Source organism: Eschscholzia californica, unplaced genomic scaffold (assembly GCF_041429995.1).
Source record: "Eschscholzia californica isolate CP2 unplaced genomic scaffold, dmEscCali1.0.p SCAF_4, whole genome shotgun sequence".
Taxonomy (NCBI): Eukaryota; Viridiplantae; Streptophyta; class Magnoliopsida; order Ranunculales; family Papaveraceae; genus Eschscholzia; species Eschscholzia californica.
In genome coordinates, this window is record NW_028238461.1 from 50,951,680 (window position 1) to 51,095,858 (window position 144,179).

The following is a 144,179-nucleotide window of genomic DNA, read 5'->3' on the forward strand; positions in this document are numbered from 1 at the left end:
CTTTCTCTCTCTCTCTCTCTCTCTGACATCCATTACTCTCTCTCACTGACAATTTCAAACCCTACTATGAGAATAAAGCAGTAGGGTTTTTTTCTTTTTTAACTCAGTTTAGTTGTTTTTGCCCCTTAAAACAATTTTTAAAATTCATTATACAGACTCATATAATTTTTTTTTTGTTGAAACACTTTTCTAATATAACTTGCCATGGAAAAAATAGTAAAAAAATATCGCCCAGGGTAGTAATTGGGTGAGTTCCTACTTTGTGGCATATCAAGGAAGTCAGCATTTGAGAGAGAAACAAAAACGGAGATGGTTGCGATTAATACGCCACCTGATTCATCAGTTAGGGAGATGATGAACTCGACGAACTTAGAAACAAGACTGCCATCTTCCGCCGTGATGTAGCACACTACCACCGTATCACCAACAGGAAGTGAGATGGGTGGAGATGTCCACACATCTCCACCCAAACTCTTCATTTCAATAGCTGCTAACGGGTCGGATTTTAGGAAGTAGTTCATCCTTCGGTTACCTACTAAATCCTTCATAACAACTACATACACCAATCTCATTTCAGTAGCTTCTTCTTCCTCTATCTCTTCAACTTTCTTCTTGTACACTACTTTGGGTCTTTTGTCAGTGTTTTTTATCTGAAGAGAGGGGTAAGACGATGCATCACGTCTGGGGAAAGTCACTCGGTTAGGTTTCCGATTGAAAAGCCTGGTTTTACAAAAGTCAAAAAAGAGATCAGGGAAGGATGCATTTTGAAGGAAAGGGTGCTCTGGGTTACTGTTCTCTCTCTCTCTCTCTTCCACTTTCTTCTTGTACACTACTTTGGGTCTCTTGTCGAACTTGCTTATCTGAAGAGAGGGGTAAGAAGATGCATCACGTCTGGGGAAACTAACTCGGTTAGGTTTCCGATTGAAAAGCCTGGTTTTACAAAAGTCCAAAAAAGAGATCAGGGCAGGATGCATTTTGAAGGAAAGGGTGCTCTGGGTTACTGTTCTCTCTCTCTCTTATATAGAAGAAGCAACGAAGAAGTGATAGAAGCAGACAACAACTGTTTCATTGATTTGGTGCGTTTATGCAATCATGATCTTTCTCCTCTCTCACTTTCTCTCTCTCTGACATCCATTACTCTCTCTCACTGACAATTTCAAACCCTACTATGAGAATAAAGCAGTAGGGTTTTTTTCCTTTTTATCTCAGTTTAGTTGTTTTTGCCCCTTAAAACAATTTTTAAAATTCATTATACAGACTCATATAATTTTTTTTTTTTTTTGTTGAAACACATTTCTAATATAACTTGCCATGGAAAAAAAAAAAGTAAAAAAATATCGCCCAGGGTAGTAATTGGGTGAGTTCCTACTTTGTGGCATATCAAGGAAGTCAGCATTTGAGAGAGAAACAAAAACGGAGATGTTTGCGATTAATACGCCACCTGATTCATCAGTTAGGGAGATGATGAACTCGACGAACTCAGAAACAAGACTGCCATCTTCCGCCGTGATGTAGCACACTACCACCGTATCACCAACAGGAAGTGAGATGGGTGGAGATGTCCACACATCTCCACCCAAACTCTTCATTTCAACAGCTGCTAACGGGTCGGATTTTAGGAAGTAGTTCATCCTTCGGTTACCTACTAAATCCTTCATAACAACTACATACACCAATCTCATTTCAGTAGCTTCTTCTTCCTCTATCTCTTCAACTTTCTTCTTGGACACTACTTTGGGTCTTTTGTCAGAGTTTTTTATCTGAAGAGAGGGGTAAGACGATGCATCACGTCTGGGGAAAGTCACTCGGTTAGGTTTCCGATTGAAAAGCCTGGTTTTACAAAAGTCAAAAAAAGAGATCAGGGAAGGATGCATTTTGAAGAAAAGGGTGCTCTGGGTTACTGTTCTCTCTCTCTCTCTCTCTCTTCCACTTTCTTCTTGTACACTACTTTGGGTCTCTTGTCGAACTTGCTTATCTGAAGAGAGGGGTAAGAAGATGCATCACGTCTGGGGAAACTAACTCGGTTAGGTTTCCGATTGAAAAGCCTGGTTTTACAAAAGTAAAAAAAAGAGATCAGGGATGGATGCATTTTGAAGGAAAGGGTGCTCTGGGTTACTGTTCTCTCTCTCTCTCTTATATAGAAGAAGCAACAAAGAAGTGATAGAAGCAGACAACAACTGTTTCATTGATTTGGTGCGTTTATGCAATCATGATCTTTCTCCTCTCTCACTTTCTCTCTCTCTCTCTCTCTCTGACATCCATTACTCTCTCTCACTGACAATTTCAAACCCTACTATGAGAATAAAGCAGTAGGGTTTTTTTCCTTTTTATCTCAGGTTAGTTGTTTTTTCCCCTTAAAACAATTTTTAAAATTCATTATACAGACTCATATAAATTTTTTTTTTTTGTTGAAACACTTTTCTAATATAACTTGCCATGGAAAAAAAAAAAGTAAAAAAATATCGCCCAGGGTAGTAATTGGGTGAGTTCCTACTTTGTGGCATATCAAGGAAGTCAGCATTTGAGAGAGAAACAAAAACGGAGATGGTTGCGATTAATACGCCACCTGATTCATCAGTTAGGGAGATGATGAACTCGACGAACTTAGAAACAAGACTGCCATCTTCCGCCGTGATGTAGCACACTACCACCGTATCACCAACAGGAAGTGAGATGGGTGGAGATGTCCACACATCTCCACCCAAACTCTTCATTTCAACAGCTGCTAACGGGTCGGATTTTAGGAAGTAGTTCATCCTTCGGTTACCTACTAAATCCTTCATAACAACTACATACACCAATCTCATTTCAGTAGCTTTTTCTTCCTCTATCTCTTCAACTTTCTTCTTGTACACTACTTTGGGTCTTTTGTCAGTGGTTTTTATCCGAAGAGAGGGGTAAGACGATGCATCACGTTTGGCGAAAGTCACTCGGTTAGGTTTCCGATTGAAAAACCTGGTTTTACAAAAGTCAAAAAAGAGATCAGGGAAGGATGCATTTTGAAGGAAAGGGTGCTCTGGGTTACTGTTCTCTCTCTCTCTCTCTCTCTCTTCCACTTTCTTCTTGTACACTACTTTGGGTCTCTTGTCGAACTTGCTTATCTGAAGAGAGGGGTAAGAAGATGCATCACGTCTGGGGAAACTAACTCGGTTAGGTTTCCGATTGAAAAGCCTGGTTTTACAAAAGTCAAAAAAAGAGATCAGGGAAGGATGCATTTTGAAGGAAAGGGTGCTCTGGGTTACTGTTCTCTCTCTCTCTCTTATATAGAAGAAGCAACGAAGAAGTGATAGAAGCAGACAACAACTGTTTCATTGATTTGGTGCGTTTATGCAATCATGATCTTTCTCCTCTCTCACTTTCTCTCTCACTCTCTATGTCTCTCTCTGACATCCATTACTCTCTCTCACTGACAATTTCAAACCCTAATATGAGAATAAAGCAGTAGGGTTCTTTTCCTTTTTATCTCAGTTTAGTTGTTTTTGCCCCTTAAAACAACTTTTAAAATTCATTATACAGACTCATATAAATTTTTTTTTTGTTGAAACACTTTTCTAATATAACTTGCCATGGAAAAAAGAAAAAGTAAAAAAATATCGCCCAGGGTAGTAATTGGGTGAGTTCCTACTTTGTGGCATATCAAGGAAGTCAGCATTTGAGAGAGAAACAAAAACGGAGATGTTTGCGATTAATACGCCACCTGATTCATCAGTTAGGGAGATGATGAACTCGACGAACTCAGAAACAAGACTGCCATCTTCTGCCGTGATGTAGCACACTACCACCGTATCACCAACAGGAAGTGAGATGGGTGGAGATGTCCACACATCTCCACCCAAACTCTTCATTTCAACAGCTGCTAACGGGTCGGATTTTAGGAAGTAGTTCATCCTTCGGTTACCTACTAAATCCTTCATAACAACTACATACACCAATCTCATTTTAGTAGCTTCTTCTTCCTCTATCTCTTCAACTTTCTTCTTGTACACTACTTTGGGTCTTTTGTCAGTGTTTTTTATCTGAAGAGAGGGGTAAGACGATGCATCACGTCTGGGGAAAGTCACTCGGTTAGGTTTCCGATTGAAAAGCCTGGTTTTACAAAAGTCAAAAAAAAAGATCATGGAAGGATGCATTTTGAAGGAAAGGGTGCTCTAGGTTACTGTTCTCTCTCTCTCTCTCTCTCTCTCTCTTCCACTTTCTTCTTGTACACTACTTTGGGTCTCTTGTCAAACTTGCTTATCTGAAGAGAGGGGTAAGAAGATGCATCACGTCTGGGGAAACTAACTCGGTTAGGTTTCCGATTGAAAAGCCTGGTTTTACAAAAGTCAAAAAAAGAGATCAGGGAAGGATGCATTTTGAAGGAAAGGGTGCTCTGGGGTACTGTTCTCTCTCTCTTTCTCTTATATAGAAGAAGCAACGAAGAAGTGATAGAAGCAGACAACAATTGTTTAATTGATTTGGTGCGTTTATGCAATCATGATCTTTCTCCTCTCTCACTTTCTCTCTCTCTCTCTCTGACATCCATTACTCTCTCCCACTGACAATTTCAAACCCTACTATGAGAATAAAGCAGTAGGTTTTTTTTTCCTTTTTATCTCAGTTTAGTTGTTTTTGCCCCTTAAAACAATTTTTAAAATTCATTATACATACTCATATAATTTTTTTTTTTTTGTTGAAACACTTTTCTAATATAACTTGCCATGGAAAAAAAAAAGTAAAAAAATATCGCCCAGGGTAGTAATTGGGTGAGTTCCTACTTTGTGGCATATCAAGGAAGTCAGCATTTGAGAGAGAAACAAAAACGGAGATGGTTGCGATTAATACGCCACCTGATTCATCAGTTAGGGAGATGATGAACTCGACGAACTCAGAAACAAGACTGCCATCTTCCGCCGTGATGTAGCACACTACCACCGTATCACCAACAGGAAGTGAGATGGGTGGAGATGTCCACACATCTCCACCCAAACTCTTCATTTCAACAGCTGCTAACGGGTCGGATTTTAGGAAGTAGTTCATCCTTCGGTTACCTACTAAATCCTTCATAACAATTACATACACCAATCTCATTTCAGTAGCTTCTTCTTCCTCTATCTCTTCAACTTTCTTCTTGTACACTACTTTAGGTCTTTTGTCAGTGTTTTTTATCTGAAGAGAGGGGTAAGACGATGCATCACGTCTGGGGAAAGTCACTCGGTTAGGTTTCCGATTGAAAAGCCTGGTTTTACAAAAGTAAAAAAAAGAGATCATGGAAGGATGCATTTTGAAGGAAAGGGTGCTCTGGGTTACTGTTCTCTCTTATATAGAAGAAGCAACGAAGAAGTGATAGAAGCAGACAACAACTGTTTCATTGATTTGGTGCGTTTATGCAATCATGATCTTTCTCCTCTCTCACTTTCTCTCTCTCTCTCTCTCTCTCTGACATCCATTACTCTCTCTCACTGACAATTTCAAACCCTACTATGAGAATAAAGCAGTAGGGTTTTTTTCTTTTTTAACTCAGTTTAGTTGTTTTTGCCCCTTAAAACAATTTTTAAAATTCATTATACAGACTCATATAATTTTTTTTTTGTTGAAACACTTTTCTAATATAACTTGCCATGGAAAAAAAAAAGTAAAAAAATATCGCCCAGGGTAGTAATTGGGTGAGTTCCTACTTTGTGGCATATCAAGGAAGTCAGCATTTGAGAGAGAAACAAAAACGGAGATGGTTGCGATTAATACGCCACCTGATTCATCAGTTAGGGAGATGATGAACTCGACGAACTTAGAAACAAGACTGCCATCTTCCGCCGTGATGTAGCACACTACCACCGTATCACCAACAGGAAGTGAGATGGGTGGAGATGTCCACACATCTCCACCCAAACTCTTCATTTCAACAGCTGCTAACGGGTCGGATTTTAGGAAGTAGTTCATCCTTCGGTTACCTACTAAATCCTTCATAACAACTACATACACCAATCTCATTTCAGTAGCTTCTTCTTCCTCTATCTCTTCAACTTTCTTCTTGTACACTACTTTGGGTCTTTTGTCAGTGTTTTTTATCTGAAGAGAGGGGTAAGACGATGCATCACGTCTGGGGAAAGTCACTCGGTTAGGTTTCCGATTGAAAAGCCTGGTTTTACAAAAGTCAAAAAAAGAGATCATGGAAGGATGCATTTTGAAGGAAAGGGTGCTCTGGGTTACTGTTCTCTCTCTCTCTCTCTCTTCCACTTTCTTCTTGTACACTACTTTGGGTCTCTTGTCGAACTTGCTTATCTGAAGAGAGGGGTAAGAAGATGCATCACGTCTGGGGAAACTAACTCGGTTAGGTTTCCGATTGAAAAGCCTGGTTTTACAAAAGTCAAAAAAAGAGATCAGGGAAGGATGCATTTTGAAGGAAAGGGTGCTCTGGGGTACTGTTCTCTCTCTCTTTCTCTTATATAGAAGAAGCAACGAAGAAGTGATAGAAGCAGAAAACAATTGTTTAATTGATTTGGTGCGTTTATGCAATCATGATCTTTCTCCTCTCTCACTTTCTCTCTCTCTCTCTGACATCCATTACTCTCTCTCACTGACAATTTCAAACCCTACTATGAGAATAAAGCAGTAGGGTTTTTTTTCCTTTTTATCTCAGTTTAGTTGTTTTTGCCCCTTAAAACAATTTTTAAAATTCATTATACAGACTCATATAATTTTTTTTTTTTGTTGAAACACTTTTCTAATATAACTTGCCATGGAAAAAAAAAAAAGTAAAAAAATATCGCCCAGGGTAGTAATTGGGTGAGTTCCTACTTTGTGGCATATCAAGGAAGTCAGCATTTGAGAGAGAAACAAAAACGGAGATGGTTGCGATTAATACGCCACCTGATTCATCAGTTAGGGAGATGATGAACTCGACGAACTCAGAAACAAGACTGCCATCTTCCGCCGTGATGTAGCACACTACCACCGTATCACCAACAGGAAGTGAGATGGGTGGAGATGTCCACACATCTCCACCCAAACTCTTCATTTCAACAGCTGCTAACGGGTCGGATTTTAGGAAGTAGTTCATCCTTCGGTTACCTACTAAATCCTTCATAACAATTACATACACCAATCTCATTTCAGTAGCTTCTTCTTCCTCTATCTCTTCAACTTTCTTCTTGTACACTACTTTAGGTCTTTTGTCAGTGTTTTTTATCTGAAGAGAGGGGTAAGACGATGCATCACGTCTGGGGAAAGTCACTCGGTTAGGTTTCCGATTGAAAAGCCTGGTTTTACAAAAGTAAAAAAAAGAGATCATGGAAGGATGCATTTTGAAGGAAAGGGTGCTCTGGGTTACTGTTCTCTCTTATATAGAAGAAGCAACGAAGAAGTGATAGAAGCAGACAACAACTGTTTCATTGATTTGGTGCGTTTATGCAATCATGATCTTTCTCCTCTCTCACTTTCTCTCTCTCTCTCTCTCTCTGACATCCATTACTCTCTCTCACTGACAATTTCAAACCCTACTATGAGAATAAAGCAGTAGGGTTTTTTTCTTTTTTAACTCAGTTTAGTTGTTTTTGCCCCTTAAAACAATTTTTAAAATTCATTATACAGACTCATATAATTTTTTTTTTGTTGAAACACTTTTCTAATATAACTTGCCATGGAAAAAAAAAAAGTAAAAAAATATCGCCCAGGGTAGTAATTGGGTGAGTTCCTACTTTGTGGCATATCAAGGAAGTCAGCATTTGAGAGAGAAACAAAAACGGAGATGGTTGCGATTAATACGCCACCTGATTCATCAGTTAGGGAGATGATGAACTCGACGAACTTAGAAACAAGACTGCCATCTTCCGCCGTGATGTAGCACACTACCACCGTATCACCAACAGGAAGTGAGATGGGTGGAGATGTCCACACATCTCCACCCAAACTCTTCATTTCAACAGCTGCTAACGGGTCGGATTTTAGGAAGTAGTTCATCCTTCGGTTACCTACTAAATCCTTCATAACAACTACATACACCAATCTCATTTCAGTAGCTTCTTCTTCCTCTATCTCTTCAACTTTCTTCTTGTACACTACTTTGGGTCTTTTGTCAGTGTTTTTTATCTGAAGAGAGGGGTAAGACGATGCATCACGTCTGGGGAAAGTCACTCGGTTAGGTTTCCGATTGAAAAGCCTGGTTTTACAAAAGTCAAAAAAAGAGATCATGGAAGGATGCATTTTGAAGGAAAGGGTGCTCTGGGTTACTGTTCTCTCTCTCTCTCTCTCTCTTCCACTTTCTTCTTGTACACTACTTTGGGTCTCTTGTCGAACTTGCTTATCTGAAGAGAGGGGTAAGAAGATGCATCACGTCTGGGGAAACTAACTCGGTTAGGTTTCCGATTGAAAAGCCTGGTTTTACAAAAGTCAAAAAAAGAGATCAGGGAAGGATGCATTTTGAAGGAAAGGGTGCTCTGGGGTACTGTTCTCTCTCTCTTTCTCTTATATAGAAGAAGCAACGAAGAAGTGATAGAAGCAGACAACAATTGTTTAATTGATTTGGTGCGTTTATGCAATCATGATCTTTCTCCTCTCTCACTTTCTCTCTCTCTCTCTGACATCCATTACTCTCTCTCACTGACAATTTCAAACCCTACTATGAGAATAAAGCAGTAGGGTTTTTTTTCCTTTTTATCTCAGTTTAGTTGTTTTTGCCCCTTAAAACAATTTTTAAAATTCATTATACAGACTCATATAATTTTTTTTTTTGTTGAAACACTTTTCTAATATAACTTGCCATGGAAAAAAAAAAAAGTAAAAAAATATCACCCAGGGTAGTAATTGGGTGAGTTCCTACTTTGTGGCATATCAAGGAAGTCAGCATTTGAGAGAGAAACAAAAACGGAGATGGTTGCGATTAATACGCCACCTGATTCATCAGTTAGGGAGATGATGAACTCGACGAACTCAGAAACAAGACTGCCATCTTCCGCCGTGATGTAGCACACTACCACCGTATCACCAACAGGAAGTGAGATGGGTGGAGATGTCCACACATCTCCACCCAAACTCTTCATTTCAACAGCTGCTAACGGGTCGGATTTTAGGAAGTAGTTCATCCTTCGGTTACCTACTAAATCCTTCATAACAACTACATACACCAATCTCATTTCAGTAGCTTCTTCTTCCTCTATCTCTTCAACTTTCTTCTTGTACACTACTTTAGGTCTTTTGTCAGTGTTTTTTATCTGAAGAGAGGGGTAAGACGATGCATCACGTCTGGGGAAAGTCACTCGGTTAGGTTTCCGATTGAAAAGCCTGGTTTTACAAAAGTAAAAAAAAGAGATCATGGAAGGATGCATTTTGAAGGAAAGGGTGCTCTGGGTTACTGTTCTCTCTTATATAGAAGAAGCAACGAAGAAGTGATAGAAGCAGACAACAACTGTTTCATTGATTTGGTGCGTTTATGCAATCATGATCTTTCTCCTCTCTCACTTTCTCTCTCTCTCTCTCTCTCTGACATCCATTACTCTCTCTCACTGACAATTTCAAACCCTACTATGAGAATAAAGCAGTAGGGTTTTTTTCTTTTTTAACTCAGTTTAGTTGTTTTTGCCCGTTAAAACAATTTTTAAAATTCATTATACAGACTCATATAATTTTTTTTTTGTTGAAACACTTTTCTAATATAACTTGCCATGGAAAAAAAAAAGTAAAAAAAATATCGCCCAGGGTAGTAATTGGGTGAGTTCCTACTTTGTGGCATATCAAGGAAGTCAGCATTTGAGAGAGAAACAAAAACGGAGATGGTTGCGATTAATACGCCACCTGATTCATCAGTTAGGGAGATGATGAACTCGACGAACTTAGAAACAAGACTGCCATCTTCCGCCGTGATGTAGCACACTACCACCGTATCACCAACAGGAAGTGAGATGGGTGGAGATGTCCACACATCTCCACCCAAACTCTTCATTTCAACAGCTGCTAACGGGTCGGATTTTAGGAAGTAGTTCATCCTTCGGTTACCTACTAAATCCTTCATAACAACTACATACACCAATCTCATTTCAGTAGCTTCTTCTTCCTCTATCTCTTCAACTTTCTTCTTGTACACTACTTTGGGTCTTTTGTCAGTGTTTTTTATCTGAAGAGAGGGGTAAGACGATGCATCACGTCTGGGGAAAGTCACTCGGTTAGGTTTCCGATTGAAAAGCCTGGTTTTACAAAAGTCAAAAAAGAGATCAGGGAAGGATGCATTTTGAAGGAAAGGGTGCTCTGGGTTACTGTTCTCTCTCTCTCTCTTCCACTTTCTTCTTGTACACTACTTTGGGTCTCTTGTCGAACTTGCTTATCTGAAGAGAGGGGTAAGAAGATGCATCACGTCTGGGGAAACTAACTCGGTTAGGTTTCCGATTGAAAAGCCTGGTTTTACAAAAGTCAAAAAAAGAGATCAGGGAAGGATGCATCTTGAAGGAAAGGGTGCTCTGGGTTACTGTTCTCTCTCTCTCTCTCTCTCTCTTATATAGAAGAAGCAACGAAGAAGTGATAGAAGCAGACAACAACTGTTTCATTGATTTGGTGCGTTTATGCAATCATGATCTTTCTCCTCTCTCACTTTCTCTCTCTCTGACATCCATTACTCTCTCTCACTGACAATTTCAAACCCTACTATGAGAACAAAGCAGTAGGGTTTTTTTCCTTTTTATCTCAGTTTAGTTGTTTTTGCCCCTTAAAACAATTTTTAAAATTCATTATACAGACTCATATAATTTTTTTTTTTTTGTTGAAACACTTTTCTAATATAACTTGCCATGGAAAAAAAAAAAGTAAAAAAATATCGCCCAGGGTAGTAATTGGGTGAGTTCCTACTTTGTGGCATATCAAGGAAGTCAGCATTTGAGAGAGAAACAAAAATGGAGATGGTTGCGATTAATACGCCACCTGATTCATCGGTTAGGGAGATGATGAACTCGACGAACTCAGAAACAAGACTGCCATCTTCCGCCGTGATGTAGCACACTACCACCGTATCACCAACAGGAAGTGAGATGGGTGGAGATGTCCACACATCTCCACCCAAACTCTTCATTTCAACAGCTGCTAACGGGTCGGATTTTAGGAAGTAGTTCATCCTTCGGTTACCTACTAAATCCTTCATAACAACTACATACACCAATCTCATTTCAGTAGCTTCTTCTTCCTCTATCTCTTCAACTTTCTTCTTGGACACTACTTTGGGTCTTTTGTCAGAGTTTTTTATCTGAAGAGAGGGGTAAGACGATGCATCACGTCTGGGGAAAGTCACTCGGTTAGGTTTCCGATTGAAAAGCCTGGTTTTACAAAAGTAAAAAAAAAAGATCATGGAAGGATGCATTTTGAAGGAAAGGGTGCTCTGGGTTACTGTTCTCTCTTATATAGAAGAAGCAACGAAGAAGTGATAGAAGCAGACAACAACTGTTTCATTGATTTGGTGCGTTTATGCAATCATGATCTTTCTCCTCTCTCACTTTCTCTCTCTCTCTCTCTCTCTGACATCCATTACTCTCTCTCACTGACAATTTCAAACCCTACTATGAGAATAAAGCAGTAGGGTTTTTTTCTTTTTTAACTCAGTTTAGTTGTTTTTGCCCGTTAAAACAATTTTTAAAATTCATTATACAGACTCATATAATTTTTTTTTTGTTGAAACACTTTTCTAATATAACTTGCCATGGAAAAAAAAAAGTAAAAAAAATATCGCCCAGGGTAGTAATTGGGTGAGTTCCTACTTTGTGGCATATCAAGGAAGTCAGCATTTGAGAGAGAAACAAAAACGGAGATGGTTGCGATTAATACGCCACCTGATTCATCAGTTAGGGAGATGATGAACTCGACGAACTTAGAAACAAGACTGCCATCTTCCGCCGTGATGTAGCACACTACCACCGTATCACCAACAGGAAGTGAGATGGGTGGAGATGTCCACACATCTCCACCCAAACTCTTCATTTCAACAGCTGCTAACGGGTCGGATTTTAGGAAGTAGTTCATCCTTCGGTTACCTACTAAATCCTTCATAACAACTACATACACCAATCTCATTTCAGTAGCTTCTTCTTCCTCTATCTCTTCAACTTTCTTCTTGTACACTACTTTGGGTCTTTTGTCAGTGTTTTTTATCTGAAGAGAGGGGTAAGACGATGCATCACGTCTGGGGAAAGTCACTCGGTTAGGTTTCCGATTGAAAAGCCTGGTTTTACAAAAGTCAAAAAAGAGATCAGGGAAGGATGCATTTTGAAGGAAAGGGTGCTCTGGGTTACTGTTCTCTCTCTCTCTCTTCCACTTTCTTCTTGTACACTACTTTGGGTCTCTTGTCGAACTTGCTTATCTGAAGAGAGGGGTAAGAAGATGCATCACGTCTGGGGAAACTAACTCGGTTAGGTTTCCGATTGAAAAGCCTGGTTTTACAAAAGTCAAAAAAAGAGATCAGGGAAGGATGCATCTTGAAGGAAAGGGTGCTCTGGGTTACTGTTCTCTCTCTCTCTCTCTCTCTTATATAGAAGAAGCAACGAAGAAGTGATAGAAGCAGACAACAACTGTTTCATTGATTTGGTGCGTTTATGCAATCATGATCTTTCTCCTCTCTCACTTTCTCTCTCTCTGACATCCATTACTCTCTCTCACTGACAATTTCAAACCCTACTATGAGAATAAAGCAGTAGGGTTTTTTTCCTTTTTATCTCAGTTTAGTTGTTTTTGCCCCTTAAAACAATTTTTAAAATTCATTATACAGACTCATATAATTTTTTTTTTTTTTTTGTTGAAACACTTTTCTAATATAACTTGCCATGGAAAAAAAAAAGTAAAAAAATATCGCCCAGGGTAGTAATTGGGTGAGTTCCTACTTTGTGGCATATCAAGGAAGTCAGCATTTGAGAGAGAAACAAAAACGGAGATGGTTGCGATTAATACGCCACCTGATTCATCAGTTAGGGAGATGATGAACTCGACGAACTTAGAAACAAGACTGCCATCTTCCGCCGTGATGTAGCACACTACCACCGTATCACCAACAGGAAGTGAGATGGGTGGAGATGTCCACACATCTCCACCCAAACTCTTCATTTCAACAGCTGCTAACGGGTCGGATTTTAGGAAGTAGTTCATCCTTCGGTTACCTACTAAATCCTTCATAACAACTACATACACCAATCTCATTTCAGTAGCTTCTTCTTCCTCTATCTCTTCAACTTTCTTCTTGTACACTACTTTGGGTCTTTTGTCAGTGTTTTTTATCTGAAGAGAGGGGTAAGACGATGCATCACGTCTGGGGAAAGTCACTCGGTTAGGTTTCCGATTGAAAAGCCTGGTTTTACAAAAGTCAAAAAAAGAGATCATGGAAGGATGCATTTTGAAGGAAAGGGTGCTCTGGGTTACTGTTCTCTCTCTCTCTCTCTCTCTTCCACTTTCTTCTTGTACACTACTTTGGGTCTCTTGTCGAACTTGCTTATCTGAAGAGAGGGGTAAGAAGATGCATCACGTCTGGGGAAACTAACTCGGTTAGGTTTCCGATTGAAAAGCCTGGTTTTACAAAAGTCAAAAAAAGAGATCAGGGAAGGATGCATTTTGAAGGAAAGGGTGCTCTGGGGTACTGTTCTCTCTCTCTTTCTCTTATATAGAAGAAGCAACGAAGAAGTGATAGAAGCAGACAACAATTGTTTAATTGATTTGGTGCGTTTATGCAATCATGATCTTTCTCCTCTCTCACTTTCTCTCTCTCTCTCTGACATCCATTACTCTCTCTCACTGACAATTTCAAACCCTACTATGAGAATAAAGCAGTAGGGTTTTTTTTCCTTTTTATCTCAGTTTAGTTGTTTTTGCCCCTTAAAACAATTTTTAAAATTCATTATACAGACTCATATAATTTTTTTTTTTTGTTGAAACACTTTTCTAATATAACTTGCCATGGAAAAAAAAAAAAGTAAAAAAATATCGCCCAGGGTAGTAATTGGGTGAGTTCCTACTTTGTGGCATATCAAGGAAGTCAGCATTTGAGAGAGAAACAAAAACGGAGATGGTTGCGATTAATACGCCACCTGATTCATCTGTTAGGGAGATGATGAACTCGACGAACTCAGAAACAAGACTGCCATCTTCCGCCGTGATGTAGCACACTACCACCGTATCACCAACAGGAAGTGAGATGGGTGGAGATGTCCACACATCTCCACCCAAACTCTTCATTTCAACAGCTGCTAACGGGTCGGATTTTAGGAAGTAGTTCATCCTTCGGTTACCTACTAAATCCTTCATAACAATTACATACACCAATCTCATTTCAGTAGCTTCTTCTTCCTCTATCTCTTCAACTTTCTTCTTGTACACTACTTTAGGTCTTTTGTCAGTGTTTTTTATCTGAAGAGAGGGGTAAGACGATGCATCACGTCTGGGGAAAGTCACTCGGTTAGGTTTCCGATTGAAAAGCCTGGTTTTACAAAAGTAAAAAAAAGAGATCATGGATAGATGCATTTTGAAGGAAAGGGTGCTCTGGGTTACTGTTCTCTCTTATATAGAAGAAGCAACGAAGAAGTGATAGAAGCAGACAACAACTGTTTCATTGATTTGGTGCGTTTATGCAATCATGATCTTTCTCCTCTCTCACTTTCTCTCTCTCTCTCTCTCTCTGACATCCATTACTCTCTCTCACTGACAATTTCAAACCCTACTATGAGAATAAAGCAGTAGGGTTTTTTTCTTTTTTAACTCAGTTTAGTTGTTTTTGCCCCTTAAAACAATTTTTAAAATTCATTATACAGACTCATATAATTTTTTTTTTGTTGAAACACTTTTCTAATATAACTTGCCATGGAAAAAAAAAAGTAAAAAAATATCGCCCAGGGTAGTAATTGGGTGAGTTCCTACTTTGTGGCATATCAAGGAAGTCAGCATTTGAGAGAGAAACAAAAACGGAGATGGTTGCGATTAATACGCCACCTGATTCATCAGTTAGGGAGATGATGAACTCGACGAACTTAGAAACAAGACTGCCATCTTCCGCCGTGATGTAGCACACTACCACCGTATCACCAACAGGAAGTGAGATGGGTGGAGATGTCCACACATCTCCACCCAAACTCTTCATTTCAACAGCTGCTAACGGGTCGGATTTTAGGAAGTAGTTCATCCTTCGGTTACCTACTAAATCCTTCATAACAACTACATACACCAATCTCATTTCAGTAGCTTCTTCTTCCTCTATCTCTTCAACTTTCTTCTTGTACACTACTTTGGGTCTTTTGTCAGTGTTTTTTATCTGAAGAGAGGGGTAAGACGATGCATCACGTCTGGGGAAAGTCACTCGGTTAGGTTTCCGATTGAAAAGCCTGGTTTTACAAAAGTCAAAAAAAGAGATCATGGAAGGATGCATTTTGAAGGAAAGGGTGCTCTGGGTTACTGTTCTCTCTCTCTCTCTCTCTCTTCCACTTTCTTCTTGTACACTACTTTGGGTCTCTTGTCGAACTTGCTTATCTGAAGAGAGGGGTAAGAAGATGCATCACGTCTGGGGAAACTAACTCGGTTAGGTTTCCGATTGAAAAGCCTGGTTTTACAAAAGTCAAAAAAAGAGATCAGGGAAGGATGCATTTTGAAGGAAAGGGTGCTCTGGGGTACTGTTCTCTCTCTCTTTCTCTTATATAGAAGAAGCAACGAAGAAGTGATAGAAGCAGACAACAATTGTTTAATTGATTTGGTGCGTTTATGCAATCATGATCTTTCTCCTCTCTCACTTTCTCTCTCTCTCTCTGACATCCATTACTCTCTCTCACTGACAATTTCAAACCCTACTATGAGAATAAAGCAGTAGGGTTTTTTTTCCTTTTTATCTCAGTTTAGTTGTTTTTGCCCCTTAAAACAATTTTTAAAATTCATTATACAGACTCATATAATTTTTTTTTTTGTTGAAACACTTTTCTAATATAACTTGCCATGGAAAAAAAAAAAAGTAAAAAAATATCACCCAGGGTAGTAATTGGGTGAGTTCCTACTTTGTGGCATATCAAGGAAGTCAGCATTTGAGAGAGAAACAAAAACGGAGATGGTTGCGATTAATACGCCACCTGATTCATCAGTTAGGGAGATGATGAACTCGACGAACTCAGAAACAAGACTGCCATCTTCCGCCGTGATGTAGCACACTACCACCGTATCACCAACAGGAAGTGAGATGGGTGGAGATGTCCACACATCTCCACCCAAACTCTTCATTTCAACAGCTGCTAACGGGTCGGATTTTAGGAAGTAGTTCATCCTTCGGTTACCTACTAAATCCTTCATAACAACTACATACACCAATCTCATTTCAGTAGCTTCTTCTTCCTCTATCTCTTCAACTTTCTTCTTGTACACTACTTTAGGTCTTTTGTCAGTGTTTTTTATCTGAAGAGAGGGGTAAGACGATGCATCACGTCTGGGGAAAGTCACTCGGTTAGGTTTCCGATTGAAAAGCCTGGTTTTACAAAAGTAAAAAAAAGAGATCATGGAAGGATGCATTTTGAAGGAAAGGGTGCTCTGGGTTACTGTTCTCTCTTATATAGAAGAAGCAACGAAGAAGTGATAGAAGCAGACAACAACTGTTTCATTGATTTGGTGCGTTTATGCAATCATGATCTTTCTCCTCTCTCACTTTCTCTCTCTCTCTCTCTCTCTGACATCCATTACTCTCTCTCACTGACAATTTCAAACCCTACTATGAGAATAAAGCAGTAGGGTTTTTTTCTTTTTTAACTCAGTTTAGTTGTTTTTGCCCGTTAAAACAATTTTTAAAATTCATTATACAGACTCATATAATTTTTTTTTTGTTGAAACACTTTTCTAATATAACTTGCCATGGAAAAAAAAAAGTAAAAAAAATATCGCCCAGGGTAGTAATTGGGTGAGTTCCTACTTTGTGGCATATCAAGGAAGTCAGCATTTGAGAGAGAAACAAAAACGGAGATGGTTGCGATTAATACGCCACCTGATTCATCAGTTAGGGAGATGATGAACTCGACGAACTTAGAAACAAGACTGCCATCTTCCGCCGTGATGTAGCACACTACCACCGTATCACCAACAGGAAGTGAGATGGGTGGAGATGTCCACACATCTCCACCCAAACTCTTCATTTCAACAGCTGCTAACGGGTCGGATTTTAGGAAGTAGTTCATCCTTCGGTTACCTACTAAATCCTTCATAACAACTACATACACCAATCTCATTTCAGTAGCTTCTTCTTCCTCTATCTCTTCAACTTTCTTCTTGTACACTACTTTGGGTCTTTTGTCAGTGTTTTTTATCTGAAGAGAGGGGTAAGACGATGCATCACGTCTGGGGAAAGTCACTCGGTTAGGTTTCCGATTGAAAAGCCTGGTTTTACAAAAGTCAAAAAAGAGATCAGGGAAGGATGCATTTTGAAGGAAAGGGTGCTCTGGGTTACTGTTCTCTCTCTCTCTCTTCCACTTTCTTCTTGTACACTACTTTGGGTCTCTTGTCGAACTTGCTTATCTGAAGAGAGGGGTAAGAAGATGCATCACGTCTGGGGAAACTAACTCGGTTAGGTTTCCGATTGAAAAGCCTGGTTTTACAAAAGTCAAAAAAAGAGATCAGGGAAGGATGCATCTTGAAGGAAAGGGTGCTCTGGGTTACTGTTCTCTCTCTCTCTCTCTCTCTCTTATATAGAAGAAGCAACGAAGAAGTGATAGAAGCAGACAACAACTGTTTCATTGATTTGGTGCGTTTATGCAATCATGATCTTTCTCCTCTCTCACTTTCTCTCTCTCTGACATCCATTACTCTCTCTCACTGACAATTTCAAACCCTACTATGAGAATAAAGCAGTAGGGTTTTTTTCCTTTTTATCTCAGTTTAGTTGTTTTTGCCCCTTAAAACAATTTTTAAAATTCATTATACAGACTCATATAATTTTTTTTTTTTTTGTTGAAACACTTTTCTAATATAACTTGCCATGGAAAAAAAAAAGTAAAAAAATATCGCCCAGGGTAGTAATTGGGTGAGTTCCTACTTTGTGGCATATCAAGGAAGTCAGCATTTGAGAGAGAAACAAAAATGGAGATGGTTGCGATTAATACGCCACCTGATTCATCGGTTAGGGAGATGATGAACTCGACGAACTCAGAAACAAGACTGCCATCTTCCGCCGTGATGTAGCACACTACCACCGTATCACCAACAGGAAGTGAGATGGGTGGAGATGTCCACACATCTCCACCCAAACTCTTCATTTCAACAGCTGCTAACGGGTCGGATTTTAGGAAGTAGTTCATCCTTCGGTTACCTACTAAATCCTTCATAACAACTACATACACCAATCTCATTTCAGTAGCTTCTTCTTCCTCTATCTCTTCAACTTTCTTCTTGGACACTACTTTGGGTCTTTTGTCAGAGTTTTTTATCTGAAGAGAGGGGTAAGACGATGCATCACGTCTGGGGAAAGTCACTCGGTTAGGTTTCCGATTGAAAAGCCTGGTTTTACAAAAGTAAAAAAAAAAGATCATGGAAGGATGCATTTTGAAGGAAAGGGTGCTCTGGGTTACTGTTCTCTCTTATATAGAAGAAGCAACGAAGAAGTGATAGAAGCAGACAACAACTGTTTCATTGATTTGGTGCGTTTATGCAATCATGATCTTTCTCCTCTCTCACTTTCTCTCTCTCTCTCTCTCTCTGACATCCATTACTCTCTCTCACTGACAATTTCAAACCCTACTATGAGAATAAAGCAGTAGGGTTTTTTTCTTTTTTAACTCAGTTTAGTTGTTTTTGCCCGTTAAAACAATTTTTAAAATTCATTATACAGACTCATATAATTTTTTTTTTGTTGAAACACTTTTCTAATATAACTTGCCATGGAAAAAAAAAAGTAAAAAAAATATCGCCCAGGGTAGTAATTGGGTGAGTTCCTACTTTGTGGCATATCAAGGAAGTCAGCATTTGAGAGAGAAACAAAAACGGAGATGGTTGCGATTAATACGCCACCTGATTCATCAGTTAGGGAGATGATGAACTCGACGAACTTAGAAACAAGACTGCCATCTTCCGCCGTGATGTAGCACACTACCACCGTATCACCAACAGGAAGTGAGATGGGTGGAGATGTCCACACATCTCCACCCAAACTCTTCATTTCAACAGCTGCTAACGGGTCGGATTTTAGGAAGTAGTTCATCCTTCGGTTACCTACTAAATCCTTCATAACAACTACATACACCAATCTCATTTCAGTAGCTTCTTCTTCCTCTATCTCTTCAACTTTCTTCTTGTACACTACTTTGGGTCTTTTGTCAGTGTTTTTTATCTGAAGAGAGGGGTAAGACGATGCATCACGTCTGGGGAAAGTCACTCGGTTAGGTTTCCGATTGAAAAGCCTGGTTTTACAAAAGTCAAAAAAGAGATCAGGGAAGGATGCATTTTGAAGGAAAGGGTGCTCTGGGTTACTGTTCTCTCTCTCTCTCTTCCACTTTCTTCTTGTACACTACTTTGGGTCTCTTGTCTGAAAGAGAAGCTTTAGAATCTTATTACTTCAATCAATACCAAAATGGTTTACAATCATTCTCTTATATAGAATTAAAGAAAACAGTTAACAAGAAAATACGAAACTAATACCTAGAGAGAGAAAGTTAGTTTTAGGATAACTAATTAACTAACACTTCTACTAATCTTCTTCTGTTAATAAGAACCACATGAGTGAGTCACACGAGTGTAGAAGTGCCCATAGAAACTGCTTAATTCATCTTTAATCCTTTCATAACCGAACATCTCCTTCTAAGTATCTCTGTCTATTTGTCTTCGAATCTAGTCCCTGGTTCATCACCATCAACTCTCTTACAGCCCCCCTCAAACATATGTTCCAAGGAAGGAAGGAACATAAGTTTGCTTCTGAGAAACTCAAAAGAGGAGAGAAGCAACCCCTTAGTTAATATGTCAGCAAGATTCAATTCAGAGGATACAAACGTGACTTCCAAATGCTTCAAATTTACCAAGTCTCGAACAAAATGGACATCAATCTCTACATGCTTAGTCCTAGCATGAAACACAGGATTAGAAGCTAAATACTTAGCTCCCATGTTATCACAGTAGAGAAGCATTGGAAAGGAGATAGGGATTTCAAGATCATGTAACAGGTAAGAGACCCAAAGAAGTTCAGATGTAGCCAAGGACAGGGCCCTGTATTCAGCCTCAGTTGAAGACCTAGAGACAGTATTCTGCTTCTTAGAAGACCAAGAAATCAAAGAAGACCCTAAGAAAATGCAAAATCCACTTGTAGACCTCCTAGAGTCTGGACAACTCCCCCAATCTGAATCGGAGTAGCCAGACAAAGAAGAAAGATCTCCTGAAGCAATGGTGATGCCTGCTCCAATGCTGCCCTTTAAGTATCTAAGAACTTTCTTGAGTAAAACCAAATGAGTTGAAGTAGGGCTGTGCATAAACTGGGAGAGATAATTAATGGCATAAGTAACATCTGGTCTGGTGAGAGTGACATATTGTAATCCCCCAACAATGCTCCTATATGTCAATGGGTCCTCAAGCAAATCACCATCTAGCCTAGATACTCTCTTGCCATGAGTCACAGGAACTCCACTAGGCTTACAATTGACTAAGTCTACCTTCTGGAGGAGTTCAAGTATATACTTTGTCTGTGTAAGTTGAAGAGAAGTGGAAGAAGAACACCTATGTACTTCAATTCCTAGAAAATAATGAAGAATACCCAACTCCTTCATTGCAAAAGCAGTACCCAAATCAGAAACCAAGGTCTGAACCAAAGTATTACTTGAACCAGTCAAAATGATGTCATCAACATAGAGGAGAAACACCAAGAGCTCACCATTTTTACTATAAACAAACATAGAAGAGTCTGAAGAACTCTTTGTAAATCCCCATTGAACTAAATAGGTAGCTATTTTGGTAAACCAGGCCCTAGGTGCCTGCTTCAGACCATAGAGAGATTTGTGTAGGTGACACACAAAATCAGGATGAATAGGATCAACAAACCCCTGTGGCTGCTTCATGTATACATTCTCAAACAAGTCTCCATGGAGGAAGGCATTTGAAACATCCAATTGGAGAATAGACCAAGACCTTGTGACTGCTAGAGTTAACACAATTCTCACTGTTTGTATCTTAACTACAGGACTAAAGGTCTCTTGATAGTCAATTCCCTCTTGTTGGTTGTAGCCTTGTGCTACCAACCTAGCCTTGTATCTCTCAAGTGATCCATCAGACCTATATTTGACCTTAAACACCCACTTACTACCTAGCACATTCATAGAAGGAAGCCTAGGTACCAAAGACCAAGTTTTGTTTTGAGTAAGAGCCTGAAATTCAGCAGACATAGCCTTGCACCACTCCTCACTTTTACTAGCCTCCTTGTAAGAAATTGGTTCAGGAATAGATTGGGTATGAGCAGCAATGAAAGAGGAGTGAAAAGTGTGTGGAGATGTCAATAAGGCCACATAATCAGGGATGTGCTTAGGTTTAGAAATTCCACTCTTAGACCTAGTCTGCATAGAGTGAGCATTAGAGAGAGGTGTGGTTGAGGGTGGAGGAGCTAAAGGATTGGTCTCTGTGACTTCAACAGGAGGGGTTGGAGTATCTTGATCATGAATAGGGTAATTGGTGTGATGATCACTGAGAGAAGTGTCACAATTAGCTGGTAAAGAAGGAAGGACAATAACCTCATAAGGTGATGAGGGTTCACTAGATGAGGAAGCAGGAGACTGTGTCATTTCACTAAAAGGAAAAGAGTGCTCATCAAAGATAACATGTCTAGAGACATACTCCTTATGTGAAGTGAGATCCAAGCATTTAAATCCCTTGTGTGTAGGACTATAACCTATAAACACACATTTTGTTGATCTTGGACTTAGTTTATCAATCTTAATGTCTCCAAGATAGGGATAACAGGTGGACCCAAAGACTTTAATCATATTATAATCAGGGACCCTATTGAATAAGACTTCATAAGGAGTTTTGTAAGAAAGTACCTTGCTTGGAGTCCTATTGATGAGAAAAGTTGCAGTGGCATAAGCATGATACCAAAAGTACTTAGGCATAGAAGCCTGAAATAGAATGGTGTTACCCACAGATGTAATGTGCCTGTTCTTTCTCTCAGCTCTCCCATTCTGTTGGGGAGTATAGGGACAGGAGCTTCTGAAAAGTATCCCACACTTATTTAGATAAGCCTGAAAATCTCCCTTAGCCAATTCCAAAGCTCCATCACTCTGGAATGTCTTAATGGATGCAGAAAGTAGCTTCTCATAGTGCCTTTTGAAGTGTTGAAAGCATTCCAAGCTGTCAGACCTCAACTTCATAGGGTATATCCAAAAGAAAGAACTATAATCATCCATGAACAATATGTAGTATCTAATACCAGACTTTGTAGAGACTGGAGAAGGGCCCCAGATGTCACAATGAATAAGCTCTAGTGGTTTTGAAGAAGAGCTTGAGGATTGATAGAAAGGAAGCCTATGACTCTTCCCAAGTTGACAAGAAGGACACACATCATAGGCATCCTTAGAAGAAACTGTGATGTGGTTGCCTCTCTCTAAAATTGATAGAACATCTTTGGAGGGATGGCCAAGTCTGTTGTGCCATGTCCTTGCAGAGGCATTGACACTATAAGCTTGTTCCAAAGATACAGGTGATGGAGTATCACTGAGACTCATAGTAAAATCAATGCTATATAGGTTATTCACCATAGGACCATCAGCTAGCACCTCCTTAGACCAGAGGTCTCTAATTAAGAATCCCCAAGGTAAGAACTCAACACTACAAAAGTTCTCTTTAGTGAATTTGGAAATAGAGAGAAGATTCTTATGAATGGCTGGGACATGGAGTACCTTTTTGAGCTCAAATGCCTGAGACCCAGCCATCACAGTAGCCTTACCAGTATTCCTAATATCAAGACACTTTCCATCTCCTATCAATACTCCATTGTCCCCTTTATATGGAGAGCTATGTAGAAGAATACCCTTGGTGTGTGTCATGTGGCTAGTAGCCCCTGTGTCTGCTATCCACTTCTCATCTCTTTTGGATGAAATTTGATCAGGAGAAGAAGCTAGAGGTTGGATATCACTCATAAGTGCACCAAAATGTGCCTGTTCCTCTTCTTCCTCTAGTTGTTCTATGTATTCATCTCCTTCTTCATCATCTTCCTCTATCTCTTGTAAGTGAAGATTAGCAAAGTTTCTTGGTTGGTTTCTCTGAACAGGAGTGATTTCTGAGAAATCCTTAAATCTCATTCGACATTGCCTAGCTGTGTGGCCCCATTTGTAGCATATGCCACAAGGTATAGTTGTATAGTCAAAGAAATTATTTCGAACAGAGGGAGAATTAACCCTAGGTGGAAGCTTAGAACCAGACTCAAGAGCTTGAGTCTGTGAGAATGGTTTGGTACCTCTAAAAGGAAAGGGTCGAGACACACCCCTAGAAGGATATCTTTTAACAAAGTAAGATTCATTTTCCTCAATTGGTTCTTGTTCTTTAAGCCAATGTTCATGGTGAAGAAGCCTACTTCTCAATTCAGCAAAAGTCAAAGAACCTTCCCTATTTTGAATTGTAATAACAAATTGGGAGTATTCCCTTCCTAGACCTTGAAGAGCAATTCGTGTGAGTTCAGAGTCAGAGATTCTATCATTCACAGCAACCAAACTATCAGCAATGGTTTTGATTTTGCTAAGATAAACAGAAATTGAAGAAGAACCTTTCTTGATAGATTGAAGACTATGTCTTAAAGAGGACTTCTTAGCTTCAAATTCTTGAAGAAAGATTAATTCAAGATAAACCCAAATGTCTCTTGATGTTTTTAAACCTAAAATGTCTGATGCTATGGACTGAGAAATGGTAGCTTTAATAAAAGATTTGACAAAACTATCATTTTTCCGCCATTGAAGATAGGCTGGGTTTACAGAATCTCTACCCTCTAGAACAATTAACTGGGAGGGTTCTTCAATTGTACCATCAATATACGAAATTAGGTCATTACCAATTAAAGCATTCTCAATTTGATCCTTCCATACCAGAAAATTTGAATCATCTAAACGAGTAGAAATTAAACTTGTGATGTTCGCATTATGAGTAAACTGACCTGAATTAGGGTTTTGATTTGTAGCCATTTCCAGGAAGAGATTGAGTCTCTGATTCTTTGATACAGAAGAACCAACTCTTTTCCAATTCGAAGCTAAAAATTCAGCTTGAAGATTTCACAAAGAATAGCAGAAACTTCTTGATCGAGTTAAAAACTATCTTGTTTGTTTGAATTTTGTCCCAATTGCACTTTTCTGGATCTTGATGATCGAAAAAAATTCGCGTTAGGGCTCGTGATACCATGAAAGAGAAGCTTTAGAATCTTATTACTTCAATCAATACCAAAATGGTTTACAATCATTCTCTTATATAGAATTAAAGAAAACAGTTAACAAGAAAATACGAAACTAATACCTAGAGAGAGAAAGTTAGTTTTAGGATAACTAATTAACTAACACTTCTACTAATCTTCTTCTGTTAATAAGAACCACATGAGTGAGTCACACGAGTGTAGAAGTGCCCATAGAAACTGCTTAATTCATCTTTAATCCTTTCATAACCGAACATCTCCTTCTAAGTATCTCTGTCTATTTGTCTTCGAATCTAGTCCCTGGTTCATCACCATCAACTCTCTTACATTGTCGAACTTGCTTATCTGAAGAGAGGGGTAAGAAGATGCATCACGTCTGGGGAAACTAACTCGGTTAGGTTTCCGATTGAAAAGCCTGGTTTTACAAAAGTCAAAAAAAGAGATCAGGGAAGGATGCATCTTGAAGGAAAGGGTGCTCTGGGTTACTGTTCTCTCTCTCTCTCTCTCTCTTATATAGAAGAAGCAACGAAGAAGTGATAGAAGCAGACAACAACTGTTTCATTGATTTGGTGCGTTTATGCAATCATGATCTTTCTCCTCTCTCACTTTCTCTCTCTCTGACATCCATTACTCTCTCTCACTGACAATTTCAAACCCTACTATGAGAATAAAGCAGTAGGGTTTTTTTCCTTTTTATCTCAGTTTAGTTGTTTTTGCCCCTTAAAACAATTTTTAAAATTCATTATACAGACTCATATAATTTTTTTTTTTTTTTGTTGAAACACTTTTCTAATATAACTTGCCATGGAAAAAAAAAAGTAAAAAAATATCGCCCAGGGTAGTAATTGGGTGAGTTCCTACTTTGTGGCATATCAAGGAAGTCAGCATTTGAGAGAGAAACAAAAATGGAGATGGTTGCGATTAATACGCCACCTGATTCATCGGTTAGGGAGATGATGAACTCGACGAACTCAGAAACAAGACTGCCATCTTCCGCCGTGATGTAGCACACTACCACCGTATCACCAACAGGAAGTGAGATGGGTGGAGATGTCCACACATCTCCACCCAAACTCTTCATTTCAACAGCTGCTAACGGGTCGGATTTTAGGAAGTAGTTCATCCTTCGGTTACCTACTAAATCCTTCATAACAACTACATACACCAATCTCATTTCAGTAGCTTCTTCTTCCTCTATCTCTTCAACTTTCTTCTTGGACACTACTTTGGGTCTTTTGTCAGAGTTTTTTATCTGAAGAGAGGGGTAAGACGATGCATCACGTCTGGGGAAAGTCACTCGGTTAGATTTCCGATTGAAAAGCCTGGTTTTACAAAAGTCAAAAAAAGAGATCAGGGAAGGATGCATTTTGAAGAAAAGGGTGCTCTGGGTTACTGTTCTCTCTCTCTCTCTCTCTCTTCCACTTTCTTCTTGTACACTACTTTGGGTCTCTTGTCGAACTTGCTTATCTGAAGAGAGGGGTAAGAAGATGCATCACGTCTGGGGAAACTAACTCGGTTAGGTTTCCGATTGAAAAGCCTGGTTTTACAAAAGTAAAAAAAAGAGATCAGGGATGGATGCATTTTGAAGGAAAGGGTGCTCTGGGTTACTGTTCTCTCTCTCTCTCTTATATAGAAGAAGCAACAAAGAAGTGATAGAAGCAGACAACAACTGTTTCATTGATTTGGTGCGTTTATGCAATCATGATCTTTCTCCTCTCTCACTTTCTCTCTCTCTCTCTCTCTCTGACATCCATTACTCTCTCTCACTGACAATTTCAAACCCTACTATGAGAATAAAGCAGTAGGGCTTTTTTCCTTTTTATCTCAGGTTAGTTGTTTTTGCCCCTTAAAACAATTTTTAAAATTCATTATACAGACTCATATAAATTTTTTTTTTTGTTGAAACACTTTTCTAATATAACTTGCCATGGAAAAAAAAAAAGTAAAAAAATATCGCCCAGGGTAGTAATTGGGTGAGTTCCTACTTTGTGGCATATCAAGGAAGTCAGCATTTGAGAGAGAAACAAAAACGGAGATGGTTGCGATTAATACGCCACCTGATTCATCAGTTAGGGAGATGATGAACTCGACGAACTTAGAAACAAGACTGCCATCTTCCGCCGTGATGTAGCACACTACCACCGTATCACCAACAGGAAGTGAGATGGGTGGAGATGTCCACACATCTCCACCCAAACTCTTCATTTCAACAGCTGCTAACGGGTCGGATTTTAGGAAGTAGTTCATCCTTCGGTTACCTACTAAATCCTTCATAACAACTACATACACCAATCTCATTTCAGTAGCTTCTTCTTCCTCTATCTCTTCAACTTTCTTCTTGTACACTACTTTGGGTCTTTTGTCAGTGTTTTTTATCTGAAGAGAGGGGTAAGACGATGCATCACGTCTGGGGAAAGTCACTCGGTTAGGTTTCCGATTGAAAAGCCTGGTTTTACAAAAGTCAAAAAAGAGATCAGGGAAGGATGCATTTTGAAGGAAAGGGTGCTCTGGGTTACTGTTCTCTCTCTCTCTCTTCCACTTTCTTCTTGTACACTACTTTGGGTCTCTTGTCGAACTTGCTTATCTGAAGAGAGGGGTAAGAAGATGCATCACGTCTGGGGAAACTAACTCGGTTAGGTTTCCGATTGAAAAGCCTGGTTTTACAAAAGTAAAAAAAAAAGATCAGGGAAGGATGCATCTTGAAGGAAAGGGTGCTCTGGGTTACTGTTCTCTCTCTCTCTCTCTCTCTCTTATATAGAAGAAGCAACGAAGAAGTGATAGAAGCAGACAACAACTGTTTCATTGATTTGGTGCGTTTATGCAATCATGATCTTTCTCCTCTCTCACTTTCTCTCTCTCTGACATCCATTACTCTCTCTCACTGACAATTTCAAACCCTACTATGAGAATAAAGCAGTAGGGTTTTTTTCCTTTTTATCTCAGTTTAGTTGTTTTTGCCCCTTAAAACAATTTTTAAAATTCATTATACAGACTCATATAATTTTTTTTTTTTTGTTGAAACACTTTTCTAATATAACTTGCCATGGAAAAAAAAAAGTAAAAAAATATCGCCCAGGGTAGTAATTGGGTGAGTTCCTACTTTGTGGCATATCAAGGAAGTCAGCATTTGAGAGAGAAACAAAAATGGAGATGGTTGCGATTAATACGCCACCTGATTCATCGGTTAGGGAGATGATGAACTCGACGAACTCAGAAACAAGACTGCCATCTTCCGCCGTGATGTAGCACACTACCACCGTATCACCAACAGGAAGTGAGATGGGTGGAGATGTCCACACATCTCCACCCAAACTCTTCATTTCAACAGCTGCTAACGGGTCGGATTTTAGGAAGTAGTTCATCCTTCGGTTACCTACTAAATCCTTCATAACAACTACATACACCAATCTCATTTCAGTAGCTTCTTCTTCCTCTATCTCTTCAACTTTCTTCTTGGACACTACTTTGGGTCTTTTGTCAGAGTTTTTTATCTGAAGAGAGGGGTAAGACGATGCATCACGTCTGGGGAAAGTCACTCGGTTAGGTTTCCGATTGAAAAGCCTGGTTTTACAAAAGTAAAAAAAAAAGATCATGGAAGGATGCATTTTGAAGGAAAGGGTGCTCTGGGTTACTGTTCTCTCTTATATAGAAGAAGCAACGAAGAAGTGATAGAAGCAGACAACAACTGTTTCATTGATTTGGTGCGTTTATGCAATCATGATCTTTCTCCTCTCTCACTTTCTCTCTCTCTCTCTCTCTCTGACATCCATTACTCTCTCTCACTGACAATTTCAAACCCTACTATGAGAATAAAGCAGTAGGGTTTTTTTCTTTTTTAACTCAGTTTAGTTGTTTTTGCCCGTTAAAACAATTTTTAAAATTCATTATACAGACTCATATAATTTTTTTTTTGTTGAAACACTTTTCTAATATAACTTGCCATGGAAAAAAAAAAGTAAAAAAAATATCGCCCAGGGTAGTAATTGGGTGAGTTCCTACTTTGTGGCATATCAAGGAAGTCAGCATTTGAGAGAGAAACAAAAACGGAGATGGTTGCGATTAATACGCCACCTGATTCATCAGTTAGGGAGATGATGAACTCGACGAACTTAGAAACAAGACTGCCATCTTCCGCCGTGATGTAGCACACTACCACCGTATCACCAACAGGAAGTGAGATGGGTGGAGATGTCCACACATCTCCACCCAAACTCTTCATTTCAACAGCTGCTAACGGGTCGGATTTTAGGAAGTAGTTCATCCTTCGGTTACCTACTAAATCCTTCATAACAACTACATACACCAATCTCATTTCAGTAGCTTCTTCTTCCTCTATCTCTTCAACTTTCTTCTTGTACACTACTTTGGGTCTTTTGTCAGTGTTTTTTATCTGAAGAGAGGGGTAAGACGATGCATCACGTCTGGGGAAAGTCACTCGGTTAGGTTTCCGATTGAAAAGCCTGGTTTTACAAAAGTCAAAAAAGAGATCAGGGAAGGATGCATTTTGAAGGAAAGGGTGCTCTGGGTTACTGTTCTCTCTCTCTCTCTTCCACTTTCTTCTTGTACACTACTTTGGGTCTCTTGTCGAACTTGCTTATCTGAAGAGAGGGGTAAGAAGATGCATCACGTCTGGGGAAACTAACTCGGTTAGGTTTCCGATTGAAAAGCCTGGTTTTACAAAAGTCAAAAAAAGAGATCAGGGAAGGATGCATCTTGAAGGAAAGGGTGCTCTGGGTTACTGTTCTCTCTCTCTCTCTCTCTCTCTTATATAGAAGAAGCAACGAAGAAGTGATAGAAGCAGACAACAACTGTTTCATTGATTTGGTGCGTTTATGCAATCATGATCTTTCTCCTCTCTCACTTTCTCTCTCTCTGACATCCATTACTCTCTCTCACTGACAATTTCAAACCCTACTATGAGAATAAAGCAGTAGGGTTTTTTTCCTTTTTATCTCAGTTTAGTTGTTTTTGCCCCTTAAAACAATTTTTAAAATTCATTATACAGACTCATATAATTTTTTTTTTTTTTTGTTGAAACACTTTTCTAATATAACTTGCCATGGAAAAAAAAAAGTAAAAAAATATCGCCCAGGGTAGTAATTGGGTGAGTTCCTACTTTGTGGCATATCAAGGAAGTCAGTATTTGAGAGAGAAACAAAAATGGAGATGGTTGCGATTAATACGCCACCTGATTCATCGGTTAGGGAGATGATGAACTCGACGAACTCAGAAACAAGACTGCCATCTTCCGCCGTGATGTAGCACACTACCACCGTATCACCAACAGGAAGTGAGATGGGTGGAGATGTCCACACATCTCCACCCAAACTCTTCATTTCAACAGCTGCTAACGGGTCGGATTTTAGGAAGTAGTTCATCCTTCGGTTACCTACTAAATCCTTCATAACAACTACATACACCAATCTCATTTCAGTAGCTTCTTCTTCCTCTATCTCTTCAACTTTCTTCTTGGACACTACTTTGGGTCTTTTGTCAGAGTTTTTTATCTGAAGAGAGGGGTAAGACGATGCATCACGTCTGGGGAAAGTCACTCGGTTAGATTTCCGATTGAAAAGCCTGGTTTTACAAAAGTCAAAAAAAGAGATCAGGGAAGGATGCATTTTGAAGAAAAGGGTGCTCTGGGTTACTGTTCTCTCTCTCTCTCTCTCTTCCACTTTCTTCTTGTACACTACTTTGGGTCTCTTGTCGAACTTGCTTATCTGAAGAGAGGGGTAAGAAGATGCATCACGTCTGGGGAAACTAACTCGGTTAGGTTTCCGATTGAAAAGCCTGGTTTTACAAAAGTAAAAAAAAGAGATCAGGGATGGATGCATTTTGAAGGAAAGGGTGCTCTGGGTTACTGTTCTCTCTCTCTCTCTTATATAGAAGAAGCAACAAAGAAGTGATAGAAGCAGACAACAACTGTTTCATTGATTTGGTGCGTTTATGCAATCATGATCTTTCTCCTCTCTCACTCTCTCTCTCTCTGACATCCATTACTCTCTCTCACTGACAATTTCAAACCCTACTATGAGAATAAAGCAGTAGGGTTTTTTTCCTTTTTATCTCAGGTTAGTTGTTTTTGCCCCTTAAAACAATTTTTAAAATTCATTATACAGACTCATATAAATTTTTTTTTTTTTGTTGAAACACTTTTCTAATATAACTTGCCATGGAAAAAAAAAAGTAAAAAAATATCGCCCAGAGTAGTAATTGGGTGAGTTCCTACTTTGTGGCATATCAAGGAAGTCAGTATTTGAGAGAGAAACAAAAACGAAGATGGTTGCGATTAATACGCCACCTGATTCATCAGTTAGGGAGATGATGAACTCGACGAACTCAGAAACAAGACTGCCATCTTCCGCCGTGATGTAGCACACTACCACCGTATCACCAACAGGAAGTGAGATGGGTGGAGATGTCCACACATCTCCACCCAAACTCTTCATTTCAACAGCTGCTAACGGGTCGGATTTTAGGAAGTAGTTCATCCTTCGGTTACCTACTAAATCCTTCATAACAACTACATACACCAATCTCATTTCAGTAGCTTCTTCTTCCTCTATCTCTTCAACTTTCTTCTTGTATACTACTTAGGGTCTTTTGTCAGTGTTTTTTATCTGAAGAGAGGGGTAAGACGATGCATCACGTCTGGGGAAAGTCACTCGGTTAGGTTTCCGATTGAAAAGCCTGGTTTTACAAAAGTCAAAAAAAGAGATCAGGGAAGGATGCATTTTGAAGGAAAGGGTGCTCTGGGTTACTGTTCTCTCTCTCTCTCTCTCTCTTCCACTTTCTTCTTGTACACTACTTTGGGTCTCTTGTCGAACTTGCTTATCTGAAGAGAGGGGTAAGAAGATGCATCACGTCTGGGGAAACTAACTCGGTTAGGTTTCCGATTGAAAAGCCTGGTTTTACAAAAGTCAAAAAAAGAGATCAGGGAAGGATGCATTTTGAAGGAAAGGGTGCTCTGGGTTACTGTTCTCTCTCTCTCTCTCTCTCTCTCTCTCTCTCTTATATAGAAGAAGCAACGAAGAAGTGATAGAAGCAGACAACAACTGTTTCATTGATTTGGTGCGTTTATGCAATCATGATCTTTCTCCTCTCTCACTTTCTCTCCCTCTCTCTCTGACATCCATTACTCTCTCTCACTGACAATTTCAAACCCTACTATGAGAATAAAGCAGTAGGGGTTTTTTCCTTTTTATCTCAGTTTAGTTGTTTTTGCCCCTTAAAACAATTTTTAAAATTCATTATACAGACTCATATAATTTTTTTTTTTGTTGAAACACTTTTTTAATATAACTTGCCATGGAAAAAAAAAAAGTAAAAAAATATCGCCCAGAGTAGTAATTGGGTGAGTTCCTACTTTGTGGCATATCAAGGAAGTCAGTATTTGAGAGAGAAACAAAAACGAAGATGGTTGCGATTAATACGCCACCTGATTCATCAGTTAGGGAGATGATGAACTCGACGAACTCAGAAACAAGACTGCCATCTTCCGCCGTGATGTAGCACACTACCACCGTATCACCAACAGGAAGTGAGATGGGTGGAGATGTCCACACATCTCCACCCAAACTCTTCATTTCAACAGCTGCTAACGGGTTGGATTTTAGGAAGTAGTTCATCCTTCGGTTACCTACTAAATCCTTCATAACAACTACATACACCAATCTCATTTCAGTAGCTTCTTCTTCCTCTATCTCTTCAACTTTCTTCTTGTACACTACTTTGGGTCTTTTGTCAGTGTTTTTTATCTGAAGAGAGGGGTAAGACGATGCATCACGTCTGGCGAAAGTCACTCGGTTAGGTTTCCGATTGAAAAGCCTGGTTTTACAAAAGTCAAAAAAAGAGATCAGGGAAGGATGCATTTTGAAGAAAAGGGTGCTCTGGGTTACTGTTCTCTCTCTCTCTCTCTCTTCCACTTTCTTCTTGTACACTACTTTGGGTCTCTTGTCGAACTTGCTTATCTGAAGAGAGGGGTAAGAAGATGCATCACGTCTGGGGAAACTAACTCGGTTAGGTTTCCGATTGAAAAGCCTGGTTTTACAAAAGTAAAAAAAAGAGATCAGGGATGGATGCATTTTGAAGGAAAGGGTGCTCTGGGTTACTGTTCTCTCTCTCTCTCTTATATAGAAGAAGCAACAAAGAAGTGATAGAAGCAGACAACAACTGTTTCATTGATTTGGTGCGTTTATGCAATCATGATCTTTCTCCTCTCTCACTCTCTCTCTCTCTGACATCCATTACTCTCTCTCACTGACAATTTCAAACCCTACTATGAGAATAAAGCAGTAGGGTTTTTTTCCTTTTTATCTCAGGTTAGTTGTTTTTGCCCCTTAAAACAATTTTTAAAATTCATTATACAGACTCATATAAATTTTTTTTTTTTTGTTGAAACACTTTTCTAATATAACTTGCCATGGAAAAAAAAAAGTAAAAAAATATCGCCCAGAGTAGTAATTGGGTGAGTTCCTACTTTGTGGCATATCAAGGAAGTCAGTATTTGAGAGAGAAACAAAAACGAAGATGGTTGCGATTAATACGCCACCTGATTCATCAGTTAGGGAGATGATGAACTCGACGAACTCAGAAACAAGACTGCCATCTTCCGCCGTGATGTAGCACACTACCACCGTATCACCAACAGGAAGTGAGATGGGTGGAGATGTCCACACATCTCCACCCAAACTCTTCATTTCAACAGCTGCTAACGGGTCGGATTTTAGGAAGTAGTTCATCCTTCGGTTACCTACTAAATCCTTCATAACAACTACATACACCAATCTCATTTCAGTAGCTTCTTCTTCCTCTATCTCTTCAACTTTCTTCTTGTATACTACTTAGGGTCTTTTGTCAGTGTTTTTTATCTGAAGAGAGGGGTAAGACGATGCATCACGTCTGGGGAAAGTCACTCGGTTAGGTTTCCGATTGAAAAGCCTGGTTTTACAAAAGTCAAAAAAAGAGATCAGGGAAGGATGCATTTTGAAGGAAAGGGTGCTCTGGGTTACTGTTCTCTCTCTCTCTCTCTCTCTCTCTCTCTCTTCCACTTTCTTCTTGTACACTACTTTGGGTCTCTTGTCGAACTTGCTTATCTGAAGAGAGGGGTAAGAAGATGCATCACGTCTGGGGAAACTAACTCGGTTAGGTTTCCGATTGAAAAGCCTGGTTTTACAAAAGTCAAAAAAAGAGATCAGGGAAGGATGCATTTTGAAGGAAAGGGTGCTCTGGGTTACTGTTCTCTCTCTCTCTCTCTCTCTCTCTTATATAGAAGAAGCAACGAAGAAGTGATAGAAGCAGACAACAACTGTTTCATTGATTTGGTGCGTTTATGCAATCATGATCTTTCTCCTCTCTCACTTTCTCTCCCTCTCTCTCTGACATCCATTACTCTCTCTCACTGACAATTTCAAACCCTACTATGAGAATAAAGCAGTAGGGGTTTTTTCCTTTTTATCTCAGTTTAGTTGTTTTTGCCCCTTAAAACAATTTTTAAAATTCATTATACAGACTCATATAATTTTTTTTTTTTGTTGAAACACTTTTTTAATATAACTTGCCATGGAAAAAAAAAAGTAAAAAAATATCGCCCAGAGTAGTAATTGGGTGAGTTCCTACTTTGTGGCATATCAAGGAAGTCAGTATTTGAGAGAGAAACAAAAACGAAGATGGTTGCGATTAATACGCCACCTGATTCATCAGTTAGGGAGATGATGAACTCGACGAACTCAGAAACAAGACTGCCATCTTCCGCCGTGATGTAGCACACTACCACCGTATCACCAACAGGAAGTGAGATGGGTGGAGATGTCCACACATCTCCACCCAAACTCTTCATTTCAACAGCTGCTAACGGGTCGGATTTTAGGAAGTAGTTCATCCTTCGGTTACCTACTAAATCCTTCATAACAACTACATACACCAATCTCATTTCAGTAGCTTCTTCTTCCTCTATCTCTTCAACTTTCTTCTTGTACACTACTTTGGGTCTTTTGCAGTGTTTTTTATCTGAAGAGAGGGGTAAGACGATGCATCACGTCTGGGGAAAGTCACTCGGTTAGGTTTCCGATTGAAAAGCCTGGTTTTACAAAAGTCAAAAAAAGAGATCAGGGAAGGATGCATTTTGAAGGAAAGGGTGCTCTGGGTTACTGTTCTCTCTCTCTCTCTCTCTCTTCCACTTTCTTCTTGTACACTACTTTGGGTCTCTTGTCGAACTTGCTTATCTGAAGAGAGGGGTAAGAAGATGCATCACGTCTGGGGAAACCAACTCGGTTAGGTTTCCGATTGAAAAGCCTGGTTTTACAAAAGTCAAAAAAAGAGATCAGGGAAGGATGCATTTTGAAGGAAAGGGTGCTCTGGGTTACTGTTCTCTCTCTCTCTTATATAGAAGAAGCAACGAAGAAGTGATAGAAGCAGACAACAACTGTTTCATTGATTTGGTGCGTTTATGCAATCATGATCTTTCTCCTCTCTCACTTTCTCTCTCTCTCTCTCTCTCTCTCTCTCTGACATCCATTACTCTCTCTCACTGACAATTTCAAACCCTACTATGAGAATAAAGCAGTAGGGTTTTTTTCCTTTTTATCTCAGTTTAGTTGTTTTTGCCCCTTAAAACAATTTTTAAAATTCATTATACAGACTCATATAATTTTTTTTTTTTTGTTGAAACACTTTTCTAATATAACTTGCCATGGAAAAAAAAAAGTAAAAAAATATCGCCCAGGGTAGTAATTGGGTGAGTTCCTACTTTGTGGCATATCAAGGAAGTCAGCATTTGAGATGTATGGAAAAGGAATCGAAAGTGGAGACAGGGAAAGTAGATGGATGGGATAATACACATGTAATTCTCTGTTGGCCCATCTCACACAAAAAATAATTATCTGCAGTCTTTAACATATTTCAACTTCCTTCCTTGATGGTGTGAAATATCTTGTGATTAGCTACCTATGTTCTCAAATAGCCATTTCCACATTTAAATGAAATTAAGAACATATAAGGTAGATTTGGCATGTACCCAAAAAAGACAAAAAAGACTAATTCAACCATGGGCACATTACCACTTCTTAGATTTGCTGAAATATGTTAAAGACTGGTAAACGGCATATTGCAGCCATTCATCGACTATGTAATACCCGCATGGTCAGGATTGAGAGGTGTTGCTCAACATGGCATTGCATTATTTTATTAGGAGGGTAAACACCTAGCTTGGTCCTTGACTTGTGAAGCCGTGAGCTAGTATCGATTTGGTTAAGGCGTGCCTAAATTGTGTGTTCGGCAGTAATGCTGGTCCTAAAAGGTACAATTTTAGAATAGTCGAAAAAATTAACACTATATTGTGCATAATCGTAGTAGTAAATGAAACCGAAGGATATAAATACATATAGTTACATCTATATATGTCTTGTGGAGTCGAGTTCTTGACTCCTGTTTTTTGCCGATCTTTACTTGTACACTTTTGCCTTCTTTAGGATATATTCGAATTTTTAAGGAAAAAAATATGTGTGTGTATGTTGTGTGTCTGCATTATTTAATATTTGCAAGTAAAAGTTGTGAAATGCTTATGGGCTTTTCGTCGTTTTGGTGATTAAAGGTGAAAGGCCTGGTGTTATCAGATAATGAATAGATCAGTAACATGAACTTCTCTGTTGTTTGGCACATACATATCTTCGTGTCCTGATCCAGGTTGGCATTTTATATCTCAAGTTTCTAGTTCCGTGTTGTTTTTGTCTATCCTACTGAAATTCTCCATCATATTATAGATTGTAGATGCGGGCGTAAATCTACAGTATTTTTATGGCTGACTTCTGTTATCAACGACGTAATTTATGCCAATGGATCAAATATGCTTCTTGGCTCTGGATTTCTCAGAAGAAGAATGAAAAAGAAAGAACGCATACGTAAAGTGCAGCGAACTAACACAGGTAGGACAACACGCTTAAACTGAAAATTTAATCCGGAGAAAGCATGGAACTTGAAACCCATTTTTTTCCTGGTCTCCTTATATAGGTGGTTGTTCACATACTATTCCTTTTTTAACAAGTTCTATTGATGCCATTTGACTGGAGAATTTTTATATCACAAACTACTGCTATCTCTCTCTATGTGCTAAGGTGAAGATTGGGAACTTTTGTTACATCTTGCATGAAGTTTAAACGTTGATATTATCACTAATCTTTTCTCCGAATTGCAATCTTCTTCCATATTAGTCGTTGAAGGTTGTGCTCTAGTTTGGTTATGAACTATAAACCAGTAGAGATCTGTCTTTCGGTAGCTTATCTGATGTATATGTCTCTCTCTCTCTTTCTATGGGCGATGGATGATCTTCTGATAATTAAGCTTTTCACTCCTATTGAATAAAATTATTGACGACTGTGGTGATGTCCACAGAGATGCTGGACCAGATGGAGTTCTTCACGGTGCTCCACCCTATCTCCCTCATCTTTTTGGAGGCTGCTGCTTCTGTCAGGAAATAGTTCGTCGATGACTTAAACTAGTCATGTTACTCTTCACCATCCATGGGAGTCCAGAAGTTGCAGATATGCCATTTGGGACATAGAATGGGTTGGGTCCACATAAAAGCTTCAACAAAGATCTATTTGACAAGTTTCCTAGGAGATCCCTACTAGCCCTAGAAAACCCCCTCTAAAACCCTATATCCGGGGTCGAATCAAGTAAAGGAGAGTGAACTCCTATGGTTAATAAGCAAAAGAATTGGTTCAATTAATGCAAATGTACATTTTCAGTTGGATTTTACTAGCCATTTATTGAACAAAATACTGTGAAGATAATACACGAGTGAAATACTATCCATGTGTCATCAATAATAACCAACTGGCCATCCGATATGGTGTAAATTTGATATAACAAAAAATAGCTTGGGTTCAAACAGGAGTCGGGCTGGGAATGGGCTCGGACAGGTAAGTCCATGGACAACCTACCATCCCGTTCGGGTGGAATGGACCCAACTCATACTTGTCCACTTGGACAACCAGACAAACCAGGCGGCATTTCGGGTGTTCTTTGTAGAAAAGCCCGTCCATGTCTGTTTTTCTACCTAGACGTGTGGGACATGTGCAGATGTGCTGATCGGGCACCACGTATGCCTCGTAATTTGACAAAAAAATTAAAGCAGAATCACCTATTTCGTTAGCTCAGTGAACAATAACAATAAAATTAAATAAACTAAGATAAAAGATCATCAATTAGAAAATCTTTGTGTTTTTCTTTTCTTAGGGTGGGAAAAAGATCCGGAAGACCGCTATCCGACCCGTTCGACCGAGATAAAAAGTGTCCATGAACACCCGATGGTCATAACGGTCAGTGTCCGACCGGCCCGAAAGAATTGGCGGACGGTCACGGTCAAAATTTTATGTCGAAGGACCGACCGTTGACCGACCGGTACGAGTGACCGAATAGGTTAACCGACTAAACTGTCCTCATTTTTACAAGTTGACCGTTGAATTTTATAGACATATAAATATATGATGATCGTTGGCTATAGTCATATAGTCCTCTAGAAGACCAAACATTAGTGAATGGCTTAATTATATCTTGTCAAATGATGATCAACTGTGTTTTTTCCTTTTTATATTTACTTTTGATTTCTTGGCTAAACATCTTCATTTGTAAGTAATTTTGTTTGTGGTAATAAAAATAAAGTTCTGAATTAAGTAAATTTATTGGAAAGTCCGGACCGAGACCGTCCGGTGTCCGACTGGACTGGTAAAATAAACGGTCTTGGACGGTCAATGGACAAAGAATTCTTGAGAGTGACCGTCCGAGTCCGCCCGAGTAAATAGGTGGTCACCAACAGTTTATGTCCGAGTCGACCGGTTCGATGAAGTTAGAGTCCGATACCGACCGGTCCGGACCGATTCCCACCCCTAGTTGTAAGACTAGCCGAACAAAAACCTTACCTTTGGTCCATCGTGATGTTCGATCAAATTTACGGCTATTAGAAAACAAGTCTCAAGCAGATGCGTACAGGGGCGGAGCCAGGATTTTAACTTAACCAGGGCTACGCTTTAACTTCACTGTAACAAAAAATTAACTCGAAGCCACTAGAAACAAGTCTCTACAAGTTTCTACCTATGATGCATGTAATACACGTTAAAGTGTTATTGAAAAGTAATTTCTAGTGACAACAATACATTCGTAGCGATGTATTTCACATTTACGTAAATCTTCTAAATAAAAAGTTTCAAACATCCATGAGTCAAAAACATCAACTTCTATCAGTCAACAATCAAATACACTAAATATACATCAATAAACAATGTTAACCGATATTAGATGTCAACTAATTAACTAAATTCAAAATTGTCTAAGATTCATAACTCTAAGATTTTAAGAATCATCATTCATAAATCATAACAATCAATTGACAAACGCGCATCAATTCAACAATCTACAAACAGAAAAAATGACATAAATTTCTTGGACTTACTAACTCAAAATATGATAAACATAGTTAGTTAGCTGGCTATGAAGTCAAAAGGTTTCACCTAGGAGGACCCTTCCCCTCGCCAGAACAACTAAGGGAAAAAATGGAAGTGGAGAGAGACGAAGAAGGAGGAAAGAATAATATAGTATAGGTGAGAGAAAGACAAAGTGAAAGAAAAAAATAAAAAATGTAGGGATAACAAAATCAATATACAAACACCGTGAATACAAATTTGAAAAAGAACAATACGGGTCAAACGAAAATCCTAGACACAAATAAGTGTCAAAACGGAAATTATGGGTTAAATCAGGACTTTGCTATGAATTGAGGGCCAAAACGCGAATTCACACTTCTCAAAACCAAGCACAAAAAAACAGACAAGAATCATGGATTAACCTGGATTCGAACTCGTGACCTGGCGGATGGAGGGCGATGTTTCAAACAGTCAGGCTACTACCACTAACTGATAAATGTCTAGAACTCTGAAGACCCCAGGCTGTAGCCTGGGGTGGTCTTCATGTAGTTCTGCCCCTGGATGCGTAGATCTACGTAAGGACACACTTGAGTTAGAACTTAGAGAAACAATTATATTAACATACATATAATTATATACAAACATAAATACACCTCTATAAATTATATCGATAATAGTACTACTACTTTCATGAAAATCGTACATATCTGCTGGATGGTTTAACGGGTGAGAAGATGCCATGGGCGGAACTATGTGGAGACCAGACTGGGAAGTTGCCCGGCCTGATCTCCACATATACAAGCCAATCTACTATTATTACCAAAGGCTACTTTGGCTCTTGTGGTGGATTACACATTTTTCCAATTCAAAGACATGGGTTCAAAACCCACTACCTACCTTAACTTCTCTTTTTAAATTTTCCTTTTAGTTTCAAACTAGTAAGGGACTCTCAGCTAGGTAGAAGTTAGAAGTTAATTAACTAGTTGCTACATAAAATCTTATTTTCTATTTGGGTACACTCTCAGCTAGGTAGAAGTTTACTTCATAGAATTTAGGCTTGCCCTCTCTAGTGCTACATCCTGGTTCCGCCCTTGGAAGATGCGTCACAGTTTAAGATTACTTCGATAGCTGGATAGGCATGTTTAAAAGCATTATAGAAACATGAGGTAATTTCCTGATGAATAAAAAGTCAGGAAAAGTCTCCGATTAATTACATGATTTTTGCACTTGTAAATTCTCACACGATAGAACCGAATAATACTTGTATACTCTACAAGTCGAAGTAAAATGGTAAAGAAACGGCTTAGAAAGAAATGAACGGATAGTAGTACCTAGGTAATTTGTTTTATCACAGTCCTCGTTCCTGATTGCTATATATTTCAAGTCAAATGGTTCTGGTCGTCTCATTGTCCCCCGAACAGAACCCCAAGTTGAAGTTGGACTACCTCTATCAAACTTTATGCTATCAAGCATTTCCTGCATAAAACGAACACAAATATTATTTTGAAGATCCTGAGCTTTTTGTTAGAACTTTAAAAGGTCTGTTTTAAATCTAAACCGTCAAAACCTATAGCTGAGAGTAAAACGAAAGTTATATTATTTTAAAAGTTAAATTTTAAATATTAGTTGTTTACTTCTCTTCTTTATCTTCACCAAAGACCACCAGTATTTTAAGATTAAAACTTTAAATAATTAAAACAAAAGACACATTTACATAAAAACTTTAAATATTAAAATGAACAAGAGGTTGAACATCAACTTTAATTATTTAAAGTTTTAATCTTAAAAGTTTTAATATTTAAAGTTTTAATATTTAAAGTTTTAATATTTAAAGTTTTAATCTTAAAAGTTTTAATACTTAAAGTTTTAAAATTTAATGTTTTAAAATTTAATGTTTTAATCTTAAAAGTTTTAATATTTAAAGTTTTAATATTTAAAGTTTTAAAATTTAAAGTTTTAATATTTAAAGTTTTAAAATTTAAAGTTTTAATCTTAAATTTTTAATATTTAAATTTTTAATATTAAATTTTTTAATCTTAAAAGTATGTAACATGTACTAAAATATTTAAGACAACTTACTCTTCTTTATTATACATATAATTTAATTCATGTACAATAAATAATGACTGAAATGATTTGTTTCTAACTATCATGTAACGAAAATGTTTATTATCTAAATCACTTTTAAATACTAATTATAAGATATTCTAACACAGAAATAATTTGTTTCTAACTATCTTATTACTACACTGCCTTGTTGGTCGAGTGTTTGTGTCTCCCAGTGGAAGTGTGATGGGAGAAGATGTCCACATATCTCTACCTAGTGACCATCTGGACGGCTCCTAACTAGTCCGGCTTTATGAAATAGGTCTTTTGTCAGTATTTTTGATTTGAAGAGATGGGAAACTTGACGCCTTGAGAAAGTAACCAAAAAAGATCTCTAAAAAAGAACTGAACCAGGGATGCATGTTTCTTTTGTTTTTCAAGGAAGAATTTGGTTAATACTGTTCTCCTATCTTAAAAGTTTTAATATTTAAATTTTTAATATTTAAAGTTTTAATATTTAAAGTTTTAATCTTAAAAGTATGTAACATTCGTTTTAATATTTAAAGTTTTTAAGTAAATATACGTTTCGTTTTAATTATTTGAAGTTTTAATCTCTCACTAAAACTCTCCCTCTCTCTCTCACTAAAACTCTCTCACTAAAACTCTTACATGTCTCTCTCTCTGACAATATGCATCAATCCCTACCTTTCTTCATAGGAAAAAAAACATTTTTGGCGATCTCACAGTAGAAGGTTTTTATCTCTAGCCGGATTAAGAGTTGGTGAAAGAATAACCCTTAGAGTTTTAATAAGTAACATGTACTAAAATATTCATGTACAATAAATAATGATACGGAAATAATTTGTTTCTAACTAGGTTGTAACGAAAATGTTTTACTATCTAAATCACTTTTAAATACTAATGATAAGATATTCTAACACGGTAATAATTTGTTTTTAACTATTTTATTACTACACCGCCGTGATGCTATGCCCGACACATCTCCCGGCTGGCTGATGTGTCGGCCATAGATTTAGATAGAGAAAGTTTGAAATTTTCTCTCTCAAGATCTATAGCCGGCACATCATTTGGCCGCGATTCAGCCGGGAGATGTGTCGGGCATAGCATCTTTTTCAGATACTACTGGTGTTAATTAGTACTAATGTCAGCAGCAATTTAATACATCTCTCCTCTTTCAGTCTTACTTCTTGACCCAAAAAACAACAAACCCTCTGGCGAAAACATTGTGATATGATTGAGAATCTTGGGAAGTTCACTCGGGCGAAAACATAAACCTTTGGAAGGATAATTGGATCCCAGGTATAACTCAACAGATGCAAAATACGAATAACTCCACCCTAACAGAGGTGTCTCAACTCATTAGAAATAATAGATGGGATATTTCTGTCCTCAGCCAGACTTCCAATGAATCCACTTGTAATCTCATCAAAGCTATCCCTATTCAAAATGCCGATTCAGATAAAATGAAATGGAATCTCACCCCCAATCGGGTGACCACTCAGTTCGGTCTATGTATCAGCATCTTAGTTCTAGCTAACCCAATCCTCCCCAAGATCTCAACTGGAAGTTCATTTGGTCCATACCCACAATCTCGCGTATTCAGATGTTCATATGGAAAAATTTGTTCTAACGCTCTCTCGGTAAGGAATCAGATAGGTAAATATATTTAAGGCCAGCGCTTTGAGGAAAGCTAAATAGTTTCCGGAGTGTGAAATTTTAAAGAGAATATGTAGAATTTTAGAAATTTTTCGGGAAAATAAATTTTAAGGGGAAATAGAAAAAAACACTCCACCTCACCTCACTATCTCTCGACCTCACCTCACTATCTCTCGACCTCACCTCTCTCTCTCCACCTCGCCTCTCTCTCTCCACCTCACCTCTCTCTCCACCTCACCTCTCTGTCTTCTCCGATAAGTCGCAGGCCGGAAAATTCACCTCACCTCTCTGTCTTCTCCGATAGGTCGCAGGCCGGAAAATTTTCCGGCAGGCGACCTAATCGGAGAAGAGAGAGAGAGAATGGTAGGGAGAGAGAAGATGAGGTGGAGAGAGAGAAGTGAGGTGGAGAGAGAGAGAGCTGAGGTGGAGAAGCTATTTTGCTTTCCCCCTCAATAAAATTGTCAAACAAAATTGACCAATTTTTGACCAAGTCTTCACACCCCGGAAACTATTTAGCTTTCCCCAAAGCGCTGGCCATATTTAATTGTCCAAACTTTAATGAAATAGAAACTGTTGAACATGCACTGTTACACTGTTCTCTTGCTAAAAATATACGGTTCTACTTTAATATCATATCGACTAATATCACATCCTTATCTGAGTGGATTCTATCGTGGAAAAACCAGGATCAAATTAGTTGTACTGCTGATAACATTCATTTTGTCACTATACTAGGGTATAGGCGCCCGTGCCCTAGGGCACATACAGTTCTATCGATCACATTCAACGAAATCATTGAAGAAATCAAGTTGAACATCAAATTATCATAAACAGATTCCTTGAACATTAAGAAAGAGCATATGAGTTGAAATTTAGTAAAAGTAAATGTGGTACATGAATCATGATTCAAGTGTAGGTTAATTAAGAAAATGAAAAACAAACACATTCTATTTTTTCTTGCTTAACTTTTTTAATATCCAAGAACGGGTGGTTGTTTCTTTCTGTAACACTTCTAAACTTGATTTCCTAAAAAACCCACTTGCATTTGTCGTAGAAGCAACAAACAACAAATAAATATGGAGATAAAAAGACATATTGAGATCACAGTACTAAAATGAATAACTTCTCATTTTCTTTTCCCAACTTCTTCAGGACTTCATCAACATTGAATAATCAAAACAGTAACTTTTCTTATATGTCATCCTGGTGGAAGACCAACAAAAAAGAGATAAAAAGAGATTAACAATACCAAAATGAATCTATTTGTCTTTCTATTAGAAATATAATATAATTTGGTGAAGAAACACAAATTGCATACATACAAAGCTAACACAAAAATATGAAACAAAAAAGGTAGGTGTAATCTGAACTTCTCTGCTACTATCGCAAAATAATTAGAGTAAACAGGTCCATAAATAAGAAGTAACAAAATAAAGACCATAAAGGTAAACCGACATAGAGAAACATATCATTTTACTGTTCTTCTTCCTCTATCACTCCACTCAATTGTCGTCCTCGTATCATCAACTTCAACTTCTCTTCTGTGACATATGGTTCACTACATGAAACATGAATGTGTACGAAAACATGAGTCATGGATAACCTCCAAAGGAAACAATTTCAAATGATTATTTATGATATCAAACGTCTATAAGCCCGAAAATATGAAAGTAGAATAATTTTTTAGCCACGATGGGTATAAGAATTAAAGTCATTTCTAATTTTTTTTTTTTAAGTAGTTCTCAAACATAGACTATAGAAAGCTACTCCGGAAACCTCAACCCTAAAATCACTTCTAATTTTTAAGAATTTCATGATAACAAACAACATCTAAACTAAAGAACCTTAACATTCTCCGTGACAAAATGATAACAACACAACTAAAACAGAACTTGTTAAACTACTCAAGAAATTTATTGAATTGACATAATATTATTGAATTTCAAGAAGATTTAGGTTGTCGTTTCTTTCCTTATGTTAAAATCATCGTAGCACTAATTTATATGATAATTAGTATGACAATTTATTCTAAACTTAATAATATATCGGTCGTGCTCAGATTAGATGATATAGGTTGCAACATAATTTCATTTAAACTTTAAATTCACCAATGAAATCACTTAATAATATTACATGAACGATAATTTAGGACAATGAATTGACATAATTTAGGGTTGGTTCTTACTTTAACATGACTTTGACAATAAGACACAATGAAATCTCTACTTTATCATACTAATGATCAAATTTACTAAGTTTAGTATAAATTGAAGAGTTAATTCCTATATGGCCCCTACTTTGTGACCAGCTTCCTTTGTGGTTCATTTTTTTTCGTAAATTCAAATATGACCCCCTATTTTCAAGTAAATGTCATTACTACCCTTCTTAATTCTAAATTTAAAACATTTAAAAAAAGTTATTTCCACCTCACCCCTCTCTCTCTCCACCTCATCTCTCTCTACAACTCACCCCTCTCTCTCTCTCTCTCCAATTCACCTCTCTCTTCTCCGGCAAGGTCGCGGCCGGAAAATTTTCCGGCCGGCAACCTTCAAACCTAAAAAAAAAAAAAATCTCTCTCCTCTCTCACTAATTTTTTAAAAAATAAAAAAAATCTCTCCACTCTCTCTTTAAAAACTCCGGCGAAGGGGTTTCCCTTCGCCGGAACTGTTCACGAACAACTCTGTTCGTGAACAGTAGGTATGTTCACGAACAAGAAAATTGCTCTTGTTTTTATTATTGAAATTGCTAGTACATATCTAATGGCAACACAAAATCTTCTTTCTATACTTTTAGATGAAGTTTTCTCAAGCTCGAGGACAACTTGATAACTCCCCTACACTAATATTCTAACACGCGGAGCAAGGAGTACTTGATTCTGCGCCCCTGCGGTAAAGAATACCTCAATATCCAAGATTCATCTTGACCCAGATTTGCTGCATAACATGAATAAAATGCTCAAGCAAGGTTCCACAACCCCTTCCCCATGAGAAAATTGGTATTCTAGTCCAAGTATTGAACTTTCATCTGTGAAGTTCAATCAAATTGTCTCACCAATTTCCGACTATTTGAAGCAATACTTACTTTATTCCTGGCAAAGATATCAATTGAAACCTCACAGACTTATCAACAGTTATGAAATTTATTTAATTTCTATAGCTAAAAACAGAAATTCATGACTGAAATATTGACAGACATTTTGATATTCAGATAGACAAAGAGAGGTGCTTCAAAAGCATTGCTGAAAGTACACTTGGCGCTGTTTGAGCAATAATGATGTGTATTTGCATAAGTGGCCTACAGGATCTTGGGAGCCATTTGTTCTAATAAATATACATTAATGGAACCCAAGTTCTTTTCTCACAGAGTGTTTCTTCTTCTCGAGTCAAAACAAACAAATTAGAGAAACCAATTGTTTGCTCATCACAGAAAATGGGCCAAAGAAGTTTCGATACAACTAAGGTCTGAAATGATGTAGTTACAGAGGAATGTCTTAACAAAACCGAGTTTCAATCTTATCTACCATTGAATCTGATCACTGACCTACTTCAGCTACATTAGTTTCCGTTAAATAGCCAAACCGATATAAATTTTCACAGCTCCAGCATACTTTTAAAGAAATGTTACAGTACTCCTAAAAATTGATGTAGAGTAAATATTTACCTTCTTCTGCACAGTCTTGTCATTGGGAAATTGTAAGTAAATTTTTCTTCATAACCTGAAGAATCAATGCCCCAAAGAGGCAAAATCAAATCATCTAACTCTATGAAATCACTTTTTAGTAGATCCTCCATTAGAAGCCCCCCATTAGATTATTAAACATGCACATCATTCATCATCATGTTATCACTTTATCTGATTGTAGAAAACCCATGGATGACCATAAACCACCATCAAATACTTGATGGTTTATAGCAACATCATCTGCTTGATGAGTCGTCTCGACCATTATATCTTTGTCTGCAATAACGTCGAACCAGACAACCCTTACTCATGGAACCACAACAGTAGTGTTAAACAAAATCAAACAAATTAGGAAAAGAAGAGTAACAAATACCTCAAAACAATTAATCTCCATGAAATTAATAGCAAATGTTTGCTCATCGCCTTGATTGAAATCTTCCATTGAAGAAATTCGTTCCAAATAGAGAGAGCGGCAAATGTAACGCTATCTTTTTATGAAGATTGTAACAGAAGGAGTGAAATTTAAGCGTCCAAGGAATTGGGGAATTGAAGAAAGTTACAGAAGGAATTGAAGAATCCTTTTCTGATGGAGAGAGGAAAATATGGATGATAGCATAATTGGTATGATTTGAAGACCAAGATTTAACGTGACCCAAATCGATGGTCAGATTTGTATGGTTTATATGTTTCATCCTACGCGTAATGAGAGTTAAAATATTGGAAGAAGTCCTAAAGAAAATACAAGCCACTTGTTTAGCCAAAATTTTCTTCATTTGACATACCAGTTATAGTATTAATACTTAAATTTGAGACAGAGACATTTCATCAAACACTTTCTGTGAATCTCCATCATTTAAATACTTAATTTTCAGACAGAGACATTTCATCAAACACTTATCAGCATATGAACTCTACTTTGAGCAAAACCACTAAAATCAACCAAACCTCAAATTGGGTATTTGTTTCTTTTCTATTCTGTGTATTTTGGAACCCCTATTAATGGTAACGATAAATTTTCGAGCATGGGTAATCAACCAAAGAAAGAACCCAAATGATACTTGAAGAAAAAACAAAGAACCCTAAACATTTCATGTAACAGGAAGTCAGGAAGCACATACATATTTCAGTATATACCAAATGATCATTTCAGTAAATTACTTAAAGAAAGAAGGAATGAGTTCTCCAAAAAATAGAAACACAATCATATTGGAGAAGAATTACTTGAGAAGAAGAAAATGCTAACCTTTCCGAACGAAAGAACCAAAATGATACTTGAAGAAATGAGTCCTCCACACTTCCACCTCAGGCTTAGTATTACCGAACCAATGAAGCAAAAGTTTTCTAAACAGGAGAAGTCGTTGTTTTATGGAGCGAAAGGAGATGTGTCAGTTGAGCAGATGTGTCCGTTGAGCAGATATGTCCACTCAATCGAGATGTGTCCGTTGAGCAAAAGGAAGGTTGTTATAGGCGCCCGACTACGAGGACCCACCTAATTATATACATAATACTGATCCAAAGGTTTGTACCAAGGCCGAGGTGGGACAGACTGATGTATCTATCCAGAGGTTTGTCTCAGTCAGCACCCATCCACCTATTTTATTATATAGATAATTCACCAAGGGTTAGAGACTTCCCAAAGTAAAAAAAACCAGAAAACAAATGATTCAACAGTAACATTTAGGCCACAAGGGAATAAAGAAAACTCTACAAGAACATAACGACATAGTCAATAAACATTGACTTATGTGACATATTTTCTCTTTTAGCCCAAAAATTAATTTGATAAAAAATTGCCCCCTAATCTTCATCTTCTCTCTCCATCTCCCTTATGTCGTTTTCTCTCTCTCTCTCGCTTCTATGGAGAGAACCTTCTTAGATAAAAACGAAAGAGAATGAAGCATCACTTTTGATCGAGGGTTGGAATTTCTTTGTTGAGATTATGAAGAGAAAAGAGTTGAAGAAAGTCGAAATGGAGAAGGAAGAAAAGGGCAGGCTTATTTTGTTTCTGAGGGTTATACGTCGCACCGCGATCTAATCTAACATTATTGTTTCTAACCTAAAAAATCTAATAATTTATATTCGTTCATAAATCTCTCTCAAATTTATAGGTGGGTATTTGCGGATGAGTAAACGAAAAATAAGCGGACCCGAGTTTCATCAAAAAACAAAAAACGGACTCTAGCGACGCACAGATAATTTTTCTTTATCATTTGGGAATTAAAGTCTTTTAATTTCCTGCACGTTTGTCCGTCAAAATTCTATCAGGCGGGCAGGCGGATTATGATTGGCTCGGTCACCGGACGCCTACGGACCCTTCGGACGCGGACGGGTTTCGAGTCACGGGCCAAAATCCACCAATAGACGTACCCATTAGTGCAAAGAAATATACAATTGTTCACAAATTACAAAGGAAGCATATACAAATCTATATCTTATCCGAAACAATACCCAAAATTTGAAAGCAGAGTGAGATGGCGGCTCTGCAACAACTCATCTTCTCTCCTTCTCTCTCCTCCCTCTCTTCTCCTTCCTCCTCCTTCCCAACTCTCGCTTTTACTGCTAATAGTAAGTATTTTTCCCTCTCTCTAAAACTGTGTAAAGATGCATTTTTTTACGACTTAGGGTTTTCTGCTCATATATCTTTGGTTGTGTGATTTACAGGATTCAGGTTGGAAGGAAAATGCTTTGATTTGCAACCAAAGTGCTTCAATGGAGTTCGAATTCCCACTCAATTGGGTACCCGAGAGCGAAGGGTTGTGATTGTTCGAGCTTCTTCAGACATTGATGGTGTTGGTTCAGGTGGTAGTGAACAACTACCTGAATCTGAACCAGCAGTAGCAGAAGCGAAGGTAGAAGAATCAGTCTCGGTTGAGAATCTACCATTAGAGTCTAAACTTCAATTGAAAATGGAGCAGAAATTGAGGATGAAATTAGCAAAGAAGATAAGGTTGAGAAGGAAACGACTTGTTCGGAAAAGACAATTGAGGAAGAAAGGTAGATGGCCACCATCAAAGATGAAGAAGAATAAAAATGTATGAAATGTCACAAAGTTCACATCCCATTCTATTCATGATTTTGCCATTTCGAAAACAATATTTTGTTGCTTGAATTCTTCTATGTTCAAATATTACTCAACTTCTTCCTCAAACTATTTGTTAATTTTACCCAATCTTGATCTTAATTGTGGTTGTTTTAGTTCCCCCATTTCACGGGTTCGAAATGCAATTCCTGATGCATTCTCGTGTACCAAACACAACTCTGAAATGCTATTCGTTTCATTCCCGGATGTCAAACATGGCTTGAAGGTTGATTATTCTAGAGAGAGAGAGAGAGAGAGAGAGAGGAATCACTAATGCAACAACAAAATACTGCACTAAACTAAGTTTAACACTCAAAGCTAAAGAAGAAATTTGCTTCTAAAATCTCATTGGATCATATAGCTTCTCATTGAGCAAAAGATTTGCATTTTCAGTACCTATTGATGATATCTAAGACTACTTTTAGAAGGGTTAAAGATCTATGAACTACTTCAAGTTTCCCTTTGTTCTCTCCATCAGATTTAGATACTGATTCAATAGGGAAGTACTAATCATCACAATTATAACTTCTTAGCCAGCCAAGAGAAAATTTACAGACCTAACATGCTAAGGCATCATGTAAGGAACTCAAGTAATAGATCAGGCTTATTACGAAAACAATCGTCTTGATCTCTCTCCTCTAACTCCGGAGGGGTTCCCGCTAGGAGGGATGTGAGTTTCGGAATCGGACTTAAAGATGAAGGTTTTAGACCAGCTCGTCAGGATGGAGGATATTGTACTTGCAGAGAGGGCATGTCGCATTTATTCGAAGCCATTTCACAATGCATCCACAGTGGAAGTGGTGGTTGCAGGGAAGTGTGTGGAGTTCCACGCCATCAACATATTGAGTAAGGCAAATACAGCATTCCTACAAAACAATATCATTAAAATAGTAAAAAAATCAGACGTCTTCTTAAGAAGAAAGGGTTGATGTTATATTTTAGATACTAGCCGAACAAATCGAAGAACCTATATTATTGGCCGCGAAATACAGTATACACTATACTTAATTTCTTACTTCGTCTGAGGCGGTCGCTTAAGCACGCCTAAGCGCGCTAAGGCGAGGCGATTGGTCTGTCGCCTCGCCTCACGTCCTAAACAACATAGGGTGTATGTTGATGAATCTAGTATGTAGTTGAAAAAACGGCCAATAATATGGATATTCAATCCAAGACTAATATGCTGCAATCTAACATGGGTTTCGCTGGGCAAAGAAAGAACAAGAACAAGGTAGAGATGCTCACAGAATCCTCTGGTGGGAGAGCAAGTTCACTTGTCACTGCACTACTGTTCTGCCCCATTACTGCAACTTGGACTGCTTCTTGCTTCTTATCCAAGTTCCGAGGTTGGGTTATCTGACGGAACTTGTATTTTGGAAGAATATTGATATCAGCATCTGATGCACCTTCTTCAACTGCAACAGCATATAGTATTGCCATGACACATGGCAAGCAGCAACATAGAGCGACACCAATAATGCACGCCAATGCAATGCAGAATATAGCAAAAAACACGTCAAAGGCTAGAAACACCACTGCTAACCTGCACGTTCAATTACCTAGATTGCTTGGATATTTTATATACTTACCAGAAATCAGTACTGTTAATGTCATGGGCTAAAAACTTATGATAGTGCAAGCCATTTGAAAAAAAAAAAATCTACTTCTACATACTTATCCTTACACCCTATTTCAATAAACTTTGTGGGGTCACGTTGACTCAAACGGATAGCAGATTTTGGTGAAATGGATAATTTTTTGGAAGAAAACTCAAAGGCATGATCACAACAAACAATAAGAGTGCTCGTTCTGAATTCAACATCACCATCTTAGCTCTGTAGTAATCCTAAACTGTTGAATTTTAAAGTTTCGACCAATCACTCTTAAAAAAGTTAGATAGATTACAGAAATACTGGGTTTCCATGAGGATGATCTGCATTATGAGGACAGCATCTTACAAAATTGAACTCTTGGATCGGCATTTGGTGGCCAAAGTGTAAACAGGGTGTGACAATGAGTTAATAAGAGAAGTGGAGTTGAGTTAGAATTTACCAATCAGATGTATGACTATTAATTAAGGAACAAGATGGAAATACATTGATCTGCATTCTAGCGTCTAGGCCACTAATGGTTTGGCTCTAAATAAACAGGTACGCAATCATTAATGTGTTGCTTCTCACAACTGCTACATCAAGCCCAATCATAGTATCTAATATTAACATGTCAAAATATGTATATCCCACTTAACAAACATCGTTATCATCTTCGTCTACCTACATTTTGCTATGTTGTTTTAACTTTTTTTTTTTTAAACTTACATGGTTTAACTTTTAGGTGCAATCACTAACATACTCAAGATATATAACTTAAAGCAATTTACAGACATGCAACTTCCAAGTCACTGAGTCTGATTGTTTTGCAGTGTTAAGAAGTTCTGCTATAATTCAATTGACAGATGTTGATTTGGAAGTTTTTGAAACAAAACTTACCAGTAAAGACGTGGAGCATCCTGTAGAAGGTCTTGGCCACCCATAACAATCCAATAAAACCCAATCATCCACCAAAAGAACGAAATCAACGTATTCATCGACTCCAGCCTATTAAAAGTAACAAGTGATGAGCAGATCATAATATTCCAAAAAATAAGCATATAACCAATACTATTTTCTTTTGAAATTTTGAATTAATAACTAATACGATTATGTCCCAGGAAAGTTTTACTTCTCACATGGTAGCCATCGTCTGTCTGTTGTCGGGCGGGTTATATTAAATTCGATCAATTTGTTTACGAAGGCAACATTTACTTAGCTCATTCAATATCAAAACAACACAAGTACGACTCAGTTCAAGAAACCCAAGTTCTCAAACGCGAATGCCTAAGGACTTCGATCTCTAACTTGAGAAAACGTATTGAGTTGTTCGGTTATTTCATTCATAGATAATATAGGGTGATGGTAATCTTGACTTCTGAATAGACATATATGACCAAGATTAACATAGAAAATAAAAGGCAACACTGCTGAACTTCTCAATTACCCCGAGTATATATCATCCAGGTGACTAAGCCAAACAGAAATTCTGACCATCAACAGCTCCAAGTTAAACGGATTTGGGTAATTATTAACATTTTATTCATTTTCTTTCTTATACACCAATTTACTGTAACTATTGGTGCTTAATGATCAAGCACTCTCTTCCGGGGGTCGGAACAATCACATTATGGAAACCTACATTCTCTAACCTAGAAAGTAGGGGAAGACCTCCAAAAAATTGAACCAAAACACCATTCAAATTCTGGCAATATGAGAAAGGTAACACCTTTAACCAAAAATGAACTACATTGACTCTAAGAATCTTAAAAATTAACCTACAAAATTCTATAACTCTTTCATGATTGATGGATAGGCAAATTCTTTGAAAGTAGAGATTAAATTTAATCGATTAATAACACTAGGCATATAAACTAAAACCCTAAAAGGGTTTTCATTTATACCTGCGACTACGCCTGTCTGAAAGCTCATTTTCCCCATTTTCTCTACTACCCAAAGTTGAATTCCTCCGTCGATACTCAGCATAAACAAAACCCACATGAAATAAACATTGAAGAGCATACCCAATGATCCAAACCCTAAGAGGAGTAGAAGGACGTTCTCTAAGAGTAGATGAGAGAACAACAGTTGATACTAAAACAAAGGCCAAATTCCAAATTACATCAAGAACTACAACAGGTTTTGAGTACCCCCAATCATTTTGTCGATCATCAATTGGAACGACTGAGGAATCTCGAAGGAGGATTGAAGAAGATGATGATTGAGGAAGGATCCGACGGTTTGTAGCGCGGCTAAGTAAGAGAGAGAATCTGGTTCTATTGTTGGTAATGGTTGTGGGATTGGTGGTGGTTGGGTTAGTTCTTCTGTTGATGAGTTGGTGAAGGAGAGGAGTTGGATCAAAACCCCGACGCCGTGATGTTTCTTCGTCCTCCATTAGAGGCCGAAAGGGGGATTTGCAGAGAGAGAAACTGTAGAGAGAGAGAAAACGGTGGCGGCAGTGGTGGTGGTGGTGGTGGTGTGAGAATTGAAGGTGATGAAAATGAGATGAGAAAACGATTGTCTGAGTGAGTAGAAGATCCTGACTACTTATTCTAGTTTTAACAACTTCTCCACTTCATGACACTAACCTTTCACACGTGTTTTTCGTTCGCTTACATTCAATGTTATTTCTTGTGATTTTTTTTCTCATTTTTAATATGTTCCACGGCAGGGGCGGAGCCAGGATTTAGTTCTAGGCAGAGTTGACTTAAGTAAGATTCGCATATTAAATTTATATTAAGAAAGCATTAGTGTTTGCAGAAGATAACAATACTTTTTTATTCAATTACAATTCCTTCGTACGTTTAATCAATTTATACGTTTATTCATTTTATGATAAAAAAAATTTCTACTAGTAGACATACCTAAGGTTTGAGAATCGAAGAAAATTTTTGAACTTATATTCGAGATAAACAAAAATAGGACATAAACTATTTTGTCTTACCAAGTCAATGAAACAAAATATAGTAAACGTACTAAACTACTCGTGAAAGAGACAAAAATTCCGACAAAGGGTATCTTTCTTTTCACCACAACAACTAAGAGAAAAAAAGGGAAGTGGAGAAAGACGAAGAAGAGAGAAGGTGAAGTGACCAAAAGATATAGAAAATAAAATATGCAAAAATAATAACAAAAAGAAAATACAACCGAATAAGCACAAACAAATGGGGCTAAAAAGCAAGTATTGTACAAAATTGAGTGTCAAAATGACATTTAATTTCGAATTAAGGGCAAAATCAACACTGTTATAAATTTGGGGCCAAAAAATAATTATTATGTTCCAAAGCAGCTAAATAGAACCCCAGTATTCATGTGAGCAGAGATTTAAACCCCAGACCTCACTGGGGCGTGGGTTAGTCTTCACGTAGTTCCGCCCTTAGTCCATGATTTGAAGCAAGGCCGTGCCTGACAATTTAAGAGCCCGGTGCGAAATTTAACCGGGGCCCTTTGTATAGATGTGAGGTAAACAAATTTACACGCGAAGTGATGACACAAATTTCTCCAGTAAATTGTTTTATTAAAACTATGATGAATCTAAACTCAATGAATAACAACTTTATATTATTCGTCTAACATTTTTTTTTCTAATAAAGTTGTCCTTGATTAGTATAGGTTTTTATTCGAAATTAAGAACGCAAGGGAGAGGGAGAGAGAGAGACAAATGGGAGAGATTGTATATAGAGTTAAAGATGGAAAATAAAAATAAACAAGATTGCGAGATAGAGTTTTGTGTGAAATATATGAGAATTGGAGAGAGTAAAAAGACCTTCGTGTATTTTATTTTACAAGAAATTATTTGACTATTAAAATCAAGTTTGAATTAAACCAGTAACATTAGGTGGAACGGACATTTAAAACATTCCCTAGGACGCACGCAGAGTTGGCCTTTATAAAAAAAAAGTATGAAATTGCTTTCCATGGGGTTCGAACACATGACCAATTGAGTGACATTCACCAACTTTTCCACTAAGCTACACACAACAATTGATTTAGGACTGTGTGTTTAATATAAATTAGGAAAGCAGGCACTAATGACCAACCAAAAAGTGGGCCCTTTGTGGTGGGGGGCCCTGTGCGGGCGCACGGCCCGCACCCCCCACCACACGGCCCTGGTTTGAAGAAATATGAAAATATTGAGAACGTTTTGAACAGAAAAAAATTTGTTTGTATCTTAAAACACTACCCAGTTTTAAAGTTTTGGATAGAAATAAAATTTGTTTGTATCTTAAAAACACTACCCAGTTTTAACATTTTTTTTTCTTCCATCTTATTTTCCACTACCATCAATCTCGACCATGGGCGGACCTATGTGAGGGCAAGAAGGGACAATTGCCTCGGGTCATTTTTGAAATTTTTTAACTAAAGAAAGGATAATTTCGTCATTTTGAATTTTTATTAGAAAGTCTGTTAGGGTTTACAACCCACCAGCCGAGAGGAGAGAGATCGAGAGTGTTTGCAGGGAAAGTAAAGATTGGGAGGGAGGAGGAAGAGGTAGGGAGATTTGGTTATCTTATTTCACCCAAAATTCTTCAATATTTCTAGTTTTGATTCAGCCATTTAGGTAGTAGTATCTTAAATTTGTTTTAGTTTCTTATGGTAGGTTGTTTTAGGGTTTCATTGTTTTTCTCTTTTAAAGTTTTGATTGTTTGAGATTAGTTTAATATCTTGAACCTATGCAAAATTCTAGATTCATAATTGTTATAGCCTATAGTTTCTCACCCTAAGTTGTTTTAGGGTTTTTTTTTTGTTTCTCTCTCTAAATTTTTCAACAATGGGATTTGATAAATTTGTTTTAGTTTCTTCTTTGTAGATTGTTTTAGGGTTTGTGTTTTTCTCTTTTTTAAGTTTTGATTGTTTTAGATTAGTTTAAGCTTTGAAGAATCTTGAACATATGCAAATTCTAGATTCATAATTGTTATAGCCTATAGGATCTCTCCTAAATTGTTTTAGGATTTTTTGTCTTTCTCTCTCTAATTTGTTCAACAATGAGATTTGATAAAGAAAACTTATAAAGTCTATATTCATAATTGTTTCTCCCAATATTATTTTGGGATTTTTGTTTCTTTTTCTAAATTATTATAAATTATTATATTTTGATCTTGGAATAAGAATACTTATGCAAAACCTAGAGAGTAGAGAGTTCATAATATATTATTAGATTGTTTCATAAAAAAGAAAATTGATTTTGACTCAAAATAGAATTTCATTTAAGTTAGTCTCTCCAAACCATAAACCTAGGTAAAGTTAGTCTCTCCAAACCTTTAACCTAGGTAATGTATGTACTAGTTTTTTTTTTTTGTTAAGAAAAAACTCTGTTAAGTGAAGAGCTCGCCTCCCTTGATTTGAAATCCTGGTTCCGCCTCTGATCTCGACGACCTCTACCATATTTTAATAGCCTCCACCATTAACGTCAGAGAGCTCCACCACCAAATCGGCCGTCTCCTCTCTCTCTCTGTCTCTCTCTCTTATCTCTCTACTAGTTCAAGTTTTGGATAAATTCATTAGTCTGAGGTATTAGAGTGTAAGATATCGACAATGACTTGGCCTCACAGGGCCGGACCAATGCTCCTAATAGACAAAACTTTCAATTCGACCGTGATGTCAATAGGAAGTTTTCTCTATTTGGACCATGGTCGGGCCAATTATGTAGCGTTTTCCAAAAGACATAACTCGAGCAAATATAATGAGGGTGATTTATGAAGTAAGTAGACGATGCTATGTGAGGTGATGAATTGAACTATTACCTAATCTTGAACCGTTGACATAAACTATCTAAATTATATAATTTTTTGCTCTGTTACGGTGATATTTGAAATGGCCAAGGATGGGTCTTTGGATAATGAGCCTAGGATTTAGAGTCAGGTAGGGCTAAAATGCTTTTTGTATTTAAGTATATAATGGTACAATCTTTCAACTAAAAAAGAAGAAGTATATAATGGTACAAAAAAAAATTAGGCTATCCACTTCTCGTCTCCCCCTCTATATATATCTTAAGATCTCTACTCTTTTTCAAGTTAAAATGTTCTTTTCCTGAAGTCTTGTTAAGGGTTTTATCATGCCTTGTCGCCATGATAATGCACGACCATCAATCAACTACAATTTTTTTTTGAAATAACACGGATTAGGCATCAAAATAAAGTTTACTACACAAGTAATGTTTTGAGCACTTTTAGTTTTATTTTTTAATCCAGTCTCTTAGAGTTATACAAGTATAATTTGAATATAGACCGAAAAACTACATGCATACATCTATTATCTATTATAACAGAAGGGAAAACGATGACTGGGACAAACATTCTTATTTAATTATGTATATTGTCTAGGAGTCCCTCTCAAAATTTAAAATATAGTCCTTCGTAGAAATAAAGTTACCTATTTAAAAAATCTTTCTTAGAAATAAAATATCTAATATGAGAAAAAAAAGAAACAAAAGATATTGCAAGGGTTAAAAAAAGAAATTGAAATCTCTCTCATAAAATAAAATAAATACAAGAATACCAAAAAATTAATAAATATTATGAGGCAACGTTTAAGAAAAATTATACCAAAAAATTATGGTATAATTTTTAATTGATACAACTGTTCGTGACACGGGGTATACCCTAGAAGCCCTTCTCAAAAATTTAAAATATAGTCTTTTTTTAAGTTAAAATAGTAGGAAAATTAATCTTCGGTTCACGGTCAAAATTAAGTTAAATTTCTTTCTGTACCCAATCGATTTCTTTCCTCGTATGATCTTTACCAATTCAAATAGGGTTAGTTTGTTATTTCACTATTTCTCCTTGTAATATCATACCACGTTTTCTCTCCCCATACGTCACCAATTTTAATGGTTAAGTTTCAAGGAAGATATTCTTTTGTATTTGACTTCCATATAAATTTAGTTTATAAGATAATCTATCTTAGCTAATATTAGTTTTGGACCCTTGCTCTTGGTTTAGGGTTTTAATAGTCTTTGTTATGTATTGGCCACATAGTGTTTGTTAAAATGTCACCGGCATCAAACAAATTAAAAAAATATACAATAAGTTCGTCTGCTAAATATGTAACAAGCCCTTGTTCTTCCTCCATTAGAATTTATTGAACTAACGGCATAATGTGAATATAAATTATCAAAGGATGTATGGAGCTCCTAAACCAATCAAATCAAATAAACTATTTTAACAATTTATGTCATTTTATATTGGCCAGCGCTTTGGGGAAAGTTAAATAGTTTTCGGGGTGTGAAATTTTAATGGGAATATGTAGAATTTTAGAGATTGTCCGGCGAAATAAATTTTAAGGGGAAATAAAAAAAAAGACACTCCACCTCACCTCAATCTATCTCCACCTCACCTCACTCTATCTCCACCTCACTCTCTCTCCACCTCACCCCGGAAACTATTTAGCTTTCCCCAAAGCGCTGGCCATATTTTTAGCGAGTTTCATACAAATAGTCGATGTTTTGGGTAATTTTTATTTTATTTTCATGTTATTCCTTCTTTGCTTGTGTTTAACTTGTGCTTATTACAAATTTTATTTGGCTCCTTCTGGTGTGCACTATTATACAGTTCTTACTATTTATTATTTTAGGTTGTTTGTTAAAAATTTTCTTTGTTTTCTTCATTGTATATCTATGCAGAGTTATGGTACAAAGCGGCCTTCTAATGTTTTTATATAATTTTTTTCAGGATTGTTGACGATTTTAAGTACAAGTCTTCTAATGATAACCTATTTATTAATTTTTTTTGTAATGTCCATAAATTTGACTTGAAAATTTTAAGATGGGTTTCTCTACGGATGATTGATTGGGTTTCTATCGAAGTTAGTGTTGACAATTAATTTGTTCTACTCTTCTTGCATAACTACTCTTTCTTACGTCAATAATGGAGTTATGAGAAATAACTTGGTTACTATCAAAACCCATATAGAAATGGATTGCGGGTAAATATATCAACAAATTATTACAGAAGAAGATTAATTTCTACCTTAAAACAAATTTGATTGTTTTAGTTGGTACTTTTTGGGAAGGGGTTGCTATGTTTATATTGGTTAATATATAATTACTGACTTACTGTTTCCGCTATACAGTGTTTTTATTTTTTAGATTATTTTTTTTTTCAAATATGAAATATATTTACTGAAATATATATATATATATATATATAGAGAGAGAGAGTCAGACAGAGACTTACAGTATACCAGTGGTCTTTTTTTTTTTTTTGTTGAAGGTTTTTTTTTTTTTGTTGAAGGGTATACCAGTGGTCTTAGAAAGCAGCAATTTGAATATACACCGAAAAAGATGCTAGGTTTTTATAGGGGAAAAAGGTGTACCCTAATGGTACATGTTATAGGACCGTTGGTACATTTGTTGAAGATTGGCAACAAGTAACAAAGCTTAAAAGAGAATTTGAAGTGGTAACAATCAGCTTATAAATTCATAACCATAACTAGAGCAATGATTTTGGCATATATATTAGGCACATGATTGGACAACATTTTTTCTTTTTAATTTTCAATTTTGAAAATGGGAGAATAAGTTAGGAGCACTTGTTAAAATTAGAAAAAAATAAAAATATATGAAGTTGTTTTATTTCTTCATGAATCAACCCTGAAATAATCTTAAAAAAAACCCTGAAATAAACAAATTAAATGTTATGGTATCGGATTTTAGAACATCAGTACAACTAATGTGAATTTATAAAAAAAAGGACAATCCATCATTTTATTCATAAGTTTCAATAAAGTTGTGGTTGAGAATTTTGAGTTCGGTGTCAAATTTTAGTTGGGACCTCCTTGTATAATCAACGTAAAAAGAGTGTGAACGGATATAACTATGCAAATAAAATAACTAATCAATAACATAGAATTAACACATTGAACCGAGTTAGATATTTTCTAAAAAGAATTTACAGAATATTGACTCTGATTGATGCAATTTTTTTGTTTTAAGACAAACAAATAATTGACTCATTGACCCAATATAATTGACTCATTGAATATCAAAATTAGAGAACTCTGTCGCAAGAAATCATCGACTCGTTGTATCGTTCTAATAGATAATTTATTTTTTTCTAGACAGAAAAATTTGAAACTGAAATTCAATTATAACCGAGGATTTAAGATTTTAAAGAGAAGGATAAATACTCTTAAATTGTAAGAGTCCTTTTAGAGATAGAAAAATTTGTAATTGAATTGCTTAAGAAGATGAAGTGGGGGATAAACATAACCGGATATAATTAATGGTAAAGATATGCTAATGGAGACTTACCCAAAATTGCAAAATAATTAATTTTGTTACGAATTACTAAAACCCCTCACTTTTGATAATGCGTTTACTGAAACCCCCCACTTTTATTAGTAATTACTGAAATCCACTTTCGTTAGATTTAACGGAAAATCTGGATCAGTGCTTGTCTATTTACTTCAATGCCCTTAGTGCTTGTGTATTTACTTAACTAGAACCCCCCACTTTTATTAGTAATTACTGAAACCCCCCACTTTTATAGTTTTATTAGTAATTACTGAAACCCCCACTTTCTTTAGAGAGAGAGAGAGAGGTAATTTTGAGTTGTCTCTCTCTCTAAAGATTGTTGAATCCAGGTAATACATCTTTCTCTCTCTCTCTCTCTCTCATACTGATCGAACTACCCTTTAATCGAATTAGGGTTCTTCGAATTGGTGGTGAAGTCAATACACAATTTCTGCAATTTCGTATTGTCTATCTCTCTAAAGATTGTCGATTGGAACTACAGTTATTCGAGTTAGGAATCTTCGAATTAGTGGTGTACTCCATTAGGATTCTTCTAATTAGGGATTATTCCAACTAGGTTCCATTTTTATATGAAATTGATCATTAATTTGTTCCAGTAAAACAAAAGGTGGGAGTTTCAGTAATTACTAATAAAAGGTGGGGGTTCAGTAATTACTAATAAAAGGTAGGAGTTTCAGTAAACACATTACCAAAAGGTGGAGTAAAACGTAAGAGGGCAAGAAAGTAATATTGAAAATATCAAAGTTAAATTTAACGAAAGTAAAGTGGGGGGTTTCAGTAATTCTCCCTTACCCAAAATTGAATCTGGAAAGGACCATATAGTAAATGCTCAAGACCATGTAGTAAATGCTCAAGAGTTTCTGGACAATATCCTTTATTATAAAAGGATGTTTGTCTCAGTCATCATAAAATCCTTCTGTTTTATTATATAGTTTCTCTTTCTCTCCTCTTTCTCTCTTTCTCTCTCCATGCAATATTCTTCCGGCGACTTGAAGGGTGTATTCCTGTATTTCGATAATAGATTTTGAGATTTTCACTTTTTTTTTTCGAAATTTTTTCTCGTTTCTCCTAAAACACCGACATTTGATATTTGGTCTTTAATTTGATTTTCATTACTATATAATAGTAGGTTTTTAACTCAAGGACATACATCTTTCCAGACAATACTCATGCGGTGTTCGAAAAAAAAATGGGGAAAATTTGATTCAGGTGGGCTAACAAGGTTAAAAAGAGAGCTAAGAGCATGTCCAACCCCAGCCGGACTGAGGCCATAAATTCAAATTTATGGCCTCAGCCCCCCACTCCAAGCCCAGCCGCTTGGAGCGGAGGCTGGGGCTCGGTGTTCAGTCGCCCCTAACATTAGGGGCGACTGAACACCGGCCCCAAGTGACCGTTGGGGCCCCAACGGTCACTTGGGGGGCATCCCCTAGCCGTTGGATTTGCTCCAACGGCTAGAAATGGATCCAATCCCTATAAATAGGGGTTGGATCCATTTTCATCTCTCACCCTCTTCTCATCACTTTCTTTCTCTCCATCTCTTGCAACTTCCTCTCCATTTCTATCTCTCTTTCTTTCAATTTTTTTTTTGATCTTTTCATTTGTTCACCCATGGATCCATTAGACATCAACGAATTCGATAACCAAAGTTATATGGAAATGTTGTCCCCTAATTCTACTTACCCGTCGGCTCAATTAGGAGTCGATGATTATGAAGTATGTGAGGATTCTTGTGTGCAAGGAGGGACGTCTTCGACAAAGATAACTAAATGGGAACCGTATAAGCCGGATGAAGATATTTTACTTACTAATTGTTATTTGAAAATAACATTTGATGCGGTTGTCGGAAATAGCCAAAAATATAAAGTATTTTGGCAAAAAATATCGGATGAATATAATGCGAGTGCAAAGTTTCAACGCACTCTTAGAAGTTGTAAATCTCGTTTCAGTGAGATAAGCTCGGAATGTCAAAGTTTTATATCGACTTTGAGGATAATAAATAAAGTTCCAAAAAGCGGAGAAAACGATTATGACCGGGTAATTGTTTCTAACTTTTTAATTTCTTTTTTCTATCTTTTCACTTCATTCATAATATATACTTATATATATATTTTGTTTATTTTAGTTACAAAGAGCTATCGAAATGTATAAAAAAAATCATCAAGGTAAAGGGTTTAGGTTCCTACATGTTTACAAAATTTTGATGACACACAACAAGTGGATGGCAGACATGCCAGGAGAGTCAACATCCGGTAAAAGAGATTCTAATACCAATCCATCGGAAGAAAGACCAATTGGCCGTAAACAAGCCAAAGCAAATGCAAGAGTTGGCGAACCATCCACACATTCTACCGCTTCAAAAACTCCCAGTGAGGGATATTGGGAAAAAAGAGACGAAGATTCCCAACAAAGATCAGTAACTTTGAGTGAAGCAGTACGGGTTCAACAAGAGACCCTAAAGGTGCAACAAGATTTTCTACGGGTGCAAACGGAGGTGGCGAACCGACAATATGCGATGGACTTAATGAAGATTGATATTAGGTCTCTCGACGAACATGCTCAACAAATGCTTTTAGCGGCGCGAGAGGCTTGGTTCAACGGTGCACACGAGACCCAAGAAACCCCTTCTAGTTATTTTTAATTAATTTTTCTAGTGTTGTTTAGTCGTATTTAAGTAGTTTTAAATTTTTAATCAATTATTAGTTGTAATCGATGTTTTTTTAATTGAATTTTATTAGTAAATTGGGAAATTCCAAATTCAAATTTTCGGCCTCAAGAGAGGCTGGGCTGGAGCTGAATTTTAGAGGCTGAGCTGAGGCCAATAATTTTAGGTGAAAAAGTGGTTTTTTCGGCCTAAGACAGGCTGAGATTGGACTTGCTCTAAGAACGATGTTATGTGCTAACAAGGTTAAAAAAGAGAGGTAAGGATGAAATGAGACTGTCTGCTTCTGATTTTGACCTATTTTCACTTTATGTCATAAATTAAATAAAGAATGTGATTAAGTAACTTAGAATAGTAGTTCAACAAAAAAAGAAAAAAAGTTGCTTAGAATAGACAATAAATTGATTAAATTTAAAGAGCTCATTATGCAAAATGAATTCAATTGACTTTAACTAAATGTGAGGCTGCTACCAGGGTGCAAATCACAATTCAGAAATAGCTAACCATTATATAAAACAACAACTGAATCTTCCTGCAATTATCGTTGACCCACCAAACAACAACAAACCCCATCTCTCTTACATTAAGAAAAACTTCAATAATATAAAAAAGTTTATCGAATTTTTTTATTAGCCTTTGAGGTCTTGGTAATATCAAATTCATAAAGCTCGAGGTCAATATTTTTTTTGTTGAAAACTCGAAGTCAATATAGTTGTTCTAACTTTATCTACTTCTATTTTTTGTATATGATTCAAAAGTACAAAATTTGGTCCAACCAACACAAGTTTCTAATACAAATCAGTTCATTTTTGACCTTTTATGTTCAAGACCATTATTATCACTTTTTTTTTTGTTGAACTAGACCATTATTATCACTGAAATGAAAAATATATTGATCAAGAAAAAAATACATATACCAACCACTTTAGAAACATGATCAGGCACATTTGAAATGAGAAGACCATTTGAGGGTTTGCTTAACAAATCAAAAGTAGTAAATGAATGTGGACTGAGAATTACTAGCATATTCTCTCCTGCATTTTCAAATAGAGATTTTACAGGCACCACCTTATTGGGCTTTTGGAATGAATTCTCGTCCATAAGATTAATTCGATGTTAGTATAGTTTTAGTTGATCCATTAAGATCAATGGAATTCGGTGTTAATCCATTTACCGTGATCTTAAGATTCACTGCGTTGCTCCCAAAGTTGACGATCTGAAACATGAAAATATTTAACCGAAAGTTACAAGAAGAAAAAAAATCGTGTAATTACGAAAACAGGCACCCAATCGTTAGTAACTTAGTAATGTAGTTCAGAGGTGGCGATGGTGATAATCAACTTACAATGAGGATGTGACGAGTATAACGTTGAATAACAAAAAAATTGAAGCTCTGTTCGAGTAATTTTGAAGAACTTTCAACGTGAAACATAAGTTTCATGTCCAAGGCACTAAGTCCCACATCGCATAAGTGTCTAGATCAAAGAAAAAGCTATATGCGATCTTTGTTTTCCGTGGAGCTACACCATTTAATTGCAGAAGCAATTAAAGAAGAAAGATTTGCGTGAAGATTAGCATTGAGAAGGGTTGCCCCCAAATCTTGATGGAAACATGAGGCCCCCCAAGTTGTCTTCTCGGTGACATTGTTAAAGATCGACGAAAGCTCTAATACCAACTGTTACAGCGCGTAGTAGGCAAGAGATTAAAAGTATAGAGATTGTTCCTCAATGATTGATTAAATCAAACAAAATTGTATTCAATAAACTAAGCTCCCTTAACAATGAACATAAAAAGTCAAGCTTCAACCCATAAAATAATAGAAGTATAAAATTACTAAAACTCTAAAATATCTAGAATCTAGAAACTACTAAAAACTAGGAAAACAACTAAAATTGTGAAACTTCTAAAAACTAAGAAATAACCAAAACTGAGAAACTGCTAAAAACTAAGAAATCTTCTCTAACGCAACTAATATTCTGAAACTACGAAACCCAAGAAAATATAGAATTAGCAAACTACTAAAAATAGAAAATCTTTCTTTAGGTCATCCAATCCCTGACTTGTCACGACCCCACTTAGTATAAAATTCTAATGCTATTTTGTCAGCTGCATCACTTCACAAAATCATTTTTTAAGTTCTAGTGATACACTTGCTATCAACATATTCTCCAATTGTACCAGAAGTGAAAACTGGACGGCTCGAATTATCGTCCCAAATTATTCCAGTTGGCTTTCTAAAAAGAACAAAATCAGATCGAAACCTAAGATAAAAAATTCTAATAATAGACAACTGGATAAAAGAGATTACCTTTATTAGAAGATTCGATTATCTCACATCACCTTTAAAGCTTTGCACCCGGTTGACAAACATAAAACTAGTGTATCAATTCAGTTTCTTATCTTTCTGAAATTCAATAAAACTCGTTTACTACGTAGTTCCTATTGATTGGTTGACTTCCGTACAACGTTAGCATGTGGTACCATATCAGTAATGAACCAGATGCACTTCTATCAATTACAACAATTTTATTAAATTATTATCAGTCTAAAATGGTATATGCAAAAACTTTCGGTTACAGAGATGCAAGAGAAGAGTGGGTACCTTCAGTAAACACCTTCCAACCCAACCACAACTATAGTTTTTCGTCAAGATAAACTGATTTACAACAAAAGTCATAAAGGTGTTAAAAAAATGTTGCTTCCCTATCTGCAAACAAAATAGATGAGTAATATGAAGCAAAACCAGAGAAGAATGACACCTTGTAGGAAATTCTCTCCTTACCTATTTAGAGTAAGATTGTTACCAAAAAATTGATCCACTTGCATATTATCCAAAAATTCTTGCTTGCAATTTATCGAGCACTTTGAATGCGTTACCTATTTTGATGGGGTTGCTGCAAAAAACCCTAACATAGAAAACTAAGAGACTGCCCAATAGATTTTAAACTTAGAAAACTAAGACGATAACCAAGAGATTTTACAACAGCTGAAAGATATAAGAGTAAAACTTACTTGGATTAATTATAGGAGAAGTGGTGTTTTGTGGTTAAGAATGAATACGAACTGAATGTTGAATATGAAAAGGATGAGGAAGAGGCATCACGTAAATGAATAAAATTATTGAATGAATTGGTTCTGAATTAAAAGTGAGACAAATATATTGTTGGAGGATACAAAAAGAGATAGAAGTTAAGGAGAAGAAGAGGTTTAAGAAACCATTAAAATTCTAAATAACGAGTAAAGTTTAGAGAATTGGAAGAGATATCAGTTTCCACTTCCTATTACTTAAGGGGATTATTACTTAAAGGGATTTAAGTTTAGTTCCTCTGTTGAATATGAGATTAAAAAGAAGAAAGAGATTCTGATGAAGCAGATGGAAGATTGTAACAGACAAAGTCAGTTTAGTCAGCGAGGTGTTGTCGATTTGGTGGAAGGAGAGTTCTTCATCAATCTACGTTGTTGAATCTGGAGCCAGATTAAGAGCATTTACTATAACCCTCCATTGAATATAGACCACAAATGAGACCCATTGGGACCGAGAGAGACCATAAATGAGACCATTGATCGTAAACGAACGATGATGATTTACTATGAAATTTGTCCAGTCAGCAAAATCCTTTGTATCATCTTACAATCCAGTTGGCAATTTTTCTCTTTTTTTTTTTGTCCTACTCAGCTTGTCGTAGTCACAACAAATGTGTTTTGTTATATAGATTTAATATATTATATTTGGGTATGGGCAGTATAATGCAGTAGTAAAAACACTATTATCTTGTATATCGTTAAGCTAGCAGCTTTAGGTCAACTGTTATTTGCATTTTTGAAATTGTATCAGAATGCTTTACAACATATATTGCTTGATTTTCTATTCAAAGCTTCCATAATATCCATAATCCATAAAAGAAATAGATTAGAACTAATACTACAAAATATTGCAAGTTTCCAATATAATACTACTAGGAAATAACCCAAAAAAGGAAAAAGGGGGTTGGAGGCAGCCGCTCCCAACCCAAACACCCTGATAATCTTATTTATTAATCAGTATCTTTGATTCTCTTGTTTGCTCATCATCTCAGTTTAGTTTGAGAATGGAGTCATCATCACAATCACAGAGTTCTTCTTCTTCTTCTTCGTTTCTGCGGTACTTGAACATCATCAGAACTGGATTTCTTCAGCTACAACTATCACTTTCGTCTTGGGTTCAATCCAAAACTAAAAGTTTTAGCACCACCCGAAGAATCGCCTCCATCAATACTCTTCCTCCTACTCAAAGTTCCTACTACTCTTTACCGTCAGGTACTAATCAAAACTTTTCTTTGAAGTTTTGAAAGTGTGAGGAGGATTAATTGTTTGATCTTTTCTTTTAGATGAAGAATTATTGTGGGAGAAAAGTTGCCATGAAGCTGTTGTTGAGAAAGCAAGAGACAACCTTAGGTTAGAAGTTTCAAAGATGAGGGATGAATTTGGTGTAGTTCCAGGATTGGCTACTATTCCTGTTGGGAATACTATAAAAGAGTCTCAAACTTACCTGACATTGAAGAAAACTTGTAAAATTGTTGGGATCAAATTTTATGAAAATCCTTTACCTGATGATTCCACAGCAGAACAAATACTCGACTGCGCCAATCGATTCCGTCACGACCCTCGTGTTCATTGCACCTTCATTCCATACCCCTTTCCTCATGTAATGTAAACTTTGTTTAATATTTTCATTAATGTTTTTTTTACTTATTATCTTATTTTGACCAAGCACCAAATATTGTCCCAGACCCCAACCCTAGAGAGAGAGCTCATGCCTCTCATAGGCTGCATTTAAGTAAGATATTCCCATCATAGTGGACTTTGTTATTGTTCTTCTAAATGGGTAGTGATTATCTTTTCTTACCAGCATATGGATGAAGAGAAGATATTGGATGCTTTATGCCTTACCCCAGACCCAAGTGGGTTTCCTCAACCAATTCAACGTTGGAATATGCAAGTTAAAGACCCTACAGATTCCATGAAACGTCGGATAGAATTATTGAAAAAATATAATAAAGTCGACATGAGAGGAAAAAGAGTGGTTGTAATTGGACTTAGAAACATCTTTGCGAACATGGATTGGCAATTTCTTGAGGTATATAATTTATCTAGATTGAAACTTGTCATATTCGAAGATGATGGTTTTGTTTATCTTTTTAGTCATTTTATTGATTATTGACTTTTGTTTATAGAGAGAAGGTGCTAGCATCATCAATATAAGAGTTTCCGAAATAAATAACTGCAAGGATATTATTAAAGAAGCAGATATATTCATGGTTGCTTTAACGCAACTTACGAAAGAACATAGGTTGCTTAGCGTGAAGAAACCCAAAGCAGTTGTATGTAACATTGATCCAATGCCTGTAAGTATATTATGCGTGCCCCTTAATTAGGTTTTCTGTTATTATATATGTCACATTAGCTAACTTGATTTAAGTTACTATCAAACCTTGAGTTTGTTTTTCCTTGTGGATGTTCTTGTTTTGTTCCTTATGATATTCCAGTAAGTTTATCCTAAAAATTTCATTTTTTTTAAAAAGAAACGGCACAGTAACCTTTAACAGTGAACACCTGATAGAATTTTTAGGAGAGCAATTATTCCAAGTTTCAGAATGGTAAATGGTCACACTAGATTCAATACCCCTAAGCATTTAAAGTTGTGATCGGGCAGATGATCCCCTTCCCCACCAATTTGAGTTTTGAGCCAAGCTTAACGTAGCCGAGGGAGTAAATCATCTCAACTTACAACTCTTATGGGGCAGCTGATAGTTTGTTTATACATATGCCATAGACCCTAGTGTCTCAAATTAACCCCAACAATTAAATTTTTGTTATGCAACTATATGCCATGGGATAATCTTAAGCTACCCTCCATCCCAGTCAAATCCTATGCTTATTTAGCTGAACTTGGCGGATTAATTGTAGATTGAAAGATGAATTTGTTTTTGTAGATTGAAAGATGAATTTGTTTACGAGTTAAAATCTAATTCTGCCTTTTACTAATACTTGTTTTCGTGTATATGTTACAGGGTCAAACAAAAGTACATCACCTTCTATCCCGCACAATTGCTTATGCTACTAGAGAGCTGCATTCAAAAAGCAAAAAATGACGTCAAGTTAAGTATAGTAGTTTGGCAACACTAAAATAACTTATTTAAGTAGAAAAGTACAAAGTAGTTTGGGAACGCTAGAATTTAAGACTTCAATTAAGTTAATATTTTACTTTCTTTTATATTCTAGATTTTTAACTTTTGACTTTAAAATTAAGTAACTTGTGTAAGACATACTTGTGAAATTTACTTTACCAGTATTTTTTCTCTCTAAAATCTTCTTTACCGCTCTCTGAACTCTGAAGAACTCTTGTTCTATCTAATTTCGGTTAAGCATTTGATTCAATACGCCTAAGCATTTGATTCCATACGCCTAAGCATTTAAAGATGGTATCGGGCAGATGATCCCCTTCCCCACCAATCTGAGTCAAGCCCAACGTAGCCAAGTAAATCATCTAAACTTACAACTCTTATGGGGCAGATGGTTGTTTGTTTATGCCGCGGCTTTTGAGAATAAATAAAAATCTCCGGAGAATCCGTGTTTTTTTTATGAAATCTCTAGTGAATATTTTTTTGTGGGGAACACAATTTTTTTTTTATACATAAGAACATTTGGGTTTTATTTGCAAGTTAAGAGTCGAACCGTGGTCTTTCAAGTGGAGAGATATGTGTGACCAGTCAACTAAAGTAAGTTTCACAAATATTTGGGTTTTCAATCATTACACAAAACACATGAGCAGAAAACCCTAAGTAACAAAATGCATCTTTACACAGACAGTTTTAGAGAGATGGAAAATACTTACTAGTAGCAATGAAAGCGACCGTTGGGAAGGCGGAGGAGGAAGAAGGAGAAGAGAGGGAGGAGAGAGAAGGGGAAAAGATGAGTTGTTGCAGAGCCATCTCACTCTGCTTTCAAATTTTGGGGGTATTGTTTCGGATAAGATATAGATTTGTATACCAATATATGGACAACCAATTTTTCTATGTGGACAACCATTTTATGTGGACAACTAGAAAAATTAAAAAAATTATATGGACAACAATTTTTAAGAGGCCAACAATCTATGATTTTTCATTCATATCCTCCGAGGATTAGAAGTTTTATTTTAAGTTTATCTCTTCTCTTCCCAAAACCCTAAAATTTATTCTTCACCTTCTTCTACTAATTCTTCTTCATCACCAATAAATTTGCAGGGTGAGAAGTTTTGGAGCGACATTGCAAAGAAACTGAAGAAGAATTAAAATCAGATTTAATATTATTTAGGGCAAATCATGAGAATAACATTTACAATCACTTTGATTAATACTTCCAAAATCCATGAAATTTTTCTTCATCAATTTTTATTCTTCCTCTGAATTGGAAAAACATCTCAGATTATAACAACTATTGGATACGAAATTAGTTTCCACAAGGGTTGATGGTACTTTGCATTTATGAATCAGAGAAGTGCGATTTCCTAATAACAATCCGTTTTGAAATGTTAACTGAATAATTCCACTTTGAAAGGACCTAGAGTAGTTAAAGAGATCTGCATAGGAACGGTCTTTAGGGTTGATGGCTGGAGGGTTGTGGAAGATGCATCACTGGAATGAACAGGGAAAGTTAGGGCATTCTAGGGCCTCCTAGAGAATGGTGAAATCAGTGTAGTTGTTGCAAGAGTAAATATAACTACTCTCTATCTCTTCAAATTTCATGCCATGGGTAAATCATTTTAGTATTCTACTTTTTCTTCCTATTGTCTCCATGAAATGTTAAGATCTGAATGATCAAAGCATTACTTTGTTTGGGTTTGGGTTGTTCTTGTGAGAAAAATAAAATCAGAATCTTTCTCTCTTCCACTTTCTCTCTGCCATTATCTTGGTATTGCCCACCCCTGAAGTACCAGCCCTGAAGGAACGAAGAAGAAGATGAAGATGTCTATTTTTACATTGTTTTTGTTAATGGTCCACAAATCACTAACTCTTAATACTTAAGGCTTTATGGAGGTGTGTCCCCATATTAAATCAAAGTCAAATAACTCTAACATAGTTGACTCGCACTTGGCCCGAAAATAGTTGTCCATATAAGAAAATTAGTTGTCCACGTATTGGTCACCTTGTAATTTGTGAACAAGTATATTTCTTTGCACTAATCAGTACGCCCTATTGGTGGGATTTTAGCCCGCGACCCGGAACCCGCCCGCGTCCTGAGGGTCCGTGGGCGTTCGGTGACCGAGCCGTTCATAGTCCACCTGCCCGCCGGATAGAATTTTGACGGACAAACGTGCGGGAAATTAAAAGATTTTAACAAACCTCGGGAAAAGGGGCTATTTGATGCGCTGCTCGAGTTTGTTTTTTGCTTTTTTGATGAAACTGGAGTCCGCTTATTTAAAGCCTTTGTTTACTCTAAAACCATGTTAGCGTGAATACTTTTTTTCTACAGCAATGATATTATACTCGGCAAGTATTTCGGCCAAATTCTGATTCGGGTACTTGGAGGGTTCAGATCAAGTGAGAGAAAGTGATTGACCCTCTCACTAGATTATGTCCGTCTAAGTACCCCAGCCGGGATTGGGCGGAATACTTGCCGAACATAGCATCATTTTATTTTTTCTAATAAAGTCATATTATCTGATCGAAGAGACCTAATTTAATGGAAATTGTTCCCTTGGTTTCGAAAAAAGAAAAAAAAAACCTATTATCTGATCGAAGGGACCTAACTTAATGAATAATAAAATTGAATAAACTAAGATAAAAGAAATTGAATAAACTAAGATAAAAGATCATCAATTGAATTAAACTAAGATAAAAGAAATTGAATTAAAGCAGAATCACCTATTTCATTAACTTAATGAATAATAGAATGTCTTTTGTGTTTTTCTTTTGTTGCAAGATAATTCAGCAAGGGTTAGGGACTTCTCAGAGTAAAGAAAAAAAATCAGAAAACAAATGATTCAGCAAGATAATTTAGGCCACGGCTTTGAGGAATTAAAAAAACTCTCAGGGACACAAGGACTTAGTCAATAAACATTGACTTGTGTGACATATTTTCTTTTTAGCCCAAAAATTAATTTGATAAAAAATTGTTTCATAATCTTCATCTTCTCTCTCTCTTCTATTCCCTCTTTCTCTCTTCTAGAGTCGAACCGTGGTCTTTACTGATGATAGTTTATATTTCTCGCCACAAAATTAGTTTCAATCTCTAAGCAATTTATCTTATACAATAATACCAAATAAAAATACATATCCGGAGACAAAATTAAATGTGAGTAAATCACTATAAAAAAAACATAATTTTCAACTAATATAAGGAAACAACCTATTGATTTATACTACAATTAGGACACACTGAAAAGAAAATTAAAACATCCAAACAAGAGTAGTCATTTCTAAAGTACATCCGGAAACAAGAAATAAATCAAAAATTATTCTTCAGTCTGTTATCAAAACGAGAGCTTTGGTCTTCTCTTTGTGATTAATTCTTCGGGTCGGAACTTTTTCATTCACTTGTTGATCTTCGCTTGACACACAACTAGATTCCTTTCTCTCGAGGTACATCATTCTGATATGTAGATGTGGGTATCACTGCATCATTAATAAATGTAGCAACTAAACGTATCAATGCACAACTCCGACATAGTAAAAAGCAAATGCTTAAAACATCATGCAAAGTGCATATAGTTCTATGGGATACTTGATCTTAAAATAATGGAAACACCATCTGTGCTCACTCAAACTAAGTGGGCTCTAAACAAAGCATTCAGAAGTGAAATAGACTACATCTCTTCTTACAAACAAGAGTTATGGGGTTCTATTTTACATTCAAAACCCTAGGAGATTCTTAAGGTAAACTTTTCCTTGGGGAGGTAGTAGTAGAATATACAACAGTATTTTCACAATTAAAGATTGAGCATTCTTGTTTATAAGAGTTGGAAAAGTTGACTTCAAATTAATCTAGGGTGCAAAGAAGCTGAAAAATATCCTTATATCCAATCATGCTAACCTCCAAGATTCTGAATATTAAGAGAAGCAATGAAAGGGCAATCAAAAATCAAATTGAACTGAGTAAATCAAGAGAGAGAGAAAGAGGCTAATTAATAACTATATCTAAATGGAACCTCTTCTATGTTTGATGCAATCGGAACTCTCCAGTGCTAATTCCTTAAACCATTTGAAGTTCGGGTTCAAGTCAATAAATGTACAATGCACCAGTCGAGAATTTCAGTTATGATTCATAACAGAAACCCTAAAAAATAATAAAAAGAAATTATCAAGAAAAACTGAGTAATAGGGGTGAGCAAAAACCGAACCAATTGGCCGAACCAAACCAAGTCGAACCGCACCGATCGATTTTTGAGCCGAACCGATTACCATTCGACTCGGTTCGGCCGAAAAACCGAGCAACCCAAAATCGGTCTGGTTTGGCCTCGACTTGAGTTTTTAGAAACCGCCCAAACCGAACCGACCGAACTCTAAGGAAAAATGAAATAATAATTTTGTACAGTTAGAAAGTTTTAAACTAAAAGGAAAAAAAAAAATTAAAAAACCCTAATCTAAGACTTTCATACTATTATCCATCATCCTTCCTAGTTGTTGTTGTCGCCTTCATCAACCACCTATTCAACTTGATTGAAATGTTTTAAATGTAAGTCTTCACTGATTTTCTATTTACCACAACTCATTCTTAAAATTATAAATTTTGTATTCACACTTCTACTTTTTTTTTTGTAATGGTGGAAAAGTACGATGAATTTTTAATTTTCATTCTCGGCATATGTAATGGTGGTAAATTATGATGGGTTCTTAATTTTTATTTTCGACATATGCAATGAAATGAACAATATTAGTTTACAATTTTCTCTAAATTGTGTTCGGCTAACCGATCAATCGAACTCAACCGAGCCGAACCAAACCGAATCGAACCACGTCGGCCGGCCGAATGATCGGCTCGACTTCGGCCGACGATTTAGTCAAACCGTCACTTATTGATTCGGCTTCGGCTTGAGCCAAAACCGAAAAAAACCAACCGATGCTCACCCCTACTGAGTAAGGCAGTTGAATCTTACCCAAAACCAAACATAAATTGTTGCTTAGTTCAACAAAAAAAAAAATACATAAATTGTTGCCTCTCCTCTCCTGCCAGTTGAGTAAGAAATTAGAAACCGTTGGTTAATTTTCATCAAATCAAATATGCAAAAAGTAAAACGAGAATGAAAAGAGAAGAGGAAAAATAGGAGCATGCCACACGTTATGGCCTTATGAGGCATACCAGCCAAATCGTGGGCAAGATTTATGGCCATAGGAGGCACATATTTAGCCGGAAAATTTCCTCCACTATTTTTTTTTTGTTGAATATCCTCCACTATTTGGTTTTTGGCGGGCCTTAGTTTTGCAAAAACTGTCTCTTTCATGACATTTTGTGATAACATTAGATCCATGTGACATTCTTAGTACACTAAAAAACGTTGTAATTCAAACTACTTTAATGGTGTACGAATTTTTCGATATCTGGTTTTTCAATTGAATAAGAGTATTATGCACCGTATTTTTACAATTAATGTATTAGATTTGAAATTGTACTTTTTTATTGTTGATGAGAAGAGGCGAGGCCTAACTTTATTCAAACGAAATATTGGCAAAATCTGCCGCCAATTGGCTTAATGCAAGATAGGATGTTCGAAGCCACCCAACTATGACTAACATTATTAGAAAACACTGATTTTACAAGTAAATGGACAATACTATTATTCGTCCGGGCACAATGTCTGAATTCAATATAATCGAAGCTTTGAACCTTCAACTGTACATTTGAAATGATAAGCTCTATACGCCATGGGGCAGCTCTTCCCTTCTTTTACATGCCGAAATGACGCATACCGAATCCCCCTCCAAACTAACATTCGGTAGTTCCAATTCTTGGCTAAATTAATTGCCAATTTAGCTGCCATGGTCTCAGCCACTAGCACATCGGACACAACTACAGCTTCAGCTTCTATTACTGCGACTAAGAACAATCCCTTACGATCTCTAGCTATAGCTGCAATTGCAACCCTGCCATCTTTTACAGCTGCATCCAAGTTCATTTCAATCCTACCTGCTCGAGGACGAGACCAACTCTTTGAAAATTAAGATATCAAATAGATTTGTTGATTCAAATACAAAAATAGCCATACTCAATTCAAAAGTCTACCACTCACGCTCTTGATTTTCGTATAAGTTCTTATATATAGTCATAATTTTGCCTTTGACATTATAGTAATATGGATAAACAATAAAAAAAAAAATATCTACGTCTAGAAAGTTTATTAGAGACGTAACAAAAATGTGTGTTGGTAATAACTCTTTCTTTGGTGTACGCATAAACACATATTTGGCCATATTTGGGCATGGGACTTAAAAATGGACCACGAGACCCAACTTTAGTAGCAAGAGGTAAAATAGTAGGATTCAATGTCGTGCCCCCTCATTTTGAATGTCTTATGAAACCTCACTTTTATTCTCCACCACCTTTTACAAAGTATGAGTGAAGGTTTAGACGGAATCAGAAATAACTCCACCCTCCATTAGGATCCTACTAAAGTAAGTCTTTTTTGAATTTTGTGTATTTAAAAACCGAATTACAGAATTTAAGATGGTTCAAAATCAAAATTTAATATTGTCCAAATTTGCTGATAAGGGCGACCATTTTTTTTTTTCCTGGAGGTAAACTAACAAAAGTTCCAAGAATAAAGAACAAATAACCTAGCATTTTTCAATCGGAAACGATAGATAGCTTCTGACATCGTCGACAAATATGATTTTGCTTCATCTTTATTTAACATTGAAATTTTAATGTCAAAAAAGTTTGTAAGACGAAAATAATGATCGCAAAAAACATTTTCACCAACCAAACAATAATGTCACAATTGGTAATTTTTACGACGAAAGAAAAATTTGTAGCAAAATATATAATTTGCAGCAATTATTGATTTGTGGGTGAAAATATTTTTTTGCAATGAATGATATGGTCGTAGATACATCTTTTGGTAACAAAGTTTTGTTTTATCCCTAAATTATGTCACCAAATGTTTTTTAGGACGTTGGAGGAAATATAAATTTCTCTCCTTAGTTTTAACAACAATTTTAGCAACAAAAACTTGAAATGGTCGCTAGAAATACTTATTTTCGAAAATAAATGTATATATGACTTAACATGTATCTTTAAACCACATGGTACGAAGACACCTTTTAAAATACAAGATTCAATAATCAGATTCTAAATAGTCCTCTATCTAATTAGTGGTGGATTTCAAATATGTGAGGACCAATACTTGAAAAACATCATTGAGTGAATGATTTAGAGAAATTAGTTAAACATTTAATAATTGGCATTATTTCTTCCACTATTATCGGATTGTATGCATAATGCGGGTATAATCCAGTCTGAAAATGGACCGACTAGATGACAATGTTTAATCAAGAATGAGAGGAAGCGGAAGGAAATCATTTGAAAAGAACTCTAAGGGCACTCGAATATTATCACTATTGGCAGCCTTAGTTTTGCATGTAGTCTGGTCGCTATTACAAAAGAGTCGGGTGTCTATAGTCGTCCGCAGTTATATTCCCCCTCTTCCCAGCTCTATCTCTCTCGCTCCCATTTCTATCTCTTTCCAAAATAAAAAAACACATCAGCAAGCTTTCCATTCTCCATTTAGTTTACAAGATTAGGGTTATAAGAAGCAAGCAATTAGGGTTACAACATCAACTTGTTCCCAATTTTATCTCTATTGATGTGTTGTTGTTCATGAGAAACAATTAGAGTTACAGGAATAAGGGTTTCTTCTGGTTCAAATATCTTTGGCCAAGATTCTTGGTCCAACATCAAACTTCAGCTAACAATCTCATCAAATGAGATTGGTCTGAAAAAAGAAAGAGAGTAAGAAGTAGAGACCTGGCTCATTTAATGACTTACACACACACACTTGACACTTGTTTAATAGAGGAGGGAGGGAGGGTTTCAGCCAATTAAGAGATCAAAAATAACACAGACAACAGGGTTTCTGCCCACTGCAATCTGCAACTATCTATCTAATTGGGGAAAGCACAACCAAGGAAGACCTATTTGTTTTCTTTTCCCCCCTGTTCATTTTGCTTTAGTTGAAATCTTTTTTTACACAAGAAAAGAACAAGTACTAGTAGTAGTATCTCAATTAATGTGACAGTTTTTTTTTCATATCTACCTTTTTTCATATCTACCTTACAAAGAAAGAAGCTCTACATGAGGTTAGGTGGGTTATCTTTTTAACCTAAAACTACCCAATCACAATTTCAACTTCTTTTTTTTTTCTTTTATGGCTGACTATTGACTAAGGGTGGGAATCAAGCGGGTATGGACGCCCACGGGTAGTTCTTCTTCGGGCTCGGGTCGGGCATATCCTCTGAGTGGCTATTAGGGCACTCGGGCAAAACGGGCGGGTAATCTTGATGTATCCCTTGCTCAAAGCCCGCCCATGCCCGCTTAGGTACTCGGGTGAGACAGGCTTCGAGCAGTCGGGCATCGGGTAACAACTAATGTGCCAACTCTCAGCGGTGTCTGTAAAGCTATTAGAAATTACACAAGTAATGAAAACCTAAGCCAAGCCATGGAGTCTATTTTATGAACTCCAAAGACTTTTTTCAATTGAAAGAGGCCAATATGGGACTAAATTGTATGGAGACTTAGCAAAAATTTGTCACACAAACCCTTTTATAAGCTTAGCATAGTCTCCTTTTGTCCAAATGTGAGACTAATCAAATGACGGAGAGACTTCCAACTCTAACAAAACCTTTTAGTCCCACATTGAGAAATCTATGAAAGAAAGGTTGGTGACTTAGGTTATAAGTAGTTAAAATGGTAATCCATGCAATAGAAAAGTTCAACTCATATCCTCATTGGTTAATTGGTATTGAAACCTTGAAGACCTCAAGGGCAGTAAATATACCCAGCAACGCAAATCCTTTGGTAGTTGCTGCGGGTGCCCTTCGGTACCACCAAGCGGGCTCCGGTGTGGGCGGGAGCCCGGGTGAACCTTTCCACCCGAGCCCGCCCCCTACATTCTTTCGGACCGGGCGGGCTGCACTCGAGACGAGCCTGGGACGTCCGTGGTCAATGACGGGTTCGGGTGCCTGTGGACGGGTTCGGGCTCACGGGCAGAATTCCCAGCCCTACTATTGACTGCCTTTTCCTTGGGAATCTTTTTCAGCTCTTTCTCTCTCCAGTGATTTAGACTATCTAAATTGTTGGGAACAATTTTTGTTCTCTATTGTAATTAGGACGTTTCTATGCCGCTGGATATTGACCTGCGGCAGTAAATATACCCAGTAACGCAAATCCTTTGGTAGTTGCTGCGGGTGCCCTTCGGGTACCACCAAGCGGGCTCGGGTGTGGGCGGGAGCCCGGGTGAACCTTTCTAGAGCACAATGCTGAACATATCTTAAAATTCCTTTTACTCTTCTCTGTGACGTCTTTTCCACTGGATGTCCCACTTTCTTGGCGTAACAAAGACAATAGTTGTACCACTCTTCAAGACTATTAAACTTCACTCCAAACCTAGGTATTTCTACTTCCATTTCTAGTTCAGCATTGTGCTCTAGATATCCACTTTCTGAAGTCATTTCTCCACAGAAGTAGTCACTAAAAAGTAAAAAAATACAATATATATTACAAAGAGGTACGTCCAAGTAATAGCTGACGACAAATGCAAGTGAGTGCAATTTAAATAGATCGATTATACGACAAATAAAGGTTGGCTCAATAAAACTAAAACTAGATATTACCAAACTAAAATTAAATGACTTAATTAGTTAAATAAAATACGAGCAATCAAAGATAATTTAGGTTTTATTGGTATTGTAAAACCCGTAAGTCAAAAATATTACCAAACTGAAACTAGTTATTATCAAACTAAAATTAAATATTGACTTAATAAGTTGAATAAAATACGAGCAATCAAACATAATCTAGGTTTTATTGGTATTGTAAAAACCCATTATCAAACTAAAACTAGATATTATTATACTAAAATTAATATTGACTTAACTAGTTGAATAAAATATGAGCAATGAAACATAATCTAGGTTTTATTGGTATTGTAAAAACTTACCTCAAAATTTTTCAGAAATTGGAGTTGAGTTGGATTGAGAGTGGATGGATCTTCAAAAACAAAACTTTACCAACAATGTGAATATTGAAACCTTACAAAAATTGGTGAAGATAAATATTCAAACTTGAGTTTGGATCTTTGATTAGGTTTTTTTTTTTGAAATCAAGGGAACAATTTCCATTAATAAGTGATTAAATCACAATGTTACATGGATGATTCTTATTTCTCTCTTCTGAAAACTTCATGAGAGTTACATACTTTAAATACAAAGTGCCTCATGAAAAGAAAGAAATTGGACTAGACACAGACACAAAGAATCCTAAATATCAGTGAAAAAAGACCCTAAAGATCTGACAAAAGGATCCTAACGATCCGAGAAAGGAGGGCCTAAAGGTCTGACAAAAAAAGAGAAACAGAAAGAACCCCTGTTGTTATCGCCAGAAAACCGTCAATTTCGCCGGAAACCACCCCCGTCGCCGAAAAACCGTTGTTGTCGCCGAAAATCTGTCTTCAGAAAACCTCCGCCATCACACCACCACAGAAATCACGTCACCACCACAACACCATCACGAAACACCACCAAATTTTGCCATAAAACCCATCGCTCCACCACCACTACCCACCACCATCGTGAAGACACCACCACAGAACTTACCCACAACCCTCTTCTCCACCACCACCCACCATGATGCAGGGAGATTTTCATGAGATATTCCAAGTATCTTGGATATCTTAAAATCTAGTTATTTTATTAGTATAATATTTTTGTTCGTAGAGGATTATTATTTTTAGCAGTTTTATATTTGTAGAAAACCTTTTAGGTTTTAGATTCTAGTATTTTATTTATTTAGAAGTTGTTATTAGAATTTGATTAGGTTTAGGAAAGTAGTATTTTATTTATTAGAAATTGTTATTTGAGTTTGATTAGGTTAAGGAAACCTTAAGTCTATATAAAGGGGATCTAGGAGTTGTTTTATTCATTCAAGTTTTTATCAATAAAATTGAGTATTTTAGTTTAATATAGTTAGTTTTGGTTCTACAAGTCTTAAGACGGAGATCTAAAGGCTTTTTCTGGGTTCTATAAGTTTTAGACGAAGTTCTAATTCTTTCCGGAATTTTCCGCTACGTCAGTTGCATCAAGAGCGAGGATTTGCCTGGTTCGATATCATCTACGCGAAGATCACTTTAGAACACATCGATGGATTTGCCAAAGATGCATCTAAAGTTGTTTTAAAAAAAAAAAAAAAAAAGAAGAAGAATCAGATTATTATTAGTATTTTCTAGTTTGTTATCAATCACTCGATATGGAGAATTACTATCATGGTAACAGTTTTTCAGTTCAAGTGTACCCACGTAGAAAGTATAATGAGTATAAGATCAACGAAGAAATACCAATTTTCGATGGGTATTCAACTATTGAAGAGTTTTTCGATTGGCTAGATAAGGTCGAACGACATGTCACTAATAAGTGTGCTACTATTCTCAATGAGCAGATAGTTAAAATCATTGTTTATAGACTTAGAGGGAGTGCTGCAGATTGGGGGGATCAATTACAACTTCTAAGGAAGAGACAAGGAAGGGCTCCAATTCAGAGTTGGCCGTCTATGAAAGAGAACTTGAAGGAGTGGTTCTTACCTCCTGATTATCAACAACACTTGTTAAGGATATACCAAAACTGTAGACAAGGGTTGCGTTCAGTGAGTGAGTACTATGACGAGTTTTCAAAATTGGCTCAAAGAAACAATATGGAGAACATTATAGAATACGAAGATGTTGTAGCAAATCGATTTTTAAGCGGATTAAAATTTAGTTTGCGAGAAAAAGTGGGGATAGCTACAGTATGGACTATTCAGGAGGCGTACAACTTAGCCCTAAAAATTGAAGCTCAGGAACAGGAATATAGGAAGTTTGGATTTCGGAGGGAAGAACAACCTCACTTAAACATTAAAAAGGTAAAAACAGCTCCCTTAGAGAATGTTGAACCTCCACAAATTGTGAGCATAGAAAGTTCAAGTAATATTACTCACAAATCAAAATCTAATATTATTGTGTTCACAAATAAGTCTCCTGATATTAATTTACACGGTAAGGAATTTGTTTCTGAAGAAATTATTCAGGAAATCGAGTTAAAGGAAGTGGTTCAACCAATTGATTCAAAGGAAGTTGTTCAGGAAATTGAGACAACGGACGTTGTTCAGGAAATTGAGACAAACGTTGTTCAAGAAGTTGAATCAAAGGAAGGTGAAAAACTTCGGAAGTCAGACATTAGTCCAATTGAAGTTCCTTCATACGAAGATCCGTTCTTAGAATTTTGCGAATCTCAAATTGTTTCACATGGATTGATAAGTAGTTTTATTAGAAAGTTTTCATCGAAGTTCATAATTTTCAATCACTATACTCATGATCTGTACAAGTTTATTTTTGGGGTGAAAAGAGAGCTTGAGTCAAATTACAAATATAGGCAGAAAATAATTTATGGCCTAGTAAAATCGTCAGTCAAATCTGAAAGTTTGGTAATTCCTATGCATAGTTCACGAGAAGGATATATCAAGGGAGTGTCAATCAAGATAACATTCAACTCAATTAGTAAACTCGAGGCGAGTTTCTTTGAAGTGGAGGAGACTGATGCAGGGAGATTTTCATGAGATATTCCAAGTATCTTGGATATCTTAAAATCTAGTTATTTTATTAGTATAATATTTTTGTTCGTAGAGGATTATTATTTTTAGCAGTTTTATATTTTTAGAAAACCTTTTAGGTTTTAGATTCTAGTATTTTATTTATTTAGAAGTTGTTATTAGAATTTGATTAGGTTTAGGAAAGTAGTATTTTATTTATTAGAAATTGTTATTTGAGTTTGATTAGGTTAAGGAAACCTTAAGTCTATATAAAGGGGATCTAGGAGTTGTTTTATTCATTCAAGTTTTGATCAATAAAATTGAGTATTTTAGTTTAATATAGTTAGTTTTGGTTCTACAAGTCTTAAGACGGAGATCTAAAGGCTTTTTCTGGGTTCTATAAGTTTTAGACGAAGTTCTAATTCTTTCCTGAATTTTCCGCTGCGTCACACCACCATCTTTAAATCACCACCACCGAAATAACCCACAACCCTATTCCCATACCCCCACCCACTACCATCAGTAAACACCACCACCATCACGTTACCACCACACCACCATTAAACCAATCTCTGGAGAAAACAACCCGAAATACATTTTAGAGGAAGCGATTTACAAAATAGATAACCCTAGAAAAACTATTAATGGAGGGAAAACAAAATACAAAGGAAGGTAAACGGTTTCGGCGAAGGGATGACCCTTCGCCGGAGGAACAAACTCAGATCAGATCTATAACAATTTGAATTAAAACCGCCTGGTCTGGTGTTTTCCGGCCAGGAACTACTTAGTAACCGCCTAGAAACAGTTTATAAACCAAATGGGCCACCAATAACTAATATCACCGCTGCAGAGAGAGAGAGTCTTAGTGGGACATTGTACATACTTCTTTGATTAGGTTTTTAGGCAGATAGGTTAAGAGAGAAGGGAGGTTTAGGGTTGCTTAAGCAACAATGCTGTTTGGGGAAGGGATTCACGGATTTCTAATTTGGACCGTCGCCCCAATTGACGGTCCAGATTAGAAAGCGAGGAGGGACTTAAAGTGGAACGCACGGGGGAACCTAATACAAAACACCTCTGTTTCGTTGACTTAACTGGTAACATAACAAACACGGGATTCTAACTGATGTGAAACGTGAAACTTCGCCACGTGTCATCACCGGGTTGGTTCACTATTATTTAAACATGATCCTGGCATCATTTTTTGTTCTCAAATATTGAATAGAATTTTGCTCCTCGCAATGCAGGTGCTCACATGATTTTCTTCATCTTAAATGTGATCGAAGTGGTTGGATTAGTAATGACCTTCAAACCGTTTCTCGCTCTCCCTCGAAAACGATGAATATATACATATGTATCTCAAAGTTTAACCTCCTCTCGGAAGACTGAAAACGAGAAGATGACTTGAGGTAACAGATCATGGACTATGTCGACATCAATGGAGGTTCTGGTGAATGGTTCGACGGGTTATTTATGTGGAAGAAACCAGATCATCTGTAGGAAAAATAGGAGGAGTTTCATGGAAAATGAAGCGAATTTTGACCAGTTAATTCAGATATTAAGCTTTGGGTTTGGATTGGAGTGCAATTTGGAATATGAAGGGGGTCTCATGGTCACAACTAGAGTTTTTCTTTATTCTGTTTGATCACACATTCTTTTGTTGTTCTTATTTTTACCGTTGTTTTTGTTTGTTGTTGTTGTTCAGTTTGGCACAATTTGTGCTTAAATCGATTTTGGATGTAATGAGTGTGTATAGTTCAATATAGTGAACAATACGAATTGAGATTTAGTTCAATATAGTGAACAATGATATTTGATCTAGAACTTGACACATTATTATGTAATTGACATATGAGAAGAATGTATCCTTCCACTAACGAGTTTGATTGACGGACATCATTTACGCCTGATTGAAGTAACTTAAGATGAGAAATTATTGGAAGAGATGTTACTCGACTCAAGATCTCTTAACCCCTAATCGACTTACAAGTCCAAGTACACGGGGCCATCAAAAGTTTTTTCTTGGATAAAGTTAGTTAAAAATCTTATAGACGGAAATGAAATTGTACAATTCATTCAACAAAGATAGAAACAAAAACATAACCTTTACAATTTTGGCCTTTGACCTAGGCCTCTTCGAGTAAAAGCAATATCCAAAAGAAAAAGATACCATGATCTTTTGCTTGACTTTTCCTTTTTCTTTTGTTGAGAAGTTGGGTTGACACCTCTACGTCCGATATTGCGTGGTGAAAATCTTCCCGAACAATTTAAGTTTATTCGAAAAAGATATTTTTGTATTATTTTAATAATAGGAATGTATAAAAAGAATCATGAGTGATATAGGCACCGCAATGTTCGAAATGAAAGTGGTATCTTTTTCTTTTATTAAATAAAAAAGGAGTGATATCTTCACTATGTTTTACATGACATCCCAACTAGGTTGACACCTCATGGAACATCTATCATTAGATATCATGGAGCATCTATCATTAGATATCATTACCTGATATTATTAATAAATGAAAAAGAATTACAAATAGAAGGGGGGACTTAAAGCCTGACTCTGATAACCAAAGATCTCATAACGTACCCAAGAATCAAAGTCATCTAAACCTATACGAAGAAATAAAATTTGGCGCAACACTCCACCAACTAGCATTTTCCAATGAGCAACCTTTATTTGCTAGCCGATCAGCAGCTGCATTTCAAAAGACAGAAGTGGGGTGAGGGGATTCAAACGTGGTATCCAGTTTGGAAGTATAGCACTCGCCATGTGGTTCAAAAAAAAAACCTCATGTAAATGTGATTCATATACTCTAATTAAATTAGGTCTCTTCAATCAGATAATATGACTTCATTAGAAAAAATAAAATGATGCTATGTTCCGCAAGTATTCCGCCCAATCCCGATTGGGGTACTTAGACGGACATAATCTAGTGAGAGAGTCAATCACTTTCTCTCACTAGATCTGAACCCTCCAAGTACCCCAATCAGAATTTGGCCGAAATACTTGGCGAGCATAACATCATTGCTGTAGAAAAAAAAGTATTCGCGCTAACATGGTTTTAGAGTTAGGTTGATAGGCTATGCTACTCGTATTCCAAATATCATCTAACAAGAGATACATAGACTTAAAAATAAGTTATAGATGGTTTGCGAGAGTAGTGTTGAAAAAACAAAGTTGGGACCCGATTCTAACTCATAATTAATGCCTAACGTGTTTGAAATTCTATTTAGGCTGAGGAATCTGTTGACGGGAGATGGTACAACTACTTAGAGAACACAATTCAAAAAAAAAATTACAATTCAAAAAAAACTACTTAGAGAACGACATGCTGACCCATTTTTCACTAAAACACATTAAAAAAGATTTAACTCACAATTATGTTTGTCGAAAAGCATGCATTTTTCAGTCTATTTCATGTACTTTTTTATTGTATTACTTTACGCCATATGTTATTTTGTTTGTTATTGGTTATTTTACTCATTCATAGTTAAATTTTCAACAATGTATCTATGTGACAAAAGACATTTTGGCATATATTTTATTACATTATGTGAATTATGATTTTATGTTTGTCCAATCATTGATACTAGATTAGGATACACAAAAAAAAAGTAATAATAAGTTAGATCTTAGAACTTGGGTTAGTATTAATAAACTTGATAAAAAAGAATCCAAAACTTAATTGGATCTCCAATTATTAAAAGAGCATAAAAAATTAGTTTTACACGAGAGTATTAAACTAGCATAATTATGTCTGTTTGGCACAATTTTTAATATCATAAAATGTTATTGTTTTGTTCTTAATTAGATTTTTAGCCCACCGATTTTAAATATCACAATTGATCTCTCAATTCTGCCATATTCTTTGTGTATTGATTATTGCTGACGCATAATTGTATGATCCCCAGGTTAAACACTAACAATTTCAATAATAAAACCCTAATCAATAGGTTCTGTATATACATCACAGTAGCCCTAATTTCTCCTGCTGAAATTCCATTCGTTATGTCATTTTGGATAAATTTAAGTACTACAATCACTACCAAACACATTCTTCTACCAAAGAAATACTAATCAATTAAACCCGAAACTCTAAAGAGTCACAGACTAGAGATAAAGAGAAAACAAAATTGAGTTCGGAGATTAGGGTTCGCATTATGAGAGAAATTGAGATAAAAAGGGAACAAAACCCTTAAGAAGATTTCACCTTGGAGAGAAGAGAGAATGCCTCAGAAAAACCCTAGCGAAATGAAGAAACTAGAGAACGCCTAACAATTATTAGGGTTAGTATCATCAGAGTAGAGAAAGAGGGGTATTATCAAAACCCTATTCTAAGTTAGAGGGAGTTTTTATAATTTTTCTGGTTAGAGAGAGAAAAACGGGATAGGAAAGAGAGAGTTTTTAATTTTCTCAATGAGGTTAGTTTAGTCTATTCCCTATATTAGGTAATTTACAAAAACGCCATAGGGAGTTGAAGCCTACAAAAAAAAATTGATAGATCTTTTTTAACCAAAGTCTAGAGAGTTTTGGCTAAAATCTCATAAAAAAAACCTTTTTTTTTTTTTTTTTATAGATAAAAAACCCTAGATAGTTGTAGAACATTTACAAAACCCTAAATTAGAATTCCAAAATCTCAAGAGATAGACAGAAAGAGGTGTAAACCTCCAGGCAAAGAACTAGTAAGTAGTATACTATATAACTGATAAAACCCTAGCTGTTTTGTTTTACCCACCGATTTGCGCCACATGGCAAGGAAATAGGGAGCAAACTTTTGTCTCTTTTGTTTTTGTGTGAGATGGGCCAACAGAGAATTACATGTGTATTATCCCATCCATCTACTTTCCCTGTCTCCACTTTCGACTCCTTTTCCATACATCTCAAATGCTGACTTCCTTGATATGCCACAAAGTAGGAACTCACCCAATTACTACCCTGGGCGATATTTTTTTCCATGGCAAGTTATATTAGAAAAGTGTTTCAACAAAAAAAAAAAAAAAAAATTATATTAGTAAAGTTCAACAAAAAAAAAAAAAAAGTTATATATATTAGAAAAGTTCAACAAAAAAAAAAGTTATATTAGAAAGTGAAGGAGTTATTAGGCGAAAGAGGTCTCAAAGTTTCTTCACAGACTTTTAGCTTTTTATTTGGTTTAGTACAAAAAGTACAACTTAATATGCTTTTTTTTTTGGAGAATTCGACTACGGTCTACGTTAGTCGTTACAAAGCATTGATGCATCATGGACATGTAATGAGCACGATAACCGCCTAATTTAAACTGAGAATGAAAGAGGCCTAAAGCCCGACAAATTATTACATTATTCATAGCCTAAATTACATAGGATAAATCTTGATGGCAACTGCTTCCACCGAGACTCGATCCCACGACCTCATGGTCTTAAGAGGGGTGTCCATCCGTTACACCAAAGGGTGGTGAACAACTTAACATGCTTATGAGGGTGTCAAGTTGTGAACAAAAAAAAACCCTTCCCATCCAAATCAACTATACATTTGCAATGAAAAATTATTGATAATTATGTGGTTTAACGTAATATGTTCAACGGGTGCCGGCTACATTGTCCTTGGCTTTGTAGCTAGACCAATTTTTTGGGCCAATTTTTCAAACTAAAAAAAGAAACATTGTGTTCGAGTCCGACCGGTCCGATATTCGGATTATCCGGCAATTTAGGGAGACACGAACGAACAACGGACAACCAAATTTTGTCAAGTAACTGTCTGATTTGTCCGGATGTCCGAACGGACAAATCGAGAATTTGTCCGTTCCGCTTGGACCGGAAGAGTAAGTGACCGTGGACTACCCCCTGTCTGGTCCGTTTCCGACACCCCTAATTGCGCCGCGACCTTGTTATGGTTACAATGGGACGGACACGTTTTTATTATTTAAAAATACTATATGAGTCTGTATAATGAATTTTAAAAATTGTTTTAAGGGGCAAAAACAACTAAACTGAGATAAAAAGGAAAAAAACCCTACTGCTTTATTCTCATAGTAGGGTTTGAAATTGTCAGTGAGAGAGAGTAATGGATGTCAGAGAGAGAGAGAGAGAGAGAGAGAGAGAGAGAGAGAACAGTAACCCAGAGCACCTTTTCCTTCAAAATGCATCCTTCCCTGATCTCTTTTTTTGAGTTTTGTAAAAGCAAGCTTACCAATCGGAAACCTAACCGAGTTAGTTTCCCTAAACGTGATGCATCTTCTTACCCCTCTCTTCAGATAAGAAAGTTCGACAAGAGACCCAAAGTAGTTTACAAGAAGAAAGTTGAAGAGAGAGAGAGAGAGAGAGAGAACAGTAACCCAGAGCACCTTTTCCTTCAAAATGCATCCTTCCCTGATCTCTTTTTTTGAGTTTTGTAAAAGCAAGCTTACCAATCGGAAACCTAACCGAGTTAGTTTCCCTAAACGTGATGCATCTTCTTACCCCTCTCTTCAGATAAGAAAGTTCGACAAGAGACCCAAAGTAGTTTACAAGAAGAAAGTTGAAGAGAGAGAGAGAGAGAGAGAGAGAGAGAGAGAGAGAGAGAACAGTAACCCAGAGCACCTTTTCCTTCAAAATGCATCCTTCCCTGATCTTTTTTTTTGAGTTTTGTAAAAGCAAGCTTACCAATCGGAAACCTAACCGAGTTAGTTTCCCTAAACGTGATGCATCTTCTTACCCCTCTCTTCAGATAAGAAAGTTCGACAAGAGACCCAAAGTAGTTTACAAGAAGAAAGTTGAAGAGAGAGAGAGAACAGTAACCCAGAGCACCTTTTCCTTCAAAATGCATCCTTCCCTGATCTCTTTTTTTGACTTCTGCAAGAAAAATTTTGTCAATCCAAAACCTAACCGAGTGACTTTCCCAAGACGTGATGCATCATCTTACCCCTCTCTTCAAATAAAAAATATTGACAAAAGACCCAAAGTAGTGTACAAGAAGAATGTTGAAGAGATAGAGGAAGAAGAAGCTACTGAAATGAGATTGGTGTATGTAGTTGTTATGAAGGATTTAGTAGGTAACCGAAGGATGAACTACTCCCTAAAATCCGACCCGTTAGCAGCTGTTGAAATGAAGAGTTTGGGTGGAGATGTGTGGACATCTCCACCCATCTCACTTCCTGTTGGAGATACAGTACTAGTGTGCTACATCACGGAAATGGCAGTGTTGTTTCTGAGTTCGTCGAGTTCATCATCTCCCTAACTGATGAATCAGGTGGCGTATTAATCGCAACCATCTTCTTTGATGATGGGATTGTATGGATTGAGTAGGTAAGTAGTTTTGGGTTTTAAATCAAACTGAAAGATTATTAGTTAATTGTTTTAGCTAGTTAAGAGATAGTAGTAGTAGTAGTTTTCTGATGAATTAGGCTTTGTTTTTACTATCAACATTCTTGGAAATGTATGTTTGAAAGAAGAGTGAGAAATGGGTTACAACTAGTAATGGCGTTTTCAGTTTCTTCACTTCTTGAAATCTAGAACGTGGTCTTAGTTTATGAAGAATTGTTGATTTGTTTAGGAAATTTTGATGATTGGCTATTGATATTTTAGGAAATGGATATGAGGTTTATTAGTTCTTTAGTGAAATCTTATGCTGTTGTTAATTCTTCAAAGTAGTATTTGATGGTGCAAGATTTCTAGGTTTGTTAACTTTAGATTCACAAATTTTATTTGCTTTCCTCTTAACTTTATGGTGAGATTAGCCTCTCTTGTATTTATAAGAAGAAGATGAGTCACCTAAATCAGACCTCCATTTCTCTGAATATAGTAACAGAGATCAATCAAATCTCTTCATAAAGTTTTCTCTAAAATCCCTTTCTGTTACTGGAAGCAAAAAACTGTTATATCTTTCTGATTCTCTCTCTCTCTCTAAAAATAACCAGAGAATAGAAATAATATCTATTTCTCTCTCTAAGAAAAATGTTGGAGAAGAAAGATTGTTCCAGCCGAGAGCTCCCATCTACTGTCCATAACATCTCTAATTCTCTTTCTTTCCATTTCTGAATTCTTATCCCATCAATCTCTCTCTCTCTCTCTCTCTCTCTCAATAATCTCTCTCTCTTAACTTACAAAAAACAACCCTAGAAATTAGGACCAACGATCAACACTTTCATCAAAATTACCTTCTCACTTATTTTCAATGATTGTTTGAATAAAATTCTCGGGGTTTTCAAGATATGTTTTGTAGAATCTTTAATGATTTTAGGTAATTTGATGAGATTTTGTGAATTCATCTCACCTATATGTAGGCTTTAGGAAGATATTAATCCAGTTTATTTAATTTTATTGTTATTGTTCACTAAACTAATGAAATAGGTGATTCTGTTTTAATTTCATTTGTCGGCCATACGTGGTGCCCGATCAGCACATCTGCACATGTCCCACACGTCTAGGTAGAAAAACAGACATGGACGGGCTTTTCTATAAAGAACAACCGAAATGCCGCCTGGTTTGTCTGGTCGTCCAAGTGGACAAGTATGAGTTGGGTCCGTTCCACCCGAACGGGATGGTAGGTTGTCCATGGACTTACCTGTCCGAGCCCATTCCCACCCCTACTCCTGTATGAACCCAAGCTATTTTTTGTTATATCAAATTTACACCATATGGGATGGCTAGTTGGTTATTATTGATGACACATGGATAGTATGTCACTCGCGTATTATCTTCACAGTAATTTATTCAATAAATGGCTAGTAAAATCCAACTGAAAATGTACCATTTGCATTAATTGAACCAATTCTTTTGCTTATTAACCATAGGAGTTCACTTTCGTTTACTTGATTCGACCCGGATATAGGGTTTTAGAGGGGGTTTTCTAAAATGGGGGTTCTCTCTCTCTCTCTCAATAATCTCTCTCTGATTTCATCTCTTCCAACCGAGAATCTCTTTCTATTTCAAAATGTATGGAGATGATAGTCCTGATTTGATGAGTACATACAAAGGTAGAAGAATAAGATTAGAAGATTTTATTTTTCTATTTCAAACCAAATGGATTTGATAAAAGCTTCTTATAGTACTGTATTATTTTTACCATAATTTTATTATATATTTTATTCGTTTTTAAGAGACGTTTTGAATATAGAAACCCAATTAGGAGCAATATATTTTGGCATAAGTAGGAGAAAACCAAAGCTTTGAATAGAAAACCAACTAGGAGCAATAAATTTGGCACAAGTAGCATTCTGATACTACAATTACAAATATGCAAAATAATAGTTGACCCAGAGCTGCTAGCTTATAGATTTACAACATAATAGTAGTGCTTTTACTACTAGTACATTATACCGCCCATACCCAAATACAATATACTACTATAAAGTTATACCCCATGTCGATTCTTACTAAAAACAAAACAATTTAACAGTAAGTACGGTTGTGATAATAACTGAATTACCACGGAAGCTTTCATATGCAATTTGTATCGTACATTGCAAGTCCCTGCAACTCTGGACCTTCCAGTCGAGGATTGTTCTCGAAGCTACACCGTCATTGCAAAAGAAATAGGTCAAAAAGTGAGTGTCTGTCTAAGAAATTCAGTTTGCCAAAACGAATAAGTATGCACACTGCATTTAAGATGTGGAAACTCGAGTAACGATAGCCAAAAGGAAAGCAAGCTTTGCTATTGACAAAGGTCAAATGCTAATAGACAATCATGCAACCTTCAACGACTAATATGGAAGAAGATTGCAATTCGGAGAAAAGATTAGTGATAATATCAACGTTTAAACTTCATGCAAGATGTAACAAAAGTTCCCAATCTTCACCTTAGCAGATAGAGAGAGATGGCAGTAGTTTGTGATATAAAAATATAAAAATTCTCAAGTCAAATGGCATCAATAGAATTTGTTAAGAAAAGGAATAGTACATGAACAACCACCTACATAAGGAGACCAGGAAAAAAAAGGGTTTCAAGTTCCATGCTTTCTCCGGATTAAATTTTCAGTTTAAGCGTATTGTCCTACCTGTGTTAGTTCGCTGCACTTTATGTATACGTTCTTTCTTTTTCATTCTTTTCTGAGAAATCCAGAGCCAAGAAGCATATTTGATCCATTGGCATAAACTACGTCGTTGATAACAGAAGTCAGCCATAAAAATACTGTAGATGTACGCCCGCATTTACAATCTATAATATGAAGGAGAATTTCAGTAGGATAGACAAAAACAACACGGAACTAGAAACTTGAGATATAAAACGCCAACCTGGATCAGGACATGAAGACATGTATGTGCCAAACAACAGAGAAGTTCAGGTTACTGATCTTTTTGTTATCTGATAACACCAGGCCTTTCACCTTTAATCACCAAAACGACGAAAAGCACATAAGCCTTTCGGTTACTAATAAATCATTGTAACGAAAAGCACATAAGCCTTTTTGTTATCTGTCAAGGATATCTCTTGTAACTATTTAATAGTAATATTAAGTAGAGATTATACTGTTTCCTAGTTTAGTTAGGAGAAACTAGGAAACCCTAAACCTTATAAATAAGAGATGGGTTCTAGGAGTTTAAGCATTCGGTTACTAATAAATCATTGTAACGAATCACCACAATTCTGGATAATAAAGTATGTAGCCATTCTGGCTTTCTCCGTGGATGTAGGTCGTGATCCTCCGACCGAACCACGTAAACTATTGTGTTCTTTATTTCAGTTTATGTCTTCTAATCTATCAACTAACATGAACTTTCACAAAATATTTCTGAGGTAACTCTGATACACCAGATGAGACTAAGAGCCACTTAATAAACCACTACCTCGATTGATGAGGTGGGTCAGCTTACTGAAATGAGACTTGAGTAGAAGATAAAACCTAGTTTTGTTTCTCTCAGCTAGTGATTTAATAACTGGTAAACACACCCAAATAGGAGGAAAGTGAGGATTACAAGATACAAGACCAAAGGATGCGAAACTTATGTTTATATCATGCACATGACATCAGTAAAGAGCTTTGTCAAGAAGTTGCATCAGACTACTTGCAAGTTCGATGAAATAAAAAAAACTAGAAAACCAATAGTATAAGCAAGAAGTATGACATGCTGACAAAAATATCAGAAACAATTTGGACTGTAGATTTACGTGGATATTAAGTAATAAGTACGAGCTGAAGTTTAGAAGCAGTCCTCTTAAGAAGTGCACATGATCAATTAGAAAATGTGGAAATAAATAACTTACTTGTTCAAGGGCATGTGCTCAAAAGACCCTCTAGTCGGGATTGTTCCACACAAGTTGCTGTCTGAGACATCTCTGAAAGCATCGTGGTTTTAGTGAGGTCAGTACGTGTAGAAGTAACTAGTAAGAACTACAGTTAGAAGAAAGCAAATGAGGAAGTACTTACACAACTTTAAGGCTTGAAACACCAACAAGTTCCCTTGGAATTTTTCCAGTCAATACAGTTATCATTAAGACGTCTTCAAATAAATCAACACAATAAACTCAGAAATATATGGTCACCACATAGTTAGTCCTAGGTGATTTTACTTTAGAATTCACATCCCTGTCCCATCCTGGCACTTGAATCAGGATTCAGGAGGTGCAATTGTTCCAAAATCTGAATTTTAAGTTTTTGACCCATAAATACAGTTTTGGTCTCTACAATTGACATTCAGTTCAGTTTCACTTACGAGAATGCTAGTGACTTCAACTTCCCTAATGCAGGTGGAATGACCCCAGAAATGTTGTTTTTGTATAAATCCCAGCTGATAAGGCTCTTCAAGTTTCCAAGTTCAACTGGTATCTTCCCTTGAATGTTATGTTCGTATAACTCTCTGCATCAATCAGGAACGAGAAACTGAAGTTAATGTTTTATCTCGTACTAAACTTGATTAGAAACTGTAGTTAGCATCCGGTATGTTTTTTTCCAAATTACACCCATTGCTAAAATAATACAACACAAACATATACTTAAAATTGGTAGACCACGTAAAGTTCCATGGAAATGTGTAATGGCAATTACTGGCAACGAGATAAAACAACGGGAAAGAATTTAACGCATGATATCCATAGCAAACATTTTCTTGGAAAATAAAATAAAAAATGTTTGTGTGTTGTGAAGACATACAAATATAGTGGATGTTCGAGTTTCCCAAGTTCAGGTACGAGATGGCCAGATAAGTTTGAGTTTCTTAGGTCCCTGCAGAGAGTACCATGGTAAGATCAGTAAAGACATAAGAAATACATAAGAACATTTGGGTTTTATTTGCAAGTTAAGAGTCGAACCATGGTCTTTACTGATGATAGTTTATATTTCTCGCCACAAAATTAGTTTCAATCTCTAAGCAATTTATCTTATACCATAATACCAAATAAAAATACATATCCGAAGACAAAATTAAATGTGAGTAAATCACTATAAAAAAAACATAATTTTCAACTAATATAAGGAAACAACCTATTGATTTATACTACAATTAGGACACACTGAAAAGAAAATTAAAACATCCAAACAAGAGTAGTCATTTCTAAAGTACATCCGGAAACAAGAAATAAATCAAAAATTATTCTTCAGTCTGTTATCAAAACGAGAGCTTTGGTCTTCTCTTTGTGATTAATTCTTCGGGTCGGAACTTTTTCATTCACTTGTTGATCTTCGCTTGACACACAACTAGATTCCTTTCTCTCGAGGTACATCATTCTGATATGTAGATGTGGGTATCACTGCGTCATTAATAAAAGTAGCAACTAAACGTATCAATGCACAACTCCGACATAGTAAAAAGCAAATGCTTAAAACATCATGCAAAGTGCATATAGTTCTATGGGATACTTGATCTTAAAATAATGGAAACACCATCTGTGCTCACTCAAACTAAGTGGGCTCTAAACAAAGCATTCAGAAGTGAAATAGACTACATCTCTTCTTACAAACAAGAGTTATGGGGTTCTATTTTACATTCAAAACCCTAGGAGATTCTTAAGGTAAACTTTTCCTTGGGGAGGTAGTAGTAGAATATACAACAGTATTTTCACAATTAAAGATTGAGCATTCTTGTTTATAAGAGTTGGAAAAGTTGACTTCAAATTAATCTAGGGAGCAAAGAAGCTGAAAAATATCCTTATATCCAATCATGCTAACCTCCAAGATTCTGAATATTAAGAGAAGCAATGAAAGGGCAATCAAAAATCAAATTGAACTGAGTAAATCAAGAGAGAGAGAAAGAGGCTAATTAATAACTATATCTAAATGGAACCTCTTCTATGTTTGATGCAATCGGAACTCTCCAGTGCTTATTCCTTAAACCATTTGAAGTTCGGGTTCAAGCCAATAAATGTACAATGTATAACTGAGTAAGGCAGTTGAATCTTACCCAAAACCAAACATAAATTGTTGCTTAGTTCAACAAAAAAAAAATACATAAATTGTTGCCTCTCCTCTCCTGCCAGTTGAGTAAGAAATTAGAAACCGTTGGTTAATTTTCATCAAATCAAATATGCAAAAAGTAAAACGAGAATGAAAAGAGAAGAGGAAAAATAGGAGCATGCCACACGTTATGGCCTTATGAGGCATACCAGCCAAATCGTGGGCAAGATTTATGGCCATAGGAGGCACATATTTAGCCGGAAAATTTCCTCCACTATTTTTTTGTTGTTGAATATCCTCCTCCACTATTTGCTTTTTGGCGGGCCTTAGTTTTGCAAAAACTGTCTCTTTCATGACATTTTGTGATAACATTAGATCCATGTGACATTCTTAGTACACTAAAAAAACGTTGTAATTCAAACTACTTTCATGGTGTACGAATTTTTCGATATCTTGTTTTTCAATTGAATAAGAGTATTATGCACCGTATTTTTACAATTAATGTATTAGATTTGAAATTGTACTTTTTTATTTTTGATGAGAAGAGGCGAGGCCTAACTTTATTCAAACGAAATATTGGCAAAATCAGCCGCCAATTGGTTTAATGCAAGATAGGATGTTCGAAGCCACCCAACTATGACTAACATTATTAGAAAACACTGATTTTACAAGTAAATGGACAATACTATTATTCGTCCGGGCACAATGTCTGAAATTCAATATAATCGAAGCTTTGAACCTTCAACTGTACATTTGAAATATTAAGCTCTATACGCCATGGGGCAGCTCTTCCCTTCTTTTACATGCCGAAATGACGCATACCGAATCCCCCTCCAAACTAACATTGGTGTAGTTCCAATTCTTGGCTAAATTAATTGCCAATTTAGCTGCCATGGTCTCAGCCACTAGCACATCGGACACAACTACAGCTTCAGCTTCTATTACTGCGACTAAGAACAATCCCTTACGATCTCTAGCTATAGCTGCAATTGCAACCCTGCCATCTTTTACAGCTGCATCCAAGTTCATTTCAATCCTACCTGCTCGAGGACGAGACCAACTCTTTGAAAATTAAGATATCAAATAGATTTGTTGATTCAAATACAAAAATAGCCATACTCAATTCAAAAGTCTACCACTCACGCTCTTGATTTTCGTATAAGTTCTTATATATAGTCATAATTTTGCCTTTGACATTATAGTAATATGGATAAACAATAAAAGAAAATATCTACGTCTAGAAAGTTTATTAGAGACGTAACAAAAATGTGTGTTGGTAATAACTCTTTCTTTGGTGTACGCATAAACACATATTTGGCCATATTTGGGCATGGGACTTAAAAATGGACCACGAGACCCAACTTTAGTAGCAAGAGGTAAAATAGTAGGATTCAATGTCGTGCCCCCTCATTTTGAATGTCTTATGAAACCTCACTTTTATTCTCCACCACCTTTTACAAAGTATGAGTGAAGGTTTAGACGGAATCAGAAATAACTCCACCCTCCATTAGGATCCTACTAAAGTAAGTCTTTTTTGAATTTTGTGTATTTAAAAACCGAATTACAGAATTTAAGATGGTTCAAAATCAAAATTTAATATTGTCCAAATTTGCTGATAAGGGCGACCATTTTTTTTTCCTGGAGGTAAACTAACAAAAGTTCCAAGAATAAAGAACATATAACCTAGCATTTTTCAATCGGAAACGATAGATAGCTTCTGACATCGTCGACAAATATGATTTTGCTTCATCTTTATTTAACATTGAAATTTTAATGTCAAAAAAGTTTGTAAGACGAAAATAATGGTCGCAAAAAACATTTTCACCAACCAAACAATAATGTCACAATTGGTAATTTTTACGACGAAAGAAAAATTTGTGGCAAAATATATAATTTGCAGCAATTATTGATTTGTGGGTGAAAATATTTTTTTGCAATGAACGATATGGTCGTAGATACATCTTTTGGCAACAAAGTTTTGTTTTATCCCTAAATTATGTCACCAAATGTTTTTTAGGACGTTGGAGGAAATATAAATTTCTCTCCTTAGTTTTATCCCTAAATTATGTCATGGTCTGAATTGGCTGAAAAGTGGCCCACATTTTTCAGACATCAAACCAAGTCAGAAAATAGGAGTCCCATGGCTGAAATGTGTAAAATACCATATATACCCTTGTCAATTACAAATATTTTTTAAATTTTTTATGTAGCACCAGTGCGCCACCACCCACACACCACCACCACCACCACCACCACACAGACCACCACCAACACCCCGACCACTACCACCACCACCACCACCATCACCACCCAAACCACCATTACAACCACCACCCAGACCACCACCATCATCACAACTACAAACCACCATCACCACCACCATTACAAGTTTAAAACCACCACCAACACCACTGAGACTACCACCATCATCGCAACTACAAACCCCCACCACCACCATAGATGCAAACCCCCACCACCACCATAGAAGCAAACCCACCACCACCATAAATGCAAAGCACCACCACAGATGCAAACCCACCGCCACCACCATAGATAGAAACCAACCCTTCGCCGCCATAGATTGATTAGACAGAGGGACTGAGAAAGAGGAACCCTCGCCGGATCTGGCGAGGGTTTCACTCCGGGAATCTTTTGGAGAGAGAAATAGGGACTGAGAGGAAGAGAGAGGGATTGAGAGAGGGATTGAGAGAGGGTCTAACCATCGTCGCACCTCCATTGCCAGACCTCCGGTGCCGGATCTTGTACTGTTAGAGGGAGAGGTTGTTGAAGAGAGAGGGGGGCTGTTGGAGAGAGAAGGGACGGATGAAATATGAAAATGAGAGAGGAAAGAGTTTAGGGTTTGATTTTCTTTTTATTTTAGAGTTGGGAGGAGAGGAATTAGGGTTTGTTTGTCTAAACTATAAAATAAGGGTAAAAATGTCAAACTTGTAATTCAGATCTATTAATTCATATTAAGAAAACAAACATCTTACTCCCAATTCAGATTCAGTCAATTCAGATTCAGCCAATTCAGTTCAGCAAATTCAGATTCAGCAAATTCAGATTCAGACATTAAAAAAAAAAAAAAACAGCACCTAAGCCGTGAGAGAGAAGACAGCAACAGGCAGCGCTATGGAAACACGAAAAATTTCTGGAATACAAACTTTTAAAAGAAAATTATTAATTTGGTGAAATTTTCAGAAGCAACAAAGTTGTTCTTGCTTATATCCCATCTCTGGCCACCATCTCTCGCCTCCACTTCCTTATATAACATGCTCGATCGACCACGAACAGTGACGATTAAGTAAGAATGGGAGATTTAACCAAGAGAGAAATGGTGGTAGAGGTGTTCAAACAGAAACAAAATTCAGTCGGCAGCAATTACAATTTGTCAACGACCATTATCGGTGTGGAGAAAGAATGGTGATAGGGAGTCAGAGAAACAAATAGATGACCAGAAACTTCCACTCAAAATTTTGTTGACGGGAAAGTTTTCTTGTTTCCCTAAAACATTAGGGTTAAAATGGAAAAATATATCTAACAATAAATGAGCAACTTAGGTGCTGTTTGTTTTTTAAAATATTTCAGATCTGAAATCTGAATTGACCCCAATTCAGATTTCAGATGTTTGTTTTTGTTATTTATGAAAATCTGAAATGTTGGCTGAATGGAGTCCACATCTGAATAGGCTGAAAAGTAGGCCACTTTTTTCAGACTTCAAAATAAGTCTGAATACAAAAGCCCAAATCTGAAATGAGTCAAATGACACTAATAGCCCTACAAATTACAAATATTCTCATATGGTCAAACATTTTACCACCACCATCGGAAAAACCACCACCACCACCACCACCACCACCACCACCACCCAAACATTAACAAATAGACACCGGGACCACCAACACCACCACCACCAACACCACCACCACCCAAACGACCACCAGAAAAACCACGACCACCACAGGAATAAGCCACCGCTCATACAACCACCAGAATAAACCACCACCACTACCAAAGGAGCAAACACCAACACCACAGGAAGAAACCACCACCACTAACAGAATCCGATAGTCACCACAACCAAAAACCTAACAGACACTAAAGATCGGTGAGGGAGAGATAGAGAAGGTTTGACTCACCCATCTGAAAAAGAGAGAGAGAGAGAGAGAGAGAGAGAAAGAGAGAGAGAGACTAAAGATCGGTTAGAGAGAGAGAGGAACTTCCATTGTTGGATCTCCATCGTCCGAGTTCCATTTGTTAGAGAGAGGGAGGCTGGAAGAGGGAGGATGGAAGAGACGGTAGAGAGATTAGGGTTTACTTTAGTTTAGGTTTTGGTTTCCATTTCAATGGAATGAGAGGGAGGCTGAGAGAGATAGGGACGGTAGAGAGAAATTAGGGTTAGGTTAGGTTTTGTTTTTTTTTTCTTCTTATTGCAACCAAAGGAGTGAGAAATTAGAGGTTAGGCTTTGTTTGTTTAAAGTGCCAAACGAGGGTATATATGTAAAAGATTAATTTTCAGACTTAATAATTCAGATTGAAAAACAAACATGCTAACTTATAAAACCATTAAGTAAATTCAGATTCAGCCAATTCAATTCAGCAATTTCAGATTCAGACACAAATAAAAAAACAAACAGCACCTAAGAAGTAGAGACCTGGCTCATTTAATGACTTACACACACACACTTGACACTTGTTTAATAGAGGAGGGAGGGAGGGTTTCAGCCAATTAAGAGATCAAAAATAACACAGACAACAGGGTTCCTGCCCACTGCAATCTGCAACTATCTATCTAATTGGGGAAAGCACAACCAAGGAAGACCTATTTGTTTTCTTTTCCCCCCTGTTCATTTTGCTTTAGTTCAAATCTTTTTTTACACAAGAAAAGAACAAGTACTAGTAGTAGTAGTATCTCAATTAATGTGACAGTTTTTTTTTTTTTTTTTGAAAGAGAGAATTAAACCGACAACCACTGCCTATCTTGATTTCGTTTGCCCTTCTCTCACTAAAACTCTCCCTCTCTCTCTCTCTCTCTCACACTAAAACTCTCCCTCTCTCTCTCTCACTAAAACTCTCCCTCTCTCTCTCTCACTAAAACTCTCCCTCTCTCTCTCTCTCTGACAATATTCATCAATCCCTACATTTCTTCATAGAAAAAGGAAGGGTAAAACACTTTTGGCCATCTCACACTAGAAGGTTTTTATCTCCAGCTGGTTTAAGAGATGGTGAAAGAATAACCATAGAGTTTTAGTAAGTAAGATGTACTAAAATATTCAAGACAACTTACTCTTCTTTCTCATACATAATGCATCTGGAGAATTTCGCCGTGGCACGAATTATACCTACTACGTTACAAAATATAAAGCACGAATCAAACACAAACATACCTGTTACAATTTTGACCTACGTCAATTTAGATGTTGATTTACTTTTCATATCTACCTTACAAAGAAAGAAGCTCTTAGGTGGGTTATCTTTTTAACCTAAAACTACCCAATCACAATTTCAACTTCTTTTTCTTTTTTTCTTTTATGGCTGACTATTGACTAGGGGTGAGAATCAAGCGGGTATGGACGCCCACGGGTAGTTCTTCTTCGGGCTCGGGCGGGTCGGGCATATCCTCTGAGTGGCTATTAGGGCACTCGGGCAAAACGGGCGGGTAATCTTGATCTATCCCTTGCTCAAAGCCCGCCCATGCCCGCTTAGGTACTCGGGTGAGACAGGCTTCGAGCAGTCGGGCATCGGGTAACAACTAATGTGCCAACTCTCAGCGGTGTCTTTAAAGCTATTAGAAATTACACAAGTAATGGAAACCTAAGCCAAGCCATGGAGTCTATTTTATGAACTCCAAAGACTTTTTTCAATTGAAAGAGGCCAATATGGGACTAAATTGTATGGAGACTTAGCAAGAATTTGTCACACAAACCCTTTTATAAGCTTAGCATAGTCTCCTTTTGTCCAAATGTGAGACTAATCAAATGACGGAGAGACTTCCAACTCTAACAAAACCTTTTAGTCCCACATTGAGAAATCTATGAAAGAAAGGTGGGTGACTTAGGTTATAAGTAGTTAAAATGGTAATCCATCCAATAGAAAAGTTCAACTCATATCCTCATTGGTCAATTGGTATTGAAACCTTGAAGACCTCAAGGGCAGTAAATACTACCCAATAACGCAAATCCTTTGGTAGTTGCTGCGGATGCCCTTCGGGTACCACCAAGCGGGCTCCGGTGTGGGCGGGAGCCCGGGTGAACCTTTCCACCCGAGCCCGCCCCCTACATTCTTTCGGACCGGGCGGACTGCACTCGAGACGGGCCTGGGACGTCTGTGGTCAATGACGGGCTCGGGTGCCTGTGGACGGGTTCGGGCTCACGGGCAGAATTCCCAGCCCTACTATTGACTGCCTTTTCCTTGGGAATCTTTTTCAGCTCTTTCTCTCTCTAGTGATTTAGACTATCTAAATTGTTGGGAACAATTTTTGTTCTCTATTGTAATTAGGGACGTTTCTATGCCGCTGGATATTGACCTGCGGCAGTAGATATACCCAGTAACGCAAATCCTTTGGTAGTTGCTGCGGGTGCCCTTCGGGTACCACCAAGCGGGCTCGGGTGTGGGCGGGAGCCCGGGTGAACCTTTCCACCCGAGCCCGCCCGCTACATTCTTTCGGACCGGGCGGGCTGCACTCGAGACGGGCCTGGGACGTCCGTGGTCAATGACGGGCTCGGGTGCCTGTGGACGGGTTCGGGCTCACGGGCAGAATTCCCAGCCCTACTATTGACTGCCTTTTTCCTTGGAAATCTTTTTCAGCTCTTTCTCTCTCTAGTGATTTAGACTATCTAAATTGTTGGGAAAAATTTTGTTCTCTACTGTAATTAGGGACGTTTCTATGCCGCTGGATATTGACCTGCTGATGTCATTAATCTTCATCCCTGATGGTAATTGAATTTTGTGGCCGTTCTGTGATTAATGACTCTTTACTAGGGGTGGGAAAAAAGTCCGAGAGCCCGATATCCGATCCGGAACGCCCGAGTCCGATGAGCTTGTGGATGCCCGAAGCCCGAAGGTGGGTACTGCCCGCCCGTAGAATTTAGTGGGCGGGCATGGGTGAGAAGGCCTGCCCGGCAGTCCGCCCGAGCCCGAGCCCATAATGAGATGCCCGATGGATTACCCGATTAATACCCAGTTAAACCTACTTGTACAACTACTTAGTGTGTGCTAAAGGTGGGATTAAAGGCCATTGGGTGAAGACTTCCCATCCCATTTTTATCTCTTCACCGTCAGATTTGGATGGTCTTTCACCATGTAATGGAAGGTCTCTCACCATGTAATGGCATTAGAGATTATATAACCCCAACTCATGTTTTTCTCACACTAAGATAATAGTATGGGACTAAAAGTTTAGTCTTTGAAATGGGTGGGAATTCAATAGTCCCACACTGCCCCACTAGGATTAAAAAGGAGATTAGGAATCATATAGAACGAACTTCTAGACCCTAAAATCTGTCCGAAGCACCTGCTAAATGGTGGCAACCTCTCTAAATTTTTGCACGTACCTACTTGACCCGTGAACTTGTACGTGTACACTTAAATCAAATTTATGTTGGGTTACCCGACGGCTGTTTGCCCGAAGCCCGATCCACCCGAGTCCTTAACTGGGCATGGGCGGGCCTTGATCATTCAAATATTTGAATTTGCCCGCCCGATTTACCCGAAAGCCCGAGTGGGCAAGGAGTACAAGTATCCGACCCGCCCGAGCCCGAAACCTAACTACCCGTGGCTACCCATACCCGCCCGATTCCCACCCCTACTCTTTACCATGGCACACGTGGGGAGTACCTTGTGGGGGTGGGGGTGGGGGAACGAGACAAAAAAAAAATTATACCGTTTGCCCTACTTATAAATCAACATTGAACTAGAAACATGTAATAGATGCCATCAACATTTGCCTTAATCTTATTCCAACTAAAGAAGGTTGACTTGCTATCCTCTCAGAAAATAATGTAGAATCTCATTTCAACCTTTACATGATAATCCCAAATAGAAACAATCAACAAGAAATCCTAACTAATGTTTTCTTTCCTACTTTGGTGATTTGGTCTAGGTTTTGAAAATACTAACTAATCTAGGTCATTATTACTCTAATAAAACTAGGGATATGATCACAAGAACAAAATAAAATCTAAGAATACTGACATGAACAAATATGTTTTTCTAGGGTTTGTAGAAATAGAAGAAGAATCTCGTGCTTGCAATCCGAATCACCTCTTATTGCTCTGGTTTGTACTAGTAGAACAATAAGAAAGAAAAAACGACAACAACTCAAGGAGAAAATCGTGCATAGAGAAAAAACAAAAAAAGGAGAATTTCCTAGAGTTTATACACTTCGACTTACCGGCCACCTATGTTTGTCCTTTCCCCGCGAAACTATTCTATGTAGTAGATTATGTTGTTCGTCCCTAATTTCCTAAGGGCTTAGGAACTTTAAACTTTTCTTAAAGAAAATTAAAATTGTCCTAAGAGTACATTTGTTTCTCTCTATTGTAAATTTAGGAGGGACAAGTATTAATAATTTGTCTCTAATTTGAATGTATTAGGGACAGACATGAAAATGTGTGTCCCTAATAGGCCTTGTTTTTGTAGCAACGACAGGTTGTAAAAAAACCTTGTTGCCATCATCGTACTTTTTCTAGTTGCTAATTCCTCACTTCACAATCTCAAGTTCGATATAATACATTTCATCAAAAAAAAAAGTTCGATATAATACTTTCCTAAGTCTTACGGAAATAATTTGTTTATAACAACTATCTTATACTAATGAAATATTTTACTATCTACATCACTTTTAAACATGGCCAGAGAATACTTTTCTATGCGAAGTACAGAAAAAAAAAAATTAAAATTTGCAAAATTAACTTCAAGTCCTTTCCTTCATTTTTCTACTTCCTCTCATCTTTCTTCTTCTTTGGAGAACAACTCGAAATCTCATCTCCTCCATAAGTTCTATTCAAGCTTTTTGTTCTTCCCTTTCTACTTCTTACTTATCTTCCCCAAATCTCCAATCCCCACTACTTGTACTTCTCTAAAATCATAAACAAAGTTAGAGAGATAAAAAGGGAACAAACATTCTAAACCCTGGAAATCATCAAACAAAATCTCTCGAAACTCTTAATACATCTACCCTGAGAATTCAAAAACAAACTTCTTCATCCATTGATTCTTCCCAAGAGAGGTAATACATTCTAAACCTTACAAATAAGTTAATTTAAAATTTAAAACATATTTTTCATCACTTCTAAACATACAAGGGTTGTTTTCCATGTTTTTTTAGGGTTTATTGATTAAAAGAAAACAAAGTTTTGGAGAAGAAGATGAAGAAAAGAAGAAAGGAATTCAAGATTTAGATCTCTGGAAAGATGTTGTCTAAGTTTATAGAAGTTTTTACTAAATTCTTTTATGAAATCTTCTAATAATTTATTTATTTTTTAATTTCAAATTAGAAGTCCTGTGGCAACAAATAGAAATAAAAAAGTCAATTTTAGTTTACAAAGTTTGTAGAAATTTTTTCAGAAATGTTATTTGAGGCGAATACATAGGCATACCTAATAGCGAACCAACCCGTGATGACACGTGGCGAAGTTTCACGTCAGTTAGAACTTAGAATCCCGTGTTTGTGATGTTTCCACTTAAGTACACGAAACAGAGGTGTTTTGTATTAGGCCCCCCGTGCATTCCACTCTAGGTCCCTCTTCGCTTTCTAATCTGGACCGTCCATTGGGGAGACGGACCAGATTAGAAATCTGGTGAATCCCTTCCCCAAAGCATCACGATCAGAACCTCCCTTATCTGTCTCTAACCTATCTCCCTAATTCAAATGGAAATTAATATAATTTTCTATAGGCCGCGGCTTTGGCGAAAGTCGCCGGCAGGCCATTTTTCCGGCTGCCGACCTTGAAACATAAAAAAAATTAAAAAAATTTCTCTCTCCTCTCTCTCTATAATTTTTTTTTTTGTTTTCTCTCTCTCTCTAGAACAGATCTACAGAGAGAGAAGGTCTGTTCTCACGAATAATTTGCTGACCTCTCTTAACTTCGACAGGAAATCAGACGTAAAGCTTCTTCTTCTTTAGATTGTGGAAGTCTCTTGATTCGTTTCTGGTAATAAGCTCTCTTTTTCTTTTTGCGCTTAAGTTTTAACCTAGTTTTGAGAATATGAGATCTCGAAGTTTTTGATTTTCTTATGTTTGGTTTAGATCTTGAGCTGTGATTTTTGAGAAAGTAAATGTTTTGTGGAAGAAAAGATAAGGATGAAATTTATTTCATTTACTTAATTTTCTTCAAGAGGAAGAAATCCTAATTACTGATTAATCCTTGTCGGTTTCTTTTTATAGTATTTGATGAGATTTTATCCTTATCTTTTTTATTAATAGACATTAATATATGAAATACTAATCAAAGATCAGTAAATACCAAAGTAGAAATCTGAAATATTTCTTGGATTTGGATTCATATGAAGAAGCTAAAGGAAAAGTAACAACTAAATTGTGAATTGGTCATTCACGTAGCAAATTCATGTAGCAAATTCAATACTATGATTTTCATCAAAAAAAGAAATTCAATACTATGATACCTATTTATCTGGATGGAGATTACCAATGTGTAATTGATGTGCGTGAACAGCTCTTAACAGAATCGTTAGTATTATAAATGTCCTCATGGGTACTTTATGTTGCTTCCATCTTGTGTTAGTGTGTTATTCTAAGATTTTTAGATATTATTTTTAAGTCTTTCACTGAATCAAAAGACCCTCTCGGAGTATAGAGATCAATAACATTTCAAAAACAGTGCTCATGAAAATCAATAACATATTAAATTGATTTATTTAATCCAATCACTGAAGCAAACATATGATTTAATAATCTAAATAAGTCTGCCAAATCGGATGTTCTTGCAGGTAGTAAAGAAAATAGAAAAACTTGATAAACTAATGAACTTTTGCTTCAAGCACTACCAGTCTCTTAAAGCTTCAAGAAGCACTTCTATAACTTGTGTCGACCGGTTCGTTTTCTTATCCACCAAAACAAACAAGAAATCACGGTTTAGTAGACATACAATTGAATAAATCCACTCATAAACCACCACTGATTAAGGACTCACACAACCTATTAATTCACATAGAACAAAAACAACTCAAAATGAATAAAAAAAATAGTCTCCACTTTATATTCCTGGAGGGTTGTACATTCGGAGACGATGTACACCCCATTAATAAGTCCATATGTGACTGCATACAATAAGATAAAGATCAATACATATACTATACTATACTTTCCAAATGAATCAAACAAGTATAAGGAGATATGAATTACCATTTCTTGTAGAGGTGTCGGGATCATATTTTCTTTTGTAACAATCCCACCCGGTTGACTCTATTGGATAGTTGTTAAATCATAATCTAGATCAAGAATCGGATCACGAGTCACATTACAAATCGGACTAAAGACAGTTTAGAATTAGTGCACTAACAAAGAAAACAACGAATTTAGTTAACATATAAACAAATAAGAGAGGTAAGAAAACAACGAAGAAGTTAACTTACACGTTTCTTCGATTTGTAGTTTTTTCTCTTGAATCTGTTCTCTCGAGGACGTTCCTTTGCCTTGCATGATACCTGATCAAGAATACCTTGTCTTGCATTTTCTTCACAGTCAACGGTATAACCAGAACCACTGATCACTTTATCTTGGAACTCTGTTGTTGGCTTAAACTTTAGGATATAATTGTTCAACTGCTCGGTAATTCTTTAATTTTCAGTTTCAACAGAAGCTACTTCGATGAAGGATGGTATAATTTTTCGTATCTTTTTTCTTCAGGTGTTGTATCCCATCGACCGTGGTTCACATTAATCTTTGTCTATGATCTCATTACATCTTTCCTCCATCTTCTCAGAATGTACTTATTTGGAATGACATTAATTTTGTTCTTACATTATACTGTTATTGCATGTCGACACAAAATTCCTCTAAATTCAAACAACAAACAATTGCAATGAATGTCACATTCTTGAACATCTAACATGACTTTATACGAATAAGTTTTCGAGTCTTTACCAAATTCTTTCTCCTCTGAAATAGTATATTCGTACACATTGTCTTACTCTCTACATTTTGTCGTGTCACAAGCCATTTTTCCTTTTAGTTCTTCTTGAAAATCTCCAAAATTTTTTAGTGTGTATTTCTCCCTCGTTTGCTTTTCTATTTGAAATGGGCTCACACATGACATTTCTAAATTGTAGCACCTAAAATCTTCTTTTGCCTCTTTTTCAACTTTATCCCTTAAAAAGCTATATTGTATTGTTCAACAAAAAGTTTCAATGTAGTTTTCGGACCAACGTATCTATCGAAAAAAGGCATTTACGCCTTCACTACGTTGAGTACTAGACATTTCCGTCCAAAAATGACTTTTCATAAAAATTGTTATTCATCGACTTTTCTCTTGGTACATGCGGGCTAACCATGTATTTTCTTGCAAGTCATACTTTTGTATAGTGAGCATCCGCTCATACTCAAACTCTTCTGTGTTAAGCGTTTCGTGGACAAGATGAGTAAGAGCATAACTTATTTCATTGAACTTTTTGTAACTTTTGAGTTTCTCAGGTATTTTCTTCATTACATGCCACAGGCACCATCGATGTCTTGTATTGGGAAATACATCTTGAATAGCAATCTGCATGGCTGCATCTTGGTCCGTTATAATCCCGCCTGAAGCTCTTTCGTCCATACAAGTAAGTCATGTCCTAAATAACCATGAAAAAGATTCTGCATCTTCATTAGACAACAACCCACAACCCAATAAAATAGACTGGCCATGATGGTTCGCTCCAACAAATGGGGCAAAAGGAAGATGATACTTATTCGCTAGATAAGTCGTGTCAAATGTCACAACATCCCCGAATTCTTTATATGTCTCTCTACTCCTACTATCTGCTCAAAAAATATTACGTAAACGAGACTTATGATCTACTTTCATAAAAAATGTGAAACCATTGTTCTTTCTTTGCATAGCCAAAAAATTATTGTTGAATAGCAACAACGTCTCCTTCCTCAAGACGTATCCTACTCTTCTTTTCAATATAATTTCTTGCATCTCTTTCGGTAAATGGGACATTCTCATGTACACCGGTTGTCACCACTCGTTGCTTAAAGTTACGACTTGTCTTATTCCCAGCCAAATCACATATGTCGAGTTATCTAGCTACATATGGGTTAATCTTCCTATTGCATTTATAACGACGAACTTTTCCTGGACTAAGGTATGGTTATGCTCAAGATTCACAATAGTAGTTTCCCATTTTCCGTTGTCTTGCAGCTTAGCATTAATTCCTGCTTTGCAACCACTTTTGCTACTTGGTTGAGGATTATTTGATGTCGATGTATAGTTTCCACCCTTAGCACATGCTATTTTAACATATCTTAAAATTCCTTTTATTCTTCTCTGTGACGTCTTTTCCACTGGATGTCCCACTTTCTTGGCGTAACAAAGACAATAGTTGTACCACTCTTCAAGACTATTAAACTTCACCCCAAACCTAGGTATTTCTACTTCCATTTCTAGTTCAACATTGTGCTCTAGATATCCACTTTCTGAAGATTTCTCCACAGAAGTAGTCACTAAAAAGTAAAAAAATACAGTATATATTATAAAGAGGTACGTCCAAGTAATAGCTGACGACAAATGCAAGTGAGTGCAATTTAAATAGATAACGATTATACGACAAATAAAGGTTGGCTCAATAAAACTAAAACTAGATATTACCAAACTAAAATTAAATGACTTAATTAGTTGAATAAAATACGAGCAATCAAAGATAATTTAGGTTTTATTGGTATTGTAAAACCCCTAAGTCAAAAATATTACCAAACTGAAACTAGTTATTATCAAACTAAAATTAAATATTGACTTAATAATTTGAATAAAATACGAGCAATCAAACATAATCTAGGTTTTATTGGTATTGTAAAAACCCATTATCAAACTAAAACTAGATATTATTATACTAAAATTAATATTGACTTAACTAGTTGAAGAAAATATGAGCAATGAAACATAATCTAGGTTTTATTGGTATTGTAAAAACTTACCTCAAAATTTTTCAGAAATTGGAGTTGAGTTGGATTGAGAGTGGATGGATCTTCAAAAACAAAACTTTACCAACAATGTGAATATTGAAACCTTTTGAAACCTTACAAAAATTGGTGAAGATAAATATTCAAACTTGAGTTTGGATCTTTGATTAGGTTTTTTTTTTTTGAAACCAAGGGAACAATTTCCATTAATAAGTGATTAAATCACAATGTTACATGGATGATTCTTATTTCTCTCTTCTGAAAACTTCATGAGAGTTACATACTTTAAATACAAAGTGCCTCATGAAAAGAAAGAAATTAGACTAGACACAGACACAAAGAATCCTAAAGATCAGTGAAAAAAGACCCTAAAGATCTGACAAAAGGATCCTAACGATCCGAGAAAGGAGGGCCTAAAGTTCTGACAAAAAAAGAGAAACAGAAAGAACCCCTGTTGTTATCGCCAGAAAACCGTCAATTTCGCCGGAAACCACCCCCGTCGCCGAAAAACCGTAGTTGTCGCCGGAAATATGTCTTCAGAAAACCTCCGCCATCACACCACCACAGAAATCACGTCACCACCACAACACCATCACGAAACACCACCAAATTTTGCCATAAAACCCATCGCTCCACCACCACTACCCACCACCATCGTGAAAACACCACCACAGAACTTACCCACAACCCTCTTCTCCACCACCACCCACCACCATCTTTAAATCACCACCACCGAAATAACCCACAACCCTATTCCCATACCCCCACCCACTACCATCAGTAAACACCACCACCATCACGTCACCACCACACCACCATTAAACCAATCTCTGGAGAAAACAACCCGAAATACATTTTAGAGGAAGCGATTTACAAAATAGATAACCCTAGAAAAACTATTAATGGAGGGAAAACAAAATACAAAGGAAGGTAAACGGTTTCGGCGAAGGGATGACCCTTCGCCGGAGGAACAAACTCAGATTAGATCTATAACAATTTGAATTAAAACCGCCTGGTCCGGTGTTTTCCGGCCAGGAACTACTTAGTAACCGCCTAGAAACAGTTTATAAACCAAATGGGCCACCAATAACTAATATCACCGCTGCAGAGAGAGAGAGTCTTAGTGGGACATTGTACATACTTCTTTGATTAGGTTTTTAGGCAGATAGGTTAAGAGAGAAGGGAGGTTTAGGGTTGCGTAAGCAACAATGCTGTTTGGGGGAAGGGATTCACGGATTTCTAATTTGGACCGTCGCCCCAATTGACGGTCCAGATTAGAAAGCGAGGAGGGACTTAAAGTGGAACGCACGGGGGAACCTAATACAAAACACCTCTGTTTCGTCGACTTAACTGGTAACATAACAAACACGGGATTCTAACTGATGTGAAACGTGAAACTTCGCCACGTGTCATCACTGGGTTGGTTCACTATTATTTAAACATGATCCTGGCATCATTTTTTGTTCTCAAATAATGAATAGAATTTTGCTCCTCGCAATGCAGGTGCTCACATGATTTTCTTCATCTTAAATGTGATCGAAGTGGTTGGATTAGTAATGACCTTCAAACCGTTTCTCGCTCTCCCTCGAAAACGATGAATATATACATATGTATCTCAAAGTTTAACCTCCTCTCGGAAGACTGAAAACGAGAAGATGACTTGAGGTAACAGATCATGGACTATGTCGACATCAATGGAGGTTCTGGTGAATGGTTCGACAGGTTATTTATGTGGAAGAAACCGGATCATCTGTAGGAAAAATAGGAGGAGTTTCATGGAAAATGAAGCGAATTTTGACCAGTTAATACAGATATTAAGCTTTGGGTTTGGATTGGAGTGCAATTTGGAATATGAAGGGGGTCTCATGGTCACAACTAGAGCTTTTCTTTATTCTGTTTGATCACACATTCTTTTGTTGTTCTTATTTTTACCGTTGTTTTTGTTTGTTGTTGTTGTTCAGTTTCGCACAATTTGTGCTTAAATCGATTTTGGATGTAATGAGTATGTATAGTTCAATATAGTGAACAATACGAATTGAGATTTAGTTCAATATAGTGAACAATGATATTTGATCTAGAACTTGACACATTATTATGTAATTGACATATGAGAAGAATGTATCCTTCCACTAACGAGTTTGATTGACGGACATCATTTACGCCTGATTGAAGTAACTTAAGATGAGAAATTATTGGAAGAGATGTTACTCGACTCAAGATCTCTTAACCCCTAATCGACTTACAAGTCCATGTACACGGGGCCATCAAAAGTTTTTTCTTGGATAAAGTTAGTTAAAAATCTTATAGACGGAAATGAAATTGTACAATTCATTCAACAAAGATAGAAACAAAAACATAACCTTTACAATTTTGGCCTTTGACCTAGGCCTCTTCGAGTAAAAGCAATATCCAAAAGAAAAAGATACCATGATCTTTTGCTTGACTTTTCCTTTTTCTTTTGTTGAGAAGTTGGGTTGACACCTCTACGTCCGATATTGCGGGGTGAAAATCTTCCCGAACAATTTAAGTTTATTCGAAAAAGATTTTTTTGTATTATTTTAATAATAGGAATGTATAAAAAGAATCATGAGTGATATAGGCACCGCAATGTTCGAAATGAAAATGGTATCTTTTTCTTTTATTAAATAAAAAAGGAGTGATATCTTTACTATGTTTTACATGACATCCCAACTAGGTTGACACCTCACGGAACATCTATCATTAGATATCATGGAGCATCTATCATTAGATATCATTACCTGATATTATTAATAAATGAAAAAGAATTACAAATAGAAGGGGGGACTTAAAGCCTGACTCTGATAACCAAAGATCTCATAACGTACCTAAGAATCAAAGTCATCTAAACCTATACGAAGAAATAAAATTTGGCGCAACACTCCACCAACTAGCATTTGCCAATGAGCAACCTTTATTTGCTAGTCGATCAGCAGATGCATTTCAAAGGACAGAAGTGGGGTGAGGGGATTCAAACGTGGTATCCAGTTTGGAAGTATAGCACTCGCCATGTGGTTCAAAAAAAAAACCTCATGTAAATGTGATTCATATACTCTAATTAAATTAGGTCTCTTCAATCAGATAATATGACTTCATTAGAAAAAATAAAATGATGCTATGTTCCGCAAGTATTCCGCCCAATCCCGGTTGGGGTACTTAGACGGACATAATCTAGTGAGAGAGTCAATCACTTTCTCTCACTAGATCTGAACCCTCCAAGTACCCCAATCAGAATTTGGCCGAAATACTTGCCGAGCATAACATCATTGTTGTAGAAAAAAAAGTATTCGCGCTAACATGGTTTTAGAGTTAGGTTGATAGGCTATGCTACTCGTATTCCAAATATCATCTAACAAGAGATACATAGACTTAAAAATAAGTTATAGATGGTTTGCGAGAGTAGTGTTGAAAAAACAAAGTTGGGACCCGATTCTAACTCATAATTAATGCCTAACGTGTTTGAAATTCTATTTAGGCTGAGAAATCTGTTGAGGGGAGATGGTACAACTACTTATAGAACGACATGCTGACCCATTTTTCACTAAAACACATTAAAAAAGATTTAACTCACAATTATGTAGTTGTCGAAAAGCATGCATTTTTCAGTCTATTTCATGTACTTTTTTATTGTATTACTTTACGCCATATGTTATTTTGTTTGTTATTGGTTATTTTACTCATTCATAGTTAAATTTTCAACAATGTATCTATGTGATAAAAGACATTTTGGCGTATATTTTATTACATTATGTGAATTATGATTTTATGTTTGTCCAATCATTGATACTAGATTAGGATACACAAAAAAAAAGTAATAATAAGTTAGATCTTAGAACTTGGGTTAGTATTAATAAACTTGATAAAAAAGAATACAAAACTTAATTGGATCTCCAATAATTAAAAGAGCATAAAAAATTAGTTTTACACGAGAGTATTAAACTAGCATAATTATGTCTGTTTGGCACAATTTTTAATATCATAAAATGTTATTGTTTTGTTCTTAATTAGATTTTTAGCCCACCGATTTTAAATATCACAATTGATCTCTCAATTCTGCCATATTCTTTGTGTATCGATTATTGCTGATGCATAATTGTATGATCCCCAGGTTAAACACTAGCAATTTCAATAATAAAACCCTTTAGGTTCTGTATATACATCATAGTAGCCCTAATTTCTCCTGCTGAAACTCCATTCGTTATGTCATTTTGGATAAATTTAAGTACTACAATCACTACCAAACACATTCTTCTACCAAAGAAATACTAATCAATTAAACCCGAAACCCTAAAGAGTCACAGACCAGAGATAAAGAGAAAACAAAATTGAGTTCGGAGATTAGGGTTCGCATTATGAGAGAAATTGAGATAAAAAGGGAACAAAACCCTTAAGAAGATTTCACCTTGGAGAGAAGAGAGAATGCCTCAGAAAAACCCTAGCGAAATGAAGAAACTAGAGAACGCCTAACAATTATTAGGGTTAGTATCATTAGAGTAGAGAAAGAGGGATATTATCAAAACCCTAGTTCTAAGTTAGAGGGAGTTTTTATAATTTTTCTGGTTAGAGAGAGAAAAACGGTAGGAAAGAGAGAGTTTCTAATTTTCTCAATGAGGTTAGTTTAGTCTATTCTCTATATTAGGTAATTTACAAAAACGTTATATGGAGCTGAAGCCTACAAAAAAAAATTGATAGATCTTTTTTAACCAAAGTCTAGAGAGATTTGGCTAAAATCTCATAAAAAAAAATTTTTTTTTTTTATAGATAAAAAACCCTAGATAGTTGTAGAACATTTACAAAACCCTAAATTAGAATTCCAAAATCTCAAGAGATAGACAGAAAGAGGTGTAAACCTGCAGGCAAAGAACTAGTAAGTAGTATACTATATAACTGATAAAACCCTAGCTGTTTTGTTTTACCCACCTATTTGCGCCACATGGCAAGGAAATAGGGAGAAAACTTTTGTCTCTTTTGTTTTTGTGTGAGATGGGCCAACAGAGAATTACATGTGTATTATCCCATCCATCTACTTTCCCTGTCTCCACTTTCGATTCCTTTTCCATACATCTCAAATGTTGACTTCCTTGATATGCCACAAAGTAGGAACTCACCCAATTACTACCCTGGGCGATATTTTTTTACTTTTTTTTCCATGGCAAGTTATATTAGAAAAGTGTTTCAACAAAAAAAAAATTTATATGAGTCTGTATAATGAATTTTAAAAATTGTTTTAAGGGGCAAAAACAACTAAACTGAGATAAAAAGGAAAAAAACCCTACTGCTTTATTCTCATAGTAGGGTTTGAAATTGTCAGTGAGAGAGAGTAATGGATGTCAGAGAGAGAGAGAGAGAGAGAGAGAGAGAGAGAGTGAGAGAGAGAGGAGAAAGATCATGATTGCATAAACGCACCAAATCAATGAAACAGTTGTTGTCTGCTTCTATCACTTCTTCTTGCTTCTTCTATATAAGAGAGAGAGAGAGAGAGAGAGAGAGAGAGAGAGAACAGTAACCCAGAGCACCCTTTCCTTCAAAATGCATCCTTCCCTGATCTCATTTTTTGACTTTTGTAAAACCAGGATTTTCAATCGGAAACCTAACCGAGTTAGTTTCCCCAGACGTGATGCATCTTCTTACCCCTCTCTTCAGATAAGCAAGTTCGACAAGAGACCCAAAGTAGTTTACAAGAAGAAAGTGGAAGAGAGAGAGAGAGAGAGAGAGAGAGAGAGAGAACAGTAACCCAGAGCACCCTTTCCTTCAAAATGCATCCTTCCCTGATCTCTTGTTTTGACTTTTGTAAAACCAGGATTTTCAATCGGAAACCTAACCGAGTTAGTTTCCCCAGACGTGATGCATCGTCTTACCCCTCTCTTCAAATCAAAAACACTGACAAAAGACCCAAAGTAGTGTACAAGAAGAAAGTTGAAGAGATAGAGGAAGAAGAAGCTACTGAAATGAGATTGGTGTATGTAGTTGTTATGAAGGATTTAGTAGGTAACCGAAGGATGAACTACTTCCTAAAATCCGACCCGTTAGCAGCTGTTGAAATGAAGAGTTTGGGTGGAGATGTGTGGACATCTCCACCCATCTCACTTCCTCTTGGTGATACGGTGGTAGTGTGCTACATCACGGCTGAAGATGGCAGTCTTGTTTCTGAGTTCGTCCAGTTCATCATCTCCCTAACTGATGAATCAGGTGGCGTATTAATCGCAAACATCTTCTTTGATGATGGGATTGTACGGATTGAGTGTTGTTCTCTGGTTATTAATTCGATAAGTCGATTTCTGTCTTGGCTTGATTTAGACAGAGTTTCCTTTCTCTAACTTATAGAGAAATAAATAATTACAGAATAATGATATATCAATATTCCTTCTTTCTAAATATGTAGTCGAGGCGAGAATAGATTCTCTTTCCTTAAGACATTTTACACCCCCGTAACAGTACCAAACGTTAGGGTGAATGCCTTCGGGATACAACGACTAACCTTTCAGAATTTTAAGATGGTACTTCTATATTCTGAAAGCGGACGAACCTTTGTCAGTATTATGAGCTCTTGGACTAATGCGGATGAACTTCTAGATGCTTCTGAAATTCAAATTTCACTCGAGACTTCTTTCTTCCTTTTCTAGATATTCTAGTCTATCCAGAACCTCTAGAAAATACTTCTTTAATTAGATATTCTAGGCTAACCAGAACCTCTAATTGTTAGAAGGGAAGAGAAGAAGAGAATGAATTGAATTGATGTTCTAGACGACCTATGAAGAACTTCTTTCTTCCTTTTCTAGATATTCTAGTCTATCCAGAACCTCTAGAAAATACTTCTTTAATTAGATATTCTAGGCTAACCAGAACCTCTAATTGTTAGAAGGGAAGAGAAGAAGAGAAGAGAATGAAATTTATTGAAAATGAAGTGAGTTTGGGTGGTATTTATAGGAATTGAATGGTTATTAGTGACTTTTGGGGTTAAAAGGCACAACTGTTCGGAACCAGGGACTCTAACTGAATACGTTAGATTTGCTTGAAATCTCGGTCAAAACGCCCACCGTTGGATGGGATTTGATCTGTCCCGAAATGTGCCCACAGATTTGGATGCGCGTGGTATTCGCTCAAACGACCCCTGATCTAACTTGTCCCGTTTGACGTTTCAGACCCTGACTTAACCGTTTTTTCACCCAAACTTCAAACTCGAATTTCTCATTCATCCGGAATCGGATTTGAGTGATTCTTGGCTCTAAATTGTAGAGCTCGACGAGACGAACGCAATGGCGCGTTCCGTTTCTGAGTTTGACGAGTCGGCTCGAGCCAAAATAGGCTCCGATTCCAACAATCCCCCACATGAATGAAAATTTGAGGTTTTATGCTATGATATATGCAGACATACTATACTGACAGACTGACACTGACAGAGCTCATAAGCGGAACTTCGCTGCATCGGAAGAAGGTAGTCTTTCGACTTTGAACCTTTCCTAGTGAATAACTACAAGGTCTACAAGGACGGCAGTGAACTTATCGTCTTGAACTGAGTCCTGGAAATTGTAAACCTGAATAGCTATCACACAGCTAATCCCTTACCGACTTAGGTTCTCGGTTGTGTTCATTTCGGCCCTGAACAATCCCGAATTCATGTGTGCTTTAGAGAAGTCGGCCTAGACGACCTTCCCACGGAACCGGCATCAATTCACACACATATAGGTTATCCGTAATAAGGTATCCTGCTATACCTCACGTTAGAATCAAGTTCTAAGTTTTCGGATTCATTAAAAGCTTAATGCTTAGCCTCTCAATGCAGGCAACACTGTTATCATCCTAGGAATGGGTAAGAGATAGAAATCTCTTACAGTGTTACTGTCGAGTCAGGATATAGCTTCAGTTGCCCTTTGAACCTAGATCGTGGGATCTCCAGTCATCTAGGTAGGGTTTCACCATGCCTTTACTCATTTACTTTAGGCGTTTTTTCCACATTCCCCTTGATGATGCAATTTCAACTCTCTTGTTCACCCTTGTTCTTTACGGATCCGCCAGGTAACGTAGGATTGAGCATAATTTTAATTTATGCATTCCTTGAGAGCAATTGCTTTACGGTGCTAGTCTATTTTATTTTGAATTCTCTAGACTTACCGTATTAGTGCCTACGCAACAACTACTTATGTTTATTGCGTGCACTGGCTTCAATCACAAACAAATATCCTCCAGGAAGTTCACCTACTTCCTTTGCTTTCTCCAAAACAATGTATCCATCAAGGCCTTTAGGATTACATTGTTGATCCAGCTATGCACGTCTGCCTCTGAGGATTTTGTGATATCGTAGCCCTTAGTGGTTTGTCATATCCACTGTTTTGTATCTGGGATTCGAGTGTTGTCCACATATCTTCGTTTTCTTTTATGATATGTACAATCAATTAATACGAGTCTGCTCAGATACCTAAGAACTATTTGTTACTATGATAACTCTTTCTTGAATTTGTTCAAATTCAAGTATTTATGCTTATCGTGGTTTTTGAGTGGTTATTCTACCATTCTCTGTCTAACCATGCACTTTAGATTATCAATCATGAGTAACGATTCAATCTGGAAAAGCATCGAATCATATCTTCTTTAAACACTTTCTTATTCCTAACTAGTATTGTCTGTTCTTTTGAACAGATGATTCACGGTTGAATCTCGTTACTTAGTTTAGGATTAGGAGGAGAAGTTCTTTCCATTTGTGTTTTTCCAGATTTGTTGAGTGAATTGGAAATTCACGTCATTACTTATATTCACACACTTGATTTCCGACTCTTGTCACAACTTAGTGAATATAACCATAGTTCTTAACTCAATGAAACCTTATTGACCAAACACTCTTATTGGTTAAATCTGGTTTCCGAGGTACTCTATAATTTCCCTCTTTTTACGTCATTATGACGTTATATCTTCAGGAGAATTTGGAGTTCTATATGCCATTTTATTTCTTTATACTTGGCTTTTCGGTTCCTTCTCGGGTCCCCCCACATTTCAAGAGTATTTTCTCTTATTCGTCAACTTGGGTGGAATCTAATACTATTCCATATAGGGTACCGTTCAGATATGTAATAACATCTGCCCCCACAGTTCTAGGGTAACCATTGGATTCTCCTTTTTGACAAAACTATTTTCGTACACAATTTCTTTAGTGTAGTGTGTTTAGTTTTGTTCTATAACATGATGATTTATGATCATTAGAACCTTGAGATATAATACAAGGTGAGTTTCTCTTTTAACTCTTTCTTAAGTTATATGTCTTAATCATATATATTCCCTTGATAGATTTAAACTATCACATGATCAACAAAGTTATCATTCCCTATTTTGTCCTTTATCGTCTCTAGATTTCGTTCATACTCTTGAATCGAAAATCTTACCAAGACCCTTGAATTTATTATTCGAGTCACGTCTAGACCGAATGATGTAATATTCAACTTTACGTCTTATCAACATTAATTCTCTTGTCTATCCAAGAAGATTAGGTTGCCATGAGGATTTATAAGGACTATTCTGTAATGATACAGAACTAGGGACCTCCTTACAAAGACTTAAGGATTTATTTATAATAACTCCTGATTTCGAGATCTTTCAGCCAAGGTCCTTCCGTTTAACACATCTGAGGATTCCTTGTAATTCTTAGACAGGCCTCAGGACCTTCTAGAGAAGTATTTACCGCCTGAATATGTTATTCGAAATAACTTACTTTCTCGAAGACAAGTTTGATTTCAGAATTTGCATTCTTCGTCAACTTTGTATTCGAGAATGTTTCACGGAATTTTCATTATCTCAGACCGATGATTTCTTTCGAACAGTTCATCGTTTCGTAACTATTTGTAATATTCTGTCGTTGACCTTGTCTAACCGTTTAGGTTTTGATCTTTGTCTTGACATACTTCTCCGCTAACTTATGCGGTTGTCATCTTCGATTCGTTATCGAGTTGAACTTTTAGGATCATGTATTCATCATTGATCGTTCTCTGTATTCTCGATATACGGTTTCACACCCAGTATTTATGTCGATAATTGGTGGTCAAGGTGTCGTTTAGTTTTTCGATGTCTCTGTTATCGAGAAGATATTTTAAGAGTCATCAACTAAATCAACATTCCTGGTCACCATGGGTTGAACCTTATTTCTGTTCTTGGCTAGTAGTAGAATTTTAGTGAAATACTTCACAAAGTTCATCGAGATTAGATTGATCATCGATTTTAATCTCCACTGATCGAGTTTTATCCCTTCTAATGTTCTGTGCTTTCATTATACCAAAAGAGTCGCCGTTTGATGAACTATGCCATTCTTGGCGTATATCTTGGCGAACGGAGATTCATACTCTCCATCTCAGTCGTTTCTCAAATCCTCAATCTTTTTATAAAGTTGAGTTTCTACTTTGATTTTATAAAGCTCGAACTTTTCGATTTCTTACACTTTAGTAAGTAATATAACAGAAACAAGTGGAGTCATCGATAAAGGTAATGAATTACCTTTTTCCACCTCATGTTTGAACCGTTTTTAGGTTACAGAGTTCATTGTGAATTCAGTCTAAAGACTTGAACAACGTTTTAGTCATTTTTGACTATATACATGTTTGACATGTACGTCTTTGAGTAAATTTCGAGTTTCGGAATTTAACTCCAAGCTCATTAATTTCTTTAATGACTTATTATTTACATGTCCTAATCTTTCGTGACAAATATTGGAAGACTCAACAATATACGCATAATTATTAATTTTATTAATAATAGGTGCCTTCGGCATTACATGGGTAACATTTAATTGAAATAACCCCCCACATAAGTGGCCCTTTCCAATATACATCGTTTTCTTAAATATGATAACGATATCTGACAGAAAGATTAGTCTGAACCCGTTCTCACTTAAAAGGGAACCAGAAATCAAGTTCTTTTGATTGTCTGGAGCATGGAGTACGTCGGCCAAAGTCACCTCTATTTCGGAAGTGAATTTTAAGACGATCTTTCCCCTTCCTTTGACTTGGGTGATCGAGCCGTTTTCCTTGAATAAGGTCTCTCCTTCGGCTACCTCTGTATAGGAAGAGAATAGGCTTTTGTCACTACAAACGTGATGATTTGTCTTAGAATCGACCCACCATCTCTGGTTGTTAACCAGGTTATCTTCATGTGCCTCTGCACAGAGGTTCATCTTATGAAGTATATCAAACGCCTTTTCGAATTCAGTAATCATTAGACGGTGATTCCGATTTTCGGTGTCTTTTGCTAATAAAGCTTGGTTATCGGCTTTTTCCCTTTGACTGTCATATGTGGAGTGACAATCTTTGGCTAGGTGGCCTCGCTTTCTACATTTGTAGCATTCGACAGGCCTTTGCCTTTTCCTCGACTTGCCTCGCTTCTGCTTCAGAGCGAAGTCAGTTCCCTTGAACATCTCTGGGTTTTCCACGTATGTGGTGTTAGGCTGAAGAACCCGTAGGGTGGTTCTTGTTCGTGCCATTTCTTTTTCTGAAACACACAGAAAGTAAGCCAAATTAATATCTTATAACCAGAGAAATAATCGTTATATAAAATGTCTTAAGATTGTTGTTCTCTGGTTATTAATTCGATAAGTCGATTTCTGTCTTGGCTTGATTTAGACAGAGTTTCCTTTCTCTAACTTATAGAGAAATAAATAATTACAGAATAATGATATATCAATATTCCTTCTTTCTAAATATGTAGTCGAGGCGAGAATAGATTCTCTTTCCTTAAGACATTTTACACCCCCGTAACAGTACCAAACGTTAGGGTGAATGCCTTCGGGATACAACGACTAACCTTTCAGAATTTTAAGATGGTACTTCTATATTCTGAAAGCGGACGAACCTTTGTCAGTATTATGAGCTCTTGGACTAATGCGGATGAACTTCTAGATGCTTCTGAAATTCAAATTTCACTCGAGACTTCTTTCTTCCTTTTCTAGATATTCTAGTCTATCCAGAACCTCTAGAAAATACTTCTTTAATTAGATATTCTAGGCTAACCAGAACCTCTAATTGTTAGAAGGGAAGAGAAGAAGAGAATGAATTGAATTGATGTTCTAGACGACCTATGAAGAACTTCTTTCTTCCTTTTCTAGATATTCTAGTCTATCCAGAACCTCTAGAAAATACTTCTTTAATTAGATATTCTAGGCTAACCAGAACCTCTAATTGTTAGAAGGGAAGAGAAGAAGAGAAGAGAATGAAATTTATTGAAAATGAAGTGAGTTTGGGTGGTATTTATAGGAATTGAATGGTTATTAGTGACTTTTGGGGTTAAAAGGCACAACTGTTCGGAACCAGGGACTCTAACTGAATACGTTAGATTTGCTTGAAATCTCGGTCAAAACGCCCACCGTTGGATGGGATTTGATCTGTCCCGAAATGTGCCCACAGATTTGGATGCGCGTGGTATTCGCTCAAACGACCCCTGATCTAACTTGTCCCGTTTGACGTTTCAGACCCTGACTTAACCGTTTTTTCACCCAAACTTCAAACTCGAATTTCTCATTCATCCGGAATCGGATTTGAGTGATTCTTGGCTCTAAATTGTAGAGCTCGACGAGACGAACGCAATGGCGCGTTCCGTTTCTGAGTTTGACGAGTCGGCTCGAGCCAAAATAGGCTCCGATTCCAACATTGAGTAGGTAAGTAGTTTTGGGTTTTAAATCAAACTGAAAGATTATTAGTTACTTGTTTTAGCTAGTTAAGAGATAGTAGTAGTAGTAGTTTTCTGATGAATTAGGCTTTGTTTTTACTAACAACATTCTTGGAAATGTATGTTTGAAAGAAGAGTGAGAAATGGGTTACAACTAGTAATGCCGTTTTCAGTTTCTTCACTTCTTGAAATCTAGAACGTGGTGGTCTTAGTTTATGAAGAATTGTTGATTTGTTTAGGAAATTTTGATGATTGGCAATTGATATTTTAGGAAATGGATATGAGGTTTGTTAGTTCTTTAGTGAAATCTTATGCTGTTGTTAATTCTTCAAAGTAGTATTTGATGGTGCAAGATTTCTAGGTTTGTTAACTTTAGATTCACAAATTTTATTTGCTTTCCTCTTAACTTTATGGTGAGATTAGCCTCTCTTGTATTTATAAGAAGAAGATGAGTCACCTAAATCAGTCCTCTGAATATAGTAACAGAGATCAATCAAATCTCTTCATAAAGTTTTCTCTAAAATCCCTTTCTGTTACTGGAAGCAAAAAACTGTCATATCTTTCTGATTCTCTCTCTCTCTCTCTAAAAATAACCAGAGAATAGAAATAATTTCTATTTCTCTCTCTAAGAAAAATGTTGGAGAAGAAAGATTGTTCCAGCCGAGAGCTCCCATCTACTGTCCATAACATCTCTAATTCTCTTTCTTTCCATTTCATCTCTCTCTCTCTCTCTCTCTCTCTCTCTCTCTCTCTCTCATCTCTCTCTCTCTCTCTTCTCTCTCTCTCTCTCTCTCTCTCTCTCTCTCTCTCTCTCTCTCTCTCTCTCTCTCTCTCTCTCTCTCTCTCTCTCTCTCTCTCTCTCTCTCTCTCTCTCTCTCTCTCTCTCTCTCTCTCTCTCTCTCTCTCTCTCTCTCTCTCTCTCTCTCTCTCTCTCTCTCTCTCTCTCTCTCTCTCTCTCTCTCTCTCTCTCTCCTCTCTCTCTCTCTCTCTCTCTCTCTCTCTCTCTCTCTCTCTCTCTCTCATCGAAAAAAAACCCAATTTGTAAAAGTACCACATTACCCTCATTTTCATAAATAAGAGACAATACTATCCTGCCTCTTTTTTTCCTCCCAAATTTCCCGCCCAAAATTTTGAGCAATCCCATCAAGTCAGATTGGGTTATTAACCCAAGACTCAAACCCTTTACTCTTAGCCCAAAAGAAATCTTTCATATTCTCACTCTCTCTCTCTCTAAAAAACCCATCTTCTCTCTCTCTGCAAATCGATTTTAAGATCAAATCTCCATCTTTTCTCTCAAAAACCTTTTGATATTCTCATTATCTCTCTACAAAAACCAGAAACAAAAAAAAATCGTTCACCCTCTAGAAATCGTTGAAGAAGCTTAAAACTCCTTCTTCCCTCTCAAAATTTCAAGCGAAACACAGAGCATCTCTACTTTCTCTGAACCGACTTAAATATTCTACTTCTCTCTCTAAATTTCTCGGCTCATACTCTCCATTTTGCAAGATTTGTTAGCATCAGTTTGGATCCCTCAAACAAAATCTAGAATTGAAACGACTTCAAACAAGCATCGATTTCTAGAAAGAGAAGTGGATTATGTCAGGTTTTTTGCAAGATCTGTAGCATTAGTTAGGTAAGAAGTGGATTATGTCAGGTTTTTAGAAAGAGAAAAACTATTAGGGTGTTTTTTTAGGATTTTTTTTTGAGGAATTTAGGGTTTTTGTCAAAAGGTGCAATCTGTTGAAGATTATTAGGGTTTTCTTTGGGAAAAAATCTAGGGTTTTTGGGATGAAATATTTTTTAAGATCTAACATTTCATTCATAAGTTTAGAATATTTTTTAAAATGTGTGAACCTTTAAGTTTTTTACATGTAAACATCTATATATGTGTGAACCTATAAGTTTCTTATATGTAGAAACATCAAAATGAGGTGTTTGCATATATTCAGTTGCAATATTTATAAATCTTTATGTCTACCACATATAGTTAAATGTTCATTTCTTGTATGTTTATGTTTGTTTAATGTTTCTGAATGTAATGACAATTGGGTTTTTGTCTGGTGCAAGGACACAACTGTTGTTGTACGAGAGAAAAAAAGGTTGAGATTAAAGAGAAGGCAGTGGTTCAAGTGGGTAATCTCCACTCTTCTTAACTCTTCTCGACTTCTCGCTCTAAACTTTTCGACTTTTCTTGGCTCTTCACTGAATTATGTTTTGTTTTGGGCATTTTATATAATGTTACAGTCTAATTTTGCATGTGATATGGTGGAAAACATTTTTCAGCACGGTATGTTTGCATATTTTGGGTTGGTTTTAGGTTGTTCATATTTGTCTTAAGGTTCATAACTTTTTACAGATATTATGTTTTTTTCGTTGCATATTTTTCGTTGCATTCACTAAACTATGACTTGTTTTGAACATATTCTAGAATGTTACATCCTAGTTTTGCTTGTTGAGTTTATGGTGGAAAACATTTTTCAGCAATAATGAAAATATGTTTGCATAATTTTTATGGTTGTCAGTGAGTAAAATATTTGTTGTTAACATATTTTGAGATGTCTTTTGGAAAACACTGTGGGACACATTTTTTCGAGATCTTAGACAAACTTATGTTGTTACGAACATTTTTTAAAATGTTTTAGCATTTAGTTGTGGAACTTAAGGTGGATAATTTTTCACTACACTAATGTTTAACTGTTTGAATGTTTAAGGTCTATTTCAATAAATTTATTTTAGACAATGTTCTATTTTTCCATAATCAGTTGTTTGGTGGATAAATTATTTTCCAACAAATATCATAAATTTGTTTGCATATTTATGAGTGCTCTGTGTCATTCTATATATGATGTGAACATTTTAGTAAATGTTTAGACTTTTAATATAATTGTGTTTGCGTGTCAAAAATTGGTTGAAAATGATTTCATTGCTTTCACAAATTAATATATGTTTAGAATAAATATTAGAATGTCGATGTCCTTTCTGATTGCGATGCTAACATAATTTTAAATGTCCTATGCAAAGGTGTGTCTACTATGAACAGTGGAAAAGGAAAGTCAGATGATAAGGAGATTGAAGTCTGAGAAAGAAATTATAAAAGAAAGAAGGTGGGGAGTTGAAATCATAAAAGAAAGAAGTGACTCAGAAAAAAAGGACAGAAATGACATTCTTGATCCTTGAAGATAATAGGATTTAAAGGAGATTGGAGAACTTTGTAAACATTTTTGTTACAAATTTTTTGTTATTAATACTTGAAATTTTGTTGTTTACTCATCTCATATTGGTTTCAACATTATCGAAGTTCCACAAAACATTAAATAAAATGCTATGAGAAACATCGTTTTTGCATTCATATATTCAATTTCTTCCAAAAGTTGTAAATAATGATTATATACAATACATACCGGATTAATTCCGACAAGTATCACATTGCTCTAAGCAACATATAAATTGCTCTTTTGTTTTCTAGTTTGTTAGTAACAGAAAAATCCTATCTTAGAACAATTTTGTATTTGCTTAAGCATAATCAAATCTCTTATTACATTGAGCATACTACTAGTATTTTTAACTAAATGTTCACAACAAATACCAAATAACTTAGAACAATCACAAATATGCAAACAAATAATAACCAGTGATGAAAACAACTCAAAATATGCAACCGAATAAGCCTCAATGTTGTCAAAAGTTAACAACATTAAGAACCACCATGAAATACTGAACATGTTTAATTATGTTCACAACATCTAAAAAAATGTTAACAACAACTATGAATCAACTTAGAGCAATCACAAATATGTAAACAAATAATGATAAATGCTGATAAATATTTTTCAACAAACAACTCACCATGCAAAACTAGACTATGACATTTCTTAAAATGTTCACAACAAAACATAATTTACTTGCAACAATGCAAAATATGCACTCGAATATCCATCAATGTTGTGAAAAATTATAAACATTAAAAGCCACCAAGAAATACTAAAATATTTTAAAATATGTCGTTAGTACGATTTATACAACGAGCAAACTTAAAAATATTTTGTTTATATTTATAGATGTTACCACCAAAATCCAGATTTTGTGCCTTAAAAAAATTGATTGATGTTTTAAACATTTTAAATTTGTTTTAGAAACAATGTGCATGCAACGAGCAAAATCGAAAATGTTTTATTTATTTAGTCATTTTTATCGACATTTCCGATTTTGTTCGAAGATAACATCCATTTTTTTGTAAACAAAAAAAAAAGAAAACAAAACAGAACACTATTATCGGACAAATCATATTGATAAATACAACACATCAAAATACTTCTGACACATCTCAGTTTGTTCAAAGCGAAAACAAATTTGCTCTTGTTTTTTTCAGTTTTGCAATAAACAAAAGAAGCTTATTGCAAAAGCATCTGCAAATTTCCTTACAACAAAATCCAACCTCTATAAACATGTAGTTACAGCAGAAATCCCACTCTAAGAATCCAAAACATTTTGAGTTTTGTTGACACAAAAACAATTATTTTCATTAATTTTCCAATCTTCGTTGAAGTTGTCAATTCTGCCCGTTTTCTTTGTGCAAGTTTCTTCTAGCCCGACTTTAAGGTACATTTAATCTGGAAAACTTTTTTATCCCAAGGATGTTTTTCCTCTCTCCTTCAACCACCTATATTTCCCTCTCATTTTTCCCTTTTCTTTCCGCTTTATGGCAGCAAATGGTTCCTTGCATAGGACAATTATAACATTGTTATCAGCTTCAGAAATTTTCCAAAAACATATAACATGCAAACTTGGACACAAGCATAAACGTTGTCAACATTTCACAATTTGATTATTATTCTGAAAACGCACAGTAACATTTTAAAATATGTCCCAAACAAATAAAAACTATTAGAGAGCAACTTGATAAAAAAAACCAAATCCTTGGTATAACTAAAACATATTTGAAATTGTTGCACTTGCAGAGAGAAGGATGACAAATGAAGTAATTAAATCTTTATTGCTAATAATAGTTTCATGCTCAAAGCATAATTGCAAAAACATAAACATCTAAGAAGATGTTGATACCAAGTTAGGAATTGCAAACATCAACCAAGGAACTGCAACCAAAAAATCATCATTGCCGAAAATATTTATACAAGTGAAAAAACACAATCACTATAGGAGAGAGAAACATGTATGGAAGATCAAAATGGAACGAGTTTTTTTGGAGCAAGCATTTTCGAGTTTGGTCGCTTAATCAACATTGTTTCTATAACAAATTTAAAATGCTTAAAACACCAATCAATTTTTGTAAGACACAAAATTTGGATTTTGATGGTAACAACTATAAAAATACAGAAAACATTTTTCTGTTTGCTCATTGTATTAACATCTTGCTAACAACATATTCTAAAATGCTTACAATACTTATCAATTTGTCTGTTAAACATCAATATCTACTAAAACGTAATTTCTAGAGAGAGAAACTGAAAAATATATCTAAATTTGTACTTTTTCAATTCTTAAACAAAAAATTCTGTAAAAGTTGTTCACCATGTTAAGAAATTAATTAATGAGGAAGTAATACTCATATATGAAATTTCTAGAAACATCAAGAAAAACCTCATTAATGGTGTTTAAAATCTTTAGATTTGAATTTTTTTCTAAAACATCAAGACCTCATTAAGTGAAGATAAACAGAGAGAGAGGGAGATTGTTAATATGAAATGAAGATGCAATGAAGATGAACCTAGAGAGAAAGTTTAAAGAAAACAAGAAGTGAAGATGAAATAGAGAAAATATGTTTTAGTTTGAAGAAATGAGGAAGATGAAACAACAAGTAATCATTCATTAAGTTGCAATAAAAGATTAAAAAATGAAGATGAACATACCTTGACTGTAATTGCAAATGAGTTGAAGACCAAGGAAGAAGAAAATAATCAAAATGTGATGAAGATGAAAACAAGGTTGTTGAAGATGATGACGATTTTGTTGAAGAAGATAACGATTTTGTTGAAGAAGATGAAGCTTGAAGATGACCAAAATCTTTCCCAAATCAAACAACATTTTCGGCTAATATTTCGTTGCTGTTAAGGAGAGAGAGAGAGCAGAGAGAGAAGAGAGGGAATAATGAAAGGAAAGTTTTGTTGTTGTTAAAGAGGAGAGAGCAGAGGAAGGAAAGTTTTGGAGAAGGAAAGAAAAACTGAGTTTATAAGGGAAATAATGAGGGGAAGAAAATCTCTAATCTGGGAGTTATATATAAAGGGTAGAATAGGGATTACCTAAAGTAATGGGTTCCTAGAGATGGGAAAATGTACCTAGGGATCCGAAATTGGGTTTGATATTGGTTTATTTTTTAAAAAATGGGTTTTGTAGGTATTATTAATCTATGGTGGGCCTAATTTAGTATTTGACCTCATTTTTTGGGCTTTTCAATAAAAAATTCTTAATTTTATTGTTATTGTTCACTAAACTAATGAAATAGGTGATTCTGTTTTAATTTCATTTGTCGGCCATACGTGGTGCCCGATCAGCACATCTGCACATGTCCCACACGTCTAGGTAGAAAAACAGACATGGACGGGCTTTTCTACAAAGAACAACCGAAATGCCGCCTGGTTTGTCTGGTCGTCCAAGTGGACAAGTATGAGTTGGGTCCGTTCCACCCGAACGGGATGGTAGGTTGTCCATGGACTTACCTGTCCGAGCCCATTCCCACCCCTACTCCGGTATGAACCCAAGCTATTTTTTGTTATATCAAATTTACACCATATGGGATGGCTAGTTGGTTATTATTGATGACACATGGATAGTATGTCACTCGTGTATTATCTTCACAGTAATTTATTCAATAAATGGCTAGTAAAATCCAACTGAAAATGTACCATTTGCATTAATTGAACCAATTCTTTTGCTTATTAACCATAGGAGTTCACTCTCCTTTACTTGATTCGACCCCGGATATAGGGTTTTAGAGGGGGTTTTATTATGGTCAATATATTATATTCGTTTTTAAGAGACGTTTTGAATATAGAAACCCAATTAGGAGCAATATATTTTGGCATAAGTAGGAGAAAACCAAAGCTTTGAATAGAAAACCAACTAGGAGCAATATATTTGGCACAAGTAGCATTCTGATACTACAATTACAAATATGCAAAATAATAGTTGACCCAGAGCTGCTAGCTTATAGATTTACAACATAATAGTAGTGCTTTTACTACTACATTATACCGCCCATACCCAAATACAATATACTACTATAAAGTTATACCCCATGTCGATTCTTACTAAAAACAAAACAATTTAACGTCAAGTATGGTTGTGATAATAGCTGAATCACCATGCGAAAGCTTTAATCATGTGCAATTCGTATCGTACATTGCAAGTCCCTGCAACTCTGGACCTTCCAGTCGAGGATTGTTCTCGAAGCTACACCTTCATTGCAAAAGAAATAGGTCAAAAAGTGAGTGTCTGTCTAAGAAATTCAGTTTGCCAAAACGAATAAGTATGCACACTGCATTTAAGATGTGGAAACTCGAGTAACGATAGCCAAAAGGAAAGCAAGCTTTGCTATTAGAATTCTACCTTACAAAACCTATACACAATAACAACGTATCACCATGCTACCGGTTGTTTCACTAAACTTATTAAAATTTCTTGTCAATTTTCCTTGGGTTGAACAGAATTCAGTGTTCCACTAAAACTGGAGTTGCACTTGGATTAAATTACTCACTCGTACATGAAATTCATTTTCTATTGATATGAAAGGTTATATTGACTTGTTAAATAAATTGGGTACCCTACTAGAGTTTCACTTGCACATACAATAAAGGGGGCCTCAGTTTTAAAGTTGACCTAAATATTTCTGAGGTAACTCTGATACACCAGATGAGACTAAGAGCCACTTAATAAACCACTACCTCGATTGATGAGGTGGGTCAGCTTACTGAAATGAGACTTGAGCAGAAGATAAAACCTAGTTTTGTTTCTCTCAGCTAGTGATTTAATAACTGGTAAACACACCCAAATAAAGGAAAGTGAGGATTACAAGATACAAGACCAAAGGATGCGAAACTTATGTTTATATCATGCACATGACATCAGTGAAGAGCTTTGTCAAGAAGTTGCATCAGACTACTTGCAAGTTCGATGAAATAAAAAAAACTAGAAAACCAATAGTATAAGCAAGAAGTATGACATGCTGACAAAAATATCATAAACAATTTGGACTGTAGATTTACGTGGATATTAAGTAATAAGTACGAGCTGAAGTTTAGAAGCAGTCCTCTTAAGAAGTGCACATGATCAATTAGAAAATGTGGAAATAAATAACTTACTTGTTCAAGGGCATGTGCTCAAAAGACCCACTAGTCGGGATTGTTCCACACAAGTTGCTGTCTGAGACATCTCTGAAAGCATCGTGGTTTTAGTGAGGTCAGTACGAGTAGAAGTAACTAGTAAGAACTACAGTTAGAAGAAAGCAAATGAGGAAGTACTTACACAACTTTAAGGCTTGAAACACCAACAAGTTCCCTTGGAATTTTTCCAGTCAATACGGTTATCATTAAGACGTCTTCAAATAAATCAACACAATAAACTCAGAAATATATGGTCACCACATAGTTAGTCCTAGGTGATTTTACGTTAGAATTCACATCCCTGTCCCATCCTGGCACTTGAATCAGGATTCCGGAGGTGCAATTGTTCCAAAATCTGAATTTAACTTCAAGTTCCCTAATGCAGTGACTTCAACTTCCCTAATGCAGGTGGAATGACCCCAGAAATGTTGTTGTTGTATAAATCCCAGCTGATAAGGCTCTTCAAGTTTCCAAGTTCAACTGGTATCTTCCCTTGAATGTTATGTTTGTATAACTCTCTGCATCAATCAGGAACGAGAAACTGAAGTTAATGTTTTATCTCGTACTAAACTTGATTAATTAGAAACTGTAGTTAGCATCCGGTATTTTTTTTTTCCAAATTACACCCATTGCTAAAATAATACAACACAAACATATACTTAAAATTGGTAGACCAAGTACAGTTCCATGGAAATGTGTAATGGCAATTACTGGCAACGAGATAAAACAACGGGAAAGAATTTAACGCATGATATCCATAGCAAACATTTTCTTGAAAAATAAAATAAAAAAATGTTTGTGTGTTGTGAAGACATACAAATATAGTGGATGTTCGAGTTTCCCAAGTTCAGGTACGAGATGGCCAGATAAGTTTGAGTTTCCTAGGTCCCTGCAGAGAGTACCATGGTAAGATCAGTAAAGACATAAGAAATACATAAGAACATTTGGGTTTTATTTGTAAGAGTCGAATCGTGGTCTTTCAAGTGGAGAGATATATGTGTGACCAGTCAACTAATGTAAGTTTCACAAATATTTGGGTTTTCAATCATTAGGACAATTCGTGCTATCACAACTTAATGAATCTTGGTGATAAGCTGCTTCCACCGAGACTCGAACAGATAAAACCCAAGATTTATTCCATATAATCGTGGTCTTTCAAGTAGATGTTTAAAGCTCTTTAAGAGATATGTGTGTGACCAAACGACTCAAACAGATTTTTAAAAAGCTTATCACCAAGATTACTAAAAAAACTAGGATATGACATCAGCTGAGAACCTTTTTTTGTCAAAATCTTTTGTAACTTTATCGTTTCCCAAATAATTATAGGGTTTGACTGGGATGGAGGGTAGCTTAAGATGATCCCATGGCATACAGTTGCATAAGAATGGCATACAGTTGCATAAGAAAATTTTAATTGTTGGGGGTTAATTTGAGATACTAGGGTCTGTGGCATATGTATAAACAAACTATCATCTGCCCCATAAGAGTTGCAAGTTCAGATGCATGATTTAATGGGCTACGTTGGGCTTGGCTCAAAACTCAAATTGGTGGGGGAAGGGGATCATCTGCATGATCCCAACTTTAAATGCTTAGACGTATTGAATCTAGTGTGACCATTTATCATTCTGAACTTGGAATATTGCTCTCATATAAATTCTATCAGGTGTTAACTGTGCCGTTTCTTTTTTTTTAAATGAAATTTTTCAGGACAAACTTGTTGGGATTTCATAAGGAACAAAACAAGAACATCGACAGGGAAAAACAAACTCAAGGTTTAATAGTAAATCAAATCAACTTAGCTAATGTGACATAGTATAATAATAGAAAAACTAATTAAGGGGCACGCATAATATACTTACAGGCATTGGATCAATGTCACATATAATTGCTTTGGGTTTCTTCACGCTAAGCAATATTATGCGTGAAGAAACCTTGAGTTTGTTCACGCATAATAGTATGGTGGTGGTAGTGGTGGTGGCGGTGGTGGTGGTGATGGTGATGGTACCGTGATGGTGGTGGTGGTGGAGCTACGAGGTGGTTGTTGTCGAGGTGTGGTGGTGGTGGTGGCGGTGGTGGTGGTGGTGGTGGTGACGGTACCTTGGTGGTGGTGGTGTGGTGAAGGTACAGTGGTGGTGGAGCTACGAGGTGGTTGATGTCGAGGTGTGGTGGTGGTGGTGGCGGTGGTGGTGGTGGTGGTGACGGTACCGTGATGGTGGTGGTGGTGGCGGCGGTGGTGGTGGTTAAGGTACCTTGGTGGTGAAGGTACCTTGGTGGTGGTGGTGGTGGAGCTACGAGGTGGTTGTTGTCGAGGTGTGGTGGTGTATGGTGGTGGTGGTGGTGGCGGCGGTGGTGGTGGCGGTGGAGCTACGAGTTGGTTGTTGTCGAGGTGTGGCGGTGGTGGAGCTATGAGTTGGTTTTTGTCGAGGTGTGGTGATGGTGGTGGTGAAGGTGCCATGGTGGTGGTGGGGGCGGTGGTGGTGGCGGTGGTGGTGGCGGGGGCGGTGGTGGTGAAGGTACCGTGGTGGAGCTACGAGGTGGTTGTTGTCGAGGTGTGGTGGTGTATGGTGGTGGTGGTGGTTAAGGTGTGGTGGTGGTAGTTGAGGTAGGGTGGTGGTGTATCGTTGATTTATAGCTTCGGCTCTTTCATTAACAATATTCATGGGATCCTCCGTACCTCTACCAGGTTGTCTTCTCGGTGACATTGTTAAAGATCGACGAAAGCTCTGATACCAACTGTTACAGCGCGTAATAGGCAAGAGATTAAAAATATAGAGATTGTTCCTCAATGATTGATTAAATCAAACAAAATTGTATTTAATAAACTAAGCTCCCTTAACAATGAACATTAAAAGTCTACTTATAAGCTTCAACCCATAAAATAATAGAAGTATAAAATTACTAAAACTCTAAAATATCTAGAATCTAGAAACTACTAAAAACTAGGAAAACAACCAAAATTGTGAAACTTCTAAAAACTAAGGTTGTGTTTGATAGCAACTTCGGAAATTTATTATCAGAAGCCTCGACATAAGAAAAGATTTAAAGGAAATTATATTCCTAATAAATTTGAAACAAAATCAGGACAGAAAACAAGTAATAAAACTTGTTTTAAATGCGGAAAAATAATCTCCACTTGCAGAATGTAGAGATTGTACGGTTTTTTCGAAGTATTTAGTCGGAACTAAACCTTCTCTAATACAGTTCATGTCAGCTCCGCTATCCACCAATGCTACTGCATTAGTAATGGTATATTCTTTGTTGATAACAATATTAATACTTATATACCATTTCTGATAGGTAATTTTCTGCATAGTATTTAAAAAGATAAGATTATTATCTAAAATACTAGATGGTTCTGTGTTTAGAATAGTAATCGATTTATCTTTTGATTGATGTTTTTCAGCTAGACTTTCTAATTGAATAAGTCTGATATTCTGGTTATCTAACTCTTCTCTGATGAGTTTTATTTCAGATTTAACTATATTTACCTCACTTCTTAAATCTTGAGAAGTAGAAGGTTTTAAAGAAGTTTCTGGTTTTCCTTCAAGTCTTTGAAGTACTTCTTTCATACTGTAATGTTTAGTAATATTCGGTTTCTCAAAGGAACTAGGAGAGTTTTTTGTCTGTTCTAAGCAAAATTGTAATATTTTACTTTTTAGCAGAGGGTCTGTTACTTTATCTATCATAGATATTATTTCTGATTGAGTATCCGTTAAAACATTAATACTCAAGCCATTCATTTCTACAATGGCTTTCCAATAGTCTTGGTTTTTAGAACATTGTCCTGAACAAGGTTCCTTTTCAGATATATCTTCTGATTGGCTAGAAGATAGAAAGTCAATTTCATTGACATCCTCAGAGTCACTAGAAGATGAAGATTCTTCTTCAGTATTAGAGGTCAGGAAAACTTTGCTTAATTCAGCTTTTAGATTGTCATCAATTTTTAATTCATTCAGTTTTCTTTTGGTAGAACATTTATTAGCATAATGCCCTATTTTTCCCATGCAAATTCTGTTTTTTCAATTGGTATTGTAATTTCATATCATTACAAATTTCTAATCCAGTTTGAACACAAGTAGTAATTATATGTCCATAAGTTAGATAACTATAAGAGATGATGTTTTCATTATTTTGATCTCTTAGTCTTTGTCTAACTTTTTCAGCAAAAAGAGGAGGAAGTCCATCAATGAACTTAGCCTTCCAATATTCAGAATTAGCATCATTGCGTTGCATAACTTTACAGATAAAGACATCTTTATACCATCTAAAATGGGTTAAAGATGGACATCTAAGGTTTTGTAAAAGTTCTCGACTTTTCTCTTGTCTTTGAGGATGACTCCCCACAAAATGCAAAAGAATAGTCTGAAGTAAAGTATAAACTGCATCAGGTTTAACTTGTGCAGTATTTGGTTCAGGTTTTGTAGCTGTGAAAATTTCAGTCTGCTGGGCAACAGTGAGAACATTATCCCACCATCCTTTTAAGGCACCAACAAAACCAGTAACAATGAATTTAGCCACAGCCGAATCATCATTACCACTAGCTTTGCAAATGCTGGCATACATTAACATTTTATGAACAACTTCATAAATTTGATATTCTGAAAGACCATCAATATTCCATTCATAAATGGAACGACCATTATAAGAATTCTGATTTTGATAAAAGTCTTCCTCAAAGAGGAGATCTTGAGGAGTAGGTCTTTTATAATAGGTCTTAAAACCTGTATTAGGTTCATTACCAAGTTTATATAACATGGGTTGAACTTTACTGATATCTGGTCCAGACTCAAGATCAGAGTTTTCAGTACTAGAATCTTGGCTAATAATATTAATCTTTAAATTTTTCATTCTTTCAATGATTAAATTAGCAAAGTCTATATCCTGTTTATCAGACAGTTTAAAGTCTTTGATTTCTGGACTAGGTTTAACATCTACTTCAACAATTTCTTTGTCTTTATTTTTTGAAGTGGATTCAACCTTGGTAGATAAAACTTTAGGTGTATCCTTAAGTTTTTCTTCAATACTACTCAATTGATTATGAATAGTATTTTCAATTCTGATTAATTGACTACCAATAGTCTGAAGACTTAGATTGGTATGATTGTGCTGTTTTATGACGGTAGTTACTGATTCACTAGGTATAGCATATGGAACTGCTTCTAGTGCTTTACTTTCATTGTCATTTTTAAGAGTCAAGGCTTCAGGTGGAGGATGAATAGAATTAATCTTAGTTCCATCACTCTTAGTCCACATTTTTGTATAATCTTCTATCACATGGATAGTTTTCTGATTAGGGTACCAATTATGAAACCAAATAGTAAAGGTTGTCATTTTTTGATCCCTTTCTAACTCTTGATAATAAATATTTTTAATATTTTCAAGAGTCCTACTATTAAAGGCTGCAAAAAACCAATTTCGGAAAGCTTCATGTTTTGTCATCATGAGCTCCTGATTAAGCCACTGTCTAGGTATTGATCCTGGACTATAATCCATAAAATTTTATAAATGGAAACTCATTTCAGATTGAGTCGGAGAAGTCCTTTGTTCTTTCTCCTGTTCAGTTGTCTGTTCAACATAGACTCCATGTGGAATTTGTTGATCAGAAATCTTTAATCCTCGGATGATCTGCTCTTTAAGTTCATCATTTGATACAGAGTATCTGGATAAACTACTAGGATATGAGACTTTATAGTCTTCTATCCTTTTGGCGGAAGAGCTTCTAGTTAAGCTTAGTTTACTGATTTTATTAGGGGCAAATGTTATTTCAACATCTCCCTCAGGTGTTTGGGTTATATCTAAAATACTAGATGGTTCTGTGTTTAGAATAGCAATCGATTTATCTTTTGAATAACCCAAACACCTGAGGGAGATGTTGAAATAACATTTGCCCCTAATAAAATCAGTAAACTAAGCTTAACTAGAAGCTCTTAAATATAGTTAAATCTGAAATAAAACTCATCAGAGAAGAGTTACATAACCAGAATATCAGACTTATTCAATTAGAAAGTCTAGCTGAAAAACATCAATCAAAAGATAAATCGATTGCTATTCTAAACACAGAACCATCTAGTATTTTAGATAATAATCTTATCTTTTTAAATACTATGCAGAAAATTACCTATCAGAAATGGTATATAAGTATTAATATTGTTATCAACAAAGAATATACCATTACTAATGCAGTAGCATTGGTGGATAGCGGAGCTGACATGAACTGTATTAGAGAAGGTTTAGTTCCGACTAAATACTTCGAAAAAACCGTACAATCTCTACATTCTGCAAGTGGAGATAGAATGCCAATTAATTATAAGCTACCTGAAGCTTATATTTGTAATAAAGGAATCTGTATTCCACAAACCTTTATTTTAATCCGAAATTTATCTCAAGAAGTTATTCTGGGAACTCCATTTATTAATTTATTTTTCCCTTATGACAAGATAGATGAAACCGGATTATATGCTAGTTTTCAGAATCATAAAATACATTTTGAATTTATTACTAGCCCTGAAACCAGGACTTTAAATGAGTTAGAATATTTAATTAATTCTAAAACTGCTCATTTAAACTTCTTACAAGAAGAAATACATAATTTGAATATTTCCGAGAAATTGAACTCCCCAGAAATAAAACTAAAAATCAAAGAAATTGAAAATCAATTTCTAACCGAAGTTTGTAGCAATATTCCCAATGCTTTTTGGGAAAGGAAAAAATATATTGTATCTTTACCTTATAAACCTGAATTTGATGAAAAAACTCAGATTCCGACTAAGGCTCGTCCTAGTCAAATGAATGCTGAATATCTTGAACTTTGTAAGAGAGAAATTCAAGATTTATTAGATAAGAAGCTTATCAGAAAAAGTTATTCACCATGGAGTTGTACCGCTTTCTATGTGAATAAAGCAGCTGAAAAGGAAAGAGGTGTTCCAAGGCTTGTAGTAAATTACAAACCTTTGAATGATGCTCTAAAATGGATTAGATATCCTATTCCAAACAAAAAAGATCTTTTAGATAGATTGCATTCTGCAAAAATATTTTCTAAATTTGATCTTAAATCTGGATACTATCAGATTCAACTAACTGAAGAAGATAGATATAAAACTGCATTTACTGTACCCTTTGGGCATTATGAATGGAATGTTATGCCATTCGGTTTAAAAAATGCCCCTTCAGAATTTCAAAATATTATGAACGATATTTTTATTCCGTATTCAAATTTTACTATTGTCTATATAGATGATATATTAGTATTTTCATCTAATATAGATCAACATTTTAGACATCTTAGAATTACAAAAGATGTTATCAGAAAAAATGGTTTAGTCATATCTGCACCTAAAATGAAACTCTTTCAAACTGAAGTTAGATTTCTAGGACAGAATATTAGTCAAGGGACAATAATCCCTATTGACAGAAGCATTGAATTTGCCTCTAAATTTCCTGATGAAATTAGAGACAAAAATCAATTGCAAAGATTTTTAGGTAGTCTTAATTATATAGCAGACTACTACCAGAATATAGCAATGGATAGTGCTATTTTATATGATAGGCTTAAAAAGAATCCATTACCTTGGGATGATCAGCATACCCAAGCAGTCCGAAAAATCAAACTTAGAGTAAAACAATTACCATGTCTAGGGTTAGCAAACCCTCAATGGTTCAAAATTGTTGAAACGGATGCCTCTGATATTGGTTATGGAGGTATTCTAAAACAGAAAAACCCTTCTACTAATAAAGAAGAATTACTTAGATTTGCATCTGGAATGTGGAAGAATGCTCAGAAAAACTATTCCACCATCAAAAAAGAAATGTTATCAATAGTCAAATGCATTTCTAAATTTCAAGATGATTTATTAAATCAATCTTTTCTACTCCGTATTGACTGTAGTGCTGCAAAAGATATTTTGCAAAAAGATGTTAAAAATTTAGTTTCTAAACAAATTTTTGCAAGATGGCAATCTGAATTATCTGCATTCGATTTTAAAATTGAATATATTAAAGGAAATCAGAACTCTCTTCCTGATTTTTTAACCCGTGAATTTTTGCAGGATAAAGATGGAACCACCTGATAAAGGAGCAGGAGGATCTAGATATCCGAAGAAAGTAAATCAGAAAAAAGGGAAGTTTTCTTCTCTATCAGAATTCCCTGTAGTAGGATCATCCTCTCAGGATAAACCCAATCCGAAACTAACTGCTAAAGATATCCTAAAAAAGGAAATCATTTATGCTAAAAAGTTAATAACTGAAAAAATTCTATCTGTATCCTTAGAAGATGTCCAGTGGAAACATGATCCATGGCACATCAAAGAACGGTACTTAGGAGTACAAAACTATCCTATCCAAGATGGCAAGCATAGATATATCTATGAAGCCATTTTGAATGAAACAGAATCTGTACAAATGGTACACCACCATTTGAATCTGAAAGACAGTAAGTCTCCTATAACACATTCTAAGTGTTATATAGTAAGAGTCTTACATATAACAGAATGGGCTCTTGACCCCTCAAGACCCAGAAGCCTGAAATTGAATGGTCAAAACTATAATTATTGGGATTATGTTTTGGCATGGTCATTCATGTTCTATTATCAGAATCCGATCAAGAAACACTCCTGGTTTATCAGTATTAACCCTGAAATTGTTAAAGGAAAAGGTTTCCCTCTCTGGTTTCTGCATTGGTGGGAGAAATTCGGTCCAGAACTGAGTTTCTTACCAGATACACTGAAAGACCCTTGGCTAAAATGGTATGAGTATCATCCAAAGCTCAAGGGAAAAACTGCAGAAAAAACCCCAAAAGGGTTATCAGCACTCTGTTATATGGCAGAGTTCAAAATACCATGGATATGGAGATGGGATCTAGAATTTCACTTTGATGATCTATTAATTCCATGTATTAGCAGAACTTTTCATTACAAATGGTGGGATGGGTTTCCTATTACAGATACCCATAAACTCATTTGCCAAACTGTAATTGAGTATGAAAATGCCTATAAGGCTACTCAAAAATCCGTATCTATTTCACCTTCTGATAATATTTTCCAATTTTTATTGGATGATATTCAGAAAAAATATCCGAACCTTTCATCGGTAGATCAACAGATTAAAGTTATGGAAATAATTAAAAATCAATTCCTAGCTCATCATCATCAGAAGCAAGATATAGAGACTGAAATTCAAGATGACTCGTCATCTCAAGAAAATCAGTATGCTGTATTGGCTGGAGAAAGCCAAGATCCAAATGAAGATTTCGATGACTCAAAATCAGCAAAATCGGATACCTCAATGGCAGATTACTGGGATGCTATCATCGAAGTGCATTCTCAGAAGTTACTAAAATCTGCAAAAGGCAAACAAAAAGATCAGTAGTTTGCTACAGTTACTGTACAATTGTACAGTAAATCCGTATTTCAGTATTATTCGACAGTATCAGCATCTAGAAGACACTATTCAAAATATTGATTGTCAGCTTAAATAGTAAAGGTCAAGACTGTTTCGACAGGAAGAGTCAAGAACTATTTTGACAGGAAGAGTCAAGAACTATTTCGACAGGAAGAGTCAAGAACTATTCTCAACAGTAGATGGCGGCTTACTGTGACAAATAGTAAAAGGCAAATAGTAAAAAGTCAATTTTACTATTCACTATTCATCAGAAGACGACGAAGTAGACCTGGAAACCGGAACTGTTCCGGTCATCTAAAAATTTCTATAAATTCCGAATGTTGGTTCATTCTGAACCCAAGTTATTTTGCAAGTTATTTTCTTCTAAGTTTTTCCTTTTCTTCTCTGTCAAGCTCTGTAATAGTAGTTTGTAATTAAAGCTTGAAGATTAATAAAGCCGAAGTATTGCTCTCCCATCTTTGTAAGTTTTTTCTTTATCAGTTGATTAAGTCTGGTTTCTGCTCTCCCAACTCATCTTTGTAAGTTTTCTCTTTATCTTTTATGTTAAACGATCCTTGTTAAATATTGGTATCATCATTTTATTTTTTTTCCACTGTTTGTTTCACTACGGGTGAAAGAATTAATTTTCCAAATTTTTTAATTTCTTCTATTTGGTATTTCAAAGAAAACGAAAATCACGGGAATAATTTGAAATTTCCTTCAAGTTCTGTTCAACTTTTTTGTAAAAATATAATAAAATATACTCAAACACTCAAATATCCTTGTGATCTTACAATTGATGCCTCCACTCTAAAATCTTGGATCTTGATTAGAACACTCAAATACTCAAACACTCAATAGCTTTGTGATCTTACAATTAAACTGATACATATAGATGATCATGAACTATTCTAGTTACTTATACTTTATGCTTGGTGATAATTCCATCATTTTGGGCACCATTCTTAACTAGGGTTATGCTGGTGAAGTGATGATGAGGTGAGTTTTGGAGATGAAGCCTGAAGTGTGAATGAAGCTTGAAGAATGAGTTTGTTTAGTTTTGTTTTGATCTTACACCCAATTGAGATGTTCTTGGATTTGTTTTGAGTCATAGATCTCATATATTTTTGCTTTTTAGATACAAAATAGAGAGGGTGTGTGATGAATGAAGCTTGAAGGGTGAGTTTTAGAGATGAAACTTTTCACATCTTTATTACTTTCTCTCCGTGCATTGGGCTGAGAGAGCAAAAAAAAAAAGAGGGTTGTGAGAGAGAGTGGGAGGAACAATAAAGGTAGAGAGAGAAAGAGCAAAAAGGTACGACTTTCCTTTTGACAGAAAAGTTTTACTCGGGTCTCGGGTACGGGGAGGGTAATTAATGGCCAGCGCTTTGGGGAAAGCTAAATAGTTTCCGGGATGTGAAATTTTAAAGGGAATATGCAAAATTTTGAAAAGTTTCCGGGGAAACATATTTTATGGGGAATATGATTCAAAATAAAAAACTCTCCACCTCACCTCTCTCCTCCATCTCATCTTCTATCTCTGCCACCTCACCATCTTCACCGACGAAGGTCGCCGGCCGGTTACCTTCAAACATTAAAAAAAAAAAAAAAAAAAATTCTCTCTCCTCTCTCTCTCTAAAAAAAAAAAATTTTAAGACCTAGATCTGGTCTGTTCTTCACGAACAGAACTGGTCTGTTCGTGAAGAACGACCAGATCTAGGTCTGTTCTTCAAGAACAGAACGGACCTAGATCTGGTCTGTTCAGACCAGATCTAGGTCTTAAAGTAAAAAAAAAAAATTATTTTTTTTAGAGAGAGAGAGAGGAGAGAGAATTTTTTTTTTTTTTTTATGTTTGAAGGTCGCCGGCCGGAAAATTCGCCGGTGAAGATGATAAGGTGAGGTGGAGAGAGAGAGGTGAGGTGGAGATTTTTTATTTTTCCCCCTAACAATTTACAAAATAAAATTGTCAAACAAAATTGACCATTTTGACCAAGTCTTCACACCCCGGAAACTATTTAGCTTTCCCCAAAGCGCTGGCCTAATTAATTCCTGGTATTTTTGAGAAAAGTGAGAAAATTGTGTCACGTGACATAAACTTTTTTTCTCTAACTTGTCTACCAAACACAAGAAAAATATAAAATTTTGAGAAATTTTTTCTATTTTCTCCGAAAATTCCCCTATCAAACACAACCTAAGAAAATAATCAAAACTGAGAAACTGCTAAAAACTAAGAAATCTTCTCTAACGCAACTAATATTCTGAAACTACGAAAACCAAGAAAATATAGAATTAGCAAACTACTAAAAATAGAAAATCTTTCTCTAGGTCATCCAATCCCTGACTTGTCACGACCCCACTTAGCATAAAATTCTAATGCTATTTCGTCAGCTGCATCACTTCACAAAATCATTTTTTAAGTTCTAGTGATACACTTGCTATCAACATATTCTCCAATTGTACCAGAAGTGAAAACTGGACGGCTCGAATTATCGTCCCAAATTATTCCAGTTGGCTTTCTAAAAAGAACAAAATCAGATCGAAACCCAAGTAGAAAATTCTAATAATAGACAACTGGATAAAAGAGATTACCTTTATTAGAAGATTCGATTATCTCACATCACCTTTAAAGCTTTGTACCCGGTTGACAAACATAAAACTAGTGTATCAATTCAGTTTCTTATCTTTCTGAAATTCAATAAAGCTCGTTTACCACGTAGTTCCTATTGATTGGTTGACTTTCGTACGACGTTAGCATGTGGTACCATATCAAGTAATGAACCAGATGCACTTCTATCAATTATGTAAGTGGCGGTTTCATGACTTGGATTGAGGCGGTTTCATGGCATGGAAGAGAGGCGGTTTGATGAAATCAATTGGAGGCAGTTTTGGAAACCAAATTGAAGTCGGTTGGTGGAGCCAAATTGGTTTCCAATTTTATACTCAATTTGGAGTCGGCACAACCCAATCCCACCGGCTTATATTTAATATAAATAGGTGGGTTGAGTGCTTTTGTAACCATACCAACACAAGCAACAACAACTCTTCTTTAGAGAGCTAGAGAGAGAGCACGAGTGAGAGAAATTTTTCATAGTTTTTTGAGCGGTGTTAAATTTCTCGGTCGTCGAAGATTTAGTATAGAAGGTTATTACTATACGGTACCATCTTGGGACGAACTTGCGGGTTGTGTGAGTCGTCTTCATATATCCTTCAATAAAGATTTCTTGTTCGCCCGAGGACGTAGGCTTTAAAGCCGAACCTCGTTAATTTCTGTTCGCATATTTGATTTTGACTTAGCTTTTCGATTAATCTTCATAATCGGATCAATTTCTAGGATAGGTTCGATAGCTTCCGCGACTTTTAGTTATAACAAATTACAACAATTTTATTGAATTATTATCAGTCTAAAATAGTATATGCAAAAACTTTCGGTTACAGAAATGCAAGAGAAGAGTGGGTACCTTCAGTAAACACCTTCCAACCCAACCACAACTATAGTTTTTCGTCAAGATAAACTGATTTACAACAAAAGTCATAAAGGTGTTAAAAAAATGTTGCTTCCCTATCTGCAAACAAAATAGATGAGTAATATGAAGCAAAACCAGAGAAGAATGACACCTTGTAGGAAATTCTCTCCTTACCTATTTAGAGTAAGATTGTTACCAAAAAACTGATCCACTTGCATATTATCCAAAAATTCTTGCTTGCAATTTATCGAGCACTTTGAATGCGTTACCTATTTTGATGGGGTTGCTGCAAAAAACCCTAACATAGAAAACTAAGAGACTACCCAATAGATTTTAAGCTTAGAAAACTAAGACGACAACCAAGAGATTTTACAACAGCTGAAAGATATAAGAGTAAAACTTACTTGGATTAATTATAGGAGAAGTGGTGTTTTGTGGTTAAGAATGAATACGAACTGAATGTTGAATATCAAAAGGATGAGGAAGAGGCATCACGTAAATGAATAAAATTATTGAATGAATTGGTTCTGAATTAAAAGTGAGACAAATATATTGTTGGAGGATACAAAAAGAGATAGAAGTTAAGGAGAAGAAGAGGTTTAAGAAACCATTAAAATTCTAAATAACGAGTAAAGTTTGGAGAATTGGAAGAGATATCAGTTTCCACTTCCTATTACTTAAGGGGATTATTACTTAAAGGGATTTAAGTTTTGTTCCTCTGTTGAATATGAGATTAAAAAGAAGAAAGAGATTCTGATGAAGCAGATGGAAGATTGTAACAGACAAAGCCAGTTTAGTCAGTGAGGTGTTGTCGATTTGGTGGAAGGAGAGTTCTTCATCAATCTACGTTGTTGAATCTGGAGCCAGATTAAGAGCATTTACTATAACCCTCCATTGAATATAGACCACAAATGAGACCCATTGGGACCGAGAGAGACCATAAATGAAACCATTGATCGTAAACGAACGATGATGATTTACTATGAAATTTGTCCAGTCAGCAAAATCCTTTGTATCATCTTACAATCCAGTTGGCAATTTTTCTCTTTTTTTTTTGTCCTACTCAGCTTGTCGTAGTCACAACAAATGTGTTTTGTTATATAGATTTAATATATTATATTTGGGTATGAGCAGTATAATGCAGTAGTAAAAACACTATTATCTTGTATATCGTTAAGCTAGCAGCTTTAAGTCAACTGTTATTTGCATTTTTGAAATTGTATCAGAATGGTTTACAACATATATTGCTTGATTTTCTATTCAAAGCTTCCATAATATCCATAATCCATAAAAGAAATAGATTAGAACTAATACTACAAAATATTGCAAGTTTCCAATATAATACTACTAGGAAATAACCCAAAAAAGGAAAAAGGGGGTTGGAGGCAGCCGCTCCCAACCCAAAAACCCTGATAATCTTATTTATTAATCAGTAGCTTTGATTC

General features: G+C 36.3%; 3 protein-coding genes, 1 long non-coding RNA gene and 2 pseudogenes across 4 annotated transcripts; 3 read left to right on the forward strand and 3 right to left on the reverse strand.

Annotated features, from left to right (window-relative positions):
* The first annotated feature begins 35,826 nt into the window (after positions 1-35,826).
* LOC147545797 (uncharacterized) lies at positions 35,827-36,726 on the forward strand. The gene is made up of 3 exons (XR_015224013.1): positions 35,827-35,989; positions 36,067-36,228; positions 36,695-36,726. It is a non-coding gene; the product is annotated as an uncharacterized LOC147545797 (long non-coding RNA).
* Positions 36,727-48,599: 11,873 nt separating this feature from the next.
* Positions 48,600-49,166, forward strand: LOC147545798 (large ribosomal subunit protein cL37-like). Its single transcript, XM_086635865.1, has 2 exons — positions 48,600-48,693; positions 48,790-49,166. The coding sequence occupies exons 1-2, from the start codon at positions 48,600-48,602 to the stop codon at positions 49,164-49,166; spliced, it is 471 nt and encodes a 156-aa protein (XP_086491991.1).
* A 371-nt stretch (positions 49,167-49,537) lies between these two features.
* Positions 49,538-53,390, reverse strand: LOC147545799 (E3 ubiquitin protein ligase RIE1-like). Its single transcript, XM_086634187.1, has 4 exons — positions 52,698-53,390; positions 51,694-51,801; positions 50,450-50,747; positions 49,538-50,073 (listed from the first exon to the last, which is right to left on the reverse strand). The coding sequence occupies exons 1-4, from the start codon at positions 53,186-53,188 to the stop codon at positions 49,912-49,914; spliced, it is 1,059 nt and encodes a 352-aa protein (XP_086490313.1). The 5' UTR covers positions 53,189-53,390; the 3' UTR covers positions 49,538-49,911.
* Positions 53,391-66,793: 13,403 nt separating this feature from the next.
* Positions 66,794-68,119, forward strand: LOC147545800 (bifunctional protein FolD 4, chloroplastic-like). The gene is made up of 4 exons (XM_086635866.1): positions 66,794-67,001; positions 67,073-67,389; positions 67,594-67,821; positions 67,919-68,119. Exons 1-4 carry the CDS (start codon positions 66,794-66,796, stop codon positions 68,117-68,119), a joined length of 954 nt encoding a protein of 317 aa, XP_086491992.1.
* A 22,771-nt stretch (positions 68,120-90,890) lies between these two features.
* On the reverse strand, positions 90,891-95,809 carry LOC147545801 (leucine-rich repeat protein 1-like; annotated as a pseudogene).
* A 32,883-nt stretch (positions 95,810-128,692) lies between these two features.
* Positions 128,693-130,801, reverse strand: LOC147545802 (leucine-rich repeat protein 1-like; annotated as a pseudogene).
* Positions 130,802-144,179: the final 13,378 nt, after the last annotated feature.

Bases quoted from the DNA above. Each gene is read 5' to 3' on its own strand.
- LOC147545798 (XM_086635865.1), top strand. From the start codon at position 48,600: ATGGCGGCTCTGCAACAACTCATCTTCTCTCCTTCTCTCTCCTCCCTC. The intron at 48,694-48,789 runs GTAAGTATTTTT...TGTGATTTACAG, and splicing joins TCTCGCTTTTACTGCTAATA to GATTCAGGTTGGAAGGAAAA.
- LOC147545799 (XM_086634187.1), bottom strand. From the start codon at position 53,188: ATGGAGGACGAAGAAACATCACGGCGTCGGGGTTTTGATCCAACTCCT. The intron at 51,802-52,697 runs GTATAAATGAAA...TACTTTTAATAG, and splicing joins TCAGACAGGCGTAGTCGCAG to GCTGGAGTCGATGAATACGT. The intron at 50,074-50,449 runs GTGAGCATCTCT...ATTGTTTTGTAG, and splicing joins CTCTCCCACCAGAGGATTCT to GAATGCTGTATTTGCCTTAC.
- LOC147545800 (XM_086635866.1), top strand. From the start codon at position 66,794: ATGGAGTCATCATCACAATCACAGAGTTCTTCTTCTTCTTCTTCGTTT. The intron at 67,002-67,072 runs GTACTAATCAAA...CTTTTCTTTTAG, and splicing joins CTACTACTCTTTACCGTCAG to ATGAAGAATTATTGTGGGAG. The intron at 67,822-67,918 runs GTATATAATTTA...TTTTGTTTATAG, and splicing joins TGGATTGGCAATTTCTTGAG to AGAGAAGGTGCTAGCATCAT.